This window comes from Canis lupus, chromosome 4 (genome assembly GCF_003254725.2).
Source record: "Canis lupus dingo isolate Sandy chromosome 4, ASM325472v2, whole genome shotgun sequence".
NCBI lineage: Eukaryota > Metazoa > Chordata > Mammalia > Carnivora > Canidae > Canis > Canis lupus.
The window spans coordinates 17,046,154-17,190,332 of record NC_064246.1 but is presented as its reverse complement, the minus strand read 5'-3'; the positions used below and the strand labels follow the sequence as shown (position 1 = coordinate 17,190,332).

At 34.1% G+C, this 144,179-nt stretch overlaps 1 long non-coding RNA gene across 6 annotated transcripts; it reads left to right on the top strand.

Annotated features, from left to right (window-relative positions):
• The first annotated feature begins 33,797 nt into the window (after positions 1-33,797).
• Positions 33,798-104,747, top strand: LOC112651794 (uncharacterized). 6 transcript variants are annotated; one of them, XR_007410128.1, is made up of 9 exons: positions 33,798-33,931; positions 48,448-48,505; positions 53,626-53,664; positions 57,314-57,401; positions 62,747-62,794; positions 64,268-64,600; positions 73,453-73,613; positions 102,051-102,105; positions 103,656-104,739. It is a non-coding gene; the product is annotated as an uncharacterized LOC112651794 (long non-coding RNA). The 6 variants fall into 6 exon arrangements; XR_007410130.1 differs by lacking the exon at positions 64,268-64,600 and having other exon boundaries at positions 103,656-104,747; XR_007410129.1 differs by lacking the exon at positions 73,453-73,613 and having other exon boundaries at positions 103,656-104,738.
• Positions 104,748-144,179: the final 39,432 nt, after the last annotated feature.

Sequence of the window (144,179 nt, the reverse complement as noted above, 5' to 3'; positions counted from 1 at the left end):
AGCTCTCCCTTTTTCAGAGAGGCTATGTAGGTATAAAAAAACTGAAGAGGGTGCATAGTATGAAATAAAAAAACTTCCTGGATCCCTGGTTGGCTCAGTGGTTTAGCGCCTGCCTTCAGCCCAGGGCATGATCTTAAAGTCCCGGGATTGAGTCCCACATCAGGCTCCCTGCATGGAGCCTGCTTCTCCCTCTGCCTGTGTCTCTGCCTCTCTCTCTCTGTGTGTCTCTCATGAATAAATAAATAAAATCTTAAAAGAAAAAAAACTTTCCGATATGATTCAACTAGTTCAATTTTAATTTGCATTGAACAAAATTGACAAATGCATTGTTATAAAGAAGCTCTAATGTCTGAATTCAAAACTTGCCAAAACATAGTTCCAACACACGACAGAGACATCCCCAGGCATTTCCATTCTCAAAGAAGAAATAATATTTTAACCCAAATAAATCATCAGTTTGAAAAGACTATGTGGAAAGATTTTTTTGGGTTTATGATTTTTCTGTTGTTACTTCCTTATTTTTGATGTGGTACTGATCTATTTCCACATTACCATGCCAGGAGGCAAAATATCTGTAATCAGTTTTGTTAAGTGATACACAGCTAAACCTCATTCCCTTGACCTTTAAACTATAAGATGTAACTAAATTGAATCATTGTTACTAGACATGAAGATGTAAATTTGGAATGCTATGAGATACTTAATCCAATTTTTCATAATATATATCAGATATATTGCTGTAATAAGTGTGTATGATAATTTTAGTATAGAACTTTCAATTGTTTGAATGTAGAATTATGAGACATGGAAAGTCCAGCTTGCTCTTATTCATGTGACAAAATCTTAATGATTTAAAGTAGCAGTGTGGTCAATCTCCCTATATTTTTTTAATCACCTTAGGAAAATTAATCACTTTTCCTCTGTGTCTACTTTGAAACTTAATCACATCCTTCCTGAAGTATATATTGCCTTATTCTATGGCTATCTCACTGGAATATGAATTCCTAAGAATCGTGGATGTTTTATCATCAGAGTTTGAGGGTGTTAAAGGTAGTATGACACATAGTAAGTGATCAGTAGGATTTATTGAAATAATGATATATATACTGTTAATCTATTCACAATTTTGACAATTCAGAGGATGCAAATAAATCACAATTTACTACTCTCCTTTTTTAAATTGGTAGCTTATAACATTGTGATAATAGCATTTTAAATAAAACATTGTCAACTAAGTTTTAAATTCTTATATTATTATTTTTATATATGATTATGTGGAGTAAACTTAAGAAATTAATTAATTAACTAAGAAATTGATGACATTTTAATATGCAGAAAATCCTCCAAATTTTTGAAAATTATTCAATACTTTTTTTTCTTAAGATTTAATTTATTTATTTGAGAGAGAAAATAAGTGATGAGAACAGGGAGAGAAAGAGAAAAAGAAATAGACTCCTCACTGAGCAGAATGCTGGATGCAGGCCTCCATCACAGGACTCTGGGATCATGAATTGAGTGGAAGGCAGGTGCTTAACCAACTGAGCCACCCAGGCACCCTTATGTAATACTCTTAAATAAGGTACAGATCAGGGCACCTGGGTGGCTTAGTTGGTTAAACATCTACTATCCACCCAGGTCATGATCCCAGGGTCCTGCAATGGAGGCTCACATTGGGGTGTTCTGCTCAGGGGAGAGCCTGCTTTTCTCTCTCCCTCTGTCTGCTGTTCTGCCTACCTTGTATTCTCTCTCTCTCTCTCTGTGTCAAATACATAAATAAAATCTTTAAAAAAAAAAAAGTAAGGTATAGATCATGGAAAAAAATGAAAAGGAAAAAAATTTTTGAACTAAGTGCTAAAGATGTATCAAATGTAATAGGTGTACCTAAGGAGACCTTAGAATAAAAATTCTAACTCTTAAAATGGTGTTGGAGTTCTGACCATCAGTTGGAATTTTTCACTAGTAGAATTAAAGCAGACAGAAGAAAGGAGCTATTGCTTAGATAAGCCACTTTTTAAATTTTATTTTTAATTTTTTAAGCCACCTTTTAAAGAAAAATTTGCCAAATACTTCTTCCACTGGCACCTGGTGATATGTAACTGCTTTTATTTCGAGTGCAATGTGACTTTCTAAACACTTTTTACCACTAAGAAGGAAGGAGACAATCAATGCTTGGGTAGGCAGTCAATTGTGCCAAAATTTCAACTTCAGGGAGAACAAAATGGCACATAATAAAAAAGATACAGCCATAATGTACAACACAATATAAATGTGATGTTTTCTATGTGATAATTTTTGCATAGTAACTCATGCAAATGTTGACTTTTTATTTAAATATAATTAAAGTACAAATGTTTTGGTTATATTCAGGAAAGTGAAGGAGATGGAGAGAAAGGAGAAACAGGGTAAGGTAAGAGAGTCTAACTATCAACTAAAATATTAATAACAGGAAATGATGTATATTGAACCATATATTGAGAACCATATCAGAAAATTTCACAAAAGTAATATAAAATTTATATCACCAAAGCAATAATAAATCAAGCCAATAACTATCCTTAGTTTTCTGGGTTTTATTTTTTAGAAGATATTTCAGAGACTCCAATGCTGACATATACATAGATTACTAATTATTATACATTATTAATATTATTACTATTAACACACTTGTGGACATATAAACTCTCATTTTTATTTCTAATTGAATATTATTGAATCACAGAGTTATTTAAAATGCTTCATCCTTTTGTGGAATTTGCTTTTGTGAATGATAAAACATTTTCACATTTGAACCAGATTCATGAAGAGAAATATGATCTTAAGGCAAGTGAACTATCTTATCAGTAGTTTATGAAAGGTGACAACAGGTGAACTTCATAGTCTTTGCACCTTAAAGATTAGGTATTGGGAAATAAAACATTGGACTGAAGCATATACCAAGAAAAATATAAGGGCTCCTGGATGGCTCAGTTGGCTAAGCCTCCAACTCTTGATTTTGGCCCATGTTATGATTTTAGGGTGAGATCGAGCCACATGTGGGCTCCACTGGGCTCAGAGTCTGTACGAGATTCTCTCCCTTTCCCCCTGCCCATTCCCCTGCTCATACGGGTACCTGCATGTGCACACTATCTCTCAAATAAATCTTTTTAAAAGTAAAAACTATAAAAAGTAGTCTAAAATATTAAATTTTATTCAATTTTTTTATGTCTGAGAGGTTGCATAGCATCAAGTAGGAGTTATGAGTCTTAGTCCCCCCCCCCCAAAAAAGACAACAGTGGAAATATAGTTTTTAATTTCCCAAATCTTACAATTAAAACAAGTAGAATAACTAAATAGCAAAACTAAAATCCATCTAGAACACCTAAAACAACACACTAATAAGGAATTACCCTGGATTTTGAAATATGAGTGTGTTCTATAAAAAACATAATTGAACTAAAAGAATAAATAGCAAGGAGGATAAAACAACAACAATAATAAATTAAGGTTAAAAATAGGAGAACAGGGTACCTGGGAGTCTCAGTCTGTTAAATGTCTGCCTTAGACTCAGGTCATGAATCCCAGGTCCTGAGATCTAGCCCCATGTCGAGCTCCCTGCTCAGTGGGAAAGTCTGCTTCTCCCTCTCCCTCTGACCCCTACTCCTATTTGCTTTCTCTCTCTCTCTCTCTCTCAAATAAATAAATAAAACCTTTTAAAAAAAATAGTAGAACAACAAAAAGATAACAGAAAAGGGTAAAGAGTAAAATAAAATATAGTATAAAAAGTATTATTTCTATGAAAAGAGTAAAAAAATTCATGAAATTCTTTTTTTTTTAAGACTTTATTTATTTATTCATGAGAAATACAAAGAGAGGCAGAAACATAGGCAGAGTGAGAAGCAGGCTCCCTTCAGAGAGCCTGATGTGGGACTTGATCCCAGGACCCCAGGATCATGACCTGAGCCAAAGGCAGATGCTTATCTGCTGAGCCACCCAAGCATCCTAAAATTCATGAAATTCTAATGATAATTTACCTAAAGAAAATCGGAGAGGTATCAAGATGCAGAAATAGCTGTATCAATATTGCAATGAAATTATCACACAATTGATAAAATTCAGCACAGATGAATTTTAAAAAATTGTTAGCAATCACAAACAGAAATGCCTTTCCTAAATCATAAAGTACTTAAAAAACAATCTAGAAAAACATCATTCTTATTAATGGTGAATTGAAAATGTTTCTTTAGAGATCCAGCAGGAGTCAAGGATGCCTACCATATCATGTCTATTTATCATTGTATTAGTAGTTTTAGCCCACAAAGTCAAAAAAAAAAAAAAAAGAAATAAAAGTTATTAGTATTGCAACAGAAAAAAATAAAACTGCCATTATTTACAAACATCATTATTTTGCATGTAAGGAATAAAATAATCCATAAAATTGATGAAATTAATAAGAATACAGAAAAAGTATTTAAAACCAAGGTCAGCATACATTAATTTTATCTTTTTTATCTTTAAAAAAATCTTTGAATAAACCTAACTAGGCTTCTGCAAGGTCTATGAGGCATATGGCATCTTCATAGACTAATGCCCTCAAAACAGAAATTGCTTTCCAATGGAACTACAAATTCTATTAATGACAATAAAAATCCATCATTTTTTAAGAAGACTTATTTATTTTTTTTAGAGTGAGAAAGAGCACGAGCAGGAGTGGCAGAGGGAGAGGGAGAGAGAATCTCAAGCAGATTCCACACTGCTAACAGAACCTGAACCAAAACCAAGAAGAGTAGGATGCCCGACTGACTGTGCCACCCAGACATCCCAGAATCCACCTTTTTTTTTTTTAAGATTTTGTTTATTTATTCATAGAGACACAGAGAGAGAGAAAGGCAGAGACACAGGCAGAGAGAGAGAAGCACGCTCCACAAAGGGAGCCTGACATGGGACTCAATCCCGGGTCCCCAGGATCACACCCCAGGCTGCAGGCGGCACTAAACCACCCCGCCACTGGGGCTGCCCTCCATCATTTTTTTTTTAAATGAAAATTGACAAGCTTATTCTCAAATTATACACAAAAACAGAGGATCAAAAACAGGCTAGACAATCTGAAGAACAACTCTGAAAGATCTATATGATCAAATATTAACTTATTATAAAATTATAAAAAATAAGCCAGAGGGATACTAGTGAAAGGTGAGGCAAATACACCAATATAACAGAATCTAGTCCAAAAAAGGATCCACATACATCACTTAATTTTATAAGAGGGCTAATACTGCAGTAAAGTTGAGGAGAAAGTATATTTTTAAAAAACTGTACTGGATCAACTGAACATTCATATGGGGGTAAAATGTATCTTGATGTCACCCATGTTACTTTAAGTGTCCAGCCATCAATTCTTGATGGATTTTATATAAAGCTTTCAAGGGAAAATCTAGATAATCATCTTTGTGATCTATGTGCTCCTCGATTCCACAATAATTTGTTAAACAGGACATCAAAAGCACCAGCTGTATGGATGCTTGGGTGGCTCAGCGGTTGAGTATGTCTGCCTTCCGCTCAGGGCATGATCCTGGGATCTGGGATCGAGTCCCACATTGGGCTCCATGAGGGGATACTGCTTTTCCCTCTGCCTATGTCTCTGCCTCTCTCTCTTCCTCTGTTTCTCTCATGAATAAATAAATAAATCTTTAAATTAAAAAAACACCAGCTGTAAAAGAAAAGATAAATATATTGAACTCTCTGAAAATTAAGAACTGTTCTTCAAAAGACACCCTTAAAAGAATGAGAAGACTGGCCTCAAGATAGAAGATATCTATAACACAAATATCTGACAAAGGACCCATTTCAGAAAACATAAAGAACCCCTAGCAGCCACTAAGAGAGAGGCTGCTCAAGAAAAATGGGCAAGCAACTTCTTAAACAAATACTTTAAGATAGAAGATGTCTTAAACTGCTAATATGCATGTTAAACGATGTTCAATAGCATTAGCTACTGGTAAAATGTAAATTAAAACCATATTGTTAACACTATACTCACAAGAGTTGCAAAATTTAAAAACTGGCAGTGCCAGTTTGGCAATGATGTGGAATATCTGGAACCTTCAGATGTTACTGACTATAGCACAAATTATATGACTTTTTTTGGCAGTATTTAACATAACAGAACATACACATGACTATTACCTGGCAATTCCACTCCCATATATATATGTCAAAGAAATTCACATATATATGCGCCAAAACATATGAACAAGAAATTCACAATAGCATACCCATAACTGGAAATAATCTAGATATTGATCTACAGTTGAATGGATAAATGCATTGGCACATGTTCATACAACCATTTCTATAAAGAAATAAGAAGAAATGAATAGTTTCTATACCTAACCAAATGGACAGACTTATAGGCATAAGGTCAAGAGAAAGAAGCCAGATGCAAAAGTACACAAACTGAATCATATCATTTATATATAAATTCCAAAACCAAACAAATTTTGGTATTAAAAGTCAGAAGAGTGCTTATTCTAGATGAAGGAGTTTAACGACCAGAAAGAATCGATGAAGTAAGCTTCCAGGGAGATTTTAATGTTCTATTTATGTATTACATATATATTTGTTTATATATTATTTTTATCCAAATTTTAGTAACATTTCTTTAGGTTATTTGCCTAAATAACTTATCTGGTAATAAAAGAAACTGCAAGTTTATGGACAATTTATTAAATTTGATATGAAAGAAAGGATTGGGGATCCCTGGTGGCTCAGCGGGTCAGTGCCTGCCTTTGGCCCAGGGCATGATACTGGGGTCCTGGATCGGGTCCCATATCGGGCTCCCGGTGTGGAGCCTGCTTCTCCCTCTGCCTGTGTCTCTGCCTCTCTCTCCCTCTCTCTCTCTCTCTCTCTATGTCTATCATGAATAAATAATAAACAAAATCTTAAAAAAAAAAAAAAGAAAGAAAGGATTGGAATCACCTTCTCTCAGTTACCTGTCCATTGACTTTAACTATTACTCTGATCTAATGAGACAGGCTTTGAAATAAAGCAATGCAAATTCACCCAGCAGCATACCCATTCTCATCCTTCACCTTACCCTACACAAGCATGCCTGTTAGAAACATGTTTCAGGGGCCACCTGGGTGGCTCAGTCAGTTAAGCACCTGCCTTCAGCTCAGATGGTGATCCTAGGGTCCTGGGATCGGCCCTACATTGTGTTCCTTGCTTAGTGGGGAGCCTGCTTCTCCCTCTTTCTCTGCCTCTCCCCCTGCTTATGCTCTCTCTCTCTCTGTGAAATGAATAAATAAAAATCTTTAAAAACAAAACAAAAAAAAATGAAACATGTTTTGGGGGTGGGGTGCCTGGGTGGTTCAGCTGGTTAAGCAACTGCCTCAGTTTTGGCTCAGGTCATGATTCAGGGTCCTGGGACTGAGCCCCACATAGGGCTTCCCACTCATTAAGGAGTCTGCTTCTCTCTTTCTCCTTTTCCTTCTGCTCCATTTGGTGTTTTCTCTCTCTCTCTCTCTCTCCCACCCTCTCTTCTAAAATAAATTAATCTTAGAAAGAAAGAAGGAAAGAGAGAAAGGGAGAAGTTTAAAATCGGGTTATATACACACACAAACACACAGATATACAGTAAATATTTTTTTAGACTTGGGTGATAAAACTTCAGTTCTTCCCTAACCAAAAAACAAATCTTGAAAGGCAATGGAAGGCCAAGAAAAGCTCAAGAAAAATGTGTTTTCAAGTCAGTGAGATATTAGTGTTTGAAGGCCCATAAATGAGAACCCTGGTCAAGAATCTCTTATGAAGTACCAATATCAGAAAAGTTTCAAAATCATTTACTCTGCATAATAAAGGTTGTTAGAATTTAGTTTTTCTATTATATATATAATTTATTAAAAGCAGTAATGAATCTTTATTATATACATAATTTTCAATGTTTTTGGTATTCTCATATATATGACTGCAATGACTTTCTCACTTTCCAATCGGTCAATGCGGTATGAATCTATTAGTTATTCACAAATTACATATGTTAATTTGAGGACAAGAAAAGAGATCAATCTGCTTTTATGTGAAATGATCATCCAGTTCAATAAAGCTTGACTATATGATAAGTAAATCCTTTGGCCAAGATAAAATCAGGTTGTCCTTTCCCTAATTTAGATGAGGATTATTATAGAATGATATTGAGGACAGGCCTATTTTAATCTTGGGGAAGGGATCATGATTATGCTGAAAATAAACTTGAAGTTTTTAAAATAGGTTTATTAATATATAATTTAGATACAATAAATTTCATCTATTTAAAGTGTACAGCTTTATAAATTTGACATATGTGTGCACCAAAGAGAATGAACATAAACACCACTCCAGAAAGTTTTCTTGTTCCTCATTGTAATTCTTCCCCCACATCCTTTCTCTGATTCCCCAGTCCCCTGTCATCAGGCAACTACTGATTTGCTTCCTATTATTATGATAACTTTGTCTTTTCTAAAATTGCATATGTATTTAATTTATATGAATCAAATCAAGTAGTTGTTTATCTCTTCGTCTGGCTTTTTTTGCTCACCATAATTTGTTGTATGTATTAGTAATTGTATGTATAGAAAGATTTTACTCAGCATAATTAACATAATTAATTTAAGTGTATCTAGAGCCTATTCTCATCTATTACTAAGATTGAGCCTCAAAGCCCAAACAAGCCCAATGTTCAAAGCCCAAACAAGTCCAATGTTCAATTAAAGATGATTTGTGTAACAATTTTTGATGCTTTCTTCTTTCTATCACATACTGACAAGAAATATCAATAAATACTTTTTCTTGCTGCAAGCTAGATTTTTCATCATTTGCTTCTCAGCTGCCAATGTACACTTTCCTATGGAATGATCATCTCATAGTTCAGAGCAAAGATTACAAAATTTCTGTGGACTAAAATTTAAGGGTACCCCAAAACCATGCAATATATTGCTAAGTGCATAGATTCTGAGATGTGCACTGCCTGTGTCCAAAACATGATAATCATGTGATCTTAAAAAATGTGCCCTATATAGTGTTTCTGTTTCCTCATCTGTAATATAGGGCTAATAATAGTACCTAACATATATGAAGATGAAATGAATTAATATATGTAGAGCAGGTAAGAACAAGGCCTGATAAAGAGTACTATGCAAGTGTTAGCTATTTTTGCTAGAGGTGGTAGTTATGAGCCGTTGCTGGCATTTTTCACAGGTAATGCATATTCCTGCAGCATATCAATATTGATGAAGCAGAAATGGGTTTTCAGATTTGCAGTGGAAGGATATATGTCATGCACTGAATGTTTATATGCCCCTCAAATTCATGTGTTGAAATTCTGCCCCACAATGTGACGGAATTTGGAGGTGGGGCTTTTGGGAGGTGATTAGGTCACGTGAAAGGAGAGGTCTCTCTTCTGCCATGTGAGGACACAGTGAGAAGTCAGCTCTCTGGGAAATAGGAAGCAGGTTCTCACAAGACACTGAATCTGCTGATGGCTTGATCCTGGGCTTCTGAGCTGCTAGACTGTGAGAAATAAATGTTTGTTAATTAAAACACCCAGTCTGTGATTTTTGCTATAGCAGCCCAAATAGATAGACTAAGCCAAGATGTTCAAGAGGCTTGAGACGATAAGGAAGAGAGTGCTTTTGAAAAGTGAGAGTAATGGAGTGAGATATGGCATCCACACTAGGCTACATTGAAATTTGTGAATGATTCTGAATATGGAATCTTTCTTAATCATGCATACATTCAATTTTTTTTTTCTGTGTCCACTATATAACAAGTACTATTCTAGATGGTGAGGGTAGAACAGTTAAGAAAATGAAATCCTTGCCCTCATCAAGTTTATTTTCTAGAGGAGAGATCTACAGCAAATAAATAAATAAGTAAAATAATACAGAGTGTATTAGAATATGGTAAATGTCAAGTACCATGAAAAAAATAAAGCAGAGTATAGTGGATATGGTGAACTAATGTTAGAGTGGACTGCAATTTTAGAGTGATTGGGCAAACATAATTCAGTTTTTTGTGGTTTTTTTTTGGCAAATCTTTAAACACAAATCATGAAAGAGCCATATTATTATCTGGGAAGGGGCATTTTAGATAGAGAGAATATAAGGATGAAGGTCCTGATGTTGGATCAAGTTCCATGACTACCAAGGAGACTGGGCCCAACCAGAGTGATGGAGATGGAAAGAGGCAGAGGAGGTGGAGGGAAAAGAAGGACTTGAGAACATGAAAGGTTAGTTCAGGATGTGGTAAGTTTCTGGCTTTTACAAACCTTGAATAGAAGGCCGTTGGAGTCTTTCAAGAGAGGAACGGCATAGTCAGGCTTAGATGTAAACACATGTAGGGAATCAAAAGTAGAAAGAAAGGCATTTAGAAAAGCCTTGCAGTAATTCAGCTAACCTTAGGAGGTTTCTAATAAGCAAAAATTCCAGAGTCCTTAGGTATTGTGAAATCATAGAGGAAGAACAATGGAGGGTTGATAGAGTGGCATAGTCAAGTGAGGGTTTGTAAAAGCGAATGAATTGTAGCATAAAATTAAAGAGAATTATGTTTTTGTGCATATCTGATGTATTATATTCACACCCTACAGTGAATCTTGCCTGTCTACCTGACTTCCTGCCAACAACATATCTGTTTGAGGGTCTATCTCTAAGAAAGGACAGGTGGGATAGGCCAAGAATTAGATCCTGCCCTCAAGGAGCTCACAGTACAATGGGGAAAGTGAAATATTGACAGGTTATTGCAATATACAACAGTGGGAACGATAAGAGTGTTATAGATAAAATGCTTCCTAGAATTATTTATAGACCTCTTCATATAATCTTGGCAAAATCTCATAGAATTTTTGTAATTCCTCTCAGTTGATTGATTGTCAGATGTTTGTTCTCTCCATGAGTTCCTAAATATACTAGTATAAAGAAAGCCACAAGCAAAATTCTACTAAACATGTATTATTAAATATATTTAATAGAATGTGCTAAAATCTTCTTAGAGTCATTAGTTTATGTAGTCAATTCATTATTAGTTTTACACACCATTTTTCTGAGACACTTTCTTTTTTTCTTTTTTCTTTATTGAAAGATAGTCGAAACACAATATTATATTAGTTCCAGTTATACAACATAGTAATTCCACAAGTATCTGTTATGCCATGCCATGCTTATCACAAGTGTAGTCACCCTACAGTCCTATCACAATACCACCGGCTATATTCCCTATGCTGTATCTTCTATCCTCATGACTTATTTATCCCATATCTGGAAGATCCCCTACTCCTCTTTGCCCATCCCCCTACTTCCTTTCCCTCTGGCAACTGTAAGTTTGTGCTCTGTATTTATGGGTCTATTTCTGTTTTTTTTTTTTTATTGTTTATTTGTTTGTTTTATCTTTTAGATTCCACATATAAGTGAAATCATGTAGTATTTATCTTTAAGTCTGATTTATTTCACTTAACATAATATTCTTTATGTCTATCCATCTTGTCACAAATGACCAGCCTCATTCCTTTTAATGACTATTCCTCTGAGTCTCTTGAAGGAAATAAAAATAACTCCTGGACATCTGGATTCCTGATTTAATCATGAATTTATAATTTTGTTAAATTAAATGATCAAATTGTCAAATACTATGAAATTTTAATGAATTAGTATTACTAGCCACTTTTTTCCCATTATACAATATATTTATAACTTTTCATTTTATTTGTAACATTTAGTCTTTGCTTTACAGAATGGTACCATATACATAAAGTAGGCCCACAAGGTTTTTACTGTTTACCATATCCAGAAGAATTACAGTACAGACATAACCTTTATTGGCATATGCAACCCTATTTGAAAATTGTCATTTATTTGATGTTACATAATTCTCTTCCATGAAAATATAAATGTTTCATTTATAAGAAAGAGTCTAGCCTTTCTAAATCACTTGACTATTTGGAGCACATTTTGAGTATGGAGTTCTTTTATTTTGTTTTTCAGCTAATATGTATCCTTTAATATGGAGATAATCTAGCCTTATTCAAAGAAATGATGGTAAAATACTAAGCCCAAAATTTACATAAGGTTAAAAAAAGTGAACAGAGAATCCACAAATCAAGAAATTTACCTCCTGGTAACTAACTCCATCTAAGTGTATGATAACTAGACTTATACCAAATCCACTGGATTAAGTAATGACATAATCTTTTTTTTAATATTTTATTTATTTATTTATTTATTTATTTATTTATTTATTTATTTGAGACAGAGGGAGAAGGCAGAGACATAGGCAGAGGGAGAAGCAGGCTTCCAGCAGGGAACCCAAAGTGGGACTCGATTCCTGGACCCAGGATCACACTCTGAACTGAAGGCAGATACTCAACCTCTGAGCCACCCAGGCGTCCCAGTAACTTAGTAATTTTTAGGTATTAATAATGATATTTATAAAAAGCTATTAAAAACAAATATTTTGAGTTATTTAAAACTATATATATTCACAATTAATATAAAATACAAATATTCCTCAAATACACTAAATTACTGAACTCTACATCTGAAATTAAGGATGTACTCTCTGTTGGCTAATTGAATATAAATTAAAAAAAAAAAAAAGCTGTTGGGATGCCTGGATGGCTCAGCACTTAAACGTCTGCCTTCGGCTCAGGGCATGATCCTGGAGTCCTAGGATCAAGTCCCACATCAGGCTCCCTGAATGGAGCCTGCTTCTCTCTCTGCCTATATCTCTGTCTCTGTCTCTCTCTTTCTCTGTGTCTTTCATAAATAAATAAATAAAATCTTTAAAAAAATAAGCTGTTAAATACCCCCCAAAAAAATACACTAAATAATTATATACCAATAGGTTAATAGCAGTTGTGTATTTGGATATGGAATCACACATGATTTTTTCTTTTGCATTTTTTATTTCTAAATGAATAAAAATGACAATGGGACAGGGAGACATATCTAAGATGTTAGCATAAAAAAACAACAAAAAAGCATGATTAATAGCTAGTGGTGGCTTCATCTGACTCTACAGTTAAGCTTCCTAGTGGTGTAATTTCTAAGGGAGAGAGGAGACCCTTCCTAGCTTTTCTTTGGACAAAGAGTACTAAGAAATTAATGCAAGTATGCCCCGAAGATATCTGTAAAAAATAAGCTGATAAACAGCTTTGGAATTGCTGATATGTTTATTGTATCTTTGAGTGTTCAACATTCATCATGACTTTAATATGTTTTGATTGATTGATTTTAAAGATTTTATTTATTTGAGAGAGAGAGAGAGAAAGAGAGAGAGAGAGCATGAGCAGAGGAAGCAGCAAAGGGAGAGAGGAAGCAGACTCCCTGATGAACAGGGAGCCTGACAGCAGGGCTCGATTCCAGGAACCTGGGATCATAACTTGAGCCAAAGGCAGATGCTGAATTGACTGAGCCACCTAGGCATCCTTAACTTATTTATATACCAATTGTAATATTACTTATTCACTCATTCATGGAAGAAGGGAAGCTTCTTGTAGTACTCCTTGAGAAACTTGCACATATTCAGCAGTGCACCTCAAATTCCTTGACAATGAACATGCTGAGATAAAACTGCCAAAACTGCTGTTTTTTTTCATCTAATTCAGTGATGGCTTCAACAGTCATTTCTCCTTTTTTCTTTGTTAATCATTTGTATTTAGCATTTCGATCTAAATCCTATGCAGAATCATAATTCCCTTTTGTAAGAAATATTTTATTCAATATTTTATATTGTATTCATTTCTTTAACATCTGAAGAGATCGTGTTCATATTAATAGCATGAATGACTGTGATAGGCCTGGTAAAGTATAGCTTCAGTCAAAGGATCCTTTGCAATGATTTGAAGGAGGCCACGGGAGATCATGTTTGTGTTAAAGCTTGACTCCTCTCAGGCAAGCTTCCAGAATTCCTACAGGTGTTCAACCCAAAGTCATTCACTCCATGGACAATAGTAACAGAATTTTTGCATGAAAATCTTAGTATACTGTTATCTGTAGGGAATGTGTGAAATTAAAGCTCTTAACATTTCAGAGGTAGAATGTTGGTGAAGTACAAACACTCAAGGCTGTGAAGTTTTTTGTTTCTAACTTGGTTCTCCATTCCTTAGAAAACCATCAGTTATACAAATCATTTCCCAGAAGCGTGCAAAACTGGAAAAAATGATATTTTAATAATAAGAGGTAAAAGTCAAATATCAGTTTGTGCCTTCTTTTCATAATCTTCAAATCTGACTGCCTGTCTCCCATAAGAATCTAGAGCTGAATTAAGGGTATTCTCATAGAACCCCAGTGGTTCCCACTCCTTTACTGGTACATTTTTAATTTTTTTTTAATCTTTTAAAAATTTTTTATTTTTTTACCCCTACACTTTTTTAGTGTTAATTTCTAACTTGGGTACAAGAATTGATTGCTCTAGCCATACCTGTCACAAGGATAAGTCTTGTGTTCATTGACGATTCAGGTTTTTGCCTGCAGCACTGTAAATGTCATGAGCAGACAGTTTGTGAGAGCTACTATGGCTTCTCGATCCCAGTGTGATTCAATGTTACACATTTTGTGGTGGCTTCCACAGGCCAAGAATCTGGAAAAGACCTTGGACAAATATGCAAAGAGTCAAAACAAAACAACAACAACAACAGAACAATATATTGCTATAACAGTACCCCAGCAAGCACAATGTTTTGTGTGAACCAAAGGAAAAAGAAAGCTTTAAAGGAGTCACCGCCAGTTTATTTCTATGGGGTTTGTCTGTCCTGGCAAAATACACAATAAAAGGTGAGCCTGATTGCTCCTCTTACAAGACACTTAGGAAAGGTCCAAAGGAGGTTGTGGGGGAAGAAAGGTAGGCTTTTGCAAATGTGCATTGTCTCAACAGGTGTTCACAAAAGTTTGTACCAGTTGGGAATGGAAGTAGTTGCGGAATTTAGTAGTGTTCAATGGTTTAACACATCAGTGAATGAAGTAGAGAATCACCTGGATATCAATACAACAGAAAGGAAAAAAAAAAAGTTTATTGCTCTCATATTGAAGCAAAGTTATCATTTCATCTGGTTTGCATAAGTAATTGCTTTATTCATATTCCTAGGCAAATCTTTTATTAATTTGGATTAGAATGAGTTACTTGCTAGAAATTCTTTTTTTTTTGTTTTTTTTTTTGTTTTTTTAATTTTTATTTATTTATGATAGTCACAGAGAGAGAGAAAGAGAGAGAGAGAGGCAGAGACACAGGCAGAGGGAGAAGCAGGCTCCATGCACCGGGAGCCCGATGTGGGATTCGATCCTGGGTCTCCAGGATCACGCCCTGGGCCAAAGGCAGGCGCCAAACCACTGCGCCACCCAGGGATCCCTAGAAATTCTTTAATATATGTAGAGTGCTAACATTTGTGGCAATTGGAGAATGATTTAATTCCTCCATGTCTTCAGTATGTTTTTAGTGATTTCTTAGACTTCAGATCCCTAAGCTATCTTAGCAGAGATTTGCACTCTTTTTTTAAATTTTATTTTACAGCTGAAGAAACTGGGGAACTGAGAATATGACATATGTTTGGGTAGTAAATTGAAGAACAAGAATAGTATACAGTTCTCTTTTGAGGTCAGGGTTCTTCTCATATCAGTGTGACTCTTGCAATTATACAGCCATTATCAATTTCATAGGGGAGTTATTTCTTAGCCAGTTTGAAGAATAAACTTAGAAGACCTAAGAGCCATAAATCTATTTTAGATTTCCTACCATACTTCTTTGTATTATATGATGTGCAGATGCATAACATATGTCTACCCATGACTTTCTATTGGCTTTCAAATGCAGCCTAGAATCTTTAGCACAGTAGGATCTGGCCGTAGGCCTCTATCATCTGTCTTTACCATTAATCTTACTCTCCTCACCCATCATGGGCTCCAATCAAACTGTACTCTTGACAATTTCAAGTTTCACATTCCTCTATTTCTTCTCATTTCTTCAGTCAATTAATTCTATACTTCCATTCTTTCCCCACGTCTAAATTCTACTTGTTCATGAAGGATTGTTAGATATCCTAGCTAGAGGTACTCTTCCTATCTTTGGAATTTCCATAAGAATTTAGTCTTTTCTCCTTTGTTTTAAGAAAAAAGAATGTGTGTCTATATGTATAAGAATATATAAGAATGTGTGTGTGTTTACATATGTATTCTTATATCATTTAGTATTCTTTTTTTAAAGATTTTATTTATTTATTCATGATAGAGAGAGAGAGTCAGAGACACAGGCAGAAAGAGAAGCAGGCTCCATGCTGGGAGCCCTGAGAGCCTGACATGGGACTCGATCCCAGGACTCCAGGATCACACCCTGGGCCAAAGGCAGGTGCTGAACCGATGAGCCACCCAGGCATCCCATCATTTGGTATTCTTTTATCATTCTTTTTTTGTTTTTGTTTTTTGGTTTTTTTTAAATTTTTTATTTATTTATGATAGTCACAGAGAGAGAGAGAGAGAGAGGCAGAGACACAGGCAGAGGGAGAAGCAGGCTCCATGCACCAGGAGCCCGATGTGGGATTCGATCCCGGGTCTCCAGGATCACGCCCTGGGCCAAAGGCAGGCACCAAACCGCTGCGCCACCCAGGGATCCCTCTTTTATCATTCTTATATCATTTGTTTAATTTTGCTTTCAAGATTTTGGTTTTTAGGCTAGGGATTCTAGTTTTTCACTTCTGAGATTGACTAAATGCTTTTGGTATCCTAAGTATACTGGTATTTCTATGTATTATTTTATTTTTATTTTAATACTCAGAACTTGTCATTCCTCTTTGTTCCAAGGATATTATTTTCTCTTAATCACTCTTATTTTTTTTATCTCTGTATTTCCCTAATAGGTTCCAATATCTGTCTTGCAGTATATAGACACTTTGTCTAGGTGCATCTTTTTTATGCTTTTATTGCTAAATGTTTTAAGTAACATTTCTAGAAATTCGCCATTATTAATTTCCCAATCTGCTTGTTCTTTTTATTTTCTTTAGATTTTATTTATTTATTCATGAGAGACACAGAGAGGGAGAGAGGGAGACAGAGAGAGACACACACACACAGAGGGAGAAGCAGGCTCCATACAGGGAACCCAACATGGGACTTGATCCTGGGACTCCAGGATCATGCCCTGAGCTGAAGGCAGGTGCTAAACTGCTGAGCCACCCAGGGATCCTTTCTTGTTCTTTTTACACATGCATTTTTTTTCTTTTCTTATAAATGATTTTAATCCTTCATATTATTTATATAGTTATTGTAGACATAATCATTTTATATTCTACTCACATATGAGATCTTTTAATGAATTTTTAATCTTACTTTTATCTGCTGACTCTCAGGGATGGTATGCTGAATCTATTTTTTAAGATGTTTTGTTATAAGCTTATCTTTAAAATTATTTTTATTTATTTTTCCCATTGAGAAGACCTTGAGTTGAGGTTGTAAGAGTATCTCTTTAGAATGCTTTCATATTTGATTCATTGAAAAACACAGCCCAAATAAAATAACATGATAACTTTACAGCTTGATATTCAAGAACAATGAAGAAGATCTAAACTTGAAATAAAAAAAACTATGCTTTTTAAAACTAGCTTAGAAGTTATCAATAATGCATATTGCAAATGTGGGAATTGAATGACAGCATCAATATCAGCATGAAATAATGGTGCTAAACACTTTGTACACAGAATATTTAAATTAGACACTGAGCCCTTATTAATGAGATGTGTCTATGTGCACGTGCATGGTTTTATTCTGTGTGTAAATGCGTGTATATAATGTGATTTGCAAAATCTGAGAGGCTGGTGGGAGTTGATACTTCTCTAATAGTCTGTGTATGACAAGCTAGAGCCTTGAACTTTTTATCCTTTGTAAAAATGGAAACCCAAGGATAACGTTAATGCATGTAGAAACACATAGAAGAGTGACATGCACATATTAGTTACTTGAAAACCTGACTGCATTTTTTAGCATGGGGAAAGTATGAGGATTTTTTAAATATTTAAACTATTTTTTGAGTGATAGTGATTAAGGCAAAAAAATATGTGCAAAATAAAAAGTTTAGCTATGACTATATTTTCCAGACAAAAGATTCACTAAGCTGGTGGTAGTGGGGATAAATATTCAGTTATATACTTAGGCGATTTTACAGAAGTAGAAGTAAGAGGATGACATAAAATTTGGATATGAGATTAGAGAAAGAAAAAGAGCTTAAAGTACTGGTTTTGTTTGTTTGCTAACTGTGACAAGATCGGTTATAAAATTTATTTTAAGGGAGAAAATTAGAGTTCATTTGGGAGGTTAGAAGTCTAAAGTTTCTCCAAGAACTTCATCTGCATAGGGGACCATACCTGGCTGGAAATGTCTATGAAGAAATCTTCACCATCCAGCAGATGTTAATTTTTTATACATGGGTCCTACTTCCAGAACAGTATCCAAGTGGGAAATGTAAATGTGAAGACGTAGGGGCCACATACAAATTTGTGTAAGTTGAAGAAGAGTAGTCAACTAAGGAGAAACTGTCAAAAATAGAAGAGTTTGGAAAGTGTTATATACTAAAAAACAAGATTGGAGAGTTTTAAGATAGAGGAATCTTGCTGAAAATGGTGCAATGTTTAGATAGATTGAGGAGGAGAAAGATGTTAAACCATTTGATTTAAGTAAAAAGATGTTTTTCATATTAACAGGAAGAGTTTCTATATGGGTAAAGGGAATGGTGCTTACCCGAGTAATTTAAAGCACTGAGAAGAAACTCTAGAATTTCTAGGTATAAGTGGCTCTATTGCTGCAACCCATCTGGAACAATTGGCAGTTTGGGAATAAGTTTGGAAAAAACATCAATGCCCTTATCTAATGAATGTGTGGATGGTGTGTATAAGAGATACTATTGACAGGGTGGTAAAGCAAACCTTCTTAATTACAAGTTGTAGAAATGGAAGCAATATGTAATGCCAGAAGTTATGGTTAAGATAAAGAAAGGGTTAATGAGGACATAAGTTAGAAAGTAACAAAGTAAAACTTACTTGCAGGCCAAAGGAAAGGAGGCAAAATATCAAGCCTTAAAGGTCTAAGATTTGCAATGGCCAGATTCCATTAACTCCACAAAATGCACAACTAGCCATTTTAGAGAATTAATTCGACTTAAGAAAGATCACCAAAAATTAAACTAACAGGTATATCTAAAATAAATATTTCTCTTAATATACACTGCACATGTATATGCAGAGACACATATTCTTCTTTGGGGTAGAGGTAGAAAGCCACGTTACTGAAACTTCTCGGTAAATGTCAGTGACAGCCCATTGGTCACCTGGAATAGTCGCCTTGATATCTTTGGAACCTGACTCACCTGTCAGTGTGCACTGGATTAGACACAAGTTCTCCTCAAAGTGAGGCACAAATCCTCTCGACCCAAACCTAAACTCACAGTGTTAAGAGAGCAGAGGCACAGCATGCTTCTAATGCTAAGAGCTACTCATTGACCTGGAAAAACTCCAGGGTTTTTATATTTTATAAAGTCAAATATATTGGTGCTAGATCTGATGAGTGTGTATACCACCTCAGCTATTCCCACCAATGACTGTAGGTCTTACACATATGTAAATTAGGTTTAAAAATGTGTTGATCACCTTAAGATGAGGTATCCTTCACTGGATGCAAACTGCTTACTGAGGCATAATTCATACACACATACCAACCATATAATCCATACACACAATCACACACACACCAAACAGAGAAAAATTAATATTGAAATTAAAAGTAAGAGAATGGATAACTGAGGGAAGAAATTTCTAGAAGAATGGGATAGAGAATGGGATCTAATGGGTAGATTGAGAACTAAGTTTTAGAGAAATCTTTTTTCTAAGACTTGAAAAGTGTGCAGTGTTTGAAGAGTCAAGTCCAGATGAGATTGTGTGAACTCAGTAGGTGTTCACGTGTAAGAGTTTCTACTTTCCTGAAGGTTGAAGTGGAGGCAAGGGGATGGTGAGAAGAGTAGAAAGACTGTGGAACAAAGAATGTGAGAAAAATCTCACAAAAGCAGCAAGTAAAATAATGTCCCTATGAGGTAAGAAGCTCTGAATTTGTACTGGTGCCAGTAGACATGGTAATGAGATTTTCTCTATCAAAACTTAGTAATATGAGGTTAAGAATTAAACTGAAAAGTTATCAGAAGATAAAGTTCAAGATCTTTATGTTCAACTGGGATTCCTTTAAGTGGACCAAACACCAGTTTCACCTGATAAACTGTGCCCAGGTTAATGCAATTTTCACTTGTTTCATAAAATATTATTTTTCTAATGTGCAAGGCCTTTTTTTTTTGTAAAGTGCTCTGAACTTGCCTTCTCTACACATAGAAAGAATAATCAGAGACTGGTTTTATGTCTAATTATATTAATTTAAAAATTTTAAGCATATCAATCCATGAAGTTAATAGACACTTTTTTAAAGCTTCATTTAATTCTAAATCAGCATTCTGAAATTTGTACATGATTCAGAACTACTTAAGATTAATTCTGAAGCTTTGTATGACTGAATAATATAATATGAAAAGGAATGATAAACTGCTTTGAGAGTAGAAGGGCATCTGATGGTAAAATTTTGTCACTATAATTTTTACATATTTCTGGGTGGAAATATGAAAGGCCTACCCACATTTAAAGTGTTTGTATACTTATATCTAGCAGTGTTATGTTTAGATTTTCTAAAAAGATGTATTATTTATTAATTTAAGAGAGAGAATGTGTGTGTGTGCACTTCAGCACAGAGGGAGAGGCAGAGAGAAAGGGGGAAGCAGAGAAATAGACTCCCCACTGAGGAGCTGGCCCAAGGGGGCAGAGAGGGAGGTGCTGATCCCATGTGTAACCATATGTGTTCTCACATGATCTCAAGATGTCACCTGTGATCATGACCTGAGCTGAAATCAAAAGTCAGATGCTTAACTGGCTGGGCCAGCCAGGTGCCCCTGGATTTCTTTTTTACCACAAAAATGCAAAATTCACACAATTTGTTTATCTGTTCTTCTGTTGATTGACATCTAGGTTGTATCTAAATTTTAGCTATCCTGAATAAAGTTGAAAAAACATTTCCTATACTAGTTTTTTACTAGTAGATAGTAGATAGACATAGCTTTTATTTCTGGGTAATTACCAAAAAAAAACATTTTGGGATTAAAAGTGTATATTTTAACTTTGTAAGAAACTGTTGTATGGCTTTACAAACTGGTTTTACTATTTTACCTTACCATGGAGAGTGTATGAGAGCTGTACTTGTTCATTCTTTTCAGCACTTAGATTGATAATCTCTTTAATTTTAGTCATTGTAGTGAATGTGCTGTGGAATCTCAATTTTGGTTTTAATTTGCATTTTTCTATTGACTAGTGATTTTGAACATATTTTTAGGCTCTTATGTGCCATTCATATATCTTTTTCATAAAGTTTCTGTCGAAGACTCTTGCCCATTTCTGTTGGATTATTTGCTATTTCTTATGTTTTATAAGGTAATTTATATATTCCATACACAAGTTGTCATTTGGATATACGTATTGTAAATATTTCTCAGTTTGGGAATTTTTTTTTCATTTTTCATAATATTTTCTGGGTGAGAATTTCTAATTTTCATGAAACATGTTTTTATTTTGGAGTGAATATTTGAAAAACTTTAACCGTTCTTCAATATAGCAATGTACACATAAGCTATATTATATCCATTATATAGAAAATATGCAGCAATTTAAAATGATTGGATAGTTTTGAAATATGAGCATGGAAATGTTTTTAAGACATAGGGTAAGTAAAAAATAATCAAGTTCATGGACAATAGGACATTTTTTATGTGAAACTCTATACATCTGTTTGTACACACACACACATTTACATAAATATAAAATGCATGAGAAATGGCTCTCCAGGACACACATTAAGTTGTTAACAATCATTATTTTTGGCAAAAGGAATAAGATGTGGGTGGTAATCTAGAGCCTTATTTACTTGTTTCTGTAATTAACTGAAAACTTTTAGAGAATATTTTATATATTTTTAATAGTTATTTATGGGAATTACTGAAATTATTATAAAAAAGCTTGAATAGAATTCAATGGCAGATATATAAGTATATGATGGCAGTTTAAATATTTGTCATTTAAAAATATTTAGTGACTACTTTTAAATAAATTTCAAGAAGAAAATTTAAGCATATGCAAGTAGAAGTGTACAGCACATTTTGAGAAACCACAAATTCTTCCATTGAATAAACAGGCAGCAAACGTTGGAAGGTCACTGGGAGTCACATGTTTCTAACATCAGAGATGATTTAACATTTAATATGGTTTAAGTATTAGGTAACCCCATGTCAGAGGAAATCACGCATCAATCTGAGCTGTGTACCATAAAGATGAATGTGACATTAGCGTGCCTAATGAGATATCAGCATTTGTAGTCTAAAGAGGATTATTTCTAGAAATTAGTATTTAAATATGCAGATTATCTTAGATTGCAGTCACACATCTCCAGGCACATAGACATCTTTGCTGTTCCATGAACACACTGAGTGTATACTTCTGGTTGACATTTCTATCAGAATGATTTCCCCAGATAGCCTCATGACCTCTTAACTCACTTACCCCAAGTTCTGCTTAAATTTCAACTTTTCAATGAGGCCTGTTATGACTCCTATTCAAACTTTCAACTACCACCCTCTCCCATCCCAACACTGCGCTCTGCCTAAAGTCACTCATCATCTTTGTTTTGTTTTTTTCCACCATATGGATCACCATCTAATAAAATCTAATTTATTTGTGCTATTTTTGTGGCTATTAAGTCTTGTTTCTTACTAGAAAGTAAACTCCAATTTTTTTTTACTTTATTTACAGACTGATCTAAATTCCTAGAATAGTGTTTGATATACAATACATGCTCAATAAATATTTATTGATTGGATCTGTGGAGGAACCACCACCACTCTAACCTCATTGGACTTCATTTTGCCCAAATTATTCTTTTTTTATTTCCTTTACCTTGTAGATACTCTGCACAGGGAGCTAATGAGGAAAGTGACATGTGTCACATTCAAGATAGAACCTCACTGAGTTGGCTAATATAGAAAGAACAACTTTGATCTTAATGTTTCTTTACTCTCTTCATTTACCTCTTTCTTTCCAACTTATCTGAATAGAAAATTTGCTTGAATTCTTTCCTTTTTACATTGCATTCTATTTAAGAATCTGCAACTACAGCTTTGAAAGTAAAGGTTAATTACTACCATTCCCCCAAAAGGTTTATTCGAGTGTGATTAACACATTGGATTCTTAGGTAGCCAAATACAAAACACATATTTAGGAACTGGGGCTTTATTCTCCTATGTATTAGGAATTTTGTGAGATTCTGAATAATGTTATGAACTGTACTGAAAATAACCATTTTAGATTTTGTAAGTGAAGCCAGAATATGTGAAAGCCCATGGAGATTTTAGGAAATGTTAACCACCTTGTTTACCATTTGAATCTTTCAAAAAAGCTAGCTTAAAATCAATTCAAAGAGGAAGCAGGCATTAACTCAGAGAAAATATTTCACTGATAGCACAGCAGTCATTTTTAGTGCAAACACTCTCATATTTGTGATTGTGGAAATCACATGTAATGACTCTCATTAAAATTTAGCATAAAACCCTAGTTTCAAACCACTACTTTCTATTCATCCCTGTCACTTTACTTTTCATTTTGAAAGCCAGGTAGACATAAATTGAATTTGGCAGCTGGTAAGGAAATGTTTATAAATCATAAGAAGAAGCCTAATCAAAATTTAATTCAATATACCTATATCTCAAAAGTAATAAAACTAGTGCATGATATATATTTCATATCACAAAGAAGTCACATTAAAACAACTGTAGTTAAATGTGAGCCACTTTTCATATTCCTCCTTTTTCCTGTGATGGAAGAAAAAAGATTTGTTTCCTCTGAAAAACATGAGAATTTTGGGGAATGTTTCATAATTGTTTTATGACATATTTGCGTATGTCAACAATGAATTCAAATTTGCATTAAAAGTTGCACAGACTTTCCTTCAAACTGAAAATAAAATCAGTGTTTAAAAAGTTCAGTCAGTTTGGAGAAAGAACACAATGCAAAGCAATACTTGGTCTTGATGGTAGGAGTTGAAGGCTATTACCTTCTTAAAGACAAATATCCTATTTATCCTACATTATATAGGCAATGGATTGAGCTAATGCAATTAATTACTCTCACACAATGAAAACCAGAGGTTGCAAGGTAAACACCACAGATCTATAGCCTCAAAGATAGCTTTCAAATATGAACAATCACGTGTAAGATCTTGGTTATTGCAATAATACTTCAAAAGTTTACTTGGAATCCTACTCCAGAAAGTACAATGAAGCAGTTTATGAAAAAAAAAAAAAAAGTCAACTGTTTTCAATTCTCTCCTTCTAGTTTTCTCTAACAGTTAAAAACCCAAAAGTGAATGTTTCTGAAAACTAGTTGTCACCTGAAGTCAGACTACTATGGATTCACATTCCTGTTCCTGAAATTTACTATCTCTTTAGTCTTGAGTAAGCCCCTTGGGTCTAAACTTATTCATCTGAGATATAGAAAAAGCAGCAATACCTAACTTTCAGGGGTGCTCTGCAATTTAATGAGGTAATGTTTACAAAGCATGTGGTACAGTCCAGCTTTCAGTAAGCAAATCAATATGTATTAGCCATTACTTTGATGCTGATGATCATCAGGGGGCAGGCCTCCCCTGCCTCTCCACACCCCGCTATCAAAGAGATAGCTCCAGGACCTAGAATGACATTTTTAATAAAAATGCACTAAGGCAAACTCAAACCTTTTCAAAAGGTTTATTAAAGAAAAAAAAATCAGCCAATGTGAGGTTGACTCAAGTTTCATTCTAGAGAAATTCTTTAGCAGAGGCTGTTTAAATCTCCCTTGTTATGTTCTTCATGCTATTTGGCCAAGCTACTGTGATGGCCCTTTCATAATATATTTATTGATTTCAACACATAGTTATAATTACTGTTTTAAAGATAGTGCTGTCACACCGTCTGCCTCGGAAGAGTTTATACTAGTACATATTCTTTAGATATTCTATGGTTGTTGAGATTTTTTTTTCCAATGCAGATACCACCATATTTTTTTTCTTCTGGAAAAATTTTCTACTATGCAGAACATAATTCAATTCTTCTTTCATGTGCCATGCACCTCCCTAACATGATACCATATTTCATCTTTTTTGACATTCTAATATAGCATATAAACATCTGTCTTTGAACTCCTAATGTGAATGTTGAGGCTCAGCAGCTAGCTAGCTCTCTTTCCACCATGTGCGGACACAGTGAGAAGACAGCCCCCCGTAAACCAAGAGGAAGGTGCTCACCAACAGCCTCCCTGTGCAGGTGCCCCGATCTCTGACTTCCCATGGCCTGGGCTATAAAACTGGCCAAAGGCTTTGTAAAATATTTCCAGCCCAATGGGGAAGAAACAGAGTTTACAATTATAAATCTTCTAAAGTAATGACCTTGAGGAAGAGGGGACCAGGAACTAGGAGTCAGCAAGTCACCGTTGAAAGTTTAGTCCCAGTGAGAGGAACATTAAGGCTATCGTGGTCCATATTAACTAATAATTCAGAGGTTTTATAATTAAAACAATTTGTGATTGCTATATGCATTGGCAGATAATTCTCAGCCCAGATTCCCAAACAAATAGAGCCTGAGCCAAGAGCTTAGGCTAAGGATTTGAGAAGGAAAACTGAAGGAAGCAAAAGAGAAATGGGGGAAAAGGTGTGGCGGAAGAGTTAAGAGACCCTAAGTGAGAGTGTTCACCAGATTACCACAGCTTCAAACTGATGGCTCAGGCTAATAGTATTTGCTTAGAGAAACCAAATGAAATACTGCACTTGGGAAAAGTTCATCTGAGAGAAGAGAAAGGAAATGATTAGTCATCAGATGCTTTCATCCCCAATTATTCAGTCATTTCCCTCCCAGCTTTGTTGTAGCACCTGGACTTCTCTGGCAGAGGGAGGAGCATCACAGAATGCCAGAGTCCCCAAAAGTCCACTAAGGCAAGAGCATATGGGTAACAATCTGTCCCCGCCAGTTAGCGGCATGCATTTCCTGTTTGTCATGGTGCCAGCAGAGCCAAAGCGAATTCTGCCTACGAGAAAACTATCTCCTTAATTGCAAATACAGCATACATCACTGCCTGGACAGCCCCAGGTGGCATCTGAAATAGATGGAGAAAAGAAGGAGTTGTAATAATTGGTGTAAGAACAACTGGATAATTATATGGAAAAGTACAAAAATGGATTTGATGTGGGAAACAAAGGCAAAAGTTTAAAAAAAGTAAATTTCCTTACTGCCTACAGCCCATTGATAAGTGCTTGAAACAGGCAGAGTGACCTTCCTCTAAGAACTCATCTGCCTTGGTACTAATACTTTGCTAAGGGCAAAAGGCAACCTTAATTTGACATTAGCCTGACCAGGATCTTGTAAATCTACTGTAACATATAAAAATTCCCTTGGAAACTTCCTTTATCGCTTACCTCCGCAAGCCCAAGATATATGTTGGCAGTCATTCACAGGGCCCATGGATATACTTCTGAAGGGTCTCATGTCTAAGGGTGTATTAGACAGTAGTAAATGACCTTTTCCTAGCAATAGCTAGCCCCCTCAACATACTGGAAACCTTGCTTCTAAAATTCTTTAGAGACTTACCCTATCCCTAGCCCCCTCCCAACTTGAAAGCATATAATCAGCCACTCCTCATAGCCCCATTGCAGCTCTTTCTGCCCACAGGTCCTGTCCCTGTGCTTGAATAAAACCGTCTATTGTACCTAAGACATCTCAAGAATTCTTTCTTGGCCATTAGCTCTGAACCCCAACATTTTCTACATCAGACTCATTTTTACACCATAAAACAATAAATTCTAAATAAAGTAAGAAATCTAAATGAAAAAAAAATGATACCATGTAATTTTTTTTTTAAGATTTTATTTATTTATTCATGAAAGACACAGAGAGAGAGGCAGAGACATAGGCAGAGGGAGAAGCAGGCTCCCTGCAAGGAGCCTGATGCACTACTTGATCCCAGGACCCCAGGATCACAACTGGAGCCAAAGTCAGATGCTCAACCACTGAGCTGCCCAAGTGACCCTGATACCATGAAATTAATGGAATAAGACATGATTAGATTCTTTATAGTAACTAAAGGGAGAAAATTATTTACTATGATTTTAATCTAAAAAAATGAGAAAAGGTTAATAAATATGACTACATGAAAAAAAAAATTACATGGCAAACAATAAACAAAACAGAAAGATAAGTTAACAAACTGATCTCTGTCCCAAAGATACATTGACAAAACCAAATGATTTTGACACAAAGCCATTAATTCATTGCTGCATATTAATAAGGGGCAAAGGCAGAAGGCACCTCAAATGTTCTATAATAAAGTGCTGGTAGGAAGACTGTGGAGCATCCAAATAACGAGGCAGCCTGCTGCATTAAAAAGACATCATCTCTACATACTATTTTGTGTATATTCTCAAGTAATATCCTGAAGAGAAAATACACAATTTGATAATTTGTAGTGATAAAGTTAATTTCTATATGGGAGCTACAAAACGGAAGCCACTCCAGTGACACAGTCCATCACACAGACTTAAACCTGTATCACCCCACACTGACAGAGAACACTTGTCGAAGGATCCTAACATACACCTATCACAATTCTCCTACTCCGCTTTAGCTGACTAATCTTACCCTAGAAAGCAGGACCTGCTAGCCTTATAAGGAAATTAGTGATCTCCTGGTAATCATGTGCTGCTTCCTCATTGCTTCATCTAATGTTCTAGAAAACTCACTGTTGCCTCAGATCCCTCAAGAATAGTGCTCCCTTGGATAGCCTGGGTGGCTCAGCAGTTGAGCACCTATCTCGGCTCAGGGCCAGAGTCCCTGATCAAGTCCCACATCCGGCTCCCTGCATGGAGCCTGCTTCTCCTCCCACTGCCCATGTCTCTCTGCTTCTCTCTGTCTCTCATGAATAAATAAATAAAAGCTAAAAAAAAAAAAAAAAAAAAAAGAACGAACAGTGCTCCCTTGCTTGTGAGACCTTGTACTTCTCCAATCCAAGGGTGGTTTTACCTCAAATGAAGGACATCAAACTCCCTATTAAATTTTGTCTGACAGTAGGAAATGTGTAGGAAAATGGATTGTATATGTATTTTTGTATTTATATTTTTAAAAAGATGAGATAAAAATAACAAAATTTGAATAACAATGGCTACCCTGTGTCAAAGGGAGAGAACAGGATATACGAGATAGATATAAAGGCTAGATCATGCTAAGGATAATGTAAATATTTTATATAACTAAAGGGCAAATTTAAGAATTTAAAAAACCCAATCAGTAAAATATTTTTTAAAATTAAATTTTGAGTTTAACTGCATATCATATCAATTTGGTGGTAAAATCATAGAGAGAAAAACTGTCAAGTAACTAGAATAGCATTTTGCTCATATATATCATTATATATAATGATATATAAATATATATGTATAAATATTTTTGCAAACAATGAAAATAAATTATACTAACGAATTATAATAACAATGTCATTTAGCAATAATGATAATGGCACTTATTGCATTCATGAATCATATTGTTAGTGATATTGGTATGCAATATACACACACTTGTATATGTGTGTTTTTGTGTGTCTATGTAGATTTTCAGCATAAGGTAAAGAGGTAATGATATAGAACCAAAAATTGTATTTAAAAACTATGTAATTTTAAATAGTGAACTGAAAATATCAGCATGAACATGTGATTATTTCTTTTTCTTTCTAGAAACTGCATAGTTCCTAAGTAAACAGAAAAGACACCAATAAAACTGAGTGAGTAATGCTAGCATCTGATCATAGTCTCTAAATATCAGTTCTCACTAAAAGGAGCTAATTCTCCTTAGAGAATGAGTTGATTTTTGTTTGTTTGTTTGTTTGTTTGTTTGTTTTGAGCAGGATGTGCACAAAATGAGGCAGGAATATTTTGTCTGGCTTCAAAGCCAGCAGCACTAATGATGTCATGTCTATTGGGATAAGGATACAATTTGAAAAGTCTTCCACTGGGAAGAGATGAGACCACTAGAGTACCAAAGTGATAATGATCTCTAGAACTTACCCACCCATCATAACTGAAACTGTATTGATGCAGCATTGTGCACTTCAAAATTTATTAAAAAGGTAAATACCATGTTAACTGTTTCTATCACAAAACAAAACAAAACAAACAAACAAACAAAAAAACCAACAAACCCTGAGGGATACAAGAAAACTCTGGGAGGTGTTGAGTATATCCATTATCTTGATTATTGTGATGATATCACTGGTGTTTGCTTATTGCATATTTCCAAACTCATTGAATTGCACACATTAAGTATGTGTAAGTTCTTTATATACAATTGCCCCTAAATATAGCTGTTATAACGACTACAGTGGATATAGGCATGTCAAATAAATAAAAATCTGTGAATTTATAGTAATTGTCCAAAACATTTTTTTTTAATAGTGACTTGTAGGGCCCTGGGTGGCTCAGTTGGTTAACCTCTTTTTTTGGCTCAGGTCAGGATTCCAGGGTTCTGGGATCAAGCCCTGTTATCAGGATCCCTGCTAAGTGGGGAGCCTGCTTCTCCCTCTTCCTCTGCCTGCCACTCTCCCTGCTTGTGCTTGTGCTTTCTCTCTTTGTCCAATAAATAAATAAAATCTTTATTAAAAAAAATTTGATGCTTTTGGAATGAATTAGATTACCAACTCAGTAGTCTGAATATATAAAAGTAAAGTGAAAGAACAAAGCATTATCTATCTGTCACATACAGATTATATTGCCAAGAAACCAATAGTTAATAAAGGGGAGTTTTTTTTTTCTAAAATAATCATATCTAGTAAATGTAAGACATGTCAGAATTAGAAAAGCAAGCACTTTGCAGTCAATCAAGTGTTGCTAAAACCCATAGGTAAATGCTGACAGCAAACTTCATAATGGATGGATAAGGTTGACAACACTTCAACCAATCCTAACATCATTTAAATTGGAATGGCCAGAGTTTATGTGCCTCATGATGGTGTGTGATAAAAACTAAATAGCAACACTAAGCAGTATGCTTACCAAAAACAAAACAAAACAAAGAAAAATAGTAATAAAGAGGGAGGGAGAAAATATTAATCTAATAAACTCTTTAGATCTAAATACCTAGAAATATATGGGATAAAGCAATATGTTAAAAGTCTATACAATGATATGATCCACTAAATGGAGAGTAAAAAAGATATCTGGAGTGGAAAAACTGGTGTATATCAAAAGATTATTCCAAACAATTGCTGGAGTTAATAAACAGTTTTAACAGGGTTGTAAGATACAAATTTAATATACAAAAGTCAACCCTTTTTCTATATACCAAAAGGAACAAGTAGAGTTTGAAATGAAAAACACAATAGCATTTACATTAGTATCCCCCAAAGTGAAATACTTAGATATAAGTCTAACTGACTATGTGTAAGATTTATAGGAGGAAGTCTCCCAAATCTGTTGAACAAAATGAAACAACTAAATAAGCAGAGAAATATTTCATGTTCATGGATAGGTAGACTCAATATTTTTAAGATATCTGTTCTTCTTAATATGATTCAATGCATAACCTGTCAAAATCTCAGCAAGTTATTTTATAGATATTGGCAAATTGATTCTAAAGTGAATATGGAGAAGTAAAAGACCAAGGATAGCTAACACAATACTGGAAGAGAACAAAGTTGGAGGGGTTACACTACTTGATTTGAAGACTTACTATAAACTACAGTAAGAAGGTGTGGCATTGATGAAAAATAGACAAATAGATAAATGGAAAAGAATAGAGATCCCAGAAATAGACCCTCATAAAAATGGTCAACTGATCTTTGACAAAGGAGCAAAAGTAATTCAATGGAACTGAAACAGTCTTTTCAACAAATGGTGCTGGAAAAGCTGGACATTTACATGCAAAACAATGCATTGAGACACAGAACTTACTTTACAAAAATTAACTCAAAATGGATCACAGATCTAAATGTAAAATATAAAACTATATAACTTCTAGATGATAGCATGGGAGAAAACCTAGATGACCTTGAGTATGCTGGTGAATATTTAGATACCACACCAAAGACATGAACTGTGAAAAAGTAATCAATGTGTTGATCTTTCAAATTAAAAACTTCTACTCTGTGCAAGGTAATATTGGAAATAAGAAGACAACCTGTAGACTGTGATGAAATATATGAAATATTTGCAAAAGAAATATCCAATATAGGAGTTTTATATAAAATTTACAGTAAACATTTAAACCCAACCATAAGAAGATAAACAACTTGATTAAAAAATGGACCAAAGACCTTAGCAAACAGCTCGCCAAAGAGATACAGTTAACAAACACGTGAAAAGATGTCTCACATCATATGGATCAGGAAAATGCATATTAATACAACAGGATACCTCTTCGCCCCTGTTAGAGCAGCTCACATCCAGACCAGTGGCAATACCAAATACTGGAAAGGATGTGGAACAACAAAACTCATTCATTGCTGGTGGAAATGAGAAATAGTACAGCCAACTTTGGAAGACTGGTAATTTCTTACAAAACTAAATAACTTTCCCCATACAATCCAACAGTCCTGCTCACTAGTATTTACCCACAGGAACTGAGAACTTATATGCACACAAAATCATGCACACAAATATGTTTACAGCAGCTCTATCCATAATTGTCAAAACTTGGAAGCAGTCAAGAGATCCTGCAGCAGCGAGATGGATAAAGAGTGGTAGATCAGAACAACGGAATATTTTTCAGCACTAAAAAGAAATGAGCTATCAAGCCATGAAAAGACTTACAGGGGTGTTTAATGCATAGTACCAAGTGAAAGAAAGCAATATGAAAAGGCTACATACTATGTGATTTCAACTACACGAAATTCTGGAAAAAAAAACTGTGGAGACAGTAGAAAGGTCAGTGGTTGCCACAGGTTGGGAGAAAAGAGGTGGTGAAAGATGACTAGGCAAAATACAGGATGGTTAGGGCAGTGAAAATATTTCATAAGGTGCTGTAATGATGGATATACATGTCATTATATATTTGTCTAACCACATAAAATGCACGATCCCAAGAGAATGAAATGAAAACCTATGGACTTTAGGCAGGTAATTATGATTTGTGAATGTAGTTTCATCAGTCATAACCAAGATACCACTCTGATGAATGGTGTTGATAAGGGGACAGGCTACCTATGTGTGGGGACAGGGTAGATGGGCAGTATTTATATTTTCCTCTCAATTTTTCTGTGAACCTAAAATTGTTCTAAAAATAAAGCCAATAAAAAAGATCATTAAAGGATCTAGTAACCAAGTGAGTATGTTTTGGATAGTGATTTTAGCTCATCAACATAAAAGTTTTATGGTAACCATGGAAAATTGAATACACATTGAACATTAGGTAATATTAAGGGATTGTGATTTATTTTGTCTTGTATTATGTTTCAAAGTCTTGGTTTATTATACATACAACATATTTACAGAAAAAAACAATAAATGTTACAGTTTTTTTTAAAGCTTCAAAGGAAATATTATGTGATAAATATAACAAGAAGGGCAGATATTGGAATTTGATGATGTATAACATTTAATTGAGGTGAATTTTCTATATATTTATATTCTAAATTTTTATCATACATTGTTAAACTAAAAATAAGTAAATATAATTTAAATACTTGTAAAGTAGACAACTGAATATCCTTTGTAATTATTGATCTACTTAAGTTATTAGAGGAGTTTCTGTGCATTCAAGATATAGAAGGAGATTGTATTGGCAGAGAGAAAGTGATGCTGGTTATAGTTGCCTAATAATTTTAATATCCCATTGTCATTCACGTTTGTAAGAAATTCTTTCCATTTCATATTTAACTCTTATTCTAAGGAGGCAAGAGATTTTTATTTTTATTTAGCTCGGTTCCTATAAACTTAAAGCCACTGTAATATAACAAAGTAATAGAGTATGTTTCTTTTATAAGGTTTATATTTAAGAGAGAGAGAAAACATTAATTTAATATGGCTTATTGATAAAATATTTTAATCCCTAAAGATATTGTAGTCATAAGTGATAATTTTCTTCTTCATAATGAGTAATAGAAGTTGAAAAAACACAAGGAACAATGACTTTTGGCCCATAATTCCAGGAAATCTACCTGTAACTTGGACTATTATTGATTCCAAATAAAAGCAAAACCTTGTCTAATACAGTATGAAAAATTTTGTTTAAATCAATAATAAACAATTCTTCAGTTACCACTGCTAAATAAAAGAAACATTCTTTCAAAATCAAACAAGATTATTGGGTTTATTTATCTTCCATAAAATAGTTTCTATTTTCTGGTTGAATCTTTCTGGAAACATCTAACATTATACACTTCATAAATCTGTTGTCCTAAAGAGTAACCATGGATCTATTTAAACCCTTTATACTTATCTTTCACGCTTGTTATATTACCTAACACTATTTGGTTTTACCCTGGTTTCATAAGTATGAGGAAAAATTCGTACTTCAAATGTAAACAGACAAGTCATTAAATAAACACATTAACTACATTCCATATTAAATTTGTATCTAATTAGAAAATTGCTACCATCTAAATGAGATCATCTTGGGGCACCTAGGTGTCTCAGTTGGTTAAGTGTCTGCCTTCTGCTGAAGTCATAATCCTAGAATTCTGGGATTGCCCCAGCATGGGGTGCCCCACTCAGCAGGTAGTCTGCTTCTTGCTCTCCCTCTGCCTCTCCCCACTGCTCATGCTACCTCTCCTTCTCTAACTCAAATAAAGAAATAAAATCTCTAAAAAGTAAGTAAGTAAATAAATAAATAAATAAATAAATAAATAAATAAATAATAAGATCATCCTTTATACAGCTTCCTTTTTCCAAGAAAAGCCAGTAAGAATAGTTATTGAATATAAATATTCCTGCATTAACATTGTCATTTCCCTGAGCCCTACACCTCAGTATTCATTTGCTTAATTTCTCCTCTTGGATGTACTCACATTCAATCCAGAGTTGTGCTCCCCTATTAACCTGCTTTTCTTCCTATAGCTCTTATTTCTCTGAATGTACCATAATGCTTCCAAATGCCTAAACAAAAAAGTAAGTAGCCAATCTGAATCATTCTTCTCTCTTATTCCCCATTCAAAATCAATGCCTCAGTCAGGTTAATTCAACTCCTTGATCTTTTTTGTATTCTATTTCACTTTACTGGTTTAATTATGGCATTTGTCATTTCATGCTTATATCCCTGGCAAAATGTGGTGTCTCACTGCCAAGTCATCATGCAGTCATCAAGCTTTCATTGAAAAAATATTTATTAAATAAAAATTATATGCCAGTCATTAGGTCTAGGTGTTGGAATACACTAGTTAAAAAAAATAGATGAAAATTCTTGCTATAATGAACTTTACATTCTGTGGCAATGTCCTGTGTGTCCACAATTGTGCTGCCAAAATATTTACAATTGCAGATTTAACAGTCATTCTTCTTCATTGTAAATCATAGGCTCCTCATTTTCTAAGGAAAAAAAAGCAAATTCTTTACCTGACAAACCCTTTATACCATTTCTTAAGTTTTCTCTTTGCCTCATGCTGTATATTTCAACCTTCTGGGATCATGTGTATTATTTAGTAGTGCATGTTTTGTTTATTCCAGTCACCATGTTGTTTTTTTTTTTTTTCCTGTGGAAAGCCTAACAGTTGTTTATGGAAGACATAATAATATTTGCCAAATATTATCCATGCCTTGATTCCTGGAATAACAAAAGGGACCTAGCAGATATAGTGAAGGTAGGAATAGGGAGATTATCTTGAATTGTCCAGATGAGTCCATCTAATCACAGAGCCTCAAAATACACAAGTATAGAAGAGAAAAATCATAATAAAATGCATTTGACCCACTGTTGTTGGCAGTGATAGGCTAAATACTGATCCTCTGAATATGACTTCCTGATCCCCAGAACCTACAAATATGTTACTTAAATGGTAAAAAGGATTTTGCAGTTGTGATTACATTAATCATCTGGAGATGGAGAGAATGTCCTGGCTTATCCAGGTGGGCCCAAACTAATCTCAAGGGTTCTTGTAAGAGGGAGGCAGAAGGATTGAAGTGACAAAAAGTTGTGACCAGACATTGGAGTGATGTGTTTTAAAGATGAAAGAAGGAGATATAAGCCAAGGAATACAAGAAGCCTCTAGAAGCTGACAAAGGCAAGGAAGTAGATTCTCCCATGAAGCCCCTAGGGAAAAAAGAATACAGCTCTGCCAAAACTTTCATTTTAAAAACTAAATCCGTACTGTTTTAAGCCATGAGTTTATGGTAATGGATTATTGTATCAATAAGAAATGAATAACTGACTTTGAAGATGGAAGAAAATATCTATGAAACAAATAGGCTCTAGAAGCTGGGAACAACCCTTATTAACAGTCAGTAAGAAGAGGGGGATTTTGGTCCTTCATCTATAAGAGACGGAATTCTGCTAAAGTCCCGGATAAGAAGGAAATTCATTTTCCCCAGAGACAAAGGAATACAGCGCTGCAGCCTCCTTTATTTAACCCAATAAGGCCCATACCATACTTCTGACCTTTTGACCTTCAAAACTGAAAGACAGTAATTTTGTGTAGTTTTAGGCGAATAATATGCTATTAATCTGCCTCCTACCCCACCCCACACACATACACACACAACTCTTTTCTAGGTAAATTTCTATTCACTCCTTAGGACTCAGCCATATATCTCAAACTTTAAGATTTTCCCTGTGATCTCTCACCCTCCAATCTAGATTATAGCCTGCTTATATTCTTCAATAACAATCTGTGAAAATAGATCTAATACAGCACTCCATTTACAGAATTTCAAATTATTCTTTGTCCTTTTCATTATATTTTAAATCTTCTGGGAACAGAGGCAATGTGTTTTACTGCTGTTTGAAACATTTCTAGCACAGCAATCATCCATTTGCATCAAATAAAAAATAAATGCATGTATAGAATAATCAACTTGTTTCTTCTGACACAGTTTTCCAAATCATCTTCTAGTAAGTTTGATCTAAATATAGGTGTTTAAAAAATGCTTAGTCCTACTGTAAGCTATGGTAATTTTATTAGCTTACATTATTGGTCAACTTCAACAATTGCTCCCTATTTACATTATATCAACTTAAATATACTTGCTAGGCTTTCAAGTTTATCCATAATTGTTGTCTAGCCTCATTATGCAAATGTAGTCTTCACAATTTTTGACATTTTCTCTAATCTTATCTTTATGTATATACTCATATTTTCCCTTGGAAAAAATAGTTTGTTGATACCTCTCTTGTCAACATTTTTAATCCCTTTTGTTGTAATTTATAACAAAGTATTAAGTAATAAGTAACATACCTGTACTTTATTTTTAATTTCAAATGCTTTAATTTTGTCATCTCCATCAAAGTGTAAGCATTGATTAACTTCTATAATACCATTGATAGTTTGATTTGAATGAGTTTTATTTTCAGTCTTATTAAATAAGCAAATGAAAAGTCCACAATCATTTCCTATGTCTAATACAATAATGAACTCAAAATTCTTGATTAGTACTACACAGAGCTTTGTTTGGAAAAATATTTTTGTTGCAATTTCAAGGTTAAAGAAATTTTTGCATGAATTACATCAGTGTGTACCATGTGTAACAAGTACATTTTTCAGTTTTAGAAATAATTTTGAAAATTTATAATCAAATTAATTCAACACTGAAAGAACTAGACATTAGGCATGGATAGAAGCTTCTTTTACAAAATAGTAAGATTATGATTACTTAAATACATTTTGGAAGCATATATTTCCAATTGCCACAGGAACAATTATTTTAAGTGATTTTGTAACTTTAAGGATATCCCATGTACTAGATACATTTCAAATGCCCTCCTTCCAAACCCCTGACATTTGGTATATATGCTTTTAACCCCCTACTACATTATATCAATGTTAGTTTGCAAGAACAATAGAATACAGTGAAAGTGATGGTATATCCCCTCCACAATTCGATTATAAAAGAAATTATGAATATTCCATCCTGATCTTTCTTGTTTTTCTCTCTAGCAGAAGCCATGAGTATTAATTTCCTAATGCAGCTGTAAAAAATTACCACAAACTTAGTGGCTTAAAGTTTTTTTCTTCTTCTTCTCTCAAATAAATGAATAAATCTTTCTTAAGAAAAGAAAAGATGATGAGCAGCCTGGGTGGCTCAGCGGTTTAGCGCCTGCCTTTGGCCCAGGGCCTGATCCTGGACACCCGGAATTGAGTCCCTTGTCAGGCTCCCTGCGTGGAGCCTGCTTCTCCCTCTGCCTACGTCTATGGCTCTCTCTCTCTCTCTCTCTCTCTCTGTCTCTCATGAATAAATAAATAAAATCTTAAAAAAAAGGCAAAGATGCAAAGTTAATTTGAAACAAATTATTATTTATTATAAATGAAAAATCTAAATAATGAAACAGGGAAAGTCAGTGCTTTTTCATTAAGCATAAAGTTGCATTTTTTAGTTCATTGCAGGGAAAAATGCAATGAATAAAGTTATAAAAAATAATTACACAACAACAATGTAAATAAAATAATAGTTGAACTTGGTTATTTCATATTTTTTATGAGATAATTTTTCACATTTCCCACTGATACTGCCAGGTAGCAGCTAGCAGCTCCCTATGTCGTACAGTTTCCAACAATGGCAATGGCACAATTGGTTGTTAAACCAAATGGCCAGCAAGGGCAACAGTATCAAATAGCTATCCCTGATTGGGCATACCTCACTGACTACTCTCTATTGAAAGAAAAGTGTTAAATTACCTTGGAATTGTGTTTACATGGATTAGAAATTTATTTATTTTTATTTTATTTTATTTTTATTTTTTTATTTTTATTTATTTATGATAGTCACAGAGAGAGAGAGAGAGAGAGGCAGAGACACAGGCAGAGGGAGAAGCAAGCTCCATGCACCGGGAGCCCAACGTGGGATTCGATCCCGGGTCTCCAGGATCGTGCCCTGGGCCAAAGGCAGGCGCTAAACCGCCGTGCCACCCAGGGATCCCTGGATTAGAAATTTAAATAGAAAGTCCACCAAACTATCTTGGTTTATTTAAATAATCTTAATAATAATAATTAAAATAATAATAATTAAAAATAATATCTGATTAAACAATTTTGATAAAATCTTTTTTCCTCAACACATTTATTACTTGAACTGTTAAATAGCTAAATTTCTTTCTTTTGATCCAATTGAGAACATTTTGACATATACATTTTTGTCCTTTGTAACAAATAATTTGTTCTCAACAGATCTGCCTTTCAGAGCTTACATAATCTTTGATGAAATATTAGAAGTTTTGTAATTGGACAAATCTAGATTTAAAGTTCAGTTTCTATTACTTTCTGGCTTTGGTTCCTGGCAACATTTACTATTAAAAACTTACCTTTCTTATCAGTAAAAATATGTAATGCAATCTTATTTATGTCATGAATTATTATGATAAAGTAAAATATCGTTTACAATACACTTGGCAAAGTGCTAATAACAACACCTTTTTATACTGTCATGTGAAATGTTGCACTGGTTAGGTAATTGGAGCAATAGACATTAACTAGGACTCTGCAAACAGTTTACTGGTCATCTTATACATAAAGGAATACAACTTGAGCAACTGCCAGTTGTATTGTAAAAAGGGAAATTGTGGTAACAAGAAACAAGAACGACACCTTTAAAACACACCTGTAGATAGACATCAGGAACTGGAGTGGGGAGCTAGAAGGATTCCGAGGCACCTAAAGTTGTGGCATCCTTCTTGCTTTATATTTTACATCTGCATCATTTTTTTTCTTTGAAGATATGCTTTTTCTTTTTTCAAACTACATCATAGAAATTAGACATTCCAATGTTCCAGAGATTGTAATATTGAAGTTTTAGTTGTGCACATAGATTTACTGGTTGCTTTTCAGTATTCCATATTCCTGGCAGAGTATTTCTGATAATCACGACTTGGTTTGTGTGCCCACCATTTCTCAGATGCCCATGTCAGGAGGCTGGGATCACACTTTGCATGTGTGATCATTGCGGGAGGATCCAGATGCAGTTTTAGGAAAGGTGATGCAGGCACGTAGATCTGAGGACCCAGAGGGGGTCCCACAAGTCCAGCCAAGAGGGTCCTTGGTTTCACACAAGATAGAAATCAAGCTTGAAACTGAGAAAGTGAAAACAGCTATTGAATAGTCTAAGTGACAGTTAGGAAATAGTGTTGCAGTATTGCAGGGTTCTTGTCTCAGGGAGTCCAAGAATGAATCTTGGGGACACAAAAAAGTAAAGTGATAGTTTATTTCAAGTGAAGTTTAGAACAGAATGAAAGCTCTTTAGAGTGAGAGACATTCTCTAATAGGTTGCCAAATGATGTAATTTTGGAACGTTGGTGAGGTCCCAAGCCTATGACCAAGAAAGAATTCTTGAGACATCTTTGGTGCAAAAAGGTGAGTTTATTGAAGCGCAGGGTCCTGGACCTGAAGGCAGAAAGAGCTGCACCGGGGTCATGAGGAGTGGCCCATTATATACCTTCAATTAGGAGGTTAGGGAAAGGGTAAGTCTCTAAGGAATTTGGAAGCAAAATTTCCAGGATCTTGAGGGGGCTAGTTATTGTTAGGAAAAGGTCATTTACTACTGTCTAATAAAACCTTAGTTGGAAAAAAACAAAAACAAAAAAACAAACAAAAAATAAATAAATAAATAAATAAATAATAAATAAATAAATAAATAAATATATAAATAAATAAAACCTTAGTCGTGAGCCCCTTCAGATGTATATCAGTGGGTCATATGCTTGGGGGATAAGTGCCAACATGTATCTTGGGGGTAGAGATAAAGGAAGTTTCCATAGGAATTTTTATATTTTAAGATAGACTCACAGGATCCTCAGGGTATGGGAGTGAGGGAGGGATGGGCTAAGATTGCCTTTTGCCCTAAACAGAGTGTCAATATCCAGGCCTTTAAATCCCTAAAGGAATGTCACTCTGCCTGTTTCAATGACTTGTCAGTAGGCTGTAAGTAGTAAGGAAATTTAGTGATTTTTCTTCTTCCGTGTTTCCCACATCAATAGCAGACAATGTCTGGAAGACTTAGAAAGGAAAAGAGAATGAGTCTTGTCACTTGGAAAGGGGTTTAGGGTACATGTTCCCTCAGGAATCCAGGGTAGGTTCCAATCAAAAGCAAGTGTCAGGTGAACAATAGGTGTTATTCCATACATCACTGAAGGTCGGGGTATTGATGGTATTGTCAGCTGAGGTTTGTTCTAAGCTAATGTCCTGATATGGGTTTGGGATCTGTCTCTTCTTAAATGTTATTAGGTGTTCGGGACCTAAGATAAAACTCAGAGAATGACTAACTTTTGCTTCCCCCTTGAAGTGAGAACATAGCTTCTTTGGTTTATTCAGAGACAGAATATACAACACAAGTAAATAAGGCCTAACAGAAAAATGGCAGAGACCGAGCCTTTCTAAAATGGAGTCCCTTCAGCTTCCCTACATCAGAGGGATATTTAGTGGACCGGACCCACGCTGAAAATAGTGCTTCTTATAAATACATGCACATTTGGGGAATTTCAAAGCACAATGCATTAATCAAATAGATCTCTCAAAGTTTTATTCATTGTTTTTCAGAATTGAGTATATCATTAAAATGTTTATGAATTAAAAAGCTATTATCCTAAATTGAACCTTTAAACTCATGAAATGTGAGCCCTTACTAAAATAAAGATGATTACCACAGTCAGCATGGATTCAGAAAGAAAAGTTTTGCTACACTAATTTTGCTGTTTTCCTTGATAGAGTTTGTGAAGTTTTGGAACATAGGTGAGGTCTGGAGCCGACGATCAAGAAAGAATTATTGAGACATCTTTGGTGCAAAATGGTGGTTTTATTAAAGCACAGGGACTGGACCCGTGGGCAGGAAGAGCTGTTGCCCTGGGTCTGTGAGGCATGGCTGATTACACACCTGGGAGTTAGGAGGGGTTTGAAGATAGTGTATTCTCTAAGGAATTTTGGAAGCAAGGTTTCCAGGACCTTGAGGGGGCTAGCTATTGTTGGGAAAAGATCACTTATTACCATCTAATAAAACCTGAGTCATGAGACCCCTTCTGATGTATATCGGTGGGCCATGTGCTTGGAGGATGATTGTGAACATGTATCTTGGGGGTTTAGAGATAAAGAGAAATTTATAAAGTAATTTTTATATGTCAGGGTAGACTTAGAGGTTCCTGGGGGTCAGGCTAAGATTGCTTTTTGCCCTTAGCAAAGTATGAACATCGAGGCAGTTATGTCTGTGGTGGAATGTCACTCTCCCTGTTTCAAGGACTTGTCAATGTGTTCTGTCCTCACCTAGTCCTCTGTTACCCCATCAGAGTGAGTAAAATGACATTAGGCGTGATATTATAGACTGGATGTACATGTATATCTGATGACGTTTTGGAATATAGGTGAGGTCCAGAGCCGATAACCAAGTAAAAATTCTTGAAACATCTTTGGGCAAAATGGTGGTTTTATTAAAGCATGGGGACAGGACCCATGGGCAGGAAGAGCTGCTGCCCCGGGACTCTGAAGGGGTGGCTGATTATATAGCCTGTAGTTGGGGGAGGTAAGTAAAAGGGAGATTTCAAAAGGATTTTCATGTGCTAAGGAGGACCTACAAGATACTGGAGGCCTTGCCATTATCAAGTTAAAGATGGTTTTTCCCTCTAGGAAGGCATTAAACATTAAGACAATTGGAAGCCTCCTGAGGAATGTCACTTATATCCCACCCTGGGTGAGGGGTCCTTTGTGGGATATCAGTTTGTGCTTTGTCCTCTGCAAGCACTCTGCTCCCCATCATATCCATAGCTCTTGTTTTGTTTTCTTGTTATTTCTTTAACTGTCTGATGGAAATCTCTACTTGTAAAAATGATGAGTCTTTCTTTTTTCATCATTCACTCGTGAGTTATATTTAAAATTTAAATTTTACAGTTAAAAGTATGAAGAAAAATCAGTCTTTTTCTATTTTGGAATTTTTATGCCCAAGATTGCAAATCCGAGATACCACCAAGGAGCCGATACCAATGCAAACACACGAGAGTTTATTTACAAGCTAGAGCCTGGGTCCAAGTGTACCCGATGCAGTGGAGCAGGGACTTGGACCCCGAGACTAAGAGGCATAGCAGCTTTATAGGGGCCAGTGGCCCATGGGATACACAGAAAGTTGCACAGTCATGTCGGTCCACACGCAGGTGGCCGAGTGAATTACACCTTACCCTATAGTATCCATTTGAGCTGGCCCATTACTTTGGTCAGAATCCGTGCGCAGTTTTGGGGGGCACAAAGCAGGGTTACATTGTTATGAGCCGGTTTCCGATTAGGGTGTGCCCAGCAGCTTGACTAGGGTGGGGCAGCGCCTTAAGCAATAAGCAGGTTATGTGGGGGTCACACAGGAGGTGGCAGGTGCAGCACAAAATGGAGTTAGTCCTGCTCTGCTTGTCCAGGGGTAGGGGATTTTTGTTAAATTTCCTGAGTCCCACAGAATTAGCCTTGAAAGGACTTTGCAGGATTGAGAAAAAAAAAATAGTGGTATCTACTAAATGACCAATAATGAATGTAAATATTGTTGTTATGCCACAATCACAAGCAAAATATGCAACTTTTTGTTCATTAAAAATCCATTCATGCTAATATTCTTTCATTTTTTTTTCAAAAGCCAAGACAGAGACTGAAAAAGAAAGAGAAGGACTGGTTTTTCCTCCTTAATTTATCAATACTTTTATCACCTTCTTTCAGTTTCTTTATTTCTCTTCTATAAAATTTTTATGGAAATTAGCTTTTTTTTAGAGAGGACATTTGTCCACCAATAGTTCATATCAAGAATTTCACTTAACTCTGGGTTGAATAATGATAGACAGCAAAGCTCTCTTCCCTAAAAGTGTTCCTCTACCAGGTGTGGTAAATGTGTGACTAATGATTACTGCTTCCTGCTGTGTCTTGCTTAGTTTGGTAATTAGCTCCCTCAGCTGCTCTCATTGTAAATGAAGGGGTCCTAGTGAGTCATTTAAAGAGGCTGAATGAATGGATAATCCATCATGTAGTCTTTTTGAAAAAGCCCATTTATAGGGGAAGGCACACTAGGTGGTAAGTAAGGTTCAGCAGGAGAACTTGTCAAAACATAATCTAGTTTTGTTTGCATTGGATATTTTCAAAGTCAAACCTCAGAGTCTGTTATTTGGAGTTTTAATGTCCTTCCTTGTTCCACCTTAAGACTGATAACATTAGAGGAGGAAAGCATGGAGATTAAAATATACATGTGCCAAACTTCTGAATATGTCCTTAGTTATAACAGATATTTGGCAAAGAAGAAACTGTGAGTATGTCTTGCAATCTGAGCAATATGTTAGAAATAATAACTGAATTTGCAAACCTGCTTTAAAAGACAGAGGGTTATACCTGTGTCTATGAGAAAACTATCAATTCATTTAGTGTATTGTTTGAAGCCTTGGCTTGTTTTATTTGTTTTTAACTATTTATGGTATGCTTTGTTGTTTCTGAATTTTGTGCAAATGCTGCAAATTTTCTCAGTGGAATTGGGGATGGAAGATAATGCACATCACAGCAAAAAATGTGCTGACCATCTTAAACAGATGAAGAAGACTCTGTGAAAGACTATTTTAATAGGAATGAAAGGCCAGGACTAAGTCTGAACTTAAAGCAGGGTGGTGGTAGTGATGTAGTTTTAGAGGTGAGGTTGGGTAAAGTGAGGTCTGGAGCTAAAGACCTAGACCCAATTCTTGATATGCCTTTGGTGCAAAATGGTGGCTTTATTAAAGCAAGGGGACAGAACTCTTGGGCAGAGAAAACTGGTGCATCGGGGTTGTGAGAGTGGTTGATTATATACATAGGAATTGGAGGTAGGAAAAAAAGAGGTTTCAAAAGAACTTTCATATGCTAAAGAGGACCTACAAGATACCTGAGGCCTGGCCATCATCAAGTTAGGGTTATTTTCCCTATAGTAAAGCATTAACATTAAGACAATTGGCAGCTTTCTGGAGGAATGTCACACATATCCCACCCAGGATTGTGTGTGGGGCCCGGTGGGTGGGGTGGGGGTGGGGTTGCAAGGTGTCAACTTGTGCTTTGTCCTCAGCTTGCCTTCTGCTCCCTCATCAGTAGGCTTTAAAGCTTGGCATAAGCTGGTAGGAAAGTACTGTAGGATAGAAATCCATCTGAATTTGCTAATTGGCTTTAAGATAGGTGGTAATTTTACAACTTGGAGCAAAGCATTCATCAAACCAAGGCTTTCTACTCTCTCTCAGAAACCAGGAGATGGAGTGCTATCTCCTCTCAGGATGACATTCCTAGGTTGTGAAACTGGCTAGAAGCTTTAAAAAAAATTGTGTGGACATCTCAAAGAAGCAGAGAAAAGAATTGTAAATTTTCTAAAGTAAATGTTCTAAGAAAAGGGAGATTAGAGCCTAGTGTCAGGAGGAAGACTGTCTAAGTTGTAGTAAAGTTCTGGGGAAATTAAGTTTCATAGTCATGGCCTAGGGAAGGGTATACTAGGGACTTCATCTTTATTTTCAACTTTTAGTTAAAAATGTAAATATAGAAAATATGAGAATATTTTAAGATTTATGAAGGCTTTGAGATATTGAATATATTATTTACCTACGGTGATTATGATATTAACTATTCCATATGTCTGCAATATTACAAAATTTAACATCATTTCTTCATAAACTTAAAGTGACTAACCCGATTTTGATAAATATTTTATACTTATAAATGATCTATGTATAAATTTATATTATATAATTGATTTGGTCATGTAATATCTGGGGAAATTCATTTGGCTATTTGACCTTTGGAAATGTTGATTATTAAAGGCAGTTATTATGTGTTAAGTACTTTCTGTGGTCAGCTTCTACAGTAAGAGTTTATTAGCACGGTCTCACCAAATCATTATAACAATAAGTATTATTCCAGATTTACAGATAAGAAAGAAATGAAAGCTTGTCCAAGGATACAGAGGTAACACAAAGAATTATCTCACTCACCTTTGGCTCTTTTGACTGCACACTACTCTGGCTCCAGACTCCATCTTCACTCTTGTAACAACTGATTTCTCCAGTGAGATCTTAAACCTATATCTCAACCCAGTCTATGACAAAACACATGTAAATTCTATGCAATTAAATCATTGCCATGCTTCTTAAGATTCTGAATGCATTATCTATCACAAAGAATAATCTGATGGTTATCTTTTAAAAAGAATTAAATTCTACCTTTTCTTAACCAACAAAAAAAGCCTCAGTGCATACTATAAGAAAAATTAAGTACAAATTGAAAATGACACTTGAATCTTACTGCTTTATTAAGGTAGGGCAGTAGGACCCAATGTTATCTAATGTACATGGAAACTCTAAATCTTAAATTCAAAACACGCTAACATTTGGAAGATTTCAGAAAGACATGCAAAATGGTAGGACAATTAGCATATGATCCAGACAACCTAACCTTCTTACATTAATGCTGTGGACATTGTCCAGGTAAGACTCACAGCTGCTGTCGATACTATTTTCTCTTACGGATATAGCATCAACAATTATGTTTAAAACTATTTTCAGAGCCAAGTATTCTTTCTGTGAACCCTCCACATGCCCCCCCAAAAAAAGAAAGAAAGAAAAAAGGAAAGAAGGAAAGAAAGAAAAAGAAAGAAAGAAAGAAGAAAGAAAGAAAGAAAGAAAGAAGAAAGAAAGAAAGAAAGAAAGAAAGAAAGAAAAGAAAGAAAGAAAGAAAGAAAGAAAGAAAGAAAGAAAGAAAGAAAGAAAGAAGGAAAGAAGAAAGAAGGAAAGGGCTTTGTTCTCAATTGGATGAATGGCAAATATTTGTTCTCTTGTTTGCTAATAAAGATAAGTGAAAAGGTGTGTGAGTAAAAGCACTTAGTAACTTCTTAGTGATCAGTAGGTATTGTGAAGTGAGTTGTTTGATGTAACTATCAATATTCAGCAATGTAACTCTTTTAAAGGTACTAATGACTGAATGAAGATGAAAAGCAGTTTTATGCTGGCATGTGTACCTATGAACAGATCTATTGCATAATTCTGAAATGAAAAGGCGGATAGTAGTAGGTTGTGTGCATGCTGGAGAAGGCATTACATAAAGATATGGTTTGTGAAATAGAAGTAAAATTTGTCTAATAAGCAATTAGAAATTTGGATTCTATATCCGGCTTAGCTACCTAATTCTAGCTTTCAGGTTTTCAGTGTCTTCATTCAGAAGGCCGTCACACGTAGGGATTAAGAACATTTCAGTGGTCCTGAATCTTAGTACCTGGTCTGCCATTTACCTTTAAGTCTAATTAGCTGTGTCTTTTGAATAGTAAAACAGTAGTCATTTTCTTGTAGGATGGCTTTGAGAATTAAATGAGATATGGGTTTAGAGTACCAGGTACAGTATCTCATACACTGCTGTCAATAAATATTAGCTGTTGCTCTTCGGAATAGAGATAACAGTCTTTGTTCCATTACCCATTATTATTTTGTAAAGATTTAAGGGTGAAATGGATTTAAGTTTAGTTTGTAATGTTAGGGGAATGTTACAACGCACATTTTAAAAATCATCATTCTTATTAAATCCTCTATTTATTCAAAAGTCCAATATAGCAAAAATTATTCAGCTTTGTATGGGGCAGATAGTGTACTTCCCTTATGCAGTTTCTCATGATTTATGTCAGAATGGAATGTATACCAAGTTGGAATTTAAAAATGCACTTGCGTATAATGACTATCATAATTAGCCCAGTTTCAGAAATAAAAATCTGTTTCTGTTGGCAATACTCTGGTCAATTTAGTTCTTCTAATTAAATGATATTTTCTCTCTCACTGTTTATTGAAGTGATCGTTTGTAGATCAGCAGTAACAACTTTAAGTAGGACACTTAACTGGGATATTTAGCTATCTTTTTGATACCCCCTTGAGTTTAAATAGCTAATATACCTCATCTGGAGACACAGATTCTTTTCAGTGGGACTAAGTTGTGCTTTCACTACTAGTTTCATATGAAATATTGATAAGGAGACTAGATGAAGGAAGAAAAGAAAATGAAAACAGTAAAAACCTATTGTTTTCTTGTAGATATGATGATATTCAGAATGACTTGGCTTGATGACTAATGGAGTACCTATGAGAATGAATTTAGACTTGATTCCAAAAGTAATGCTAAGCCACTAAAAGATTTTCTCAGAAGAGCAACACGATCTGTGAACTTTACCTTTAATAGTCAAGTGCCTACCTACACAGTTGCCATGAATGAAGAAAGGCACAAATATGATACTTGATCTTCCATTTTTGTAAGAAACAATATACTACCATTGAAATAAACCTTTATCTTTGTCTTGGTGTCACTTAAAGTGAGTGAATCAACTTCATTTCTAGTTATCTCCAGAATATCTTAATTAGGATTAAGTAATTTAATTAAGTATTAAGAAAGAAAGCCATTTGCAAAGACTTAGTAGAATTATTTAAAAATAATCTGTCATGAAAAAGATATTTCACTTCATTTCACTGATAAAAATGAGTAGATTTGTTGAGAACATTCAATGTATTTGTATGTTCATTGATAAAACTAATGAAATTAAGACAATATGTCAAGGCATTATAATTTTCAGTGCTATAAACATTTCTTACTTTATATACTAGGGCAGTTTTGCCATATCCTTAGATATGCCCATTCTCCTTTTCCACTTGTACAATTATTATGTGTAAAATATGATCCTATGAACACAAACTTGTCCCTAGGCCAAGCATCTGATGGAGAGAAATACTAAAAAGGAGAAAAGGAATTTACAATACATTTAGGCTCATCTTTCAGGGATGACTACAATTTGTACACCCAGTGTTCTAGAAAACAGTATTTCCCATCACTAAAAGTTATCTTTTTTTGCAGAGTATCATATAAACAGCATCCTACAAGATATAGCTTTTGCAATCTGTCTCCTTTTACTTGCAAAATACAGTTAGGATTTATCTATGTTGCTACATGACTCAATAGTTTATACCCTTTTTAATGCTGCATAATATTCCATTTATTGAATATAGCAAAAGATGTATGTGTTGTTCCCACCTTTGGACATTTATAGTAAAATTTCCACAAATGTGCACATACAGGTTCTTGTGTGAACATAAGTCTTCACTTTTCTTTGGTAAACAGGTAGGCATGGGATTGCTGGGTCATTGGGTAACATATATTTAACTTTATAAAAATGTCAAAAAGTAACTACCATTTCTCTTTTTCACCAGATTGTATGAAAGTCTGGAAACTCAACACCTACACAATCAGTTAGTATTGTCAGAATAGGTATGTAGTAGCATCTTGTTTTAATTTGCAATTTTCTAATGACTACTGCTGTTGAGCATATTCTTGCATGCTTATTTGCCATTATTTGGTGAGGTATCTGTTAAGACATTTTGCTGAACTTTGTATTTTTTTCTGATTTCTTACTGAGTATTGAGTTTGAAAGTTCCTCATTCTATATTTGTTATCATAAGTGCAATTTGCAAATATAATTTCTCTGAGTTCACGGTCTGTCTTTTCATTTTCTTAATAGTGTCGCATATCAGAAGTACTTGATTTTTCATTTTTAATGAATATCTCAAGTCTTTAGTGAACATGGTAGCATAGACATTTTTCCTGTTTATTTCTAGAAATTGTATAGTTACATTTTACATTTAGGTTTATATTCCATTCTGAGTTAACGTCTGAATAATTTGCAAGATATAGGTGAGTTTTCTTATATTTTTGTGTTTACACTCAACAGTTCTAGCACAATTTGTTAAAATAGTTACCTGTTCCTTAGTTAATTGGCTTTGATCTTAATTACAATTCAGTTGACTGTGTTTGTGTGCCTGTTTCCAAGCTCTGTGTTCCATTCCATTCTGCTGTGTGTCTATACTATAACCAATACCAAGTTATTTTTATTACTATAACATTAAAATTATTTGTTTGCTTCTATTATATTGATTTCTGTCCTTCATCATTGCATTCTTTATGTTTGCTTTTGATTTAATCTGTCCATCTTTTTTATAGTTTCTTAATATAGAAAGTATAGTCACAGTAAAAATAAATGCTATAAATTTTGTAATTTAAAAAAGAGAAATATATTGGTTTAAAAAATAACAAGGTCCAGATTTTCATGGAGAAATAAAAATGGTTTTATTGTTGCATATGTACAAAATAGAATTTCATAGATGGACAAAACATATTGAATTGTGGCTACATATATTAACAGGAAATTCTTTTAAAAATATGTGAAATAAAGCAAATTAAAATACTGGTATAAATGGGAGAGCTAGCAATCAGGAAACTGATGTGCGGTTGTTTGGAAGATCATCAATCCCTATAGAGAGCTGTTGATAAAAGGCAGAAGCTGCCACAGCAGTGTTTGAGTTAAGATCCACAAATTTGCAGCCTCTTTCTACCTTTGATTATTAGCCATGAAGTCAACCATCTAGACAAAGAACAGCATTAGAGAAAGATGATAATAGGTGGGTACTGTAAAGTTGGGAGGGGATTTTATTTTTTAATGAATGAAAGCATGAGAGAGAAATAGAACTGGCTTCTTGTATAATAATGTAATAATGACTATTATAAGACAACTTCATTCTTTTCAAAATGTTGGCATGTTACATGATGTCATTTTAGTTTCAAAGAATGTGCCGGGGTGGAACATTTCAGGCTGGTAGTGTTACATAAGTTTTTTTAACAATGTCATTTGATCTGTTTCCTCATTTAGGTATTTACAAAACTGTGACTAAAACTCCGGTCCAATTAACTTGTGGTGTTGTGAATTTATTTCACTTTATTGTGAAATTCAAAATTTCTCAACCTAAATCTGTCAAAATCTGACAAAGTTGCATGTCAACATTTGCCTTTTAAATATGCAGCACAGAGTATTTGGATTTTTAATTAGCAAAGTGTTGCTTGAAAAACAAACAAAAGTTTATCCAAGAAATTTTGAAAAGCTCTTACTCAATCTACTATTTGGCATTACTCCTAAAAGATTAAAATTTAACTGTTAGTGATCACATTTTCTCTGGATTATTTATCCCTTTAATTCCCACCATATGTTGTTTGTTGCTATTACCTATTTCTTCTAGTTCTTTCTGAGAAGCCGAATGGCAAACTCTAAACACAGATGTCCAGAAAATGACATGTGTGGGCATTCAGCATTCTCATTTTAGATGATACTTAAGTTTTGTTTTTTGTCACTAAAAGTGTTCACATGAAATAACCTCATTATTCCAGGGGACACTGATTCATCAGATTTTTAATAACCATCATGCTTCTTTGTATCTCACACTCTTCGTCAATAACTGAGGTTACTATTTTTATAAAAATGGCATATGCATATATTCGTCATCAAGTAGGACCAAAAAAGTAAATAAAAAACAAAAGAAAAAAGTCACTAAAAATCTCATAACATCACAGAATATTTTTTCAAGACATACAGAGATATACAGAGATAGATGGACAGATGAATGGATGAACAGATGGAAGATGGATGAATGGATGAAATTAAGAGCTCCCTCCACTTTCACCTCCAGAAGATCTCATTTAGTTCTGTGGCTTTAAATAGCATTAACTTCCTACCAACTCCAAAATGTATATATTTCAGTAAAAGAAACCATGTTTCCTGATTTCGACCACTTTACCATCAATACCAGCAATAATGCTAAGTTTCTCTTAATGCTTCTCCTTGACTACTTCAGTAGGCTTCTGGTCTCCCTGCTTTACCTCTTTCTTTCATGGGATTTCACCAGAGTAGTGAGAATTGCCCATTAAAATAAAAATCAGACCTTCTTATTCCCTCACTCAAAACCATAATAGGGCTTCCTGTCACCTTTACAATAAAACGCAACTCAGTGTGGCATATGTGGTCCTGCCTGTGTCCCTGAGCTGAGAGTATCTTCAAACAATTCCCCTTTGGCCCACTCAGATTCATTCATACTGAGACGTTAGGTCATTTCTTCTCAGGGCCTTGGCACTTGCTCTTTTCTCCACCAAGAATGTTCTTCCCTGGTGTTTTTTTATGCATTGCTCCTGTATTTTATTAGATTTTTGCTAAAATATGACTACAGAGAGGAATTACCTGAGCATCCTAAAATAGCCAGCTCCATGTCTTATCTCTTACCCCACTGTCTTTCTCTTCCTAGCATTTATATTTACTGAGAATTATATCGTATGATTATTTGGGTAATGTCATTGAATGTGTTCCCTGTAGAATGCAAACTCTATAGGGACAGGGAATAAGGTAATTTTACCGGCAACAACAGAGTGGCACCTAGTGAGCATAAAATAAATATTCATCAAATGTTAGGAATTTAAAGATTGATTAAATCAAAATCTGCTCTATGTTATTTTTCAAATAAAAATATTGAACTGAATCCTTATTTAACCAAGTATAAATAAATTAATATTGAAAAAATGGTTAAAATAAAGCTTTAATTCTTTGTCAAAGGAGATGCTAATTTTGAGATTCCTCTGCAGTTTAGAAAATGTAAAGGTTTTAATCATTTTTGAAAAAAATTCTATCACTGTCTCAAGTAATATCTACTGATATCAAAATGAAATATGATGGGATCACTACTCTTATTTTTATTTCCAATTCTTGTTCTTCCTATCAATGACATTTGGGTTAAATATTACTTTTACAAAATTATTTTTTGTAAAAAATTACATTTTCCCCTGATGCATGATGGTTACAGACGTTTAGGCTTTGTTTATATATGAATAGATTTATCTTTTAAATCATGGTTTCTCTTTTTTGAACTAGCTCATTGTCATTTTTATTAGATTGTTGGGTTCTATTTGTCTAGCTTTTTGCAGCTTTTTTTTTATGAATGTCATAATTATGTTCTAAGTTAGAGTATACTTAAACATGTTTGCATACTTGAAAGTCAACTGTGTAGAAAAATATTAAATTTTATTTTAATTGTGCCAGAATTTTCTACACTCACTCAACCATCCTGGTTTGTATTTCTATACAGAACTATGAAGACTATTTAATGTTTCACCCTTTATTATACTTTATTGTCTCTGTATTGACATTACAAATACTTGCCAATATTTGGTTCTCCTGATCTTCTGGGAACACAGATGACTATACTTCCCAACTTGATTGCTGAAAAGGAAGACCATATGAGTAGTTCTAACCAATGGGATATGAGAGAAGGTGATAAACAAAACTTGGCAAAATTATGAAAAAGAGTTAATTGACATATGCTACTATGACAAGGAGCCACCATGTTCTAATTGGTAAAGCTAATGGATTGTGATTCAGAGCCCACTGTCAATCTACAGTTTGAACCACATGAAACTGTTTTTACTTGACCATTTTTATCCAGAAAATGGCAATCAATCTCATATATTTCAATGAACATGTAGCCTGGATTACAAACAAAGCTTTGTTAGACTATGGCATTAAAATTTAGGGTTAATTTGTTATCAAAGTTATCCCACTGGTATAAATCCTGTATGTGCTTACTTGCTTGCTCTCTCTCTCTCTCTCTCTCTCCATAAATATCAATAGTTGATAGATAGATGATAGATAGATAGATAGATAGATAGATAGATAGATAGATAGATTTTTTTTTTTTAATAAGACATGCCCTTTGAATTTTCAGGATCAAGTTTCTTTTTCAGGAAACTTATCTTTTATCTTTTATTTAATTCTTCAACATGCTTTCTTTTCCATTTGAACTGTATTCTTTTGGAATTTCATATTTTTAGGGGCATTTCTTTTCTCTGTATTATATAACAATCATTTTGTCTCAGGCTTTCTGAGTGTCTCAGTGGATTGAGTGTCTGCCTTTGGCTCAGGTCATGATCCCAGAGTCCTAGAACAGAGACTCTTGTCTAGCTCCCTGCACAGTGGGGAGTCTGATCTCCCTGTCTCCCTTTGTCCTTGTACTTTCTCTCTTGCTCACTCTCTCAGATAAATAAAATCTTTTTAAAAGAATCCATCATTTTCTCTCAATTTTATGTTATTTTAAAATTTTATTTACTATGATTTATTCAGATTTATCCATTATAGCAACATTTTTACAATTATTGTTTTTGTCTGTTTAATTTTCAATTGATTTTTATTTCTTTTATTTTCTATTTTTGCTTCTTTTTTTTTTTTTCTTTTTTTTTTTTTTAATTTTTTTTATTTTTTTATTTTTTTTTTTCTATTTTTGCTTCTTATTTCTGAAAATATCTGCTCTTTACATTGTTCTACTATATATTTTTCTGTTGAGTTTTTTCATGTTTTTTTCTCTCTTTCTTTTAAAAGAAATATCACGTCTGTAATCCCATTGTAAGAATGGTGGATGTTCTATCTAATACCATTGTGTTTCCATGAGTAATGCCTTTTATGGTATATGGTGTTTTATAGCAGTGTGTTAACATTTCTTAAAATTCTGATTCTTATCTTTAAGGTGGACCCAAGAGTGTCTGAAGAGAAGTGGAGTGGAGAGGTAAGCAAGGGTAGTAGTAGAGAGATTAGGAATTGGTGCAGGCAATAGTGTCAATTCAGTGTCATTGTTTTGAGCAACCTCTAACAAAATGTTTATATTTCTTTATCTTGAGTTGTGTCTACACTGGCTTTGAGGTAAATCAAATCACCCTGTAAGTCACAGTGTTTCTGTGTTTGTATCTTCAGCTCATTGTTTTCTCTGCCTCCTTTTTTGCGGTCACATTTGACAAATTCTAAAACTAGGTACTAGTTTGTATATAATAAACACTGGTTGTTCACATACTTTCTCTAAAATCTCTACTTTGTGGGTCCTTAATGTCAAACTACATCTCTACAGGATATTTCCTATCATCAGCCCCACATCCATTCTTAGCTAACACTAATGTGAACTCAGTAAAAAAAAAAAAAATATTTGGTTCCAATCTATTACTGGTAAAAGTGTTGTTTAATTCAGGATTCAACATTATTTTCAAATTGGGATGGGCTTTTTATCACAGCATGACAATAATTAGAATTAGGAAGAAAGAGTTAACTTACAGATATGGAACAAAGTGATAGATTTTGATAAAATTTTCAAATGCCAAATGGTATTTTGAGAAGTAGATAAGATGTAGTGACCACTGCTCAAATTAGGGAATTGCTGGAAGTAAGTGGAACAGACTTAAATTTTAAAAAATTGTTTATGACGCAATATTGGAAAGTAAAGCAGACTCTAAGTAAGACTACTATGATAAAGTAAAACGATTGTATAGATTGTTAGAAGAATTCCAATGTGCAAAATGAAAGAAAAATAGGCCTTAGACATAATATAGCAGGCACTGACAATGATTAGGACAGAAAGGTCTGAACAAAATCATAAAAATAAACAATAAAAAAGTGTAAGGAATTGGGAAAATTAAGGTATTTTCCTATTATGTTATTATTTCCTATTATGTTGTTTATTTTCACACTATGGTTACATGTGAATAAAATAAACCTTGATAAAATTAAAGGGCATCTCAATCTTCCCCTTTTAAAAATACCTGACTGCATAGTATCAAGAATCCAGATTTGTAAAAACACAAACTCTTTTCCTTCTGCACCATTCATGTTAGAGGTAGAAACTGCCAAGATATACCAACTAGGCTGACATTCCTGAATTCTGGAAATGGTGTACTATGAGATTTAGTACTGTCCTCCAAGTGGCACAACCAAAAAGTAATAGATTACAAAGCAAGATGAAATCTTAGGTTTTGAGTCGACTGATGAATAACGGTGTGATTTAGAAGTAATTAAAGAGGTCTTGTGGTGAAAGCCTAAACATTTGCCCTAAAAGCTTATAGATCATATAGACCACACACTTTCCTAAGATACTTTAAGATAAAGAACAGGCAAGGAGGAGAAGAAAGGGAAGGTGAGGTAAGAAGAGAAAGAAGAACAAATGAGAGGGAGCAAGTTCTTGTTTTGTTTTGTTTTGTTTTTTTGTTTTTTTTTGTTTTTGTTTTTGTTTTTGTTTTTGTTTAGCTCTTGGGATAATGTACGAGCTGAAAGGGATTCTCACATAATCATTCTGGCGGACTTGTGGCAGAATGCAACTTTTTCTTCAATTCACCAATTTACAATGTACTATTCCAGTATTTTCAGTCTTGACATCACCTAGATTAGAGTTATTGAGGTTGTTTTTACATAGTGTAGATTAAGCCACATTCCACAAAATTCCCAGGTGATAATTATGCACAGGTAGATCAGATAAAGAAAGATTAAGTGAGAAACTGCAAAAATAGTATAGAATATACATGGCATGATTAATCAAGTGTGTATTTTAATGATATATACTCTTTTAAGAATTGGTTGACCATGATGATGAAATAATTGTTGAAGTTGGATATTCCCCACCAAGTAAAGTAAATTAAGTTCATAGAAAACATACAACAAACAAAAAATATTATCATGTTGATATGTATGGCAAAAGTGAGTTTGCTATTTTTAAATCTATGCTGTAGAACTCAGCCAAATTAATGTATTTACAATTATGTAATTCTAGCAAGTTTACCTACCAAATTCTAAACAAGTCTCTGTGAGAAAACAACATTGGCATTTTCCTTGATATTTTTAGTATAGTTTGCCTATTGATCCTGAACTACTAAAAATGTACTATTTTAGAGAAAGTGTATGGATATGTGAAAGGCACATATTTCACTTCAGGTTTAATTTTATTTAAAGAGGTTGATTTAGGGGCACCTGAGTGGCTGAGTCTGTCAACTGTCTGACTCCTGATGTCAGCTCAAGTCAGGATATCTCAGGGTGGTGACATCAAGCCCTGCTTTGGGCTTTGCCCTCCGCAGGGAGTCTGTTTCTTTTCTGCTCCCTCACTCTCTGCTCACATGCACATGCACATGCTCTCTATCTCAAATAAATATTTTTTTATAAAAAGGTCAGTTTAAGTCTATATACATAGTTGTCTGAATGCTAACAGACAATCCATGTTTTTTTTTTTTTTTTTTTTTTTTTTTTTTTTTACAAGTGTTCTATTTTATCCTGTGCTTGGCTTGGTGGGGTGATTCAAAATGTGGTGGATCTTCTTTTTCTTTTTTTTTTTTTAAGGTTCAGTTTATTTTATTTTATTTATGATAGTCACACACACAGAGAGAGAGAGAGAGAGGCAGAGACATAGGCAGAGGGAGAAGCAGGCTCCATGCACCGGGAGCCCAACGTGGGATTCGATCCTGGGTCTCCAGGATCGTGCCCTGGGCCAAAGGCAGGAGCCAAACCGCTGCGCTACCCAGCGATCCCTATTTTTCTTAATCTTAATATAGGCATTAAGGATTTTGCTTGTGTGAGGAAGAAGCAAACAATTTGGGTCTGATTGCACACAGAACCAACTTATTTGCCATTTCTTTAATGCACAATAAAGTCATTAAAGATTAATAAATATCAGAATGATTTTTTCAGAAGTTAGAAAGTCTCTTAACATGCATCATTCTCCTACACACTTAGTTTTTAAGAATTCAGAAGCTGACAATTGTGATTGCAAGTTTATATTTTTATTCTGACACAACTTCAACTCCAGAAAATATTATTTTTTGGGTGTATATATCCGTGTGTTTTTCTGTCTCTTTATAGCCCAGTTGCAAAGATCATTTTTGTCCATTGTTAAATATTTTGAAATGTACATATGTAAAAAAAATTGCTATCTCTACACATGTCACAAGGCATCTATGTGTTCATAGTTCAAAATACTTGCCTAAACTCAATTTTTTTCCTAAACTCAATTTAATAATATTATTTCCATGACATATTACCTCTGTATACAAGTCATCAAGATTTTGGATTCCTTGGAAAATAACTGACTATATTTTACTTGAAATATAACACATCTATGCCAGGTCAGAAAATCTTTCTCTTGTCATATCAAGATAAATTTGGCAAGTACCTACTTATTAAAGACATATAGTTGAATACTAAGTTTTTAATAACTCATAAATTCTAGCTAAAATTTTTATTCACTGAAATCTCATATGGAAAAGTTATAGAATTTTAAGACAGCATTTTCTTAAAATAATTTCTGTGATATTCTAATTCATGTAGAAGATAGGATCTTACTTTAGAATCATACTTTGTTTATATTCCTTTTCCACGTAAATATCATGTTTCTTGTGAAACTATGATAGAATGGAGAGAATAGGTGGAGTATTTGAATCCGTGCCTCCAGATGCTTAGATTGAACTTGCCTTAAGTAAAATCAATTAGGATAAAGAGGTAAGAGCATTTCAATTTTATATTACTTTATATTACATTATGTTACATTACTTTGGCTCCAGAACAATTTTTTTTTTAATAAAGAGAATTGGACAGATCCAATGTGAAATTTAAGAAGCTATGCTGTCTTCATGATCAAGTTACTTCAGACTAATAATCTGATCTTATTCTTCTCTGTCTTGGCACTTTGAGGCTGAGTGCAAATAATTTAAAGGTAAACTAAAGAAAGATCTTAATGCTAGAACAGAGATATTATCTTCTCCAATCACTTACATTGACTTTGGAGCCCACCCTGATCTGCAAAATCTTCCCAAAAAAGTTGCCTGGACCCAAGCCATCCTTAGTCACAAAGGAGAAACAAGCACCTATGGATACCTTATTGTATAACAAAACCCTTCATGTTATAATATAAGGCTTTACATTTATGCTTCTCCAACAATTCTGACTTTGGTTGATATCAATGATCCTTCTTCTTAGAAGGAGGTTGAGCACAAGTGTATTTATGGTGCACATCTCACAGGTTGTATATTTACATTTAAGTCTGGGCTTTCCTTCTACACGACTTTTCAAAGTTATCAATCACACTGTGTATAAGAGATAGATACACTGATTAAAAAAGCAGATATGCCTTTTCAAAGAAAGTTGAGATACTGGAAGAACTAAAGTTTCACTTAAGAAAACCAAACTGCTTAAAATTAAACCATTTTTATGGATTCTATTTGGATGATTCAATCAAAGGTATGATTAATCCATTTGAGAGTAACCGAAAAACCCATTGATTTTCTATAAATAAAACAATGGCAAAATGTTTGTTCAGTGCCTAGAGGTATAAATGTGGCATATTGTTAGAATATGTTTCAATCCTAAAATGTTCTGTTTGGCCAATGTATGTTCAATTAAATCATCATTACCATGTGTTTTAAGAAAAAACCTGTAAGAATAAATGTAAGCTTTCTGAAAACACAGTCTAAATTCATTAAAGTTTCATTTTTATCCTTATTTTAAAGTGATGTGTAAATTGAGCATTTATACAGTTACTTTAGAGGTTGATTTATTTCAAGCTTTTAGGAGAGACAAAAATGTTTGAAATTCTGACAGCTTTTTCATTGGGACCACGCTATGAAGAACTTACCTAAGTACTGGCACACTACTTTTTAATATTATCTTTTTTTAAAATTCTTAATTTATATGATAAACATTTAAGTTGTTTCCAATTCTTGGCTTCTTCAGTATTAATATTTTTTCTTCCTTATTCTTTAAAATTTTGGTATAATACATATAGCATAAAATTTACCATTATAACTGTTTTTATATGTATAGTTCCTGGCATGAGATATGTTCATACTGTTGTGCAACATTTACTACCATCCACCCCAGAACTCTTGTCATCTTGTAAAACTGAAACTCTACCTTTTAAATTTCATTCCTCCTTCTTTCCAGCCCCTGGCAACTACTACTTGACTTTCTGTCTTAATAAATTCAGCTGTCCTAATTATCCCATATAAGCAGAATCATACATTATTTGTCCTTTTGTGTCTCGCTTATTTTACTAAGTATAACGTCCTAAGGTTCATCCATACTGTAGTGTATGTTAGAATTCCCTTCCTCTCTAGGCTAAATAGTATCTTATTGTATGCAAATACCACATTTTGTTTATCTATTCATCTCTTGATGGGTACTGGAGTTACTTCCACCTTTTGGTTACTGTGAATGATGCTGCTACATTAGTGTACAAATATATCTTTGAGACCCTGTTTCCAATATTTTGGGGAATATACCCAGAGGTGGAATGGCTGGATTATATGGTAATTCCTTGTTTTGTTGTTTTAAGAAACAACTATTCTGTTTTCTATAGTCACTACATTTTGTATCTCTAACAGTGAGCAATGGTTTCAATTTATCCACATTCCAGCCAACACTTGTTATTTTCTGTTTTTTTTTTCTTTTTCTTTTTATATATAATAGCTATTCTAATGGATGGGAGATGGTGCTTCAGATTAATTTTTGACTAGGTTTTCTACCCACAATTATTGAGCGAGAGTGAAAATAAAGAGAAGTGGGTAGATAATGTATTAAACTTTCATTATATATTGGAAAACATTACATATAGGTAAGTCTTTCCTTATTTAAGAATGAATATAAGAGATTAAAGTGCGGGGATCCCTGGGTGGCTCAGCGGTTTAGCGCCTGCCTTTGGCCCAGGGCGCGATCCTGGAGACCCGGGATCGAATCCCACGTCGGGTTCTCGCTGCATGGAGCCTGCTTCTCCCTCCTCCTGTGTCTCTGCCTCTTTCTCTCTCTCTATGTCTATCATGAATAAATAAATAAATCTTAAAAAAAAAAGAGATTAAAGTGCTAAATATAAAACAAAACAAAACCAAGATTTCCTTGAGGCTCTTTCAGTTTGGTATTTAAATTGTTTTTGCTGAAATAAAGTACAAAACAAAAGCTATTTTTAAAAATGCTTATTTCACTCGGTTCATTTAACTAGTACTATGTTTTTAAAATTTTAATTATTGAACACTTTTTAAAATGACTGTTCTCCAGGAATTTTTAGCATTTTATTTAGCACTGAAGTCATTGATTTTTTTAAAAGATTTTATTTATTTATCCATGAGAGATACACAGAGTGAAAGGCAGAGACACAGGAAGAGGAGAGAGAAGCAGGCTCCATGCAGGGAGCCTAATGACGGACTTGATCCCCAGACTCTGGGATCAAGCCCCAAGCCAAAGGCGGATGCTCAGCTGCTAAGCCACCCAGGTGTGCCAATATACTTATTCCTAATATCATTTGTCTCACTTGTAATTATATATTTTTTATTTATTTATTTACTGGCATATATTTCCCTTCCCAGATGGATTCCCAAGACCGATAGATACTTGAGAGCTATTTAGAAAGTAAAACAGATCCAAATTATGAAAAGATTTGTGATGAGAGATTGAGAAGTTTGGGCTTCCTGATTTGCAGGACACATTCTTGAAATAGGGTACAAAATATCTCAAATTAATTGCAAAATTGTAAACAATATACACTAGAGAAATCAAGGTTAAATATAAGCTCCTAAATAAATATTGGGTCAAAGAACAGGATGATATTATTATAAAATTCTTCCACAAATAACCTATGGATTAAAAGCAATTTAAAGGTGATTTGGAAAAATGATTCTAAAATGCTTATGGAAATCTAATGCTGAAGAAATAAGTATGAAAAATCTTTAAAAGAATAAAAAGATAGTTGTATTTTGCCATGCCAGATTTCCATCAACATTCTATATTGTGTTGTCAGATTCTATTAAAAAAAATTTATCAGTGGATTTGAATAATGCCCCGAATGTGATCAAAACATTTTATAGAAACATATCATATTTTAAAGTAGCACACTAAGGGAATAGTCTGTTAAAATATAAATGATTTAGGGACAAATTGTTATGAATGTGGCATGAAAAAGATTAAAACTGAATTTCAGGTGGTTTATACAGTTAATTAATTTGTGTTTCTCTTCACACTTCTTGTATTCCTCAGTAAACTCATATTTATCCTATAATTGTTTTTTTATTCATGACCTTTATAAATTGGTAGTGTGATGTTCTACATTTACATTCCTAAATGCCTATGGGATGCTTAATCTGCAATATCCCACAGCAAAATACTGTTTCTTAAATTGTACTGGGCATATGGGAGTTCATCTTATTTTTTCTTAATAATTCCACATGTTATAAATGCATTTAATACAGAAGTATGTATTTAAAACAGAAAAGAGGAAGACAAGAGAAAATATTTCAAAAAATCACAGGAATAGTGGGAAAAAATTACCCAAGGCCATACATAAAACAACATGTGAAATATATATTTCAAAAAGTATATCCCAGGGTTTTTGTTAATTGATGTAAATAAAAAATGAATTGCTATGATTCTTTAGGTACTGTTTTCTTCTTTATCCTTTCATTTATTTTCATTATAAACAAACATTACTTTGGGACCTCTGACTGGCTCATTTAATAAAGCATGAGATAATCTCAGGTCATGAGTTCAAGCCCATGTTGATTATAGAAATTACTAAGTAAATAAATAAACAAACATTACTTTTGTAATCAGAAGACACACAGACATAAAGCTAATATAAATTCTCTGAGAATATCTGAAAATGTTCAAGCTGAAAGATTTCAGAAGACTCCCTTTTGCCTCCATTTTACATTTTAATGTTGAAGTTAAATATTTTTTGAAACAAAACTTTTTATTTACCAGTATTTTTAACTAATTATCTTTTTATTGCCCTAAAATCTAAGAAAAGTAGTATTTTAGATTAAATGGCCCACTAAGTATTGTACACGCACTCTCCCAGCTAAATGATTCTCCTAGGGAGAGGCTCAAAGAGAAGGATTTAAGGGGATGAAAGGTATATCCGCCCCCTGCATTCTGCATTCCAGAAACACACCTAAAAGGTGTAGATGTAATTGGAATTCAAATGCTTTGCACCTTTCACTTCAGTTCACATTTACACAAGTTATTGACCCTCCGTCAATTCCTGCCCTCTCAGCCCTGACGGATTTTCTGAATTGGTCACAGATCTTTGTGTCATCTATTTTTATGTTCTGCTTATCAAATGGAAGGACAAGGACAAGGAAGTCGAAATTGCTTAGAAATGGTTAGAGACATAGGGAAAAGTCTATTAAAGTGAAAGGTAAAATAACATACATTTTTTATCATTCAAAGTATTAAGGATTTTCAACTGTTTCTGTGTATGATGCCTCATAGATATTGTATAGGAAAATGTCATGCTCTTTTATGTGCAAGACTAAAAACAGACAAAATTTTTCCAAGAAGTAATAATACATGGGAAGTTACTGGAAATATTTGCCATTTTTAATAATATTTCTATACCAGGTTCTAGAAAAATACAAAAGCTACTTAGCAAGTCTCTTATCCTTTATTTCTCATTACAGAAATGAGTGTTTTAATATATTGTTTTCATATTGCTCGATTTTTAATACCACAAAGTATTCTTTATTTATTTCACAAATATAGCTTGATTATTAGATATAATCAAAACATAGCATTAGAAGACATAGTGGCTATAAAAGAAGCACATAACACTTCTTTTACCTTCAGTGTAAACATAATTTTAATGATAAATTGAAACTATCTCATGAAATTGTTTTAATTTAAATTTAATCAGATGGTTTGTGATAATTCTCTTGCAATCACTGCTCTATAATGATATTTGATTAGTAATAGTCCAATGACATATAGACTTTTGAGAATGAAAATTCACACTGAAATCCCTAAGATCCATAGTTTATTTTAAAATCTAATTTGTATTTGTAATTGCTTTTCTCATTTATAAGATGATATCTTCTTTTCACTGGATTTACCAAGTTTGAAATCATTGCACGGTAAAATTTTTCTCATGATCATTTAAGTCATGTACTGAATGAAAAAAGGAAACTGATAAATACATCTGTGTATTTACTCAATATGAAACATTTTTTCAGTGTTGGAGTGAATACAATTTGAATCTATAACATCCCTACCATTCAGAAAATAAAAATCTTTATATTGGGGAGACACTTGTGAAAAACTTATAGAATAAGCATCCCTGTCTCTTGCAATAGACTTTCTCTTCATACCAGTGGGAGCATGCTGGATGATCTGTTTGTTCTGTAGAAGCTTCTCTCTGGAGCATTGTTAGGATCTAAAGCAAATAGCCAAGAACGTGGAGAAAGAAAAATTCTCTTACACTGTTGGTGGGAGTGCAAACTGGTGCAGCCACTCTGGAAAACTGTATGCAGATTCCTCAAAAAGTTAAAAATAGAACTACGTCGTGACCCAGCAAACACACTACTAGGTATTTAGTCAAATGATACAAAAATACTAATTAAAAAGGATACATACATCCCAATGTTTATAGCAGCGTTATATACAATAGCTAAATTGTGGGAAGAGCCCAGTGTCCATCGGCTGATGAATGGATGCAGAACATGTGGAAGATATACAGTGGGATATTGCTCAGCCACAGAAGGAATGAAAGCTTGCCATTTGCAATCATGTGGTTGGAGGAAGTGTATTATGCTAAGTGAAATAAGTCAGTCAGAGAAAAACAAATAACAAACACTTTCACTCACATGTGGGACTTAAGGAACAAAACAAATGAACATAGGGGAAAAGAGAGACAGGTAAACCATAAAACAGACTCTAACTATGAAGAACAAACTGAGAGTGGCTGGAAAGGAGATGGGTGAGAGGATGGGTTAAATGCATGATGGGTATTAAGGAGAGCACTTGCAGTGAGCACTGGGTGTTATAAAAATAAAGGGAAAAAAAGAAAGGAAGGATTCAAAACAAAAATACGTACATACACATGTGCATACATACATACAGCGAATAGGACTTGCCAGTGTGTAGACAAGTCACAGCAATGTGACATGAGTCCTACTGGCTCCAAGACAAAGAAAATGGATCTAGAACTGAGGGAGAAATAAAAGGCCTGCTGGAAAATGAAAATTCTAGATTGACTAAGAAGAGGGCATATCTGGTCATTCATGTTTTGCAGTCATTCATGACTGCAAAGAATTCTAAAAATGTAAAAAGAAAATATTGGAAATCTGTTTGTCTAAGTAACAGTAAGATTGTATTAGTTTTGATAGACTACAATCAGATGTAATAGATGGGTTCCATACACAGAAAAAAAGTGGGACCATTTTTAAATATCAAAATAAATGGTACATATAATAATTAGCAAAAACATGTAGACTTATATGTGATTTATATTACATATTATAGTGGACATCAAAACATTTTACATTGGATTTTAAAGAATACCCTGTGTATTTCTTTTTTTTTTTTTAATTTTTATTTATTTATGATAGGCACACAGTGAGAGAGAGAGAGGCAGAGACACAGGCAGAGGGAGAAGCAGGCTCCATGCACCGGGAGCTCGACGTGGGATTTAATCCCGGGTCTCCAGGATCGCGCCCTGGGCCAAAGGCAGGCGCTAAACTGCTGTGCCACCCAGGGATCCCTACCCTGTGTATTTCTTATGATATACTTTGCAAAAGTGAATTTCAAAGAAGCAGGACAAAATATTTCCAGTCACTCAGAAGCGAGCTATCAAGTGAGAAGAAATGCTTTAAGTATGGAATAAATGGAAGTAGATACAAGCACACATTCTTGGTGATATTACTATCCTCTAACTCCTAGTGGTAATTTCATTGGCTCTTCTTTTACTACATTATTTTAAACCTGATGCGGATTTTGTTTAGATTTTTGGATAGCAGTTTTAAAAGTCGATTGATATTTAATGACAGAATAAAATAATTTAAAAGCTTAGTCACAGACAAGCTTCCCTTGTTGAAATTCAATATAAATTGTACACTATCCAAATAATATACTATTAAGTTATTTTATGGAAGAGATCATTTTTTAGGAAACCAGAAACAATCCCTACTTTCTAATTTTAGTCTTATAGGATATAGAATTATGCAAATGAAGCAAATTTATAGAAGCCACCTGTGAGTTTCTTATCTATACACTAACTCATTTTTAAATAATCATTGGACACCTATCTGGTACCAGATATTATGCTAGACATTAGAAACAAATAAGATAAATAAGAATTTGTCCTTGGTTAGCTTATGTTTATCAAGGGACAAAAGATTTATAAAGAATCATGGGCAATAGAATGACTATGACAAAAATAGAAAACTATTGAGGCTGCAGTGAGAATACAAACCCCACAAAGGTTGATTCTACTTGCTTGAAAGGGAAGGGTGTCAGGCAAGGTTGCAGAGAGCTGGTCATACTTGAATGGAGTCCTGAAAACTCTAAGAAAAGTCTGCCAAATAAATTTTAAGCTGAGCAACAGAACGTAACTGAACTATTTTCGACTATATACATGCAGAATATTGTGACTCAATATTAAGAAAATTTTCTCTTGGTACATAAAGAAGGTCCACAGCATAAATCCAAAAGAATGCTTTTACTTTATAAACTTACAGCTAGAAAAATTGCATTTTTATAGGATATTTGTTTGAATGGGGAGGGGAGAAACAATCAGAGTATCTTAGATATCAGACAGGACCTTAGTAATCATTTGTTTCCAATCTCCACCTAGTGAAAAAATATATAAAATAAGATGGATTTTTAAAAAAAGATTTAATTTATTTATTTGAGAGGGAGAGAGAGAGATAGAACAGGGGAAGCAGCACAGAGAAAGGGAGAAGCAGGCTCTCTGCCAAGCAGGGAGCCCATTGCTGGGCTGGATCCCAAGACCCTGAGATCATGACTTGAACCAAAAGCAGGCGTTCAACTGACTGAGCCATCCAGGTGGCCCAAGATGGATTTTTCTAAGAATAGCTTGAAAATTATCTGTATTATCTGTGCAAAATATCTGTATCTAAGACAGATATTTTGCACAGAAATAATCCATTTAATTTTGTGGACATGTAATAATTATGACTGATGTCTATTACAAATTTCTGGTATATAACTTGCTTAATTATTTGGGTCTATGTCTATACTATGAAGTCACACTGAATATATCTGAAGTGTCTTCCCTATTATGAAAGTTGGAAGTTTTCCACTACTGAAAAACATATATCTGAAAACAGATAATCTTTCTAGACATTAATTGGCATTGTTAAAATTTTAATGTATTGTTTATGTGCTATTTTCAAATTTATATAGAATGTATTAGAGGTTCAAATTTGTAATAACATATTTACAATTAATTTCTATAAGCTATAACTATATTTTTCTAAAGATGTTTTTATTCACCAAATGTTGACATAAAAATAAAGGATTTAGTCTTTCAATTTCCCATAATATAACTGCCTTTAATATTGGATAGAAAAAATATAGAGATCCCTAAAATATTTTATTTACATATTTACCCATCTATGAACAAAAAGCATTAATTTTCTAGGAATAGTTTAGAATATTTATTGAAAATATGGTCCTTGGACATTATAGGAAACTTATATTTAAAAGTTAAAATGTTGTTTCAATTTTGTTGTTGTTGTTACAGAAGGATTTAAATAAAAATATGTCAAGAGTATATTTGCAAAGAGGAAATAAGCAATTCAATTTAAAAAATATTTTTTTCTCTCTGTAATTAAAATCCTTTAACAGCACTACCAACATTTTAGGAACTAAAATTCTGAACATATTAACACAAATCTCATAATAAATATGAATATAAATGCAGCCTCTTGATTTTTTAAAGATTTTATTTATTCATGAGAGACACAGAGAGAGAGGCAGAGATATAGGCAGAGGGAGAAGCAGGCTCCACAGGGATCCTGATGCGGGACTCGATTCCAGGACTCCTGGATCATGACCTGAGCTGAAGATAGATGCTCAACCACTAAGCCACCCAGGCATCCCACAGTCACTTGATTAACTGACCAAAACAGCAGGGATTGTGATATTGTGGGGGTGGGAGTGGCAAGTGCTGGTATTTCAGATAGTAGTCTAGAAATTCAGTGGCAGCAACCTGCTTATAGATCAGTATGTTTAGGTTTTCAAAATCCTTTGGATACTCAAACCAAACTGCTTGAGGTAGGGACTTAGAACTGGGACAACGGATGTTCATGATGAGCTGATCTATTCCAGAGACTGTTATTGTGCTAACACTACATGCTTCCATATATTTAAAATACACCCCAGCCTATCTAAAAGTCTGAAAATTATCATCACTCATTAAATGAAGCTTGGATGCTGCTTCTTGTGGAGCAACATGTTCAACAGAGAAGCATTCCCAAAGCCAAACAATGCTTGCAATTCACTGTCTATCTTTTTGGCTTTGACTTTGGAGTTCAGTATGAAACCATTCTTCTCAGTGTTCTCGGTGTCGGAAGTCACAGGGAATTTTTCCTGGTCAGCATTACCAGGGCTTCTCATTACACTGTGCCTTCTGTCGCCCCAGAGGGTAACAACCTGCCTCTTGAAGTGCTGCTTCTAAAGGCCCCAGAGGAATATTATGTGCATCGTTTTGACTATATTTTAAATCAGGCTATCCCACATAAATATCAGAAATTGGCAAAAACTTACTCCGCCATCATTACATGACTCTCAGACAAAACACAAAAAGACAAGCTGAGTTATAAAATAAAGCATACGTTTGGATCTGGTTTCTTCATTGACTGAAAAATTTCTGCTTCTTCTGTCTTAAAGCATATAAAATATAAATTCGGCTACATTACTCAAAGGAATGGAGAAAATAATGACATAATTTGTTACTCAGCTTTTTTTTTTTAAATCAGAAAGGCATCTTTATTTTATTTCTTTTATTTTTAACCCTTTGATCCCCTTTGCCCATTTTCTCCATCCCTGATCCCTGCCTCTGTCAACCACCCATCTGTTCTCTGTACCAATGAACTTTTTTTCCCTTTTGGATTCCATGTTTAGGACATGATATGGCATCTGTCCTTTTTTATATGACTTGTTTCACTTAGAATAATGCCCCCAAAGTCCATCCCCACTGTCACAAATGCAAGAATTCATTCTCTTTTATGATAGAATAATATTCCGTTGTAAATATACACCACAATTTCTTTATACACCCATGCCTAGATGGAAACTTAGGTTGTTTCCATATCTTGGCTACCATAAATAATGCTGCACTATGGAGTGCAGGTATCTTCTGGCGCTGGTGCTTTTGTTTCATTCAGGTAAATACCTACAAGTGGAATAGTTGGGTCTTATGGTATTTCTATTTCAATTTTTTGAGAAACCTCCATACTCTGTTTCATAGGGGCTGCACCAATTGACATTTTCACCAATAGTTCACTTTTTAATAAAAGAAATTAGAAAAAATATGAAAGTTTGTTTTATAGATATATCTGTGGCAAATAGTAGACCAAAATAGCATTTTAATGGTTTCTCTCATAGAAAGGTACCTTACTTTTTTCTTTTCTTTTCCTCAAGCTTCATCTCTTCTTAAAATATCCATGTAACTAATTTTAAAAATGACATCAATTTGAGCTATCCTTTTCCAGCTCTTTCTATGTATAACTAAGTCAAATCAAGGAATTATTTTGTCTCCTAAAGTAAAGAATTCAGGATACCATACTGAAATTTTCCAAGATTTCAGTACAATGTCAAAAATGTTAAAAAAAAAAAAAAACCTCATCAAGTAACTATTAAGGAAATATGTGATAATAAAATCTAAGCTTCTAAACTTTCACTTCTTCTCCCATCTCTCTACCTCTTCCATCCCTGTCTTTTTCCACACATACATGCACCCCAACAGGAAATTATCTTCATTTCCTCTCTTAATGATAGATATTAATTCAGAAACAAGTCATAAAAATACTTATTATGGAGTTCATTTATTGCACAGAAACATTTAAAATTCTCTGTAATAATGTACTAAGAAGTTTTACTTTCTCAACAGATTTTATTCTGAGAGATATTTTAGAGGTAGGTATAATATTGCCTTATAACCATAGAGAAAGTCTCAAATTTTCTCTATTTGAGGACTATTTTTCACATAGTGGACCATTATTAGAATTAACCAGTGGCAGATAGTCAAAATGTTTTCAATATTCTAAATAATGAAAATAAAGTCCCCTTCCATCATATTTGGTGCTTTGATCCCATTGAATTATAATGGATACCTAAAACATGTACAGTTTGGTTTTTTGCAGTTTCTATCATGAAACATGCACTATCTTAGTGTAGCCTGACCTGATATACATTACGTATTTGATATCTGCTTGTTGAATAAATCTAAATTACATACAGTAAAATGCCAAAGAGATTCAAAAAGCAGAGAAATTGATGCCAGGCACACCTGGACATCAGAACGTGGAGAACAGTTGGGCTCTTAATTGCCTGTGCCACCCAGGCACCTCCCCCACTAAGTTTCTCCTCCTGTGTTTTCTTTTTTGAGTCTGTTCAAGTCACTAAATCAGAAACATCTCCAAAGGATGATAGCGTAAATAATTGTTAGACATGTTATACCACCTTTTAAAATGTAATGCAATAGAGTGATACAAATATACAAAGACACTGTTGATCTTTGGCAAAGAAGCAATTACAATACAATGAAGCAAAGATAGTTTTTTGATAAAATGATGATGGAATAATTGGACATTTACATGGAAAACATGATTCTAGGCACAGACTTTATACTCTTCACAAAAATTAACTCCAATGGATTATAGACCTAAATATAGAATGTAAACTGTAAAACTCCTAGAAGATAACATACAAGTTTGACTGACTTTTTAAATAAAATACCAAGGACACAATTTGTGAAAAAAATTAATAAATTAGACTTCATTAAAATGCAAAACTTCTGCTCCATGAAGGACAATGTCAAGAGAATGAAAAGACAAACCTTAGATGAAATACTGTTATCCAAGATATACAAGAACTCTTTAAACAACCTGATTAAAATATGGGCAAAAGATGTGTAATTACACCGAGAATACATATAGGTGGCAAATAAACATATGAAATGATGCTCAAGGTCATATATCCTCAGGGGAATGCAAATTAAAACAATGAATACCTCTATTCACTATTAAAATGGCAAAAATCCAAAGCACTGACCATACCAAATGGTGTGGAGGATATGGGCTAACAGGAACGCTCATTCATTGCTGATGGAGATGTAAAATGGTATAGTCACTTTGGAAGACAGTTTCTCAGAAACTAAACATAGGATTGCCATATATTACAGCAATTGCACTCCTTGATATTTACCAAATGAGGTGAAAAGTTATGTCCATACCAAAACCTGCATACAGATGTTTATAGCAGCTTCATTCATAATTGCCAAAACTTAGGCACGACCAAGAAGTCCTTGTTAATGGATAAACAAAGAAGTACATAAAGACAGTGGAATATTTTGGTGGTAATGATCAAACAGTGCATTATTTATTTGTATGATTCTCTTAGATACTACTAAATATAAAATGTGCTTAAATCTGTTTTATACCCCACCTACTTGATACGTTTTCTCCAAATGTTCCACTATTTCAGATAAAAATTTTAGAACAACTATGTTTTCCTACAAACCCCTCCCACCATTTTATTCTTGCAACATTTTTTGCCTGACTTTACTTGGTACTGTTTGCATTCTGTTCTGTAATAACATTTAAGTCATTGGCTTCCTCTACAGCTAGTTTCCAAATTCTAAAAAGTATAATATATATGTATATATAATATACATATTTTAATAATTTATTATGATATAAATTCAATATTAAAGAGAGAAATTATTGTGTGGATTTTTTAGCATCAGAGCTAATTATTATGTTAGAATTACTTTTCTTTGTCTTTATACCCAACATGACAACTCTTGCACCACATAAAATGTGTCTAGCATCAAAGCAAAATCAATTTTTGTCCTACTCTCCACTGTTTGCTTAAATTCAAATTGCATTTAATGTGTATTTTATATGTAAATGATGGTCTACATATTTTGTTTCCTGGGGCTTTTAATTGCCTTTCTTTTCTATTAACAAAAGTGTAATGAGTGTTTCTTATAGCCACAATATATCTACCCTATCCAGAGTTTCATGTACTCCTCTAGTGTGTTTGCTAGCCACATTCCCTCCTAGACTTTTCAAACTCCTTCTCTAGGTGAAATTCACAGCTGTGGTGAAGATGCTTCGAGGCTCCTGGTCCAGGCAATGGGCAGGGCAGGGGGTACTAAAAAATGAAGATTGATTCTCTATTTAACTATGGAACAGCTGGGCAACTCAACATCCTATATACCTTCCTTTTATGAGAGCAGAACAGCCAGTTTTTTACTCCTTGGTCAAAAAAGAGAGAGATCTTTTCTCAGATTAGGCCGGCAACCTAGTTGTCACCCTGAGATTTCACTGCACTGCACTCTTGTCTTTCCATTCACTGTGTCCTGAATCCCAGATTATTTACTTTATTTTGTTCGTTTGTTTGCTCTGAAGAAGTACCTTCCCCCAAAACATTGACTTCTAGTTCTCTATTAATTTTCAATTCTAATTAGATCTTGCATTTTTTTTTCCTTTTAGGATTTATTTCCCTTTATTTGTATCATTTCATGCCTAAATATTTTCCTCCTTCCATTATGGAATTAAGATTTTTTTCCTTTAGTTTTTTGTTGTTGTTGTTGTTGTTTGTTTGTTTCTTTGTTTTCCTCTTTCATCTGCTGGTTTTAGCTGATTTAATGTTTACAGCAAAAAATGAAAAATCCAGCAATGTACTTCCTCTTAAGTTATTGTGGTATTTAGGCAATGCCAGGAGTGAAGAGCACTTAACTCAGAAGCACTAACCCCAATACTAGAAAGCAAATAGTTCACTAAATTTCATTATTTTTTGACCAGGGAGTAAAAAACTGGCTGTTCTGCTCTCATAAAAGGAAGGTAAATAGGATGTTGAGCTGCCTAGCTGTTCCATAGTTAAATAGAGAATCAACCTTCATTTTTTAGTACCCCCTGCCCTGCCTATTGCCTGGACCAGGGGCCTCAAAGCATCTTCACCACAGCTGTGAATTTCACCTAAATACTAATCCTAGGTAGTGGCTTACTTTCATCATTTCATCCATCAATTTACTTTCCATATTCCATTTTCCAGAAATTTATTAAGAGTTCTCATCTGCTGATAACCATATCATATGCTGCTTGATAGGGTTTAGGAGATTATTCCTTTGTGTAGTTTTCACTGAATAACAATGAGATTTCAGAAGGAAAAGGAGACAAATGCCTGCTCTCCAGCCATGATTTAAATAGAAACTTAAAGCTAACTTTCATATTCTTATTTTGAATAGAAAATGTCAACATACATAAATCCAATATATGTGTAAAATTTCTGTTGTAAAAAAAACAATTTTCCCCATTAACTTTACTTGCCCCCTAAAAGTTATTCACCTCAAAATACATTATCTTAAGGTGATATTTTGAAATTAAGGTGTATTACTTCTCAACAGATGGAGATGAGTAGAGATTCTGTTGGTAATCAGTTTACTTGGGGAAAAATAGCACTTCTGAAATGAGCTATTTGACTTGCATATTACTGTGCAAAATAATAAAATATACCCTGCTAAAAAAAGTTATTTCAAAGTATTTTCCTGATAAGATTCTTGGCTGCTTCAAGGCATGGAACACAATTTGGTAGTTTCTATTTGCTTTCTTTACAATAGAGTTCATAGATCAAGTTGATGGACCATCAACCATTAATTAGTTATTATATAAACACATTTAGCAGCTGCATTTATTCCATAAACAAAGGCAGGTCAAATATGTCATCACAAAAATGGATCTAAATTGGTTGTACATAGCCTGTAATTTATTATTCAGATATGAAAAATGATTTTTGGTAATGAATTTCTCATATAACTCATCGAGTTTATTTTCTAAACTCTAAAGAAACCATTAATTTGCCTTGTTATAATAATCTGTTTTAATGGGCCTTTCAGAACTCCCTATATGGCTACTAATGACTGAATATAAAAGGCATCTCATGTTTCATCTATTCCTAGTTTTATTTTCATTAATCATCACGGAATCATTGAAGCACTGACATTTTTCTACACAAATCAACAGCTGAGCACATCTAAAAAAAGCACATCTAAAAAAATAACAGTTTGTGTAAAACTGAAGAGCCCTTCCAGAATGGAATGAAACAGGCAATTCCCTTGTATCACGAGTCTTTGACAAGGAGATCTTGAAGATGGACCTTGCAAAAGTCATTTACATATTAGGTGTTCTGAGTTCTGTGAAAATTCGGAAGAACTCCAAGGACCCATGCCTCCTCCCTGGGAAATCCATGTATCAAAGCCAGTTAGTTGTTGATATGGTATTTCCAATAGTAATAATGGCCTGTGATATTACTGCACTAGCAAATATGACCTCACCAATTCTTGGCCAGCAGTTTCCTGATCTACATGGGCTACTTTGGTTTGACAATTTTTTTGGAATATAAATATAAATATAAATATAAATATACTGAATATATATTATATACACTGAAGTTGTATTTTTAAAAATTACCATTGCCATGCCACCTAAGTTTGATTATGGTTTTGGGTCATTTATCTAGGACTCATTTTTTTTTTCCTTTTTAGATTTTTTATTTATTTTTTCATGAGAGACACAAAGAGAGAGGCAGAGACAAAGGCAGAGGGAGAAGCAGGCTCCCTGCAGGGAACCCGATGCAGAATCCATCCCAGGACCCCAGGATCACAAAATAAGCCAAAGGCAGACATTCAACCACTGAGCCACCCAGGTACCACTATCTAGAACCCACTTCTATAAAAGTTTAGTTGCTCTACCCAACATATGTTCTTACCAAGAATTTATGATTTATCTTAACTGTCATTAAAAGTTTGATGATAGATTACTTACATAGCAAATTTGCCTCTGTTTGAGATATTGTCTTCATAACTTTATCAGCTTTACAAAGGACATTTTCCCAGATAATAAAAGTAGGGTGTGTGTGTAAGAAAGAACCTTAAAAACTGCAGTAAATTGCCAAATGACATTCACTGTAAAAAACATTAAAAAGGTATAGCATAAGAACTTTGAGATCATAAAGGCAAGGTTTGCATATAGTTGGTATTTCCATTTTGTTGTTGTTGATATTTAGGGATGATGAGAAAGGGTTTTGTAGAAACATTATTTTCAAATTATTCTTAATGAAGACAGAACATAATATTAAAATAGTTTAGCATACTATACTTACAGTGAGCATTTTAACGTGCACATAAACTACTGATAATGTTGTTTATGACTTACAATATAAAATGTAATGGCATATGGTTCTAGTTCCTGCTGCCATTGAACAATTATTCAGCATCTAGTTTAGGCTTTGAAGATCTAGCAATGTACAAATCAGACAGAGTCTCCGTTCTCCTGAAGTTGTATATTCTCATATGTTGATGTTTTTTCCTGTGATGTGGTTTCTATACAATACTCTTATTTGCCTTGTATCTGCCAGTCAAATTCATGCGTTAAGGTCCATCTTGTCTTTTATTTCTTTTATGAAGCATCCTTGAGATCACTTCTCCTTAACTCTAGATGTTTCTCAACATAAATTTTATAAAATAGTATGCAATTTCAATTGAAATACATTATAATATAATAGTTTCAAGAGAAGGCCCTGGAACTAGAGTGTTTAGATGAATGGTACCTCTGGCACTTATTTTAGCAATATTTTATTTAACCACTTGGTGACTCAAGTATCAGATGTACAAAATGAAAATAAGAATATCAATTTCTTTTTAAAACTATTTTATTTATTTATTTATTTATTTATTTATTTATTTATTTATTTATTTATGAAGGGAGAGAGAGAGAGAGAGAGAGAGAGAAGCAGAGACACAGGCAAAGGGAGAAGCAGGTTCCATGTAGGGAGCCCGATGTGGGACTTGATCTTGGGTCTCCTGGATCACGCCCTGGGCAGAAGGTGGCGCTAAACCACTGAGCCACCCCGGCTGCCCAGAATATCAATATCTTAAGACATTGTGAGGAAAAACGGAGTTATCCAGTTTATAAGCAAAGTATGTAACAAAGTGCTGTCATAAAACACTAAAGAATGTTAGTTGTAATTCTATTACTATTAATAGCATTACTGTTGCATCACATTGTGCAATGGTTCTGTTCTCTAGGGAAAAGTGTAGTTGTTAGAAGACAGGTAATGTCTTACTCATTATTACAGTACCAAGGTTTATTATTTCTTAAATATTTAATCTACCCATTCATGAGAGACATAGAGACAGAGAGAGGCAGAGACACAGGCAGAGGGAGAAGCAGGCTCCATGCAGGGAGCCCCACATGAGACTCCATCCCGGGTCTTCAGGATCAGGCCCTGGGCGGAAGGCGGCGCTAAACCGCTGAGCCACACCGGCTGCCCAATAAAAAGATCATTGATTTGAGTTTAATCCTTAATTGTATTAAAGTCAATATGACACCTAAGAGGGAGGCAGTGACACAAAGCAGAGAAATAAAAACAAAATACAACAACAATAAAAATCTATAAGTCCCTTACTTTGCAGGGTATAATGTTGGATTTCCAAAATAGAGAAGATATAGGTGGGTGAGAATTAAGAGGATGCAAAACTGTCACAGTCCTCTGTACATTAAGCATAGTTGTTAGACTTTTTGTGCCCAAATTCTTTCATCTACCTAATGAAGATTGTAATAGAGATACTTCAGTGTGAACATGCTTTACACACACATAGAATATTGCAACAGGAAGCTGTGTGACATGTAATGCAATTTCATTTATTCATTCAGCACTTTTTTTTTTTTTTTTTAGAATTTCCAACAGTCTTTTTTTATTTTCAAGTATTTTGATTTCAGTATAGTTCACATACAATGTTATGTTAGTTTCAGGTATACAATATAGTGATTCAACAATTCTATACATTACTTGGTGCTCATCACCATAAGTGTACTCTTACCGCCCATTATCTATTTCATCCATCTCCTACTCACCTCCCCTCTGGTAATCATCAGTTTATTCTCTATAGTTGAGTGTCAATTTCTTGGTTTCTTCCTTTCTATTTTTTCCTTTGCTCATTGTTTTGTTTCTTAAACTCCATGTATGAGTGAAATCATATGGTATCTGTCTTTCTCGGATGGACGTATTTCACTTAGCATAATACTCTCTATCTCCATCCATCTCATTGCAAATGGCAAGATTTCATTCCATTATATATACATATATATATATATATATATATATACACATTATATATGTCTATATTACCCAAGGCGATCTACACACATAATGAAATCTCTATCATATAATCCTAAAATGTGTATACATATATATGTATATATGTATATGTATATGTATATATAGTATATATAAAATATATATAAACTATATAAAAATACTGTATATGTATGTATATGTATATACCATGCCTTCTTTATCCATTCATCTATCAGTGGACACTTGAGCTGAACCCATAATTTGGGTAGCAAATTATGCTGCTACAAAATAGGGGTGTATGTATCCCTTTGAATTAGTGTTTGATATTTGGGGGTAAATACAGAGTAGTGCAATTACTAGATCATAGGATAGTTCTATTTTTAACTTTTTGAGTAGCCTCCATACTGTAGTTTTCCAAGTGACTGCACCAATTTGCATTCTCACCAACAGTGCACAAGGGTGTCTTTTCCCCCCACATCCTCACAAACACTTGTTGTTTATTGTATTGTTGGTTTTAGCCATTCTGACAGGTGTGAGGTGATATCTCCTTGTAATTTTGATTTGTATTTCCCTGATGATAAGTGATATTGAGCATCTTTTCAAGCATCTGTTAGCTATTGGGATGTCTTCTTTGGAGAAATGTCTGTTCATGGTGTTTGCTCACTTTTAAGGATTATTTTTGGGGGTGTTGAGTTATATCAGTTCTTTTATATATTTTGGATACTAAATTTTTATCAGATATGTTATTTGCACATATCTTCTCCCACTCTATAAGTTGCCTTTAATTTTGTTGGTCATTTCCTTCACTGCACAGAAACGTTTTATTTTGATGTAGTCCCAATAGTTTATTTTTGCTTTTATTTTCCTTGCCTCAGAAGACATCTCTAGGAAAATGTTGCTATGATAGATGTCAGATAAATTACTACGTGTGCTCTCTTCAAAGATTTTTATTGTATCAGATCTCAAATTTAGATCTTTAATACATTTTGTATTTATTTTTGTGAATTGTGTAAGAAAGTGGTCCAGTTTCATTCTTTTGCATATAGCTGTCCTATTTTCCCAACACCATTTGTTGTAGAGACTGTCTTCTTCCCATTGGATATTCTTTTCCACTTAATTGAAGATTAATGGACCATATAATTGTGGGTTTATTTCTGAGGTTTCTATTCTGTTCCATTGATCTATGTGTCTATTTTTGTACCAATACCATACTGCTTTTATTAGTACAGCCTTCTAACATAACTTGAAATGTGGAATTGTGATGCTTCCAGTTTTGCTTTTCTTTTTCAAGATTGCTTTGGCTGTTTGGGGTCTTTTGTGGTTTCATACACATTTTAGGATTATTTGTTTCAGTCTGTGAAAAATGCTCTTGGTATTCTGATAGAGATTGCATTATGTGTGTAGATTGTCTTGGGTAATATAGACATTTTAACAATATTTGCTCTACTAATCCATGAGCAATGAATGTCTTTCCATTTCTTTGTGTTGCCTTCAATTTCTTTCATCAACATTTTATAGTTTTCAGAGTACGTATCTCTTTAGTCAGGTTTATTTCTAGATGTCTTACTATTTTTGGTGCAATTGTAAATGGGGTTGTTTTCTTAATTTCTGTTTCTTCTGCTTCATTATTGATGTATAAGATGTAATAGATTTCTGCACATTGATTTTGTACCCATGACTTTACTGAATTCATTTATCAGTTTTAGTAATTATTTGGTGGAAACTTTAGAGTTTTGTATATTAGTATCCTGTCATCTGAGAATAAAGAAAGTTTTACTTCTTCCTTACCAATTTGGATGCCTTTTATTTCTTTTTGTTGTCTGATTACTATGGCTAGGACTTCCAGTGTTGAATTACAGTGGTGGGAGTGGACATCCTTTTCTTGTTCCTTACCTTTGGGGAAAACTCTCAATTTTCCCCTAGTGAGTATATGATGTTAACCGTGTACTTTTTATATAAGGTCTTTATTATGTTAAGGTATGTTTCCTCTAAACCCACTTTGCTGAGGCAACACATACATTTTTTAAAGGATTTATAGTACATAAAACGCAGGGAATTATACATCTGTAGACTTTGAAGGTGACTTTATGGCATAAAACTATGGATACAGCTTCTAATCGATACCTCCATCTACTTTTGATAACAAGAGACTGAATGTTATAATAAGAGAATATAGTTTTTTATGTTGTCATGGCATGAAACTTGCCTGGACCCTCTTAATGTTAACAAATGTCCCTTTACCACAAGAAAAATTACATTTCTGGGCAGCCCGGGTGGCTCAGCGGTTTAGCGCCTCCTTCAGTCCAGGGAGTGATCCTGGAGACCTGGGATGGAGTCCCATACCTGGCTCCCTGTGTGGAACCTGCTTCTCCCTCTGCCTGTGTTTCTGCTTCTCTCTCCCTCTCTCTCTCTCTCTCTCTCTCTGTCTCTCATGAATAAATAAATAAAATCTTAAAAAAAAAGAAAAATTACATTTCTGAAGTGTTGCTTTACCTCTTTGTACAGTTAGGCTGAGAACAAGTTTACAAGAATGTAAAATATAGAAAGGCTTTTATCAACAAATAGCAAGATCATAAACCACAACAATCTGAATCTAATGATTTCTATAAATCAGAAATTATCTAGGACAGTATATTCAACTCACTGAAAACACTGCAATAACTTTGTGGTACAGATCATTATCTCTTGGTTCCTTAGAATGAGCCTATCAAAAAAAAAATCAACATTTTGGCTCATAAAAATAATCTTCTATTCTCTTAATTTGGGATCCAACTATTTAGTTGCTCACTGGAAATTACATATTGTTTCTTCAGTGCCAGAGATCAAACTAAGGTATCCTCAGTATATCAGTGCATTACTATTCATTTTTTGTTGTATCCTTATGGTCATGATGACTATTCACCAGCTTTTCCTAAACATCATTACATGTAACCAAAATAAAATTAAGATAGGAACAGAGGTTAAAACATACCATCTATTTGATAGATCTTTGTTCCTTTTCTAAATAATCACTGTAAAAAAATACTGGTATAGAAAGACTGAACTCCACTATACAAATAGTTGAAATAAGAGAAAGTTGGTATCTTATAAGTAAAATCTATGTCTTTATTTAAAAGAAAAAACAACAACATGAATGCATCTATTATGGATGTTACCTCTAAATATTGATAAAATTTAACAAGAAGTCTAATAAAAATATGCAATCTGCCTGGGAATTATCTGATTTATTTTGAAAGCTAAAATGAGAAATTATGATGATAGTGATGTTAATGATAAAAGTAACCATGTTGACACAACAAAAGAAATTCTGGTTACATGTGGAAACTTAAGAAAAAGAAATCTGGAAATTATCTCTTTCTGTGACCCATATTGACTGAAACAGTAATAGTAATAATTAACAGGAGTGGTAATAATTATAGTTAAAGCAATGTTTAAACTACTGCTGAGTTGGAGTGCTGGGGTGGCTTAGTCTGTTAAGCCCCCAACTCTTGGTTTTGGCTTAGGTCATGATCTCAGGATCATGGAATAAAGCCCCATGTCAGGCTCTGTAGTCAGTGCAGTGTGCTTAGCCCTCTCTCTCTGCTCCTCTCCTGGCTCACTCTTTCTTTAAAATAAATAAATAAAATCTTAAAAAAAAATATTACTGCTGGGGGGCACCTGGGTGGCTCAGTGGTTGAACATCTGCCTTTGGCTCGGGTCATGATTCCAGGGTCCTGGGATAGAGTGCTGCATCCAGCTCCCCAGAGGGAGCCTGATTCTCTCTCTGCCCATGACATGATCTTGGAGTCCCGGGATGGAGTCCCACATCGGGCTCCCTGAATGGAACCTGATTCTCTCTCTGCCTATGTCTCTGCCTCTCTCTCTCTATGTCTCTCATGAGTAAATAAACAAAATCTTTTTTTTAAAAAAATACAGCTGAATGATTTGTAATTTGGTTTACCAATGGTTAAATAAAACTTGAAAAAAAATTTCCACTTGATATTATTTTTTCTAATTAAATCAAGTAAAATACTAAGAATGGCATTTGATGTCATTATTATCAAAGTTAGATGTTTAGATTGTAAACAGTTACTCTTTGTTTTTTATGCTTTTTATGATTTCATCTCTTAGTTTTTTTAAAAAAATATTCATAGCTTTTCTGGAAGCCAGAAAGTCATGATTTTTAAATGTTCAAATGGAAAATAGATTTTCTCTCAGTTATGTTTTCCATTATTATTATTTTTAGGAATTTTTTTCTCTTCCCTCAAATCTGTTAAATATCTATTTTCAGACTTTTCCATACAAGTAACTTACCACTGTTTCTAAAATCAAAATAGTTGGGTTGTAATAATTTATTTCATACCATGTCATATAAATTCCAAGACAGTGTGTTCTGAGTAAGTTCCCAATCCTGGAAGATTCCTATTAAATAATACCTCTATTTACTAAAAATTATGAACTGTATTCCTCCCTTAAAAATTTATATTATATATTTCTATTTTTTATGTATAACATAAGGTGTTTAAATTATGTGTATCTAGAGTTTTCCCAAATCACTTGGATTTAAACCTTTCCCTCTATCCAACTTTCCTCCAAAGTCGATTAAAAGAGAAAGTCTGCCTAAGAAAATCTCAAAGAATATATTCGGTCACATTGTACTAGGTTTCAGCTAAATATTTAATTCCATTGATCTCTCCATGGATTCTTTTGTTAGTACCACTTTGTTCACTCTGTTTTAATTGTTACAGTTGTATAAAATATGTATTATCTCAGACAGGATGTCTGTAATCATTAAGACGGTATTTTTAATTTATTCATAGTTTTTTCCAGTTTATTTTTAGTTTCATATTAATATAAGAAACATGTTTTTGAGTTCCAACAGAATGTCATCAGAATTTTAATTAAGATTGCTTTAAGCTTTTATTAAACTTTCAAGAATTGTTATCTTTATACAATATAATTGTTATATTTTGTTTTCCTGTACAAGAGTATGTTATGCTACTCAAATTGTTAAAATCCACTTTTATATCTCTCCATAAACTTTATGATTTTCTTTATATAGCTCCTGCACATTTCCTGTTGCATACTCTTGGACATTCACATTTTTCACTAATATTTTGAAATGAATACTATCTCTTTCCTATTATATCTTCACCTGAATATGGCAGGGATATAAAAAAGCTATTAATTTTTGCATATATTACTTGTGTCTAGATGCTTACCTGAACTCATTAATTGTAATTTTTTAGAATAATTCAAGATTCTCTTGGGATTGAGTACATAATCATGATATCTGAAAAAATAATAATTTTGTCTCCCTCCAATTATCATAGTTTTATAATTTGTTTAATTTCCTACTGCTAGGAACTTTCAAAAAAAATAGTGTTAGGTGACATATCTTATTCTCACTTTTTAATGATTCTTTCTCTAGTGTGTAATCCTTAAATAAAATTCCCTCCCAAATTTTCATGAATGGACTTCAAGACTCCTTGAACTCCTGGAATTATTTGTAATATTGTGCATATATATGCATTTCCTTGGGTGAGAGAATTCTTAGCTTTAATAAAATTTCAAAAGGATGTAGACACAAATAAGCTTTTATAAATCTTATACTTGTAATTATCAGTATATAGAACTCTATGATACTAAGTGTAAATTTCAATTGAATAAGCAATTTAAGAGAGAGGTGAATCAAAAAATCAGAATTAAAAGTTCTAATTGATAAAAACATGAAAAATCAAATTATATACCAATTGAATTCAAGCTTATCTACATTTTTCAAATTTAAATTCAATTAGTCAAAATATAGTACATCATTAGTTTCATATGTAGAGTTCAGTTATTCATTAGTTGCATTTAACACTCAGTGGTCATCACATCATATGCCCTCTTTAATGCTCATCACCCAGTTACCCCATCCTCCCACCCACCTCCCCTCTGCAACCCTCAGTTTGCTTCCTATAGTTAAGAGTTTCTCATGGTTTGTCTCTCTCTCTGATTTCTTCCCACTCAGTTTTCCCTCCCTTCCTATGATCCTCTGTGTTATTTCTCATATTCTACATATGAGTGAAACCATGTGAATATCGTACTTTCCTGATTGACTCATTTTCCTCAGCTTAATAACCAGCAGTTCCATCCACTTTGACGTAAATAAACATAACTACATTTTTAAATCTCCAGAATTAGGTATTTGTAATTCAAGCAACTAATCAATAATTTACAAATAATGTATCTATCAATGACCTAGACCCCAAACTTACATTATCCCACTTCTACTCTCCCTCTTTCAAAACACAATGGTAGTCTCTAAAACTGGTACTATCTCTCACTACAGTAAGTGAGAATAACTACTCCTTTGTCTTATTAGCACACTGGTGATATTTCTAGAGATTCAACCCAATTAACCATGAGTTTAAGGAAAAATAATAGAATACCAATAACCCAGGCTACAGAGCCTGGAGAGCAGCTTTGCCACTTTCAACATGTGAATAGTACTGAGATCATTCGTCATAACTTGGTGTCCTTCTTGAGTTGATTATTTCTAAACTCATCATTCCTCAGTTTTGGAGTCAGGTTGTTCTACTGACAGTGCTTCTGATATGAGTAAACAAGTTGCCATTGATTGCAGTTGTCATGAGAAAGCAATCGACAGGCAAAAATCATGGATTCAAGTACAATATGGTAGGCTTTCCAACATATGATTTTTTAAAAAGATTTTATTTATTTATTCCTGAGAGACACAGAAAGAGAAGCAGAGACATAGGCTGAGGGAGAAGCAGGCTCCATGCAGGGGGACCGATGTGGGACTCAATCTCAGATCCTGGGATCACACCTGGAGCCAAAGTCAGATGCTCAACTGCTGAACCACAGGCATCCCTTAACATATCATTTTAAAGGGGCTACAGAGTAAATATCAATTTATTTTTTAATTTGTTGTTTTTGTTTTACCATTAAGCAAAATCTACTTATTACATAATTCCTAGAGAACATGAAATATTAGGGTACTCCTTTACTTATTTACCCAGAGAGTTTTCACATACAATACCTTTTTTGAACCTCACAGCAAATCCTGTCTTTCAGTATCACTGAGGAAAAAGACTCTGTAGGGCAGATAAATAAAAGTAAAATCTAACCTGAGAGATATGCTTTTAAAGGTTTATTTTTTATTATATCCATAACCAGAATATTCTATTTGAATTCTTTTTTTTTAAATCCTGAGTGGAAAGTAAGCAAAGTGTTATTACTAATTCATATATAAAACATACTTTAAAAGTGACAAATTGTACCCTAGAGATAATTTCTACATAAAAATGTGTGCTAAACAATGCATTTTTATTTTATTTTTTATTAAATTGCTTTCCTAAACATATTTGTTTAGCAAGAAAACGATTGCCAATAATTTTTAAGTATTATTAATTTGTAATGATTAGAGTGAAATCAATCTGAAAAGGTGAAAAGTATAAATTAAATAACAATATAAATCAATCTTTTTTCTCTCCATTGCATTCAGAAACTTGAACTAAGCTAATAAAGTATTGGTGAAACCTATGGTTAATGAGGTTATAACCCCTCTCCTTGTCCTTTGAAAACCTCCTGACATCAGGAGCTGAATTTTGCCTCTATCTGATTTTTAAGTCTGCACCCCAAAGTGAACATGGGATGTATGTTAGGTCTACGTTTGTTCCATGCACATGCTCCATCCTTCCTCATCAATAGTTGTAAAGTATATTGCCCTTTTTAATCAATATCTATGTAATCTCAACCTTTGTGATTGTAAGGAACTTGTGCTTTCCCCCTTCAGGGAGGCAGATTTGAGACTTGTCCTGCCTTCTTCCTCATTTAGCTTCCTCTCAAATAAACCCTTTCCTTGCTGCAAATCTGACATCCCAGAGATTGGCTTTGCTGCACATAGGGCAGATGGACTTGGATTTGGTTACTGATTAGAGAATCCTGTGGAGAACCATCTTTATAGAAAGGAGTTTGCACAGTTTTTATTTTACCTTAGGTGGGTGAAACATTGCTACATAAAAACTTGTTGTTTCCTCAAGAGAAAAGTGAGATTTCTGTAGCAGAGCAATGGAAAATCTCAGCCTAGTTTTCCTGAATTGCTATAACTTCAATAGTAGTAGAATACAAATGAATCACATCTAGGATGCTATTTAGTATACGGAAACTGACAAATTTACTGTTTAGGGATTTAAGGTGAATTCTAACCTACATCACAGCCTAATTGACTCCAAGAAATAGAATAGATCTCTTCTCTGGGGTTTGGCCTGTTTCAGGCAGGTATTTCCAGAGTTTCATTACCCTAATTCTAAAAGAGCCGAATGACTGCAAAAAGGACAATTTAACCTTTTGTTTTTTGAGATTTATTTTGTGTATTTTTTACTCATTACATGACATAGTTAAAAAGGCACATTATATCATGGCATGGCTGACGTTAAATACTTTAAATAACTTGTTATCCACCCAAAGAGGTAGACAACAGAGACTCATCCCAATTATTGTTATCAGATTGATACAGGAGAGTTTGGTTCTTGTCTCACAAATTCGAAGAGTGAATCTCACATAGAAGTTTATTAAGCAAACATACAGAGAAAGCTCTTAGAAGGGTCCCAACAGGGTTGCCGCTGAGGGCTTGTAGAATTGGTCTTTAATCAAAAGCCAATTAGGGAACCTAAATCCTTTTAACATATTTATTGATATTACCATTGAGTAAGGACTAGTGATAACTGTCTTTAATGGCTTACTTCCTTTTTAAGGTCCAGTATTTCTTTGTTGGTCACAAGGGGCTGATATAACAAGATCCCACCTCTGGTACCGGAGATGGGATGATCTGGTTTATTTATCAGCATTTTACTTTCATCTGCACATTTTTGGGATTTTTGTGAGCCTCATTCAGTGGCCCCCTACCTAGACCTGCCTAGCCCCATTTATCCCTAACTCAAGATGACCATGACATTACTGTGAATGTAAATTACAGTGGGTACCACTCTTTCCATTAGATCAGGCCACAGTGACACCAGGAGCCCAACTCTTAGATTATCACATTATCATGAGTTTAACTCTGTCAATAAGTACTTCTTAGATTAATAAAAATTGATTTTTTTAAATGCATGATCACTTGTGTGTTGTTCTTGTTTTCTTCTGGGATTCCAAAATAGACTTCTAATAGAGAATAATGTTCAATGGCTTCCACTGTTTGAAGCTGTAGTAGATAGAATAATAGCCTTTTAAGATGTCCACATCCTAATCCCTGAAACTGTAATAGTTACCTAAATGGCGAAAGGGACTTTGTAATATGATTAAGTCAAGGATCTTGATATTGGGAAATTATCTCAGATTATCCAACTAGGCTTGATCACAAGAATCCTTAAAGCAAGAGAGTTAGAGTCAGAGAAGGGGATGAGAAGGCAGAAGAAGAGGTCAAAGAGAAAGAGATATTTGAAAGTGTTTTCTGATCAGCCTTGAAGAGGGAAGAAAGCAGGAATACCAGTGACTTTGAGAAGCCAGAAGCTGGAAACAGCAAGACAATGGAGTCTCCCCTAAAGCCTCCAGAATAAACACTGCCCTGTTGACCACTTGACTTTATAATTTTTGACATTAGAATTGTAACCTTGTAAATCTGTGCTCTTTTAGACAGTGTGTGGCGATTTGTTGCAACAGCAGTAGGAAAGGAATACAGAAACTAAACTGGCATGCAAATTTTTTAAAGTCATGCACATAGTCATGAGGAGAAATAGGTTATAAGAGCTAGCACTTGCTTTTAAAGAGAATCCTCTAAACGTCAAACACTATTTCGTCAGAGTCTTGTTTGCATGGACGCATTATAATTATAATATTCTTACATAAAGTAACACACACACATACATTTCACACATTTACATATCACCAGATGCCTATGTTTCTCACTCAAGAACCCAAAAGGGAGAAAGACCTGCAGAAACATCCTTTGCCAGGACTCAAACTGTACCAAGGCCTCAGGGACACTTCCATTCAGGCCTGTTTCCTGACTCAAAGGAAACAGAAAAATCAAAGCAGGAAAAGGAGTGAGAGGGAAGTGTCTTTTATCAGGTTAAAACCTCCTTAGATTCTTCTCTTCTTGAATTATGAGAACATTTTTTATGTATAGACAAGTATGTGCATATGTTATACAATAAAATAAAAATATAGAAATAGAAATTAAGAATCTCTATTTTGAGTTAATATTGATCTATCATTATAAATTAAGTAGGATACCCCGATTGTAAAAATCAAAAACTTATTGAAACTATAGAGATGAAGTTTACATGCATTAATAAAAAGGTAATCCATTCAAACATTTATCTATTCATTCATTCAATAAATATTTGCTGAGTGCTCCAGTCAGTGGAGACATGGAGAGCATTACATTTAATGGGGAAAGACATTAATTTTAAAAAATGTATGTCTTGTGTCAGTTCTGTGAAAAGAATAAGTGGAGGATGCTATGTTGAGGAGGAGGTGCATGCTATTTTATAAAAGGTAATCAGAAAAGACCTCTTTGTTAAGATGATGTTTTAAAGAGATGTGAAGGAAATGAGAGAAAGATCTATGTGGATACGAGGTGAAAGACATTACTAGCAAAGGAAGCAGGAAGCACAAGAGTTCTAAGATGGAAGCATCTTTAGTATTATACTAGGTATATAAGTTGCTAAGATTTCATTTTATTGGAAACTAGTAGTATATTAATTATGGTTGTAGATAGGTGGTAGACATAATATTTTGTATAACATTAAAATTACATATACAAATATATATGTAATATATGGCCGATATTACCTAGAAGGGTGATCAGATAACTGGAAGGCATACATAGCTATCAATATTCATTGTCTGATAATGCTAATGACTTACCATGATTCTGATTTGTATTAACTGATGTTTAAATTTTATTAGGATGATTCCTGTGTCATAATTAATTTTCAATGGAAATTCCATCACCTTCCATTATGACTCTCTTCTGAACTTTAGGTTAGTTGACTTCAGGGATATCACACACAGCTGCATTAGTGTTTTATAGGCAGTAATCAAGAGATCTAATTGCTATTAGTAATCTATATCCTTATTGCATTAACTTATTTCAGTTAAATAAACTACTAAAATGGGCTTACCTTTATTATGACAAATAATATGTGCTTAGGCACATTATTAGCAGCCTATTATATTTAATTATCAATGGCAGATGCCTCAAGATAGAACACATGCTTCAAAATGACAAGAATAGATTTCCAAAATTATAGTGATAATAATGTCTGTAATACTATTTCTCTTATCATTGTTATAGGAGATATAATAGGTACATTGCAAACTAAAAATGGAATGATCTTTCCTAATTCCATAACAAATATAGTTTTATTAAGTTTTAAATCAACATCTATTTATTATTAAAGATCATTCATTAAGTAGTTGAATAACTTTCTAAAAATATTTTATAATTTTGACTATCTGGTAATGAGGAATGGAAATAATTCCAGCAGAAGGATGATGGTACTGGGAATAATATAGAACCACTGCTATAGAAGTCTCAAGTTAGCCAAATACTAAGGTAGAAGATCTAACCCATAAGAGCAAATTAATTCAATCATGACTGAATATTGCTTTTACTAAGGTTATCATCAAACATCTGGTATCTGAGAGACTGAATTTCACATTAATATTTTATTCTCCTGTGATCTCCATCTTATTTTTCTGTTTTATGTTAGAGAGTGAAATTGTAAAGTGCTTAAACTATACTATAGCATCTTCTCATAGACATCTGTTCACCAGTAATGATTTTGTATTATACATTGTAACCCTAACAGTCAGTAAAGACAGTGCTATTTTGAAGAACTGTTCTGCATTTTTTCAAACATTGTGACTGAATTGTCTATTGCATTATACAAATCTGACATGTGACTTTGTGAAAGTTTACTCTTATTAATAGATGCATACAAAATAGAAGGAGACAGGCAGGAAATGAAAGTGAAATCATGTCTTAAAAATCTCAGTTCTACTGTTAAATACATAAATTGTTTAGTGAGTTATCACTATAATTACTCATTTAAAAAGTTTTTATGTAATTTCCAATCTTTCCTTACACTAATATAGGAATACTATTGTAAAAATATAGTGCAAAGTGCATAACCCAGAAATAATTTTAATGCAAAAATTATTTGGCTGTGAACAAATGTATCTATAATGCATACTGGCTGTGAGAACAAATGTTTCTCTTGGTCTAAGGTTATCAGAACTTAAAATAAATGTGTAACATGCTGTTAAGTAATGATCCAACCAAAAACAACTGTGAGTTATGTAGTTATGAACAAATGGGGAAATATTTTAAGCTGCAAAGAGTAAAATATGAGAACTTTCCCAACTGAGAGTGTCCTTACTGACACTTCGTGACCTCACTGGAAAACTTTTGGATTAAATTATTCAGGAAGTAAAGAGAAACAAAGAGGAGGAATAATAGAATGAGGGTCACAATTTTTTTCAAGCATTATATAAATCAATGTAAGAGAGAATTTTTTAAATTAGAAAAACAATTTAAACAATGTCTCCTCTTAAAAATCCAGGAAAACTGTATTCATATAAAATTCACCAAAAAACTTACAAAGGATTATTGTAGTCAAACCCCATAAAAATTGCTGTAAGGAAAAAACAAGCAGGGAGGAGAAAGAACAGCAGGTCTACCCACAAAAAAGTATGAAAAAAACAAGTTCAAAACTTAGAAAGTTTTTCTGGAAGAAAACTTAAAAGTGAGGTGGTGAAACTCATTAAAGAATTGGAAATAAACACAAAAGTGTTAAATATGAAGAATAAATTAAAAAGAACTCAGAATTGAATAATGGTAATAGTTAAGACCTCAAAATAAATACAAAGTGAGGCAAAGAAAATGTTTAAAAATAAAATATAAGAAGATATTTTTTAAAAAATTCAAGAGTGACAAATAAGATAAACAATGAACAGAGATAACAAGAATCCCTAATATAGAAAACCAAAACAAGGGATTAGAGTAAATAATAAAATATATAATTAAAAAAAACTTTCCCTAAATAATTATAATGATTAAAATTTAAGCTATGTTTTAAAGAGTACTACATGCATCTGGGAATATCATTCACCAATAACCAGGACTAAGACATATTTTAGTAAAATGATGGAACTTTAGAGAAAAAGATAAAGAGGTGCCTGAACGGCTCAATTGTTTAAACATCAACTCTTGATTTTGGTGCAGGTAATGATCTCAGGGTCATGAGATGGAGCCCTGCATCAGGCTCTGGGCTCACCTGGAAGTCTGCTCCAGACTCTCTTGCTCTCCCTTTGCCCCTCCCCAACAAGTAAAATAAATCTTAAAAAAAAAAAAAAAAAAAAGAGAGAGAGAGAGAGAGAGAGAGAGAGAGAAAATATCCCTTGGATATCTCACAAAAAGAACACATGATTTGAAAGGTATACAGGAGGACAATAGAGTCTCAGTAGATTTTTCAACAGAAATTGTTTATGCCAGAAAAAAATGAAGAAAATATTTTAAGTACTCAAATAGAGAAAGTGTAAAATAATCATTTTATATTCAGAAAAGTTGACCTTTAAGTATAAAGGGTACAAGTAGTTAACAACATGGAAAATCCCAGGGAATTTTGATTCCATGAGCTTTTCTTAGGGAATCTACTAAGTAATGAGCTGCAGACAATAAAATAACTAGAAAGACCTCAACGTGAGCCCTGGTAATGAGAATATATGGTTACATCTAAAATTTACACTAAATAAGGGTTAGAAGGGACTGGTATGTATTATAATACTTGTATGGAGATTTATATTTGGAGAAAAATGAAGACAGTATATTCCAAAAATGAAAACTCTAAGGTTTTTAGTAATCATAACGTTTTAGTAATCATAATTACTGGTGGTAGTATCATTAGATGAGATTATTTATGTTTGATATGAGATGGTGTTACAGACCAGAGAAAACACAGATGTAATATAAAAGTGGTTAAGTAAAAAGTCTGTAGACTTGAATTTGAATTGAGAATATCAGAATGAACTACATATCTCACAACTGTATCAAAAGAAAGGCCAAGAAACAATGACTAATCCTATAGCAATGAGCATCCACAGCATTCTAGCACTCAGCATGACAGCTTTAAATGCCATTTTCCATTAGGAAGAAGGAATGGAGGGGCACTTGGGAGTTTAGCAATAAGTATTGGACTCCATTTGGAGTTAAGTCATGATCTCAGGGTCTGTGAGTGAGCCCCAGTCAGGCTCTGCACTCAGTGCGGACTCTGCGTGAGATTCTCTCCCTCTTCCTGCTCCTCCCTCTACTCATCCATATGCTTGCTCATGCTCTCTCAAACAAAATAAAAATTTTTTTAAAAAGGAAGGAAGAAGGAAGGGAGGAGAGAAGAAGAAAAGCCTCCAGTGTCTTTGAGAAATAACCAATTCCATGTCTGTGTTAGGGGATATACAAGAGGATTCTTAGTGCTATAGTGAATAGGAAAGAATCCTAATGATATACTGAATAGGAAAAGAATGTCTCCACTTTTACTAAGATTGTATAAAAAAGACGAAGGAGTCAAACTGAATAAAGTCCCATTCAACAAGATGGGGGAACTTGGGCTTCAACGAGCTAACAATGGTAATTCATTGAAACCGTGGAATGTTTTTAAATCCATGAGGTCATAACAATAGTAAGAAAATAAATTAAAATAATTGGTCATCTGCGTATGGTAGAACCAAGAAATTATCTTGAAAGCTGAATAAATAAAGTGAAGGATCATTTATTCTGGACTTCCTCTGTAAATACTATGACTGGGTTACTACGTTTTACATGGAAAAATAGGTCTCCTTGTGAAATTGTGCCAACTACTAATTTAAATTTAATGACAGAGTTAGATTTCATTATCTTGCAGCTCCCAAATGAATTAATGGACTTAAACTTTAAGGATCAGTAGCTTCTAATAACTGTTTTCAGAAATGTGAAGCAGACATCAGAAGCCTCTGATGAAAGAATACATCACCTATAATCTCTCCAACATGATTAAATCTGATTCTGATCAAACCTCTTGATCCAGCTGTCTGTTTGTAGGAAACACAGAGGACAGAGAAAAATAGTGAACTATTCCATGAATATGTAATCAGTAAAATTCAGACTGGGAAAATCTACAAGTCACAAAGTCATGAGTCTTCAACAGACAAATTGTAAAGATAACAGAGAGTTAGAGGAGAACCAATAGATTAAAGAGATATAAAATATATATCACATTTTAAAAATGAGCAAGACTCAATTTAGTGCTTAGGAATCTACACTTGGATGATAAAATTATAAATATACCAAAGAGGTTGGCTTTTTGAAAATCAATATGGTACTTTTACTTGTGGAGGGAAGAAGGGTCTTTGATTGTGATAGGGCACATGGACAGGTTTGGCTGACAATGTTGTTCTTTTAATATGTTTGTGGTTAATAATTCATTACATATAGTCTCTTGTGTGTGATTTTCTGGGTCTGGTTTTTATTTTACAATAAGAAAATTATAACAGTAATGTGTCATGATACATTTTTGGCTCTGCGCAAATGCAAACAGCACAACACTAGTGTCCTTATTCCTGGTGTGTCCCATGCATTTATATTACCTATCTGGTTTCTGAAAGACTTGGAGTTTGTGAACTTTGCTCTAGTCTTTCCACATCTTTTAGATTGTAACGATTTAGTGAAATTTGTCTTGACCACCTCCTGGGTAGAGAATTCTATCATTTCTGTGACTGTAGAAGAATGAATATCTCATTAACACTCATCTGGGGATTCCCAATGAATGATTGATGATGTAAGTTAATCCATCATACATATCTGAACATCTCATATGTATTTAAAGATCCTTATGAATAGTGGATATATTTTATGCATCTTTGATCATGATAAATGGCTAGCCATATGTCTTCTATAATAAATATGTGTCACTGAATTTATTTTGAGATGTAAAACCTGGATACACAGTGTCTGCTCATGGGAGTGTATCAAAGATACACCAAAGATAGCTAAATAGGAAGGATCTTTTCAAAGAAATGTTTCCCAAATGGAAATTATACATATGCATATATATGCATGTGCATCCTAATTACACTTTGAATCTAGTATGATTTTATTTGTATATCTTTAATCTACATGCATATGCATATTTCAAAATTTAACAAAATTGAATGCAGAGATTTAAACAGCAGCATTATATCAATAACAGCACTATAAATATAAACAAATGTTAACACTATGATGTAATTATAATAAAAAAGAAGGTGAACAAGGGTTATAAATAAAGGAAGTGAAACTAAGGTTACCTAAAATCAGGTTTTCTTGGCGAAGGAGCTGTGAGAGTAAACAATTGGGACTGTTTACAAAGATGATATTATAAAAAGGTGCTGTAAGGGGAAAATGGGAGATTTCTAATATGAATACTAACATGAAGCATAAAGTGATGTATGAGTAACATGAAAGCAATAAAGATGGAAATTTATTATAAGACAGAATTCAAATATTTTGGAAAATAAAAGGAGATCACAAGTTTGAAAGGAAATAAAGGTATATCACATTACTTGTTCTTTGTTTAAACTCATTATAAAATAATAACTCCCAGTAGAAAAGGGTAGTACCCCTAAACAATGTCATAATGATGTCACACACAAATGTTCGGTTGTATGGAGACACAAGAAAAATAGTCAAAAGAGAATAGGATAGTACGATTCTTTCACGAGGGAAAATGTAGTTAATGATGGGTAAAGTAAAAAATAAATAGTATTTCTTTTGGGAAAGCACATGCAATTAATAAAAGTTGAAAAGAGACAAATATGAATTTAATTTAGGGCACCTAAGTGGCTCAGTCAGAGGAGTGACCAACTCTTGGTTTTGGCTTGGGTGGTGAGCTTGGAATCATAGGACCAGCTGCACTTGGGATCCATGCTCAGCATGGAGTCTACTTGAGATTCTCTGCCTCTCCCTCTGCTCTTCTTTCTCTCTCTCTCTCTCTCTCACACACACACTCTCTCTTTCTCTGTAAAATAAATAAATAAAATCTTTTTTAAAAAATGAATTTAATGAGTTCAAATTTTATTTCAAAGATGAGTTAGAATGAGAATGCTCAATGGGAAGATTTTAGAACTGGGAAAAACAAGGATAAGCTTTACAAAGAAAACAAAACAAAAAAGGAAATGCACAGCTTACCCAACATATTATCTGATTCTTATAAATGCTCAATAGAGGACCCCATTGTTAATCATGATTAACAATGAGGAAAATAAGAACTTACAAGAGATGTTTAGTATTGGATTTTAGTTTTAGAGAAGAAAATGTATAAACTAAAGACAGTAAATGAAATACAGGATTTTCCTTAGTATATTATTAATTTATTTATTAATACAATTTTTGATTCTTCAGATAAAAAATTCAAATGACTATTTGAAATGAGAAAAAGTCAAATACATGCATATTTCTGTCAATTTCCTGAAATTGAATAATTTTATCCACTTATTCTCTAAATTGGTTTAGCTCTCAAGAACAAGAGCAAGAATTCCTCCCTCCAGGGTCCCTATTTTTCCCTTGGTTGCAAAGGGCCCAGTGGCAACTATATTGATGGAAATCACAAGACCAGGGAAAACTTACTCCACTGTGGGTCACTATTGTTCTGGGGCCTCAGGACTCACCTGGGAAGAGCTGTTTCAAGGCAGAGGAAAGAGGAAGAGAAGGTGGCACCTCAAGCAGAGTGGATTTTATGAAAATGAATGTGAGGGGCTGGTTGCTCTAGGCTCCTGGCATCTGGCATCTTGCTTCGCAGTTTCCTCCTTCTTTTGCTGTCCTTCCTTCATCCTTCCTCATGATAGTCCCATCATTCTCCACCTCCCAAATTACCTTCTTGCCCCTTTTTGGAAGTACCATATACGATAGGAAACAAACCACTCCTGGTTGAAATCAAGACATCCCCAAAGAGCACAGTGACCCAGAAGAAATGATAATTCATGAACTCCATGCTGGGGATGATCTCTGACTCAAGAAATGAGCAAAGGAAAATACAAAGAAGTTGAATTGTTCTTATCTGAACAAGTGACAGTTAACATCCTGCCACAAGTCCATTAAAAGCAGTTAGAGGAAATTTTAAAGTAATAAAATAAATAATAAATAAACAATAACAATAAATGAATAAATAAATAAATAAAATAATAATTAATAATATATAAATAAAATAATAAAAATAATAATTAAATAATAATTAAATAATAAAAAGTTAAATAGCAATATTTAATCATAGAGATGATCTTTCACATTTATGCATTTATTTAAGCTCATCATGTTCTATGTGCAGAGGACTTTGCAATTTATAAAACTTTGACATATTTTGTTTTTTTGATTATTTGGGAATAAGAGGAGATAAGTACTATTTATGTCCATAAATGAGATCATACCTATCACCTTCCTTGACCTCAATCAGACTGAGATTTAATCTCTCACTCTGTCATTATATAGTTATATGATCTTGGATAGTAATAATGACTAACTTTTTCTGTGTGTTTAATAAACGCCTGATACTCTCATAAGTCCTTCACATGTACTTATTAATTTAATTCCAAATCAGTGAAGTAAGCAGCATTATTATTTTCAAACAACACTATTAATAAGAAAAGTAAGGACACGGGCACCTGGGTGGCAAAGTCATCTGAGCAGCCAATTCTTGATTTTGGCTTAGGTCATGATCTCAGGGTCCTGGGATCAAGCCCTGCATGGGGCTCTGTGCTCAGTGGGGAGTCGGCTTGAGGATTCTCTCTCTCCCTCTGCCCCTCCTCCCACTGGCATGTGCACTAACGCTGTTTCTCTTTCTAAAACAAATAATTTTTTTTAAAAAAAGAAAACAAATAAGGAAAGAGATATTATGAACATGGTCAAATATACATAGTCCTTTTTATTTAAATTTTTTTTTAATTTTTTTTTTTTATTTTTTTTTTTAAAGATTTTATTTATTTATTCATGAGAGACACACACAGAGAGAGAGAAGCAGAGACACAGGCAGAGGGAGAAGCAGGCTCCATGCAAGGAGCCTTGATGTGGGACTCGATCCGGGGTCTCCAGGATCACACCCCAGGCTGATGGCTGCACTAAACCACTGCGCCACCGGGGCTGCCCTACATAGTCCTTTTTATTGTTGAATTCTTTTTGAATCTAGCCATTTTGATTACAAAACTCCTATTCACAAAGTCTATATTATATTTACCTTTCTGGTAAGTCACTAACTACCTTTTTGTTCCTCTAATTTTCACTTCTATGCCATGAGCTGTGGAGCTGTGGAGAAAAACAATGAGCTGTGGAGAAAAACAATGATATACATCATGGAAAGTCATAAACACATGTCTAGTAGATAGTGAATAGCTATTAAATAATTGTGCTACTATTATTTAAGAATCTAAAGAAATTACAACTCAGAAATTTAAGTTTTAATTAAATTAAATTTTAACTTGAATTAAATTAAATATAAGAAAATTACATGGCTGAAAGTAAAGTAGCTTGGTCTGAAATCAGAGTCATATGGGTTAAAATCCAGTGCTCTAAATCTTGTGGAATTTTAACCCTTAATATAGTTTTGTAACAAGATCAGTAGCATGTCAATAGGCAGATATGTTTGAATAAGTAGCACCTTGACTGAGAATCTCAGTCCTGGTTGAATAGCAAGGGGTAATACTATGGAGTATTACGTTCATTATGAAACCTTATATTCAGAGCCAGGACCTGTACCTACATACAAGGACATGTTTAAGAATTGGGGACAGAGGGAAGCCCAGGTGGCTCAGCGGTTTAGTGCTGCCGTCAGCCCAGGGCCTGATCCTGGAGACCCAGGATAGAGTCCCACGTTGGGCTCCCTGCATGGAGTCTGCTTCTCCCCCTGCCTGTGTCTCTGCCTCTCTCTCTCTCTCTCTCTCTGTGTTCTCATGAATAAATAAATAAAATCTTAAAAAAAAAAAAAGAATTGGGGGACAGAGTAGCACCTAGGTGGCCCAGTAGGAGAGTGACTGATTCTTGGTTTCGATTCAGGTCATGATTTCAGGGTCATGAGAAGGAGCCTATGTTGGGCTCTTCACTCAAGAGTTGAGCCAGTTTTGAGTCTCTCTCTGCCTTTCCCTCTGCCCCTCCTCTGCCCTCTCAAATAAATAAGTCTTTAAAAAAAAATTGTAGACAGATAGAATTAATTGAAGATAGCATTTCTTTAGGTCTCTAATGCTTCTATTCACTGCTATGGGCTCTTACTACTTTTGATGTAAAGGTCTTTGATTCTTGCCTTGAAAGTGTGGCCTGGGACACTTCAGTATGGAAACCAACTGACTCTTCTTCCCAGGAAGCAGAACATGCCAGAAATAAGTTCTTAGTTACTTAGTCTTTCATGTTATTCTGTTATTTCTTTTCAGGGGACAAATATTCTGTTTTAGATATAAAGGGGGGAAAAAAAAGCCCTTCAATTTTTTGTAGGAACAAATCCATTTTTCCTCCCTCAGAAAAGTATGTCTGTAGCTGCTCAGGAAAGAGACCCAGAACCAGGAAAGTCATATTAGTAACTGGAATGAACACACCAGCAATGAGAGAATACAAACTTCCTGATAATAATAATAGTAGAATGTATAAGTTTTACAAACATTGCAGCAAGTTTGTTACAGGAAATTAATGGATACTCTGTGGGTCAGAGTAAACCCATATTATAAACACACCACAAAGGGAACTTCAGATTTTATTTAGGTGATAACCTAAAGTAAAACACGTTTATTCTGGATTTTGCAGTGAATACCTTAAAGTCTGATACGGTCATGTGCTTTATTCCCTTAATTCCCATGTCATAGATTTATTTGGTCCAATAGTTAAATTTATTATGCTTAATAAGAAAAGAACGTGGACACCAGTGTGTTGGGGTGAAAGCAAAATGACTTTACTGGTTGATCTAAAACATTGCATGGTTGATTTTTAAAACAAGATAATGTTAATAAAAAGATGAGATTGAGGGGAATGTGGTATATCTATGGCTTCTCTGTTAATTCATTTTTGTGGAAAAGGTTTAATGACTTAAGAAATTGATATCATTATAGCTTTATTTTATAATTTTATGTAAAAATTCTTTATGTGTATGTTGCTTGTATGTCCTAGATCTGATTATTTGCAGATTTTATTTATTATACATTTTGGAGAGTTTTGTATTACTACAAGACAGTTATATTTTTTATAATGCTATCAAATTTGAAAATCTTAGTAAGATTGATTTGGCAAAATTTTATTAAATCTAATCTAATTATTAAACATATCTTTACTATGAGACTAATTCAGTCTCACCTGAATCTACAAGGTACAAAAGACAGAGCAAAGAATTGGAATTGGAATAAAAAATGAGTAGTGACAGCAAGAAATAGGTGTGCCATTAGCAATTTATGAGAGCAAGAGAGAATAAATCTCAGTGGTCAAATTGTCTCATCAAGATACCTTGAAATACCTAGTATTTTTTTGAACATGAAAATTACCCCAATATTGTTCTCTCACTTATACTTGCTTTGCAAACCAAGGAAAACTAAAGGCAAATTAACTGGTGGAGTTTGGGAGGAAGGAGAGAGAAATGGAAACAACTTAAAAACTGCGTACAGCAAAGGAAAGTGGTCTTGGGGAGGTTTTGTTGTTGTTGTTGTTTTGGATTTTTAGTGCTGCATTTCATGGCTGTCCCTGATAACTGATGTGACAAGGGACTGCTACAGAATTCTGAATTCCACATAGTAATAATGAAATACAAAAAAAACAGTTGTCTTTGGCAGCCAAATGAATTCCTGTCTTGGCATCTTTCACTTTTGATTTCTGCCCGCTGAGACTGAGGGCACTGGAATTCAAAGTCAGTTGTGCTGGTTAATTTGGTTAATTGCATGTGTTAACTCACTTGGACCATGAGCGCAGATACTGGGTTAAACAATTTTTCTGGGTGTGCCTGGATGGGAGTAACAGTCCAGTGCTAGACTGAGTAAAGCAGACTGCCTTCCACAATGTGGGAGAGTGAGGCTCATCTAATTATTTGCAAGCGTAAAAAGAACAAAACAAAATTTAAAAAAGGCTGATGGAGGAATACTTCACTCTTTCTACTTGATGATTGTTGAGAAGAGTCATCCATCCTTTCTCCTGTCTTTAGAGTGGGACCGAAACTCCCACCATTGACTCTTCTGTTTTCAGGCCTTCAGATGCAGAACAGGGAACTTCTTAGTCTCCATAATCAAATGAAAGAATTCCTTATAATAAATTTCCCTAGGTAGGTAGATTCTTATGGCTCTGTTTCTCTGAAGAACTCTGACTAGTACACTAGTGTTACTCAATCTGTTTTCATTCTGAACTTGTCACAGTCATTTGCAGGCTACCAGACAGCTCATTCACTGTTTCACACACACGTATGTCCGCACATTTATGTGTATACGGGTATATATAGGTGTATGTATCTGTATATAAGTACCATAGTTTGACCAGGGAAACAAAATCTACAGCAGATGATTCAATCAAAGGAATTTTGTATGGGAGTTTATTTACAAAGGTATTTGGAATATCTGAGAAAAGGAGAAGGTGAGGCATCCTCTGTATTTGTACATCATCTCTACCTTCAGAGCTAGAGTGACAAAAGGAACAAGCAGAGCTATTGGAGCTGGAGCCAGGCCACTAGGTGGGAGTAGGAAGGTCAGGAGATCTGCCTGTTGGGAGCTGGAATTGGCATGGAGAGGTGTGACCACTGCTGATGATACCAGAAAAATAGGACGCAGAATGCCCTGCCTTCTCCTGTTGGCTGAACCCTGCAAGGAAGCTGAGGAAATAAAATTGGCAAAATTCAGTCTCAGCAATTTAGAGCAGATCAGAGGCAAGGGTGAAAAATGGTTTTGAAAACAAATGCATGATCAGCATATATGAATACATAAGCATTTGTCTGGGTGCATATAACATATATGTATAAATACGCACATATTATGCATATTCTTGATTTTTATAATGGAGGATTTTTCTAAATGGAAAGATCTGAATAGGATCTTCAGAGTATCCCTCTGCTCAGAAGCTTTGCTTTTACTCTTAGTAGTGATACAGGAGTGTTTGGCTCTTGTCTCAGAGTCAAAGAATAAATCTCGTGGACAACAGAGAGTGAGCAAAGTAATAGAAGTTTATTAAGCAGAGATACCGAGAAAGCTCTCAAAAGTGAGAAGGATCCTGACAGAGTTGACCCTGAGGGCTGTTTTGGTCTGTCTTTTATAGGAAGCTGATGGCCAGGGCAGGGCGGGGGGGTTGAGAGTGGGGTGGGGGGAAGTGATGGAGGATGCCTGAGTGGCTCAGTGGTTGAGCATCTGCCTTCAGCTCATGGCATGATCCTGAAGTTCCAGGATGGAGTCCCACATTGGGCTCCTTGCATGGAGTCTGCTTCTCCCTCTGCCTCTCTCTGTCTCGTATGAATGAATAAATAAAAATCTTAAAAAAAAAAAAAAAAAAAAGGAAACTGACCGGGGTACTTGGAAAATTTCTTGTCAATATCAGGCTGGATATTTGGAACAAACATGGTGGATTTATAACTATCATAACAATAAATAAGATGTTTTTGTAAATATCATAAACCCAAACAAGCTGTTCCTTTCTCTCTGGTTAATATCCCCTCCATAGTATTTCTCTACATCTGGGATTTCTGTGAGCCTAATCAAGTAGCTCATGGCCTTGAGATTCTTGTGTGGTCTTGGTTTGTACAGGGACTATTGATAACACCTTAACGATATATTTCTGTGATTACTTAGTAGCCATTAAAAGGAGGATACTCCATAACATTTTGGAGCTAGGGAGAAAGGTTTATTTTTTCTGTTTTTACTGTCTTATCTCAGTTTTCTTGGGATGGGTAGGAGCCTGACCCTGGTGTCTTTCCATTGTCTTTCCCTGCCTAGCCTCATCTGCCCCTAACTCGTTCCTACATCAGTAGTATGAGGACCAAAGCAGAAAAAGATGATAAGCCCATAATCTGAGATATTAGGACCTTTGAATTCAGTGTAAACAAAGGGGCTGCCAGTTTTTAACTACCTGCCATATAACCCAGGTAGTGAGAAAAAGCAAGTTGGCAAAATAAACACAAAGTTGGGTTTCTTTAGGAAATGATTTATTCCTTTTTACCAATTCATAGAATTATACTATTTTCTTGTTAAAAATGGAGGCTCTGGGAATTTAAGATTCTTGATCAAAGTCATTAGTATTAGATCTCAACTCAGGTCCACTGCACACCTTTCATTGTACCAGACCATTGATCTTACTTACTCTGGAGAGTAAGTGCAGGACAGCTTCATGGATGTACCACATATGCAGGTGTATAGAGCTCATGCTCAAAAGACCCCATCCTTGGTCTGCTCTGCTGTTGCCATCTTGGAAAACTTTATCATTTTATCTTTGAACTCTTGTTTCGAAGTGAGGCCTGATGGACTAGTGGAGCATACATAAGCAGAAGTGACAGGCACAATATGCAGATCTCTTGCCATTTCTTGCTTGTACATTTGTATTCACGATGCCTCATGAGCACAGAATCCCAGTGAACCTGCAATAAATTGGTAGGACAGCAAGATTCAGACAAGAAGTGTTACATCTGTGACTGAATAGGCAAGGACACTGAAGTCTAAGATGCCACACTTGGCCATTTAAACCAAAGTTTGTTTCAAACACAGAAAGAAGTCAAGAATGTTCTGACTTTCCAAGAAGCAAAAAAAAAAAAAAAAGGAACCCTATCATATTCTTTCTTACTCATGTTACCTCCTTATATTATCTAGACAGCTACACTGAAGATAATGACATAGAAGAAAAGGAAACTCCTTCCTTGCTTATTGATAAACTGAAGATAGAGCATATTGGTAGAAAGTGAGCATATCAGGAAGTGAAATAAAAACATTTAAGCTAGTTTTTTTGTATCAATGCCTCTCTTTTGCATGTACAAGATACAAAATAGGAATTGTGCAATACTGGTGATTCTACATGCTCTGATGTTTGTATTAAAAACAGCCTCTCCAAAATATACAGATAAGTAGCAAAATTCATGCTAATGATTTTTTTCTTTTTGCTTAGAATAACATTAAATAGCAGAACACAAAACATCACAAGTCTAAAGACAGAACAGAAACTGTATATTTTAATATCTTTAATCACATTTTTTTCTATTTTTTGAAGAGGGGCCCTGCATTTTCATTTTGCAGTAGGCCTCACAAATTATGTAGCTGTCCTTGAGAAAATAGCAGTGCTGTTTTATAGAAACACATGGAATTTGTTTATTTTGGGGGCTTTCAACCTTCAGTATGAATCAGAATCACTTGAACAGAGACTTAAGAAAAAAAAAATGCCTGAATTCAAACCCTGAGATTCAGATTCAGTTGGCTGAGCATGGGATGCAACATTTTTTTTTTAAGTTCCATAGATAATTCTAATATACCCTAAGGATTGAGAACTACTGATATGAGATGTCTTCATGCTTGTAAAAACCCTAATTATATGTAATGGATAACCTCAACTCAATACAGGGTTACATATTATTTTAATAACAGCTTTCTAGAGATAATGCTTCAGAAAAAGCACAGGAGAATTATGGTTCTCAGACACACTGGCAGGCCAGAGAGTGGACTTTGGGGACCTCGGAGTCTCTCCATTTTCAAATAACCTGTTACAACTAGGCATAGGATAGTTTCTCCCTAGTACTTTAAGTAAAATAAAATCTGAAGAGAAAGTTCAAGAGTTTACTACTAATGCTGTAGTTTGCTGATGTATGTATTGCCTTGGCCATAGAGAAAACAGGCTGTCACTTACATGTTTTGTTGTTTTTGTTTTCTAATTAAAGTAATCACATGTAGAAAGCTTCTCTTGACAAAAGTCTTAAGTAGATTCAGTAGTATTTAGATTCACCATTGTCAGAAGGGATTGTATTTGTGTATGTGTCCACACCCTGTCTTTAGAGCTTCTTAACAAAATGTTACTATCCTTTTTTTTCCCCCCAGAGGATGAGAAGTTAATGTGATAAGCCTATGTTAGGGATTCAAGATATTTTCATGGGTGAGTAAAAGAGTAATCCTTTCACAAAAATTCAGGGAATTCTTGAAGTCTACTTTGATAACAGTTAAAATGTTATTACTCTTCTCAATAACATTGACTCCCCCAAATTTGCAATCTACCTTGTACATGGCATAAACCTCATTGAGAATAGTGTTTATTCTTTATTGTAAAGTAGGGGTTTCTTAAAATTACTTTAAAAAATGTTTTTAAATTTAATTTTACTATATGTTTCTCCAATACAAAGGTTAATAAGAGATACAAAAAACTATATATTAGATGTTCTCTAAGCAAAGAAGCGTGGGGAACACTGAAATAGAGTCCTATTTGGTTTTGGTTGTTTTTTCTGTGAGGGCTTTTTCATAGCCTATATTATGCAAATATCATTATACATCTCCAAAGTACTTTTGGAAAAAATACTGAAAATACTCTTTTTTTCTTTCTAGTCATTATTTCTCACTGAAGTAAAAGTGCTTAATTCACTGGACACTGTATCTTAAATATCTTGTATTTTGAATATGCCTACACCCAGGCTTATGGGCTTTTCTATTTGGGATTCAGTGAGTAAGTCAGTTGGGTACCAACAACTATCTTCGGTTCAAGAGTAATGATGAAGCAAGCTCTTCTTGGGCTTCAGGTGTAAGATCTAGACTCTGCTTTATCTTTATTAGATCATTACACTGAATGTTTAATCCCTAGCTTCACAATAAGTGTTTGCTATATCTTAGTTCCTTCTTGTCTCATCCAGATAACTTATTCTGTTGTGTGGTTTTAAGGAATATTTTTAGTTACCATAGGCCAAACTAAATTGGCTTTCTAAGAAATAGTTAAAGTTTTTAAACACATTCTAGATCTTTTGATATAAGTGTTTTAAGACTACTTAGTGAAGTCAGCTGATTTATAGCTTTTGCTCTTAATTTTTTAATAGTACATATACATTACCAAACATTTAAAAATGCAGATATGCATAGTAGACAGTGAAAATCCTCTGTAATTACAATTGCCATAGATGAGAAGTGAGTGCAAATACTTCCAAGAAGGTTTACTACAATTATATGTGTTAGATATATATGTGCACAAATCTAGGTGTACAGGTAAAAGTAACTGCATAAATAATCTTAATTGCTGTTATTTTGGCATATATAAACTTCATTTTAATGAACTTTCCCTTTCACATCAATAGATTTCCTATAGTTGTAATTTATTTTAATGCTAAAATTATTTTCCTCATATTATGAACCTTTTCATTATGTCCACTAACCCTCACTTCAAGAGAAGCTCTAATGGAATAAAAAATAACCATAATATTTAAAACATACAAAGCTTCTTTGATTATATCTGTAAACTTGATTTAGGATTTCTTGCTCTTTATGATTTACTTATAAAAAACAAGTTTATTCCCAAATTTAAAATAAATTAACAAGAACATGTAAATATATGTGTAAATATCTAGATATAAATGCAATACATGTATAAATAAATGTATACTTTGTCAATAGAGAATGTATTTATCTTTTTTTTTTTTTTTTTTTTTTTTTTTTACTTTATGATAGGCACCCAGTGAGAGAGAGAGAGAGAGAGAGGCAGAGACACAGGCAGAGGGAGAAGCAGGCTCCATGCACCGGGAGCCCGACGTGGCATTGGATCCCGGGTCTCCAGGATCGCGCCCTGGGCCAAAGGCAGGCGCCAAACCTCTGCGCCACCCAGGGATCCCTATCTATCTTCTTTTTAAATTTGTGATACTGTAGGAAAATAATCCACAGAAGTATTTGTCCCTGTACTGGCACAAAAGCTAACAAACTAAACAATGGAGCAAGTTTATTGCTCCAAAATAAGCGAGATAAAGCCCTGTTTTGATAAAAGTGTAATGAGTGAGCTGAAAATCAGCACTGTGCATGTGGCTGTCAGGAAGAAGCTTCCGAGTATACAGCCATAGCAGTGCAACTGAACAAGGTTGAACAGACACACCTCAGCTGACAGCATGGGGAGCTAGAATTCACAACTGGAATCCCTTATTAACAGAAAAGACTACATGACAATCCAGGTAATTAGAAGAACTGGTGTCAAGTAGGGTGTCAACAGGGCCATAAGTAGGGAAATAAAGAGTCTAAGAGTGCTTAACAAGGAAAAGAACATGAGGCCAATAAAAAATATGGTTATATTATAAATGATAAATTGTATAAATGATAAATTGTAACATTGAATTTAAAGCAGGAGAAAAAATTTATAATTTATTGCTTTCATATGGAATGTACAGAATGGTAAGCTTGGTATGTAGGAAATTAAAAGGCTCATTGAATTAAGTAAGTTTTGCCTCTTTAAAAGTGTATCCCAATAAAGATCGTTTATCAAAATATAGCACCTTCCACACCTGGTAAGTATAAACTGGAGACATATAGAAGACAGTGCATGAATGCTTCCAACTCCAAGAAATTTGAGGCCAAAGTTCAGAGTGAAAATAAGCGGGTAGTCCTCCAGTGTATTCCTTCTGAGATTACACTGGGCAACCCTGCTCTATCTACTTTGATTGACGTTCTTAAAGATGATCCTTATCGATTAAGGAATTCATTTTGAATTAAATGCTCACACTGTCATATAGGAGAGAAGAAAGTCTACAGACAATGAAGCTACAGCAATAAATCAGCTTTCTATTTCAGACTCAGAACCTGTGTACTCTCTGTGCTCCTTCTAAGTAAAATTGATGTCCTTGAAAATAGATATGAATTTTGAATTATGACTCTTGAAACAACTAATAAAATAAATTGACTTTGTTTTGAAGAGACTTGTCTGTTATCACCTATATTACGAACATTTCAAAACCCACAAATTATATGCTAAGCAATGAATAAGATGTCCACATTATATAGGAATATAGGGACAATACATAGTCTATTATTTTTACATTATTTTTAATGCATTCTTATGACATAGTGGTGTTTTATACTTCTTAAGTCATGCACGTTTTTGAAAGGAATATCAGAATGATACAGAGGAATACTAAGCATTTTTGAGAATCGGAATTAGTAATTCGCAGCATCTAGTATAGTGCATTTACATAATAGGAGATCAAACTACAGTTTGTCAGTTTAATTCAACAAACATGTTTAAACTCCTACAATATGCCAGATGATATGTAAGTGTTGGGAGGCAAAAATGAATAAGATGTAGTTTCTTTCCTTAAGGAGCTAGGACAGGAAAACCCAAGGGTGGATACAATAGTAAAGGAAACATGAGGATTCCTTGTATAAAGGAAAACTAGCTAGAGTCCTAACTTGACCTGTAATCAAATATTTTCTCTGTGTCTGGAGAGCACTTATTTTCACTCAAGCCTAACAATTACACCTTTTAAAACGTACTTAGCTAGCCCATTTTCATGTTTGCCATCTGCTATTTCAGACCTTTCTCCCTATGATGTCTCTAACGTCCTCAATGGTTTTCCTTCCAGTGTTTGAGAGCCTTTAGTTCTTAGGAGACAGTCAAGCCCATCGGTAATATAACTTGAGTCTCAGAACTCCACAAAATCCAAGGCCCCCCACTCTTCATCCCTCATGTTTTGCACGCAGCATCAGAGACCACAAAACCTTAAGTTTTCCAAACTTTTCCAAAGTCGCACAGGTTTTGGGGGCAAAACAAAGGCTGAGTACTTTCAATCTCAGCTCAGACTTTTGGGAACTCTTAGTAATTTACTGCCAAGTGGAAAGAAGACTAATAACGCAGTTCCCAAGGTAAAAGGTAAGGCTTTAAGGACTGATTTTGGAAAGTATTCGATGTAACAGTTTCAAACATTGTGAGTCAGACCTCCAATATACAATTGCCATTCCCATCAATAGATAAAAGGCTGTGGACTACCTTTTCCTCCTCCTCCTTTGTCCTCATTTTCACTTTTGATGTTCTACCTCTTAGTATGGTTTTGCGAGAAACAAGCAGGGATAACTCCTGCTGGACTTCATTTCCAGCTTTTAAGTGCTGGCTACAGGGCAGGCGATACTTCAAAGGAAGTCTGTCTGTAGAGATATCAATCAGCCCAAGCAAACAGACTCACTGAGAGGAAATCGCTCCTATCAGGAGTGTTCAGCAAAAGAGAATAAGTGGGTCTGAAGCTGAAAACCCCAATCTGCATTTGTTGTATTTAACTATTTGAGCATGGAAATGGGAATAAGTGGAACTTGCATCTACCCAGTAAGGATTGAATAAGCCTGACTCAAATGTTGGGGGACAGCTCTACTCTAAGTGATCTGAGAGTAGAAAGAAGACTCTCCTTTCAGAACCCATTCCTGCTACCCTAAGTGCTCTGTGAAACAATGTCAAGTTGTTTTAGTGCAACAGATGGTACCCTAGGGCCCAGAGAATCCATGGGTAGAATTCACAAAAAATTTAAAATTCCAGAGTGGGTTTGTATTTTAAAAGTAGTTCACTTTTTTCACTGACGTCTAGGTAAAGTTCGTATATGTTTCAATTAAGAATGTTGTCCAAAACCCACCGCAGTGTTAATGCAGTGTTAATTTTCACCAGCCACAATCACAGATATTTCCAAAGCATGTTGCAAGTATCTTGAAATATTTCGGGGTAATTGCAGTAGTAAATTAGACCCTCAATTAGATCTCGTTATTTAATGAGGGAATAAAGAAGCAAGCATTTGAACATAATAAATGTATTAAAATATAATAATAATTAAAGTTTGGTTTCCTTCCAATCTGTATTAGGCTTTATGCATTTCAAAACATTATTATGAATCTGAGAAGCAGACTAGCAGAACACTTTCATGGTCAAAACACACTTTCTTGTGGATTACATTTCAACACTAGTTATACACATTAAACACTTGCATGAGACATTCTGGGACCTCAGGAATGTGGGTGAGTCCGTTGACAAGCTGATTTACAGAAGCAGATGTTGTCGTTGATTCACCCAAGAGGGCTAAGCTACATATGCATGACACAGCATACACATTTATTTAATAAATTGAATATCGTCCAGGGAGTTAGCTACTAAGGGACTCTGTCTAACCCAATAGGTGAATTACAACAGGAATAAATACAGCAGGAAGGAAATCCTTGAAATGAGATGTCTTTGACATCATCTTAGTTCTGGATATTTATCTTATTCAAAGAAATTACTTCAGCCAGCAGCATCAGTGCTATAGTTGATCAAGATCCAGTCACCCTGGGGCACCTGGTTAGCTCAGTCAGTTAAGCATCTGCCTTGATCTCATGTCATGATCTCAGGATCCTGGGATCGATGGAACCTGGAGTAGGGATCCCTGCTCAGTGGGGATCTGCTTCTCCCTCTACCTCTGCTGCTCCCTCAGCTTGGGCTCTCTCTCTCTGTCCCTGTCAAATAAATAAATAAAATATTAATAATAATAAAAAAAGATCCAGTTACCCTGACACTGAAAGGTAAAAATATGAAAAATAGATTTGCATTAGCTAAACCCTTAGCAAATCCTATCGATAATAATTCTTTTTTTAAAGATTTTATTTATTTATTCATGAGAAGCAGAGAGAGAGATAGTTAGAGACACAGGCAGAGGGAGGAGCAGGCTCCATGCAGAGAGCCCGACGTGGGACTCGATCCCAGGTCTCCAGGATCATGCACTGGACCGAAGGCAGCGCTAAATCACTGAGCCACCTAGGCTGCCCAATCGATAATAATTCTAAAATATAATTTTGATTCTGAGGAAGAGACTATGGTATTTATTGAGCACAAACTCTGTGCAGAGACTATGCTATGCCACTTCTCTGTATTATCTCATTTACTCACTATAATAATCACATAAGAGATAGTTTATTATTTTCCTCCATTTAACTGGTGAAGATACTGAAACTAGAGAGATAAGTAATTTGTCTAAACTCATTGTCTTAGTCAGCTTGGGCTGTCATAATAAAATACCATAGACTGGGTGATTTAAACAACAAAAGTTATTCTCATAGTTCTGAGGCTAGTGTCTGAGATCAAGGGGCCAACATGATCAGTTTCTGGTGAAAGCTCCCTTTTGGGCTTCTGAATAGACACCTTCACTTTGTGTCCTCATGTGGCAGTGAGAGAGACAGGGTTATGATCTCAGGGTCATGTGATCGAGCCCAGAGTGGGGCTCCATGCTCAGTACAGAGTCTGCTTAAGATTCTCTCCCTCGCCCTTTGCCCCTTCCACCTTCTGCTCACTCTCTCTTTCTGTCTCTTTCTCTCAAATAAATGAATAAATCTTAAAAAGGGGGGGGTACTTATTCTATTGGATTAAAGCTCACTCTTATAATCTTATTTAATCTTAATTACTTTTTAAAGATCCTTTCTCTGAATGCAGTCATACTAGAGGCTAGGACTTCAACACATGAATTATTGGGGGGTACATAATTCAGTCCATAGCATCACAAAATAGTAAGTGGAGTTGCCAGAACTAGTTTAAGTTTCTTGAGTCCAGAACTCATAGCTTCACAGCTGATACCATTCTAGGACCAGAGTCAAGGGGTTCTTAGGCAACTATAGTCCCAGTGTGAAGCTGAAGTGCTAAGCACATAAAATCAAGGGGTACTAGGGTGTAAACTGTCTTGAATGATGACAGGTTGGCCCACAGCCCTGCACCACATGATGTAGGTAATTCTGTAGCTGTCATTCAGTTCAGATTTACACCAACCCCTCCCCATTCTGGGAACATCTGACAGTGTTTAAGGACATATGTCACAACTTGAAAGGATAGTGCTACTGGCATCTACTAGGTAGAGACTGATAAACTATCCTACAAGGCACAGGGCAGTCCCCCATACAGAGAATTATCTAACTCAAAATGCCACTTAGTGCAAAGACTGAGAAACCTTAGCCTGTTTCCATTACTTCACATACTTTTTTCCTAGAAGTGGGTCATATTTTGAACACTACCTGCTGGGAGTAGAGTTGATTGATCAGAATGATCTCAGCACATGGAGTCAGGCTCTGCCTGTATACAGCATATGGGACTGCACATGGGAGGGCCTGAGTAAAGGACATGCTAGTGCTAAGTGACGGAGTGAGAACAATTAGCACTGAATTCATGGATTTGGCTGCTTTTCAGAGGCTTAAAAGATCATAAATGTTTTCTATCAAAACCCATAAAATTTATAGTATAACATTTCAGATTTTCTGTGTTATCAATCTTTAATACTTTCAGATGTAGGAATCATCTGCAATAGTTATGCTGTATTACTGAAATCTTTTTTTCATGAGCCCTTTTACAGAACATGCCAAATTACAGTAGTCTACAAAAGTAAATAAAAATATGTTTGATAATCTACTTTCTTGCTAACTGCTATAAATCTAAATTAACTACGAATAAATCCATGGTTTTCCAGGAAAATAATTAGGCAGTGAAATCGTATACATTTTCTTTTAGCCTTATTCAATGTAAACAATATTTCAATTTTACTTTACAAAGATCATAGTATTTTGAGTTAAGCTTTTCCCCTTATTGTAATCTCCTGCAATGTGCGAACTTGGTCTTTATCATCCTTTATGCAAATACTCAGATATAAATGAACAAAATCCTGAGTAAAACCTGTTCAAATTATAATCTAAAACTAAAATCTACACTCTATTCAATAAGTTTCATTCATCACAAATATGAGGCAATGATTACTATGTATTTAGGCCTATATAAGAATGCTATGCAAAGCCAGTGAACTTTTTAGGGGCTTCATTAAGTAATTGATATAAAATATATACTTACTCCAAATTACTAAAAAAAAACCCCAGTAAGTAAAATTAATTAATATTATTAATTTTAATGCTATATACTTTCATTAATTATTGGAATTCATAAACGTGTTACTGTAGTTGCCAAAAGTCGGACGGCTTTTTTGCTTATGAAGAACTTCTTTGCTTATAAAGAATTGAAAAAAAACCAAACACACTAAAATATTTTTGAAGAACAAGTTATAAAAATAATTTCATCTTCTCTAGCAAAAAATATATTTAGGAGGCTAATTTTTAATATATTTTCTGTGATGTAAAATGAAGTTTTTAAAACGTGTAGGACCTACAAAGTTCTTAAAATGACAACTAAATTATAGACTATTTGCTATTCTGCCTCTTTTCTTTACCATACTGAGATTACCTCCTAAGATTATAAGAAAAACTAACTTCTACAGTATAAATAATGTTACCATCTTTCACATCCCAAATACATAAGGAAGAAACCTGTAGTTGCAAAACACAAACTTTCTTTCAAAAGCCACTGGGGGGAAAAAAACCACTGGAATCAAATTATGATTATATTTTTTTTCCAATGGCAACCATTTTTACTTTCTGAATCAAGAGCCAAGGCTGGCTTCCTGTGACTAGCATAAGACACATCTGTGTGTACCTGATGAATCAGACATTCACATTTGTTTCTTTATAATTGAGTTATATCTTCAATCAGGAAAAATAATAATTGAATAATGGGTCAATTATTATTTGCTTATTTGAGTGAATATATCAAATGAAAATTAGCATACTAAAATATTCATGTATATTAATAATTAAACATATAGTCAAAATGGTAGATCATTTATATCAGCAGACAGGGCCTGAGCTTGTAACACAATTTCAAAAAGCATATGCAAATATAATATAGGCAGCCCTTACAATTTATTTTACCTTCCCTAAGAAACAGTATTTAAAAAGGATATAAGCACTCATGCTTTAATGGTGGTACAACTTTTCAAGGTTGTGTGAATGAGGAAAATACTGAAGCTAAGAAGATGACTCATTGTCAGAGTAGCCACAACTTCAAGACAAGCTGCAAGGTCACTGTGGGAGGATAGAGAAAATTTATCTTCCAGTAACCCCGCTCCCTGTTTCTTATTTCCCATTGGTCAAAATTTGTCACATGGATATTTATCAAACTTTCATATCAACTCACTTGGCCTGCTTGGTGATTCCTGAGCAGACATTATTCCACCCAAATGATGGTAGCAGGAGAGCCCTTGGATGCCCTGATGTTGGCCTCTGGAGAAACAGTGTTGAGAGCAAGAGGTCCAGGGCAGTGGTTGAGGTGGGCCACGGAGTCACATGTCAGGGACAGAGTAAAGCTGAGAAAATCTGAAGAATTTATTTTATTTTTTTTAATCTGAAGAATTTAATATAATATAATTCATATCAAAAGTAAAGATTTTGAAGTTGCATCTTTCATAATGTATTTTTGTTGCACCGGCATTGTTTTTAACTATATGGAAGATAGTGACTACCCCTGAGAAAGGGACCCTGGCAATGCCACCCATCTTTAACCTGCTGAGCCTTCAGAATATAAAAGGTTGACAGACTTAGTCTTCCTTAAAGAATATTTCAGTAGAGTTGAAGAGAGCTAAAATGTTTTTAAAGCAATAATTGGCCAAAGATTGCTGACTGCTAAAATGGTAACAGAAAGGATAAGTGCCAAAGGATTATAGATGTGATAGGAGATGAATTCAAATGTGTTAGCTAAATCCGTTCAGCAAGCAAGCTATTTTCAGCAATGTGAAGCAACTAATATGCCATTAGGTTACCTATAAGGAAAGTACTTTTCCAGAAATCTGAAAGAGCTAAAGCATACCAGACGGAGAAAACCAAAACACCCAACAAATGCAGCACAGATTTTCTCATAAAAACAAATATGCCAAATGTGAGTAGATTATTTTTATAGGTACTATATCTCTCCACTTAACAAATGTGAGAAAAAAGGCTAAGATTTTACATTAGGGTGAGCTTGGATTAACAATTTTTTGATATCTTTAATGATATTACTATCTGGCTTTATCTTGGTAAAACAAACCTAAATGTTTGAAATTTTGTAGAAAGAACAGTTCATTGAAATTGCCTGAATTTTGTTGTTTCCCTGTGGACATTTAACGTGTAATTTTAGGTATAACTTCATGTTTTTAGCAAAAAATTACATATTAGCTTAAAATTTATTACATTAATTGGGTAAATGTAAAACATTGATCTAAATAATTATATTTTCCAAGCCCATCATTAAATTGAACATACTTGTGTGCTAGCTCATGTGAGTGAACATACACCCACTTTCACACTAAGCCACTGGTAATGATAAATTATTGCCTTAACGTATCTTTACTGAGTAAGGGTATATATGTGCCTCTGTTCCATATATATTATATACATGTAACAATGTATATAAGTATGTATACATATGTATGTTTTAATAGAAACAGTAATTTTGAACTTGTTGGAAATTTTGTTTTCTGAATTAATTAGGAATATCTAACTCCTAACACCAGAGACCATTCTTAATTATTTTATAAATTTTGATTTGTAAATTTGTTGTTTGAAAAATTTTTAAATTTCCCTTTTACATGATTAAAATAACTCTGCAAAAGTTTGTTTACATGGTGTTATTTTTTTACTACATAAAATCATCCAGGAAATATACCAAGTAAACAAAATGTTTTTTTTTTTAAGTCTATACAATAGCAATGGGTTTCTTTTGTACATAATTCTTGTCTAGGACTATTCCTGCTGTTGGTTAGAAAACAATAACTATTCAGAAATTCTTTGTAGGACTGTTGCTCAGCATTCCCACACTTTCTAAGATGAATCTACCAAAAAGTTAAAATGTACATTTGACACTTCATTAAAACAGCTCCAGCAGAGATAACATCAAGATTGTTTCATTTCCAGAAATAAAGACTTTCTGTGAGTTCATAACAATAACAAAGAATTGAAACAATTTCTAAACAACAAAAATAACTATGCATGTTATATGATTGATTTTATTCAATTATTATCCAAAATGTAGTTCTTATTTGATTCTGTAACAGTCTGATATTGATTAATTTATGAATATATCCATAGCATGAAACAAAAATATTTAAAAACTATCTAATTAGTAGTTGATTCAGAAGTCTTTATCTTTATTGATGAAAAAAATGGAAACCCAATTGATAACAGCAAAAGAGAAATAAGCAGTGATTACAATTAAGGCATCATTATAATTTTCAGCACTCTGGGAAATGTTTTTTGTCCAAATACAAATGATTTCACAAAATATGCTGTAATCCATAGAATGTTTCATCAAGAAAATATTTCATTCTGTGATATTCCTGCTGAAGAAATATCAAACACACATGAATTAAAGGACAATTTAAAAATAATTGGCTTGTGATTTTCAAATGTGTCACTACCATGAAAGTCAAAGACAGAAGCTTTTCCAGACACAACATGGGAATGAGACAGGAGAGGTTTATGCAAAGTATGACTGAATGGGGTACTTTTTCTATAAAACATATTATTGGGGAAACTGGCACAACTTGAATTGTGATTGAGGATCAGACAATAATATATTGTGTTAATTTTCTGGTGTCAAAAATTATATTAAGAAAATGTCCTCATTTATACGAAATATATGCTAAAGTATTTTGGAATGATGGGGCATGAAGGTCGTAATTTGCTTTAATTTGGTTTATTAAAACAGAAAAACCCTTTCTTTGTACTATACCTCACCTATTTTTAAGTTTGTGATTATTTTCATTTTTTTAAAAAATTTTATTTATTCATGAGAGACACGGAGGGATAGAGAGGCAGAGATATAGGCAGAGGGAGAAGCAGGTCCATGCAAGGAGCCTGATGCGGGACTCAATCCCAGGATTCCAGGATCACACCCTGAATCAAAGGCAAACGCCCAACTACTGAGCCACTCGGGTGTCCCAATTATTTTAAAAATTAAAAAAAAAAAAAGAAGTATAAAATTATATAGGTATATTTAAGAACTTGAAAAATGTATCAAATTGGATTTGTTCAGTTCACACGCAAACAATAAGTGATATATGCATTTTAAATAGTTACAGAATGATGCTCATATAAGCGATTCAATAGTTGAGGGTTTACTGCAGTTCATGCTAAAAGTTCTCAATATCTTAGGAATAGAAGGGTCAGAGGCAGAGAAAGGCATCTATAGAAACCTACCAGTAGCATCATAATTAATTACAAAATACTGAATGCTTTATCTCTAATATGTGGAATAAGCTAAAAATGTATGCACTCACCATTTCTGTAATGCACTGAAAGTTCTAGCAAATGCAATAGTTAAAAACAAACAAACAAACAAACAAACAAACAAACTACTGGCATCAGGAGTTAAAAAGAAGCAAAACTGATTTTATTAACCAATGACATAATCTTCTATGTAGAAATTCTAAGGGATCCAAGATAAAAATATAATTAATATATTAGAAAGATAATAAGATATAAGGTATATATTTAAAATATAATTACAGAGCAGAAAAAATCAATTATGTCTCCGTATATTACTACTAACACTCTGGAATTAAAGTTAAAAAACACTTTTGTTTACAAAAGTATCATATACTAGGAACAAATTTATCAAACAAAATGCTAGGCTTATATACTGAAAGCTAATAGTAGTGATGAATGGTTAAATATAATATGCTATACCCACACAATGTAACACTACTCAGCAATAAAAAAGAATTGAAATATTTACACAGAAATATAAGATAGATGGTCTTCCAAAATATTATAGACAGCTGAAGCAAGTCAGACATAAAAGACTACATATTGTATCATTCCATTTATATTAACGAAATACAGAGAAGTGGTGAACATATAGAAATAGAGTACAGGACACCTGGGTGACTCAGTCATTTAGGTGTCTGCCTGCAGCTCAGGTCATGATCCCAGGGTCCTAAGATCAAGTCCCACATTGTGCTCTCTGCTCAGTGGGAATCTGCTTTTCCCCCTTTGCCTCTCTCCCCTTGCTTGTGCTCTTTCTCTCTCTCAAATAAATAAATGAAACCTTTATGAAAAAGAAATGGGGTACCTAACTCTTATTGCATGGTACTGCTAGTCGTAGCAAAAATTGAATGTAACAGGCTCAAAGAAATTTAGGGATTACAGAAATATTCTAAAATTGGATTGTTGCAAAATCTATACTTTTATGAATAAAGATCACTGAATTTTAATTTTGCATTAAGTAAATCATACATCATTTAAATTTTACTTCAATAAGATTATTTCAAAATCACCGATCCAGTTCCACAAAATATTTGCTAATATATTTTTTATCTCATCTATGGTTTGCTTTTAAACTGCCTTCACCATGTTCTTCAAAGAGCAAAACTTTTATAGAGATTTTTATAAGATTTAATTTATCAATATTTTCTTTTTGGATTTATAGTTCAGTATTATATCTAAAAACCCAAATACGAAGTCTCACAGATTTTCCTCTTTTCTTTTTCTAGAAATTTTATAATTTTACATATTGCTTTTAGATCTACTATTTTGTGTTAAATTTTGAATAAGATGTGAGGTATGCCAATGTTTTTATAGCAGCATTATCAACAACTGCCAAATGGTGGAGAGAGCCCAAATGTGCATTGATTGATGAGTGGATAAAGAAGATGTGGTGTGCGTGTGCACACACACACACACACACACACACCATGGAATATTACTCAGCCATCAAAAAGAATGAAATCTTGCCATTTACAACAATGTGGATAGAGCTAAAGTGTATTATGCTAAAAGAAATAAATCAAAGAAAGAAAAATATCGTACGATCTACTCATATGTGGAATTTAAGATAGAAAACACATGAACATATGGAAAAGGGGTAAAGAAAAAAAGGAGAGAGGGAAATAAGCCAGAACAGACTCTAAAGGGAAGAAAAAACTGATGGAATGAGGTTTGTGGGTGATGGGCTAGATGGGGATGCATTTGAAGGAGGGCACTTGTGATGAGTACTGGATGTTGAATATAAGTGATGAATCACTAAATTCTTCTCCAGAAACCAGTATTAAACTGTATGTTAATTACCTAAAACTTAAATTAAGAAAAAAACTTGAAATCATATATTAATGTGGGAAAAAAGTAAGATGTGAGGTATGGGTTGATTTTCCCTTTTATTTTTTTGCATATGAACATAGAATTTTTCATCATCATTTGTTGAAAAGGCAACTCTCCATTAAATTTTCAGTACACATTTGATAAAACATTAGTTGGCTAAATGCATGTGGGTTCATTTCTTGTCTGTCTATTCTGTTCCACTGATTAGTGCCTCTCCTTTTGCCCATACCACACTGTCTTGATCATTACAGCTTTGCAGTTAGCCTTGAAGTCATGTAGAGTAAGTTCTCCAACTTTGTTCTTCTTTTTCAACATTTTTTTGACTATTCTAGTTTATTTACATTTCTATACGTGTTCAATAGACTGTCAATAACTACAAAAAACTTACTGAGGTTTTGATTGAGATTGTGTTGAACTGTTAGATTAAATTAAGAATAATTGATATATTAACAATATCGGATCTTCCAATATAATTCATACACTACTGATGAAAATGTAAAGTGGTACAACTGCATGGAAATAGTTTATCAGTTTCTTTTTTTTTTTCAGTTTCTTTTTAAGATATTAAACATAGAGTCTGTGGGGCTCCTGGTAGATCACTTGATTAAGTATCTGCCTCAGGCTCAGGTCATGATCCCAGTGTACTGAGATTGAACTTCACATTGGGCTCCCTGCTCAGTGGGGAGTCTGCTTCAATCTCGGTCCCTCCTCACAGCCTGTGCTCTCTTTCTCTCAAATAAATAAATGAATGGATAAATAAATAAATTAATTAATTAAATATTTTAAAAATGTAAAAAATAAAGTTCACATATGACCCAGCAATTCAACTCACACATTTACCCTAAAAAAGAATAAAACAGAAGTCTGTAAAAAATCTTGTATATGAATGTTTATTTTTAAAAAGATTTTATTTATTTATTCTTGAGATACACACAGAGAGAGGCAGGGACACAGGCAGAGAGAGAGGCAGGCTCTCTGTGAGTACCTGATAAGGGTACTCAATACCAGGACCCTGGGTTCACACCCTGAGCCACAGGCAGATGCTCAACCACTGAGCCACCCAGGTGTCCCTGTATGAACGTTTATATCAACATTTTTTATAATAGCCAAAAAGTGGGAACAACAAAATGCTCATCAAGACCAGATAATAAAATGTATTATAACCATTAAATGGACAGTATTAAGCAAGAAAAAAAGAATGTAATACTGATATATGCTACAATATGGATGATCCTTGAAAATATTATGCCAAGGGAAGAAGCCAGATAAAAGACCATGTATTACAGGAAATGTCCAGAATTGACAAATAGAGAGAGGAGTAGATAAGTGGTTACCTGGGGCAGAGGCATTGAGAGTAAATGGGGAGTGGCTGCTAATAGGTCCAGATCTTCTTTTTGTCATGACCAAAATGTTCTCAAATTGACTGTGGTGACTATTGAACAACTTTGAATATACTAAAAACTACTAAATTGTAAACTTAAGTGAGTAAATTTTTAATGTATGAATTACATCTTAATAAACCTGTTTAAAAAGGCCTATGTGGGGATCCCTGGGTGGCGCAGCGGTTTAGCGCCTGCCTCTGGCCCAGGGCGCGATCCTGGAAACCCGGGATCGAATCCCACGTCAGGCTCCCGGTGCATGGAGCCTGCTTCTCCCTCTGCCTGTGTCTCTGCCTCTCTCTCTCTGTGTGACTATCATGAATAATAAAAATTTTTAAAAAAATAAAAAATAAAAAAATAAAAAATAAAAAGGCCTATGTGGATGTTTAAACAGCTTTGTTCTTACTCATTAAAAACTGGAAGCAGCCCAGATATCCTTGAATAGGTGTGTAGATAAGCAAACTGGAGTACATCCATAACATGGAAGGGAATATAGTCAGCACACTGATTCAGGCAATGAAATGGAGAACTCTCGAAATACTTCCTGGTAAGCAAAAGAAGCCAGACTCCCAAAACCGTATATTTAGAAATTCTATTTATATGGCATTCTGAAAAAGGCACAACTATAGAGACAGTAAAAAAGATCACTAGTTGTCGGGCATTTGAGAAGAGGAGAGATGTTTTGTACAAAGATGATACATGAGAACATTTTAGGCCAATGGAATTATTCTGTAAGGTACTGTAGTGATGCATGCATGACTCTATACATTTGCCAAAATCCACTGAATGGTACACAATAAAGAGTGTACTTCACTGCATGCAAAATTTAAAAAGTCAACCAGAAAGTCTGAGGAACCCAGGATGAGATATGAATCTTGAAAGATTTATCTAGCTGCATTGTCAATGTGTGACATAATCTCCCTGATAAAGGATGGTTAAAGGAACAACCTGAATAACTTTGGAAAACAATGCTTGACTTGGTTCTGTGCATCTAAAGACAAAAAGAACTCTACACAAAGGCCACTCCAGTCACTACATTTATTTCTCACAAATTTACAGGGCAACAACTCTGAAATTATTATACTAGGATTGAAAAGATAAGTAAATATATCGAAAATAATGAGAACCAGATTTTCACTGTCAAAGAAAGTAGCTACAAATGATGAGGCAAAGCTATAATAAACCAATTGGCACTACATCAGAAAATAAGATATTAGTATGAACTCATTTTAGTCATTTTTGTCAGAAAGTGCTTGAGGGAGAATAAAGGACAGGAATATGTTGAAAGACACACGAGCCAATCTGAAAGAAATCATAAAGGAATAGGTTAGAAAAGTATTTATTTATTTATTTATTTATTCATTCATTCATTCATTTATTTATTTATTTTTGAAGATTTTATTTATTCATGAGAGATGGAGAGAGAGAGAGAGAGAGAGAGAGTGAGAGACAGGTAGAGGGAGAAGCAGGCTCCAGGCAGGGAGCCCATTGTGGGACTAGATCCCAGGTCTCTGGGATCCCATCCTAGGCTAAAGGCGGTGCTAAACTGCTGAGCCACCCGGGCTTCCCTAGAAAAGTTTTAACAACAAAATAAATAACAGGCTGGAATATGAGCTGATGATAAAATAAAATATCCATGAGTCTACACTGATATAAATGAGTGGACTAGAAGGGATAACTTTTCCTTGCAAAATATTTTAAAATATACACGGAGAAGGGTGAAGGGCACAGAAAATCATCATTAGACTACGATGGAAATAAATGTTGCAGGCAATTTCCATTGATGAATGTTATTAAAATTAATGGACACAAAACTTTAATAAAAGCTTAGCTGCCTACTGTTTTTGATGGTAGGCAGCTCCTTAATTTTTGTGGTGGTTTTTATACATGTCCACAGATACATTGGTATTTCTCCCTCCAACAGGTGTAGGTAGCATAATTCCCCTTTTTTTGGAATGTGAACTGTGCTTGGTGACTCATTTTCACAAAGAGCATGAAAAAAGAGAATAGCAATGTCACAGTTCAGAAACCTGGAGGTGCATCTAACCAAGTGATCTAAGTGAACATCATGTTGATATTTTGCACCCCGTGACGTAATGTAATGAAGAGGACATTACCTCTAGGGAATTTTCTCTAAAAATTATAGTCTCAGTCTACACATGGAAAAAGCAAGAAACTGTCACAGATACCAGGGAACTAAAAAGACTGTACACTAAATGCAACATAATACCCTGGATTGGATACTCAGACCAAGAAAGGGGACATTAGTGGAAAAACTGATGGAATATAAATAAAGCATGTAGTTTAATTAATGGAATCTTAGCAATGTTAAATGTGTCCTTTTATGTGTCATAATTATGTACATTTTTAACATTGAGTGAAGCCAGGTGAAAGGGATATGGAAACTCTCTGGACTATCTTTGCAACTCTTCTGTAAATTTAAAATTATTTCAAAATAAAAGAAAAATAAAAAATAAAATGAGCAAAAATATAGATTCTAAATCTTCTGCTCTTATCCTTCCCCCCAATCAGCTATTTTTGTATTAATTATAGAGGTTAATTACATAAATGTATTCCAAATATTTCAATCAATAAAATCAAGGGTGAAAATGATAAATATAGTTTAATATATGCCAAATATATTTTTCAGTCTCATAACATATCCTCGATATTTTGACATTCTTGCATTGAAACTTCTGTTGATTGTCAATAATTATATTTGTATGAAGTTAGTAAAAATAAGGGCTGTACAACACTTTAAATCATAAACTGAAAAAAAAATAAATCATAAACTGAGCATTACTATCAGTATATTTTTAAAATTGATATCAAATGTTGAGATAATATGTATCATATAATTGGTTTATCTAACATAGTTTGGTTTGGAAGTCTGCTAATTAGTTGCAGCAATCACTAGAGAGACATCATAAATCAAAATAAGCATGTGCCATAAACATTTTGTCTAGAGTTAAAACATAAATGCACATTAATTCCTCAAACTTAAGAATGCCTCCAAGGCCTTTTCTATCTGTGGAGCTGCCTTTGTCTATCGGCATCAGCCATGTCCATAGTGGTCAGTGCTTTCTGTTTCAGTTTCTACAGCTAAGATTGAAACTACTTTCTAGATGTTTATAAAATTTCTTAATAGTTGAACTGCCCATATCTAATTTGAAAGAAATTATTTCCATTGAGATTGAGTTTTTTTCAAAATATTCAGCTTATTTTTCATGGAAATAACTATTTTGCAACCGTATTTTCTCTTTTAACATAATATGCAATTGAGTTATAGAATTACAATAAAGATTACTGGCAAAACAGGTAAAGAAATGACTCAACAGATGGGATTAGAATTATCTGAGCACGGTAGAGAATGGCCTGCTAGAAGAGAAGACTCAGTGAGTAATGACCATAGCTCAATATGATTGTCTGAAAAAGACATTAGTTAGTTAACTCAGTGAACTGTTGAACTGGAGGTTGGTTAACAGACTGGACTGTAGACTCTTATGGTAAAAATTATCATACAACAAAGAGTCTTGCTCAAAATATTTCTTCAACTTTCCTCAGGTCAAGACTTCTGTTCTCCTCTCCCAAGTAATCATTATCATCAGCTTGATATATGTCATTCCAGACATTTCCAATGTCTGGAAATGTCCATTTCCACATAACACATATTCACATATTTCTATTACTTTTTATACAAGCAGCATAAATTATATGTCTTATTTTAAAAATTTTTACATATTTTAATTAAATTGTTAAATATTTTCATTTATAGTTGAGAATATGTCTATACTAAATACTATCCAACTATTTTACAATGATCTAGGCAAGAAAGGCAAGGGCTGGAACTGGAGTAATGGAAGGGGAAGAGAATGGGAAACTACAAAGGCTCTCCAATGTAAAATTGCCTGGAGTTACCTATGTTTGGGATAACAGAAAGAAGCTTATCTAAGATATCAAGTTTCTTGTCTGGGTAATTGGACAGTTAGCTGGATAAGAAAAAAGTGGAAGATAAGTTTTGTTGAGCGAAGAGTTGGTTCATAAGCTGGCTCCCATATGGAGAGGACATGAGAGACCCAAGAGAGAGATGGTTCACTCCAGATTAGTAGGTGGAAGTCTTAATAAGCAAGGGAATTTATATATGAAGCCTGTCTTATCTTGGAAAGTAGATCTCCACACCTGCCCACCTTATCTCAAAAGTTTATATAAAAGCCTTAACTGGGTTCAGTCACATATATCATTCAGATGGTATCAATAATAAATTATTTTGTCAAGGCTATGTTCTTAAAAATGGCTGCTAGTATGGTAATAATGGGTAGGAATAATCCCAATGTTAAGGGTAGGGGTAATGAGTCTCCAGCTGCCTATGTCCAGCTTGTTGGTCAACTGGGGTTCATGTCCTCTTGATGACCATCCAAAAAAAAAAAAAAAGAATTCAACTTTTGTCATATTGGATTTTATATACTTTTGGCATATATATGCAAGTGGAGAGGCACTGTAGGAAACAAAATAAAACTATGGAGCAGTGATATAAGTATGGAATTCAGCAAATCCTTTTGCCTTTGCACTATATGGTGCTTTTGTGAGGGTCTATGTAAAAGATCTTAATGAATTCTTGATTCCTTATGTTGATAGTATTCTTCTGATTGAACGGTTTCTTTTAAAAGGAAAATGATTTTAGTCTAACATTATATTCATAGCAAGCCGGTTAAAAGTTATTATGCAATTTTTAATCAAAGACCAAGCTTTGAAAGCTCATAAACAAAATAATTTTAGCATATTTTTACAATAAATTCATTTAGATTATTTCACTGTTAAAAAAACTTTAAAAACATTTGTAGTAAAAAATGTTAACTTTTACTAGTGTAGACAAATTCCAGAGCCCCCAAATCTCAATTTATTCAGAAATACTTATTACAATGTATAGGCAATGAGATTTACTATATTACAATAATTGTTCATAATGACACTTGGGAATCATCAGTGAGCAAAACAAAAGTGATTTTTGTGGGCCAGGTAATTTATGGCAACTACTTATTCTATGGAATATCATTTAAATCTGCCTGTCTGAGCACAAATATCATTTAATCTACGTTATATGTGAAGAATCTAATGTAACATCAACATTTTCAATGAGCCTGTGATTCTGAGTCATGTTGTTAACATACCAGAGGAACCTCTTGAAAACCTGAAAACAAACAAAAGATACATAAAATGATAAACCCTAACATTCATTATGTGCCTAATTTCTTTCAGACACTAGACTTAGTATATATGCATTTTCTCGTTTATTCTTTACAACAACTCTGTGAACTAGGCACTTATCACCTCTTCAATGTGATGGAAATTAGGTGTAGAAAGTTAGGTAAATACATATCATAAAGTGGCATGGCTGGGCAGTCCTACTTTACATGGTGTGCTTTTAATCACTATGTTCTGCTGCCTCCACATATAAGTTTTGTGGAAGAAAATATTTAAACATTTTTACTGGTTTACCCTCAGGACAGTAGAGCTACTTATTTACATTTTTTTTCATGAATACATAGAGATAGAGGAGAAAAAAATTAATAATGTCAATGAGAAATGGATTAACAAATTAAGATGATTTCAAAAAAATTCTATTAGGCACTTTTACTTAAAAATGAAAAATTTAGTTAATTTCTCTTTTTAAAAATAATTGTTTTGTGAGATTCAGTTTTTGTATATGCTTCAACATATTTTATTCTATCAATCTTCTGGAAGTTCCACTTAGGGGATTGTGGGGAAGTGCTGAAGTGGCTGTGACAGTAAATCAGCTTTGCATCATGTACTATGTTTCTCAAGGTGATGGATTACAGGTTGAGAAATCATGCTGATCACTGGATATCACTGCTGATAGGCTAGGGTCAGCCCAAAGTCATTCAAATATCTTTGAACATTAATCACTGTAAATCTCATAGGTTTAGAGATGAAAAGAGTGTCACTGATTATAAATAACCACTATCTTATATAGTGACTATTTAAATTCATCAACAGGGAAAAGAAAGTAAAGTATATTTTTTAAAAGATATAACTGTCATATACTATTTTAATTGACTACAATTTACTCCACAACTTTTATCCAGGAAACATTTAAGGGCAGGCATTATAGGTATAGAGAATATATATTATATTCAAAGATGTTAAATTTCTATTCAGATTTTTTTTAGATTGAGATATCATTTAATGCAGTGAAATGTGCAATTATAAGTTGAATGTTCATTGAATTTTGACAAATATACACACTTATGTAACCACTATCACAATCAATATATAGTATCTTTCCATTATCCCCACAAAGTTCTCTTGTGCTTCTTTTGTATTCCAACTGCCCTCCTTACCTGCCTCCCATCACCATCACTCCCAACCCTGGTCCTAGGTGACTACTGTTCTGAATTCTATCAAATTAGTTCAGTATCACCCACTGGAACCTCACATAAATGGAATCATTTAGTGTTTTTGTGTGTCTAGTTTTTTCATTCAGCATAATGTTTCAGAGATTGATCCATGTTTCAAAACTCAGTAGGGGCGCTTGGGTGGCTCAGTTGGTTAAGCATCTGACTTTGGCTCAAGTCATGAGCTCAGAGTCCTGTGATCAAGCCCCCTGCAGGGCTCCCTGCTCAGTAGGGAGTTGACTAGTCCCTCTGCCACTCCTCCTGCTCATGCTTTCTCTCTCTCAAATAAATAAAGACAATATATTTTTAAAAAGACTCAGTAGTTTATTCTTTTTTAATGTTGAATGATTTTCCATTCTATAAAAATGCCATGATTTACCTATTCACCTGCCAAAGAATATCTGGATGTTTTTTTCCATTGGATCTAGTATGAACAATGCTGATATGATCTTTCTTGCAAAAGTTTGTGTTGTTCAAAAATAGACTCAAAACGGATGAAAAGCCTAATGTGAGACAAGAATCATTCAAAATTGTGGAAAACACAGACAACAAACACTGTGACCTCGGCCACAGCAATTTCTTGCTAGACACATCTCCAAAAGCAAGGGAAATAAAGACAAAAATGAACTATTGGGATTTCATCAAGATAGAGAAACTTCTGCACAGCAAAGGAAATAGTCAACAAAATCAAAAGACAACCAACAGAATGGGCGAAGATATTTGTGAATGTCTTATCAGATAAAGGATTAGTATCCAAAATCAATAAAGAACTTACCAAACTTAACACTCAAAGAACAAATAATTCAATCAAGAAATGGGCAGAATACATGAATAGACATTTCTCCAAAGAAAACATGTGCCAATAGACACATGTAGAAACACTCAATATCAATTGGTGTCAGGGAAATACAAATCAAAGCCGCAATGATACCACCTCACAACAATCAGAATAGCTGAAATTAGCAAGTCAGGAAATGACAGATGTTGGCGAGGATGCAGAGAAAGGGGAACCCTTTTACACTGTTGGTGGGAATGCAAGCTGATGCGCCACTCTGGAACAGTATGGAGTTTCCTCAAAACATTGAAAATAGAGCTACCCTATGGCCCAGCAATTGAACTTCTAGGTACTTACCCCAAAGATAAAAACATAGTGATCCAAAGGGGTGCCTGAATCCCAATGTTTATAGCAGCAATGTCCATAATAGGCAAACTATGGAAGAAACCACACTATCCTTCAATAGATGAATGGATAAAGAAGATGTAGTGTATATATACAATGTAATACTACTCAGTCATAAAAAAAAAAAAAAAAGAAAGAAATCTTGCCATTTGCAATGATGTGGACAGAACTAGAGGGTATACTAAGTGAAATTAGTTAATCAGAGAAAGACAATTATCATATGATCTCACTCATATGTGGAATTTAAGAAAAAAACAGGATCATAGAGAAAGAGGAAAAAAATAAAATAAGATGAATTCAGAGGGAGATATCTCAAACACAGGAAAGAAACTGGAGGGAGGTTGGGGAGGGGTCACTGAGTGATGAGCTTTAAGGAGATCACATGATGTAATGAGAACTAGGTTTATATAAATTGATGAATCACTCACTGAACTCCTAACTTTGCAACTAATAATACACTATATATTAATTAATTGAATTTAAATTTAAAAGAAAATTAAAAGACTTTATTCATGAGAGACACACACAGAGAGAGAGAGAGAGAGAGAGAGAGGCAAAGACACAGGTAGAGGGAGAAGCAGGCTCCATGCAGGGAACCCGATGTGGGACTGTACCCTGGGTCTCCAGGATCACGTCCTGGGCTGAAGGCGGCGCTAAACCACTGAGCCACCCCGGTTGCCCTTAAAAAACATTTAAAAAAAATTTGTGTGTGTGTATGCATTCTTATTTCTTTTGATTAAGTACTAGAAGTGGAGTTTCTTCTACGATGTTTACTTTTATAAGAGACTCATAAACAGTATTCTAAAGTGCTTCTATTATCTTATACTCCCACCAGTTATGCATGAGAGTGGTTGATAATAAAAAACTATTATTCAATGTTGTCAGACTTAAATTTTAGTTATTATATTGGATATACAGTGGTATCTGATTGTGCTTTCACTGTGTATATCCTGAGGATTAAGTATGTTTAACATGTCTCATGTACTTACTGGCTCTTCATATATTTCTATAGTGAAATATCTAGACAAGTATTTCACCCATGTTTAATGGACTATCTTCCCATTATCACGTGTTAGAAGGTTTTTATGTAGTTTGAATAAGTTCTGTATCATATACATATATATTTCCTAAACTGTGATGCTCCCATTCTGTTTCTCATTAATTTTGTGTCCTGAAATCTATTTGCCCACACAAATGGCATAAAATATTTCCCTTGGTCTAATTTTAAAAATTTCATTATATATATAATATATAATATTTAATATATGTTATATATATTTTTTCACATTAAATTTTCCTGCAAAAATTTGTGTGTGTTCAAAAATAGACTCAAAACGGATGAAAAGCCAAATGTGAGACAAGAATCATTCAATATCCTGGAGAACACAGACAGCATATATATATATATTTCACATTAAACTATAGTGTGAGGTAGGAATCAAAGTTTTTTGTTTGTTGTTCTTATACAGATATCCAGCTTTCTGGTATCATTTGTTGAAGACTTTCATTTCCTGATTAAATTGCTTAGAAGTCTTTGATCTATTTATGCATTCTATACTGTTCAGAGATCAATTTTATCTATTCGTATGCCAACACTCACATTAACTTTTGAAATTAGATACAATAAATACTATCATTTTGTTATCTTTACGAAGTTATTTTGCCTTTTAAAGTATTTTATATTCCTATATAAATTCTTTAAACAACCTGTTAATTTCTGTTAAAAAAAATAAAGGATACAGAGATTTGATTTATATTAAACTACCTTAATGAGGGGTACCTGGCTGGCTCACTCAATAAAGCATGTGACTCTTGATGTTAGAGTGGCGAGTTCAAGCCCCATGTTGGGCATAAAGCTTAAATAAAATAAATAAATAAATAAACCTATTTTCATCCAAAATCATGGTTTTTTAAAGTTTTTTTCTAGGTTATTATTAATTCCTATCAGCTATGTTCTGTAATTTTTAATGCAGCTTTCTAGCATACCTTTCCTCAAATATACTTCATATATTTTATTTCTTTGATGGAATATAAATGGCATTTAAATTTTTTTTAATTTCCAATTATTCCTTACTAGATTATAGAAAAACAAAATATTTTTATAAATTGACATATTCTGCAACCCGAAAATTTTATTTTATTTTATTTTATTTTTTTAATTAATTAATTTGTTTTTTTAAATTTATTTTTTATTGGTGTTCAATTTACTAACATACAGAATAACCCCCAGTGCCGGTCACCCATTCACTCCCACCCCCCGCCCTTCTCCCCTTCCACCACCCCTAGTTCGTTTCCCAGAGTTAGTAGTCTTTACGTTCTGTCTCCCTTTCTGATATTTCCCTCACATTTCTTCTCCCTTCCCTTATATTCCCTTTCACTATTATTTATATTCCCCAAATGAATGAGAACATATAATGTTTGTCCTTCTCCGACTGACTTACTTCACTCAGCATAATACCCTCCAGTTCCATCCACGTTGAAGCAAATGGTGGGTATTTGTCATTTCTAATAGCTGAGTAATATTCCATTGTATACATAAACCACATCTTCTTTATCCATTCATCTTTCGTTGGACACCGAGGCTCCTTCCACAGTTTGGCTATTGTGGACACTGCTGCTATAAACATCGGGGTGCAGGTGTCCCAGCGTTTCACTGCATTTGTATCTTTGGGGTGAATCCCCAACAGTGCAATTGCTGGGTCGTAGAGCAGGTCTATTTTTAACTGTTTGAGGAACCTCCACACAGTTTTCCAGAGTGGCTGCACCAGTTCACATTCCCACCAACAGTGTAAGAGGGTTCCCTTTTCTCCACATCCTCTCCAGCATTTGTTGTTTCCTGCCTTGTTAATTTTCCCCATTCTCACTGGTGTGAGGTGGTATCTCATTGTGGTTTTGATTTGTATTTCCCTGATGGCAAGTGATGCAGAGCATTTTCTCATGTGCGTGTTGGCCATGTCTATGTCTTCCTCTGTGAGATTTCTCTTCATGTCTTTTGCCCATTTCATGATTGGATTGGTTGTTTCTTTGGTGTTGAGTTTAATAAGTTCTTTATAGATCTTGGAAACTAGCCCTTTATCTGATAGGTCATTTGCAAATATCTTCTCCCATTCTGTAGGTTGTCTTTTAGTTTTGTTGACTGTATCCTTTGCTGTGCAAAAGCTTCTTATCTTGATGAAGTCCCAATAGTTCATTTTTGCTTTTGTTTCTTTTGCTTTCGTGGATGTATCTTGCAAGAAGTTACTGTGGCCGAGTTCAAAAAGGGTGTTGCCTGTGTTCTCCTCTAGGATTTTGATGGAATCTTGTCTCACATTTAGATCTTTCATCCATTTTGAGTTGATCTTTGTGTATATGGTGAGAGAGAGTGGTCTAGTTTCATTCTTCTGCATGTGGATGTCCAATTTTCCCAGCACCATTTATTGAAGAGACTGTCTTTCTTCCAATGGATAGTCTTTCCTCCTTTATCGAATATTAGTTGACCATAAAGTTCAGGGTCCACTTCTGGGTTCTCTATTCTGTTCCACTGATCTATGTGTCTGTTTTTGTGCCAGTACCACACTGTCTTGATGACCACAGCTTTGTAGTACAACCTGAAATCTGGCATTGTGATGCCCCCAGATATGGTTTTCTTTTTTAAAATTCCCCTGGCTATTCGGGGTCTTTTCTGATTCCACACAAATCTTAAAATAATTTGTTCTAACTCTCTGAAGAAAGTCCATGGTATTTGATAGGGATTGCATTAAACGTGTACATTGCCCTGGGTAACATTGACATTTTCACAATATTAATTCTGCCAATCCATGAGCATGGAATATTTTTCCATCTCTTTGTGTCTTCCTCAATTTCTTTCAGAAGTGTTCTATAGTTTTGAGGGTATAGATCCTTTACATCTTTGGTTAGGTTTATTCCTAGGTATCTTATGCTTTTGGGTGCTGCAACCCTAAAATTTTAATTCATAATTTGATTAGATATCTAGATTTCTTTGGATTTCCTATATATGAAATTATTGAGTCTATAAATATGGTTTTATATCTTTCTTTTTAATTATTACATCTTTTATTTATATATTTTTTTCCTATTGCATTTGCTAAGGCCCCCAATGAAATGTTGAACAGAGTGATGAGAGTAGGTACTTTTGCCTTTTTCATAGTCTCAAGAGAAGGTGTCTAAAGTTGTAACATTAGAATAAATGTTATTTGTAGTTTATTTTTTCCTCTTTGTGAGATTGAAAACATATTTTCTAAGTTTGATGATAATTTTATCACAATATTTCAGTGCTTTTTTCTGCTTCTTTGAAATGATCATATGATCTTTCTCCTTTAATTATGTTAATTCAATAATCATATGGATGTATTTTTCCATTTAAAAAACAAAACAAAACATTAAGTCCTGTGATAAATACTACTTGGTCATGAAACATTATTTTTTCATACATCACTGGATTAGCTAAATTATATACATTATATATTATATGTATTTTAAAAATTATTTTCTGAATTATAATTATCTAAATTATTTTAAGGAATTTTGCATAAATGTTCCTGAGAGACATCTTCCATAATTTTATTTTCTTTTTGGTTTTTGGGTATTGGGATTATGTGGCATTCTAAAAGACTTGGAAAGTATCAATTCTATCCTGTTTTTTCTGAAAATGTTTGGGTAAAAGTGTTATTCTTTTCTTCCTTAAATGTTTAATTGAACTTCCCAATTAAAGAACTACACTAGTTTGGAGTGTATTTTGTGGAAATGTATTTACTATACATTGAGTATTTTTAAAGATATAAGAGTATTCTGTTCTCTATTACTTCCAGTATAAATTTTGATAGTTTGTCTTTCGAACAATTTTTCAATATTATATATTATCAATTGTATTAGCCATACAATTGTTCATAATGTTTGTTTATTTTTTATTAGCTTTAGAATCTGCAGTAATTTACCTTTCTTCATTCCTAATATTGGTCACTTTTTTTTTTTTTTTTAAATTTTTTTTTATTTATTTGTGATAGTCACAGAGAGAGAGAGAGAATGAGGCAGAGACACAGGCAGAGGGAGAAGCAGGCTCCATGCACCGGGAGCCCGACGTGGGATTCGATCCCGGGTCTCCAGGATCGCGCCCTGGGCCAAAGGCAGGCGCCAAACCACTGCGCCACCCAGGGATCCCTATTGGTCACTTTTTAATCACATAAATTTTACTTCTACCACAGTGGTTTCATAGTGTTGTATTTTCTTTATCTATTCATATCTCGATGGACACTGAGGTTGTTTTCATATCTTGATTGTTGTGCATAATGCTGCAATAAACATGGGAATGCAGGTTTGTTTCTGCCATAGATAGATAGATAGATAGATAGATAGATAGATAGATAGATAGATAAATGATAGATATATATCATTATTTCATTTATGCCTGAGGCCAGATGCTCCTTATTTCATTTATGCCTGAGGCCAAATGCATCTTTCCCATTGAAGCTGGAAATTTCTCTTTTGATTTTATTTTGGCCTAACAAATTTGTTTTGAGTTTTTGTCACTTACTGATGCAGAATTTAGAGATACAAATTTCAAGACTTTTTTTCTTTTTTTAAGTGTATAAATACCATCTAAGTCCATATTATGTACTAGAAAAAAGACATGTTTAATAATATTTCTGAATAAGCACACTACTTTCATTTAATCTAGGAGAAGGAACCGATGTATACAAAATATTTAACATTTTATTTTACCAATATCCCAAAAATCAAGTATTCGTTCATCAGTGTACATTTAATATTTTCTTTATCAATTCTTTACCAAGAGGAAATGTATGCATCACTCTTTAAAATATAACTATCTATGTGTTCCAGAAATTCTCTTCTTCAAAGTCAGATACTGCCTCCAGCATATTGATGTAGCTTTCTGGGAATAAAGAGCATTTGGCTCATTTTTCTGTACTTATTTTTATGCCACTTTCTAAGTGACAATGTCTATATTTGGGGGAATAACTTTATAGGTTCACAGATTGCAGAAAGTGATTTGGGATGGGGCTAGAGGCTAAATTCTTTATTACCAAGTTAGTGTTATTATTTCTCATGACTTCATTAAACAGTTTTAACATTTTCAATTAAAATATATAGTTTGTTTTTACTTGTGTGCTAAAACAGCACCTATAATTTTGAGAGCATTTATTTTTAGTGAAATGCAGTCGCTCAATATTCTTGGAGTTGTATTAATGTAGGCACAAAATCATAATATATGAAGTTTAATAAGTTGAGGAGCACCTGGGTCCTCAGCTGATTAAGACTCCAACTCTTGATTTCAGCTCAGGTAATGATTTCATGGTCGTGAGATTGACCCCAATTGAGCACCGCATTTGATGTGAAGCCTGTTTAAGTTTCCTTTTTGCTCTCTCCCTCTACCACTCCTTCCAACAAAAAAAGAAAAGACATTTAATAGGTTGGGCTAGGAGTCAGACATGAAGTTTCAGAAATGTAAAACTCCTCTATTCTTATAGTAGCTATAAACCACCTTGGGACAGACAGCAAGATAAACCAGAGATATACAGATTTTAGGCTGCCAATTTTGGTCATCATTGAAAAGTATAATAAATCTGAGAAACATAATTTAATCCATTTTGAAGTAAATTATTCATAGAATAATTGCTGTTACAGAAAGTAAGCATCTTTTTCTGTGTGTGGTAAAAATAACATTAAATTTACCATCTTGACTATTTTTAATTATACAGTTCAGTAGTGTTAAGAATATTTATATCATTGTGCAACAGATCTCTAGAACTTCTTGCAAAACTGAAACTCTATACTCATTGAACAGCAAATCACCATTTCCCCTCCCCCCAGTCTTTTTTATACCTTCTGTTTCTATGGTTTTGACTGCTTCCTACATATATCTTATGAATGAATTCATACAGTATTTGCCCTTTTGTGACTGGCTTTATTTGCTTAGCAAAATGTCCCTGAGGTTAATCCATACTGTAGTGTGTGACAGAAACTCCTTCATTCTAAATAATTTTCCAATGTACATATATTCCACATTTTCTTTATCCACTCATCTGTTGGTTGACTTTGGATTGCTTCCATCTTTTGGCTATTGTGAATAATGCTTCAATGAACATGACTCTGCAAATATCTCCTCTAGAAAGTAAGCATGCTTTCATTGGCCTATATGTGCCTGGCTTATCCTATTAATTTTTTTAAAAAATATTTTATTTATTCATGAGAAACACACAGAGAGAGGGGGGGAAGGGGCAGAGACACAGGCAGAGGGAGAAGCAGGCTCCATGCAGGGAGCCTGACGTGGGACTCAATCCAGGGTGTCCAGGATCACACCCTGGGCCAAAGGTGGCGCTAAACCGCTGAGCCACCAGGCTGCCCAAAGAAACCTGAATGCTTGTCTATAATTGACAGACATACAATGAACATGGACGAGGTACAAGGAAATACTGTATTTTTCAGTCCATAAATGACAACGACCATCAAGTTTAGAAATGCTCTACAGTTACACAAACACAGGATTTTATATATAGCAAAGTGTTGCCTGGTGTAAGAAATGGTGGATGGAGGCAAGATTAACACCTTCTCTCATCTCTATCTACTAGCCATATACAACCATTAATTGAACAATATAAATAGACACAGTGCTGCTGCCACACAGATTGAGATTCAAGAGAAATCCTCTCATGTCTCTTTTCAACCTCTTTATCAATATTATTGATTGCCTAACCATTATTGCATATTAGAGCCTCCTGCTCCATTTATTTCATATACCTTTGTGGCCTCTGGCCTTGAGCTTTTTTTTTAAAAAGATTTTATTTATTTATTCATGAGAGACACAGAGAGAGAGAGGCAGAGACATGGACAGAGGGGGAAGCAGGCTCCTCCCAGGGAGCCTGATGTGGGACTTAATCCTCAGACCTGGGATCACATCCAGACCTGAAGGCAGACGCTCAACTGCTGAGCCACCCAGGTGTCTCCTCTGAACTTCTTTTCATGGCTATAACATAAGCTAATACATGTATGGTTTTAACATGTGGTTCTAAAAACCATAATATTTAAAATAATTGTATATGGTAAAATAGAAGTGAATATATTTTATTACATAGATTTATTTTTGCATGTGTAAAAATGATCACCTGAGAAGCCAATCAATAATTTTGTTCACTTACTCAAAGAACCAGCTAATTTTAAAATAAAGGGGAAAATTATACCTTCTTCCTTAGTACCTAGTTCAGCCGTCATATTATCCTATGTTTTATTAATTTCAAAGCTATTTTATTGTAAAAGGTCATCAAAAGTAAGAAAAATCTCTCACCAAAATATTTTTTTTTCATCAAAAGATTAAGATTGTATCTAAAGTATTTGCCTTTTCTATCTTGGTTCCATAAACTAAGAAAAAATTCTGATTCTATTGATTAAAAAAATAAACAACTTTTATCTATTTTATCTATCCACCATTTAAATATAAAATGTTTTTTATATGTCTTGGATTATATAATCCTTAAAAGAAGTAAACATAGATTATTTTTATACTTATATGTATTTAGTTTTTATGCTGCAAAAATAATTCAAACATCACTGCTGAATATTACCCACTAGAATTTAAAAGGCATAAGAAGAGGGACATTTCTTTATTCATCTTTGTGTCCTATAGTGCTCAGAAGAGGGTCTGTCACAGCTGGCAATAGAGTAAATTTTTAAATAATAAATTATTGGATGCATGACCTGATATGACTCAGAAATAATATTTCCTGTTATTTTTGGCATATTATTCTATAATTGATAGATTTTATCATCTCTTAAATTAGTTAATTTTTATCATCTCTTAAAATTAGTTAATTTGCTCAATATATTCCAAATATATTTCTATGTTAATTTTCATCAGTTCATTATAGGTACATAAGAGTTTATTTCTGTTTGCACAATTAGATTATTTCCTCATTTTTCACTATTGTAAACAATGTTATGATGATCAAACTTTAGTTAAATCTTTGTGCATATCCATAATCACTTCTTGAGAATAAATTCCACAAAAGATAATAATTGAGTCTACTTATCTGTGATTTATGCATACAAATCACAATTATTGTTTCCTCCAAAACAAAATGTTTGTTGTTTCATATTACTTTTATTTTTTGAGCTTTATTGAGGCATAGTTAGCAATTAAGAAAGTAAGATATTTAAAATGAGCAACATAATGATTTAATATATGCATATATCATGAAAGGCTTCCGCTCATCTAAACATATCCATCACATCCATAAATAACACTTATCTGTCTCCTTTTTTGAGAACATTAAAGTTCACCTTTCTCAACAAATTTCAATTATACAGCAGTGGTATTAATTATAAGTCACCATGTTATTCATTGCATCCTCAGACCTCATTCATCTTATAGATGAAAGTTTCTACTTTTTTTTAACCAACCTCTCCCTATTCCCCCAACTCCCTGACTCCTTGATAACTACCATTTCACTCTCTATTACTACATATTCGGCTCTTTTAGATTCCATAAATAAGTAACATTATACATTATTTATCTTATTCTATCTAGCTTTTTTCACTTAACATAATTCTCTCAACCTCTTTCCATGTTATTAATGGCAGTATTCCATTTTTTTTTCATGACTGAATAAGATTCAATAAATTTTTCACCCATTGACCTGTGTTGATGGACATTTGGGTGGTTTTCATATATTGGCTATTGTGAGTAATGCTGTAATGAACATGGGGGAGCAGATACCTCTTTGACATCCTGTGACTATTCTGTTCATAATATATGTCCATCTTTATTGGTCTCTCTCTTTTTTAGCGACTCCTGTAACTTTATTTGGAGATTTTAACACTTTATCTTTTAGACTTGGTACACATAGTTTCCCATTTGCATCTTAGCTTTCTTTCCTTTCTTAATAATACTTTTAATTATGATACAAGTGAGTCACTCCTCCATTAACCACTTTCCACAGAAATAATTTGTCTTGTATTTTATAATATATAGTTCTTTTATTTAATTTGAGTGTAGTTGACACACAATGTTACATTAGTTTCAGGTATACAACATAGTAATTTATCATCTATATATGTTATGCTGTGCTCACAGAAGTGTAGCTACCATTTGTCACCATATAATGCTATCATAATATTATTGACTATATTCTCTATTGTGTCTTTTATTCCCATGACTTATTCATTTCATAACTGGCAGCCTACATCTCTCACTCCTTTTCATTCTTTATCAGTCAAAATTATTTCATTTAGCATAATATCCTATAATTCCAACCATTGTTGTTACAAATGGCAAGATCTCTTTTTCTGTCTCTTTTTCTCTCTCTATATATATATACACACACACTTATATATATTAATATATAATGGAATATCACACATATATAATGGAATATTAGCCATAAAAAGATTAAGAGACATATATAACTATATGTAAGTAATAGATACACATACCATATTTTCTTTATAAATTCATCTATCCATGGACACTCAAATTGCTTCCATATTTAGGTTATAGTAAATAATGTCACAAAAATATAGGAGTGCATATATCTTTTCAAATTAATGTTTTCATTTTCTTTAGGTAAATACTCAGTGGCATCACTGGATCATATGGTACTTCCATTTAATTTTATGAGAAATCTCCATAATATTTCCATAGTGGCTGAGCCAATTTAATTCCCACCTATAGTGCATAAGCGTTCCCTATTCTCCACATCTTTGCTAACACTTGTTATTTCTTATATTTTTTAATCTAGCCATGCTGACAAGTGTAAGGATTTTATTTGCATTTCCCTGATGATTAGTGACGTTGAACAACTTTTCATGTGTTTGTTGGCTATTTATATGTCTTCTTTTGAAAAATATCTATTCATGTATTCTCATTTTTTAATCAGATTATTAGTTTGTTGGGTGTTGAGTTTCATAAGTACTTTGTATACTTTGGATACTAACCCTTTGTCAGATATATTATTTGCAAATACCTTTTCCCATTCCATAGGTTGCCTTTTAATTTTGTGGATTATTTCCTTTGTTGTACAGAAGCTTTTTTATTTTGATGATATCCCGATAGTTTCTTTTTGCTTTTGTTTGCCTTGCCCCAGGAAACATATCTATAAGAAATTTCTATGGCCAAAGAGGTTGCTGCTTGTTTTCTATTCTAGGATTTTAATGGTCTGGGGTTTCACATTTAGATCTTTAATCCATTTTGAATTTATTTTTGTGTTTGGTGCAAAAAAGTGGTCCAGTTTCATTATTTGCTTGTTGCTATCCAGTTTTCCCAACACCATTTGCTGAAGAGACTTTTTCCCATTAGCTATTCTTTCCTGCTTCGTCCAAGATTGACTGACCATATACTTGTGGGTTCATTTCTGGATTTTCTATTCTGTTCTATTGATCTATGTGTCTATTTTTATGGCAGTACCATGCTGTTTTGATTACTATGGCTTTGTAATATAACTTGAAGTCTGGAATTATGATGCCTCCAGCTTTGTTTTTCTTTTTAAGGTTGATGTGGCTATTTAGGATCTTTTGTTGATCCATATAAGTTTTAGAATTATTTGTTCTAGTTCTATGAAAAAAGCTGTTGGTATTCTGGTAGGGATTCCATTAAATGTGTAGATTGCTTTGGGTAGTATAGACATTTTAAGAATATTTGTTCTTCTAATCCATGAGCATGGAATGTCTTTCCATTTCTTTGTATTATCTTCAATTTCTTTCATCAGTGTTTTATAGTTTTTAGAGTACAGGTTTTCATCTCTTTGATTTGGTTTATTCCTAGGCTTTTCATGATTTTGGTACAATTATAAATGGGATTGATTCCTTAATTTCTCTTTCTATTGCTTCATTATTGATGTATAGAAATGCTGTCTCCTTCATCCAGTGTTGTAGGGAAAGAGGAGGTGCATTTCTATACATCAGTTATGGCCAAATGGTGACTTTCTGTACATTGATTTTGTATCCTATAACTTTACTGAATTCTTGTATTAGTTCTAGCATTTTTGGTTGGAATCTTTTGGGCTTTCTATATAGACCATCATATCACCTGCAAATAATGAAAGTTTTACTTCTTCCTTGCCATTTTGTATGCCTTTTATTTATTTTTGCTGTGTGATTGCTGTGACTAGGACTTCCAGTACTATGTTAAATAACAGTGGTGAGACTGGACATCCCTGTCTTATCCCATAGAAGAGAAGTTCTCAGCTTTTCCCCACTGAGGAAGACATTAGCTGTAGGTGTTTCATATACGGTCTTTATTATGTTGAGATATATGCCCTTTACGCCTCTTTTGTTGAGGTTTTTATCATGAATGGATGTTGTACATTATCACATATTTTTCCTGTATCAATTGAAATGCTCACATGGTTCTTATCTTTTATTAATGTGGTGTATGTATCATGTTGATTGTTTTGCATATATTGAGCCACCTATGTAACCTAGGAATAAATCCTTTTGATCATGGTGAATGATTTTTAAAATATATTATTGGATTTGGCTTGCTAGTATATTATTGAGAATTTTTTAATTTGCTTTCATCAGGGATATTGGCCTATAGTTCATTTTCAGTAGAATTTTAATCTGGTTTTGGTATCTTGGTAATGTTGGCTTCATAGAATGAATTTAGAAGTTTTCCTTCCTTTTTTCTAGTTTTTGGAATAGTTTGAGAAGAACAGGTTTTAACTTTTATTTCAATGTTTGATAGAATTTACCTGTGAAGTCAGCTGGTCTTGGACTTTTGTTTGGTGGGAGTTTTTGATTACTGATTTAATTTCTTTGCAGATTATCTGTCTGTTCAGATTTTCTATTTCTTCCGGTTTCAGTTTGGGTAGTTTATATGTTTGTAGGAATTTATATACCTCTTCTAGGTTGTCCAATTTGTTGGCATAGAGTTTTTCATAATATTCTCTTATAATTGCTTGTATTTCTGTGATGTTCATTGTTATTTCTACTCTCACTTGTGATTTTTTTATTTGGGTCATTTCTCTTTTCATTTTGATAAGTCTGGCTAGAGGTTTCTAAGTTTTATTAATTTATTTTTTTTCTGGTTTCATGGAACTGTTCTATTGTTTTTTAAAGTTTCTCTATCATTTATTTCTGCTTTAATCTTTATTATTTCCTTCCTTCTGTTGGTTTTAGGTTTCATTTGTTGTTATTTTTCTAGCCCCTTTAGATGAAGGGGTTAGATGAAGGTGAAGTTGTTTATTTGGGATTTTTCTTGGTTCTTGAGATAGGCTTGTATTGTTATATACTTCCCTCTTAGGATCACTTTTGGTGTGATCCAAAGGTTTTAAACAATTGTATTTTCATTTTCATTTGTTTTTATGTATTTTTATGTGTGTGCCACAAAGAAAACTACCCTCCCCCCTCCAGAAAATAAGGAGATCACAGGGAATAGCTTCCAAAGCTATGACTCCCTGAGAGAGGGTGAATGAGTTCCTTTTGTTTAGGGTTAGGATGAATATTCAGGTAAGGAAACCTGGTCATCTATGTATAGGTGGACATAAGTTCACACATATACCTTAAGGAAACATGCCTATACATAAATTGTAATGTTACATAAGTGATCCTGAGGCTTCTTTTTAGGCAGAGATTTTACTATCATAATGTTGTAAAGGTCATTTCCAGAGGTCACATTTCCATGGTCCATCTGCACAGGTACAAGTCAGGTTTAGCTCATATGGTCTGGGTGGTCTGAGCCAACAGGAGATTTTGTCAGAGCAGTGGTCACCACCTGAGGAGTGATTGAGGGTTTCATTTGCCTGGTCCTGACGCATGCTTCTTCCAGTGACCCAAGGAGTTGCTGTCTCCTTCATCCAGGGTTGTAAGGGAAGGAGGAGGTGCACAAAAGCCAAGCAGCCAGGGTGAAGATTTAAATGGGAATAACAACAAGCAGAACAACAAACAGAGCAAATAACCAGGTGGGACAGATATTTCTTTCAATCTTCCAGAATTTACTCAATAACCAGGTGGGATAGAGATTTCTTTCAATTTCTCAGCAAACAGGTGGGATGGAGATAGAGATTTCTTTCAATCTCCCAGGCCCTAGACTAGTCTCTGTTAAATAACTCCCATTTGGCCAGGCTGGGGCATCCAAGCCCCTGAATGGCTGGACTGTGTGATCATTTGTCACCTGGGAATGTCTAGACTCAACTATAGACCCTAATTGAGTGTTCAGTCCACCAAAGTGTTTACCAGAGAGGCTCTGTTACCGGGGCATTCTATTATGCCATCTTGCCCAGACTTTGTGAGACAACTCTAGTTTTACCTCTAAAAGCTGTGCCATGGGCCTAGCATACTTTCTCCCAAGGGAAATCTTTCAGACTAAAAGTAAGCAGAATGATAACTGGATTTCAAGTGATAGAATGCCAGGCTAGTGGTCACAGGCACTAAGCTTAGACAGAATCTACTCAGGAATCTGCCCCCAGTGCCAGTAGCTTGAATAGACTAGCCCAGACAAGCTTCCACTGAATGCTGCTCTATCCACTGGAAACCAGGGACCTGGAGGATAGAACCACATAAAGACTTGCTGCCATTCTTTCTCCTCCTCCCCCTCCTCTTCCTCTTTCTTCTTCTTCTTCTTCTTCTTCTTCTTCTTCTTCTTCTTCTTCTTCTTCTTCTTCTTCTTCTTCTTCGATTTCCCAGTTGATCCACTCATTGTTTAGTAGCATGTTGTTTAACTTCCATGTATTTGTGGGTCTTTCCAGGTTTTTTCTTGTGGTTGACTTCTAGTTTCATAGCATGTGGTCAGAAAAAATGCATGATATGACTTCAATCTTTTTGTATTTGTTGAGCCTGTTTTGAGACCTAATTTGTGATTTATTCTGGAGAATGTTTCATGTGCACTTGAAAAAAAATGTGCATTCTGTTGTTTTAGCATGGAATGTTCTGAATATATCTGTTAATTCCATCTTATTCAATATGTCATTCAAAGCCATTGTTTCCTTTTTTATTTTCTGTTTAGATGATTTGTCCATTGATGTAAGTAAGGTGTAAAGTCCCCTAATATTATTGTATTATTATCAATTAGTTCCTTTATGTTTATTATTGTTTTATATATTTGGGTACATAAATATTTATAATTGTTATATCTTCTTGTTGGATTATCTCCTTTATATTTTGGTGTCTTTAGAGCTAAAATGAGTCTCTTGTAGGTAGCGTATAGAGGGCCTTGTTTTTATCCATTCTGATGCCCTACGTCTTGATTGGAACGTTTAGTCCATTTACGAAGTAATTATTGGTAAATATTTGTTTATTGCCATTTTCTTACTTGTTTTATCATTCATTGGGTCTGAAAACTTTCTCTGATCCTTTCTTGTCTTTGTCCCTTTTGGTCTTTCCTTTGCACTCAAACTACCCCCTTTAATATTTCTTGCAGGGTTGCTATAGTGGTCACGGTCTTTGTTTGCCTAAGAAATTCTTTATCTGTCCTTCAATTCTGAATAATAGCCTTCCTGTATAGAGTATTCTTAGTTTCAGATTTTATCCCTTTCAGCACTTTGAAAATACTATGTCGTTGCCTTCTGGCTTGTCAAGTTTCTGTTGAAAAATCTGCAGCTAACCTTATGAGTCTTCCTTTGTAAGTTAAGAACTTTTTTGTCCTGCTGCTTTTTGGAGTTTTTTTTTTTTTTATCACTATATTTTGCAAATTTAATTACAATAAGTCTTTTGTGTTGGCCTGCTTTTATTGATTTTTATGGGAATTCTCTGTGTCTCCTGGATCTGGATGCCTGTTTTCTTCCCCAGATTGGGAAAGTTTTCAGTTATTACTGCAAATGAAACTTCTACTTCTTTTCTCTTCTTCTTTTTTTTAGAATTCTTATAATACGAATGTTATTACATGTGATGGAGTCCCTGAGTTCCCTAAGTCTGTTCTCATGTTGTACAATTCTTTCTCTCATTTGTTCATCTTCATTATTTGACATTATTTTTGTCTTCTAAGTCACTACTTCATTCCTTAGCTTCTTCCAGCCTGTTTCCAATCTAGTTTATTGCACTCTTCATCTCTGATTGATTCCTTTTGAACTCTTTTATCTTTGTGGAAAAGATTTCACCAATATCTTCTACTTTTCCTCAAGCCCAGTGTGTATCTTTATAATTGTTGCATTAAGTTCTCCATCAGGCATGTTACTTCTCTGCTTCACTTAGATTTCTGGCCATGGTCTTATCTTGTTCTTTCATTTGGGATACATTCCTCAGTCTTCACATTTTGATTAAGTCTCTGCCTTCTTCTCTGTTAGAAGAGTCCGTTATGTCTTCTGTTCCTGAAAGTTATAGCCTTATGAAAAAGAGGGCATGTAGTGCTCAGAGACTGGGGCTTCAGAAAATGTCTCCAGTTTGTGCTGCATGCACTCTAATATTGTGTCTTGGCTTCTCTATCCTTAAGGTTAGTCATTTGCAGAGTCTCTTCTTGCCTGTTGTGGGCAGTGCTTGGTCTCTGGCCTGAATGTGGCAAGTTTTAACTAGCTTTGTTCTGTTCTGCTTGTCAAATGAGGTCTGACACCACCTCCACCAGACCTGAGGCCTTGTAAAACTCTGGTTAGGAGATGTGTGGTGTTTTCCAGGATTTGTACTGGTCTTCTGGGGGAGAGGGGCACCCACCGTGCTGGGACTGAGGCAAACATGATTGAGAAAGGTAGTAAGGGAGTGGTGCTTGGTGTAAGAAGTTAGACAACCAGTGTCAGCTTTGCACTGCTTTCTGAAGATGGCTCTGTGTTTATGCTGAGGGGCAGAGGAGGGAAATGGCACTAGCTAGCTACTTTGTTCCTGGAGAGGTTATCTCCATGAATGCTTCCTCTCAGACACACACTTCAATTAAAGTGAATATTCTTCCTACTGTGTGCCCCAGGCCCTCTTCAGATCCTATTTCAACACTCTTTGCCCCCAGGTTGTTGGCTTGCCTTTTCTCCAGGAGCAACCCAGTGCCCTCTGAGCTCTGTCCCTTCTAAGTCTGCTGACTTTAAACCTCCAGGCCTTAAGCCTTGCTGCTTGTAAGAACTCATGAAATTCATCTCCTCTCGTTTTCCATGTCAATAACTTTGAGGAGATGTTCTCTTTGTGTGTTCCCCTGTGTGCTCCTCTCTCTTTTTCCCTTCTCCAAAAACACAGCTCTTTTACCACTGTAGCACCTGTGATTCATTTCTCGCCTAAATCATGTATCCACACATCCTAATTTCTTTGATGTATCCTCTTTTCTCCCTTTAGTTGTTCTTTGTTCTGTCAGTTTTCAGGTCAATTTCTGGTGAATTTAGAATGATTTGATAATTATCTAGTTGAGTTTGTGGGACAAGGTAAAACTAGGGTCCTCCTACCCTACTGCCATTTTCTTCTTTTCTAGATAAGCCATTTGTACCAATTATCTAAGACCTGTGAGATAATGCCAGCTTATTGATCTTATTTTACTAGTGAGAGGGGGAAAAATGTCCCTTCCAAGATTATTTTCAATATGAACTCTTTAATATGAAGGTGACAGTCATTACTGTCATAGTTGGTAATTCCGTTACTGCTTCAAATTTAGCCTCATATAAATCATTTTATAATTTATTACTTGTGATTACAGAATAAAGGAAGACTTAGACAACCATATTTAAGAAATAAGACAAATCTAGATCTGAAAAGCCCAATAATGTCTCTACATACATCTGGCTTAAAAATCATAGTCTCCCCTCCGCAACCCCCACACACAGATATTTCTTTGTCTTCTTTGTTTCTCAGTACTTATCAGAGCCTGGCAGACAGCTCACCAGTTCACTTTCTTTTCAACATTCTTTACATTTAGAAATATTAATTAAGTTCACAATCACTCTATATTTATCTGGATTATGCATTCATTTCCAGGAGTAGGTCCTTCATCATTATTCTTTGGTAATACTACATGAGTAAATTAAATTAGGCTACATAAACTAGTATTAAATCAATATTTCATCCTAACCATCAAAAACTTAAAAATAACTGTTATTTAAATCCTAAATGTGGTTACAGTGATACATTTATATTCACACTAGATTCAAAATACAAAATTATTTCTGAATTTTTAAAAAAATATTTCTAAATATCTGATGTAATATTTACCATTTTTACTATGGATTCTACAAACAAACCTGGTATTGTCAGATATCGTTGAATAAATTAGCCTGGTTCTACTAGCATAGAATTTGTATGAAAGCATGACTTAGTCTTATTCAAATCTACATTACAATGTGCTATGGCACATAGTAGGTATTCCATAATATTTGTTGAAAGGATGAACAAGTAGCCTTTTTTGACTTAGTACAGGAATATTCTGACACCATAAATGTTAATGTGTGTAATTATCTTTTCACTTTATCTTTGACTCTTTTAACCATCTTATTATTGGGTTTTGGGTAATCGATAATTTCAATTTATCCTTGACTCTCAGTCCATCCTTGGTCCTGAGTATTATACATTCCCTTACCTCAGTTTTGTAGTTTAACTTAAGTGTGATTCACTTTATGATACATTTCTCATCTTTGTTCCCAAATAATCTTTAACTTTATTGAGCACAATTTACTTTATAGGTAGTAGAAGTCCTAGAATTTCAGTTACTAAATTATTTATTTAAATACTTTTCTTGAGAATAATTGAACATAAGACCAAAAGTCATATGTGATTTTTCTTCTTCTAAGGTCTGATATAAATTAGTTGTAACATTTTAATTAGAACCTTAATACATTTCATTTCTGTAATGCATAAAATAGTGCCAATCCTGCCTCAATGTATTTTTCATTATGAAATTTGTGACAAACCTGGTTAAAGAGTAATGTGCAATGTAAATTTAAGAAAAAAATTAAAAAGACAACTCCTTTAATTAATAAGTGATCATAGCAAGGTTACAGGACAAATGTTTAATACACAAAATCAATTGCTTTCTTATATACCAATAAGTGGGATTTTAAACTAAAAGCATGGTATTATTTACATTAGCATCCTAAAATATGAAATACTTAGTTATAAATCTAACAAAATGTACATAACTATATGAGAAAAACTATAAAATTTTGATGAACAAAAGCAAAGAACTATATAAATAGAGAAATATTCTATGTTCATGGATATGCAAACTCAATGTTGTCAAGCTGTCAGTGCTTCCCAACTTGATCAATGGAATCCCAATCAAAATACAGCAAGTTATTTTTTGAATAGTGACAAATAGATTCAAAGCTTATATAGAGAGTCAAAAGACCCAGAATACCCAATACAATATTGAAAGGAGAAAAGCAAGTCTGACGACTGATGCCCCCCCATAACTATAAGGCTTACTTTAAACCTACAGTAATCAAGAGAGTATAGT